This window comes from Podarcis raffonei, chromosome 13 (genome assembly GCF_027172205.1).
Source record: "Podarcis raffonei isolate rPodRaf1 chromosome 13, rPodRaf1.pri, whole genome shotgun sequence".
Classification (NCBI taxonomy): Eukaryota; Metazoa; Chordata; class Lepidosauria; order Squamata; family Lacertidae; genus Podarcis; species Podarcis raffonei.
In genome coordinates, this window is record NC_070614.1 from 2,394,507 (window position 1) to 2,517,465 (window position 122,959).

The 122,959-nt window shown below is 44.0% G+C and overlaps 1 protein-coding gene across 7 annotated transcripts; it reads left to right on the forward strand.

The window, feature by feature from the left end:
• Window positions 1-36,975: 36,975 nt before the first annotated feature.
• IKZF1 (IKAROS family zinc finger 1) lies at window positions 36,976-116,917 on the forward strand. Of its 7 annotated transcripts, none has more exons than XM_053361876.1 (9): window positions 36,976-37,049; window positions 53,319-53,372; window positions 65,229-65,348; window positions 84,187-84,246; window positions 89,029-89,283; window positions 101,577-101,744; window positions 102,806-102,931; window positions 109,587-109,721; window positions 113,896-116,917. In XM_053361876.1, exons 2-9 carry the CDS (start codon window positions 53,333-53,335, stop codon window positions 114,600-114,602), a joined length of 1,611 nt encoding a protein of 536 aa, XP_053217851.1. In that variant the 5' UTR covers window positions 36,976-37,049; window positions 53,319-53,332; the 3' UTR covers window positions 114,603-116,917. The 7 variants fall into 7 exon arrangements, with proteins under 7 accessions (XP_053217851.1, XP_053217849.1, XP_053217850.1 ...); XM_053361874.1 differs by lacking the exon at window positions 36,976-37,049 and adding an exon at window positions 52,633-52,802; XM_053361875.1 differs by lacking the exon at window positions 36,976-37,049 and adding an exon at window positions 52,633-52,802 and having other exon boundaries at window positions 109,587-109,691.
• Window positions 116,918-122,959: the final 6,042 nt, after the last annotated feature.

The window sequence follows — 122,959 nt, forward strand, 5'->3', positions numbered from 1 at the left end:
TGAAGGCTGAAGTTGATTCCTTGAACAGGAACCAGACTTGGGAGCTGGTACCGGTAGTCCCAGGGATGAGACTGGTTGGCAGCAAATGGGTCTTTAAGGCCAAGACAGACCAGAATGGCAAGGTTGTCAGACACAAAGCCAGATTGGTTGCCAGAGGTTTTTCACAGGTACCAGGGCAGGATTACCACGAGACCTACTCACCCATGGTCAAATATGAGAGCATTCGGCTGATGCTCAAGATCGCTGCGGAGGAGAAACTGCATGTTTCCCATCATGACATTAATACAGCTTTTTTGTACAGGATTTTGAACGAGCAGCTGTACATGCTTCCACCTGATGGGATGCAGATACAGAAGGGAATGGTCTGTAAACTGCGGAAATCCTTATATGGTCTCAAGCAGAGTGCCAGGTGTTGGAACACAAAACTCACTGAAACGTTGCTTTCTCTAGGTTTTCACCAGGGCAAAGCTGATCCGTGTGTGTTTGTCAAGGAGGAGGGGCAAAACAAACTGTATTGTTTATGTTTTGTTGATGATCTTCTGATGTTTTGGAAGAATCAGGCTTTTTACCAAAGCACCCTAGCTCAGCTGAAGGAGCACTTTGACATGAAGGATCTTGGTGAGGTATCCAACTATCTTTCTCTGCAGGTGGAGAGGGACCAAGCAGGTAATTTTCTGGTACACCAAACACAGAAAATTGCTGATGTATTAACCAGGTTGAATTTGGTTGATGCAAACCCAGCAGACACACCGATGGTGACAGGTTACCAGGTAGATAGTACTGCTGAAGCGTTTTCTGACACAACGCTGTACAGATGCATTCTAGGCAAGTTGAATTTCATTGCTAGTTGTTCAAGACCTGACATTGCTGTAAGCACTAACCTGCTTAGCAGACATGCTAACAATCCTACTGTTCAGGATTGGAAAGCTCTGAAGCGCATAGCCCGGTATTTGAAAGGGACTATGCACTACAGGCTGAGGTTCACCAGTCAGAAGACTGGAGGTCTTGAAATCTTTGCAGATGCGAGTTTTGGAAGTGACACCACGGATGGTACAAGCACTTCTGGAGTATGCTACATGTACAACCACTGCCTGTTTGACTGGTTGTGCAAAAAGCAGACGACAGTTAGCCTAAGCTCCTGTGAAGCAGAACTCAATGCTCTGTCATTTTCACTCATGGATTGTGAATGGTTGATGCAACTGTTTAAGGACATTGGGGTTTCTGTGAAATGTCCTATACAAGTGTATCAAGACAATAGATCTTGTTTGGCTTTGCTGAACTCGGAGAGTTGCAAGCAAAGGACCAAGTACTTGCAGATTAAGCTACATCGTGCAAGAGAGTGTATTCAGAAAGGACTCATTCAGGTGTCCTACATGCCAGGAAATGAAATTCCTGCTGATCTGTTGTCTAAGGTTGTTAACAGAGAACAACTGAAGGTTTACGCACAAAGGTTGCAATTGGGTTGAACCACAGGTACTACAGGTTACACGGAAAGGGGGAGGATGTTAGGATATTTCCGTTCCACCTTAAAAGGGAGCAGGATGTTTGTATAACAGCCTGCGTAATTTCCTGTCTCACAGGATGTTTCTGTTGTATGTTCCTTTCGTTTTCGGCTGTTTTGCCTGAGCAGTCGGAGCAGACGGTCATGCCTTCTTTGTTCTGACCAACGCCTAATAAACTGTAAATATGCATGTTCTGCTCTCATGCTGTGCAACTTCTGTTGTGTGAATTCTGCTGATAGAGTGTGCACAAGTCCAAGAATGTGGCTATCTTTTCTTGAGGCTTCGTGTCGCTAAATTGCTGGTACTGCGTGACTACGGGAGGTCGATGGATCGTCCGGCACCGAGCTTGGGGGCTCAGATGGACTTTATCTCCCTGGCAGTATCCCAACATATAGCAGGTAACTGGAGGAAGATGTTGACCAAGTGTGTGGCAGCTGTGAAAAAGGCAAATTCCTTTCTAGAGATCAGTAGGAAAGGAGTTGAAAATAAAACTGCCAATATCATAACGCTGCTATACAAATCTATGGTGCGGCTACATTTGGAGCACTGTGTACAGTTCTGGTCACCTCACCACAAAAAGGGTATTGAAGATTTGGAAAAGGTTCAGAAAAAGGCAACCGAAATGATCAGGGGAATGGAGCAAGTCCCCTGTAAAGAAAGGTTGCCGTGTTTAGGCCTTTTTTGTCTAGGGAAAAGGTGAGTAAGAGGGGGCGTGACAGAGGTTTATACAATGATGCATGGCAGGGAGAAAATGGACAAAAACGGTTTTTCTCCCTCTCTCCTAACACTAGAACTCCCTGGTGCCCAGTGAAGCTGAATGTTGGAAGCTTTAGGACGGGTCAAAGAAAAGATTTCTTTGTGCAGCACATAGTCCACCTGCGGACGCCCCAGTAGGCAGGGATAGCCACCAACTTAGATGGCTTTTAAAGGTGATCAGACAAATTCACAGAGGAGGAGGAGACAGCTCTCAATGGCTCCTAGCCATAATGGTTCTGCTCTACGTCTGCAGCTGGAGGCAGCAATACTTCTGGACACCCCTTACTGGAAACTGTAAGAGGGGAGAGTGGGGCTCATGTTCTGCTCCCTGGTTTCCCACAAGCATCTGGTTAGCCTCTATGGGAACAGAAGGCTAGACTAGATGGACCATTGCTCTGATGCAGCAGGCTCTTCTTCTGTTCAAAGAGAAAGGTGTTCATTAGATGGGGAAGAGGACAGGAATGAAAAAGCCTAAACAGAGTTCAGAGACTGATAATGGTACATCTATGCCAGAGACCTTAGTTAACATTAACATTACTTAAGTGAACAGGAAATGAGTTGACTTCCTGTGTGAAGTTAAAACACTGAACAAACCAGCACTCCACAGAAGGAGAAGTTACAGTTCTTCAAGCCCTCATCTCAAGCTGTTTATTTTGTTCACACAAAGGAAAAAGCTATACAACTTGTTGCTTGCAACAATAGCTTTATGAACTAACATGAATACTTTGAAAGTGAATGAGCCTGGAATGATTCAGTATCAATTAATTTGTGTGTGATACTTACACAGTACTTAGCTTCAATTCCTAAGTGCACAGCACAAAATAATAGCTTGAAGGTGGGTGAGAGCAAAGGTGGGCAGAGCAACCAATGTGGATTTTATCTTTGTACAGTTTCTACCTGTGTTGTCCCAACTCCTCTCTCTCCCCATCCAGGCAAGCAGGAATCCAAGTCGAAGGAGGACTCATTCCAGCCAGGCAAGCACAATCAAGGGCGGGGCAAAGCAGGTGGCTGGAAGCAGTGGAAAATGTGTCCCCCTCACCATAAGATGCCCAACAGAACAGCAGCCCTGGTCCTTTCGCTGCAACAGAAATGTTGAGGATTACTAGGGTGGGAGGAGGGATGTCGTATCTCTAACTAAAGAACAGCAGCAGAGGTGGCATGACTGGAAGCCAGGAAGCTTGAGCCCCCAGGAATACCTTACATCCCTCACTATAAGCTGTCTCCTGGTCCCTTTAGTGGTTGTAATTTTTTTACTGATAATCTTATGAAATAAATGAATAAACAAACAAGCAAAGGAGAGCAGCAAGCAGGGGCTCATTTCAGGCTCCAAATGCCCTCCCTAGTCCACAGCCAGACACAAACCCACCCCATGTTGCCCAGTGAGTAGCTCTTTGCAGCACACCTAGATCTAACGGGCGCTCCAAGCAGGACTCTCAAGCAGAGCAAACAGCACAAGACTCATCCTCAAGTTTCTCAAGCAGGGAGAGAACAACCAAGGAACACCTGGGGGAGACCTGGCTTTCAAGTAGTCTATGTGAAAAAGGATCTTCAATATTGTTGAAGCAGAAAAACATAGAATCATGGAGCTGGAAGGAACCCCATGAGTTATCTTTCAAGTGCAACCCCCTGCAATGCAGGAAACTCAGCAAAAGCATCCCTGACCGATGGCCATCCAAACTCTGCTTAGAAACCTCAAGGAAGGAGAGTCCACAACCTGGCAAGCGAGATCCATCTTCCATGTACTATAAAAAGTAAGCAGCACTTATGAGACCCCAGTTATTTGACACAGAGTGGGAAAGCTACAGATACAGTCCAAAAGGTGCACAGGGTGTTCTGTATATATGGGGGAATTTTAAAAAGCAAGTGGTCCTCACTGACCTGATGTAAAAAGATATTGTCATCCGAAGGAGTCCTGGCTGCCTAGATAAAACATTATAGCCCCCCCATCCTTACCTGGTAGTAAGGCCCACTGAACTCAGTGCGGCTTTCTTCTGAGTAGACAGTTATTTACTAGATGCAGAGTCAGGCCCAGGCTGCCACCGGGCCCAGCACTGGGGGCAGCAACAAGCAGATCTGGTTCACCCAGCCCTAGCCATTGCCACCCCACCACCGCACTTAACCTGACCTGGGGGCTCTGGATTGGGGGCTCTACTGCTCAAAACGGGAGGCTCAGTGATTGCCCTCTCCTACCAGAAACAAACCAGGACTGCTTCAAGAAAACGCACATGGCAAAAAGGAGCATTAGGCCCCGGTGAGCCCCCCCCTTCCTGCTTGTGATTGGCAAGTAGTTAGCCAGCCAATCAGGATTTTTTAAAAATATGTTTTTCCCCCTTCTTTTCTCACTTTCCACTGTGGCCCCCCATTTACACATTTTTCATCTGTGGCCCCCATGGAATATTCTAGGGGCCCCTGGGGCCATATGGCCCCCGGTTGGGGAACACTGGGCTAGATGACCCTTGGGGTCCCTTCCAACTCTACAATGCGAGGATTCTGTCCACTGTCTCCAGACCATGATTCCCCTGTGGTTTTCCCCACCCCATCCATAAGGAATGGTGCGTAGTGGGAAGGTGAGGAACAGTGACATGGGACATGTTGAACGAGATGTTAGCAGGAGATGTTCCTTAGAGCTTTTGCAGTGTGAGGCTACGTATGTTTAATCAGAAGAAAGTCCTATGAGGTCAGTGACATTTAAGTGTGCTTAGAAGTACAGCCTTAGTTCTGTTTGGTTTTTTTAAAAGCCGGGGTACGGTCCGAAGGCCATGAGGCACCAGCCCTGTTGAAGCCCAGCAGACTTGGGCTGGAGATGAGCTGCGAACCTCATATCCTTGGGGATCTCATCCACTTACCCTTGAATTCCATGGCGGAAGAAGGCAGAGAGATAAATGTAATAAATAATTAGCCCAGGGTAGCAGGGTTATTTTAAATTTTAGTTTGTGTGACATCTTCGTAACGAGCAGGTTCTTTCCCCTCATGCTCATTTTTAGCACAGGCTCACAAATATGTAATTTCAAGTACACCTCTCTGGGTTTGTTTGTTATTTTATTCCTAATGCTTCTCGTCTGCCACCCGGTAAAGGTCACAGAAATATTAATGTACTTCTGAAGCAAGAGGACCAAAAAGCTTAGCTTTCAACATAACTTAAGAGTGTGCTGATGCAAATTGCAAAAAATCAGTGGCCTGTATCTTCTCAGAGAATTATTTCATAATGAATATACCAAGTGAAAGAGAAATGTCTCTTGGATAAACAATACACAGAAACAAATAAATGGCTGAAAATGAGATGGCACAAGGAGGAGCTGGTTGCTGGTCCTGACATCATGAAAATGAATTTGGAGAAAATAATATCTTTAAAGAGGATAGCAAAGCATATATTAATCAATAAGTTTCAGTCTATTTCTTTTGAGTCTAGAATACTTTTTCTTCCTGAAAAAAGAAATGATCAGAAACAAAAACATGGTGAAAGAGGTAAAAGGGTTTGCAGAGAACTGTCCACCTCGGAACTGTTCCAGCATTAGCAGTTCAAGACCTGCTAGGAAGGCTTCATTTAAATAGAGTATCTCAACAACAAGGTGCACACTCCCGCTGCAACAGGCAGGAATTTTCTGAAAAGCAACAGGAAATTTACTCCACACTCTGACAAAGTAATGAAGTTTACTGAGATTCATGGATATAAGAACAACAGCCTTGGAGCTCTTGGTTTTTATCCTTATTATTTAATTTATTACTTTAACTTATTACCTAGCCTTTGGCAGAAGGTGCCAGGGTCACAACAATTTAAAATACAGTATTAAAAAACAGTTTAAAATAATAGTCTTAAAATATACATATCTCAAGTGTCAAATACCAAATTCAGTTGCAAAAATAAAAAATTGTCTCCCATTTGCTTCTTCGCCACGTTTTCTAGTCATGTTCATCTAGCATATAACCTGGAGCTCAATTAATGTGATTTAAAAACAGCAACAAAAGCCTGTTTCTGCTTTGCGGTCATTTTCATATTTTTCGCTGACAGCCTTGCTTGTGGGACTATTAAACAATTTAACTAAGCAGTCACCCCAATCAAAGTGTTTTTTTCCAGCTAATTAACAGATCAGATATCAGTGAGAAAGCATATAATTATATTAGCTACAAACAGCTTAACACAGTAAATAAGCTGGTATTTACACGGCTGAAGTGCCAGTGCTCTGCGCAGGCTGCACATCCTCACCGCTGAGGCCTTGAAGGGTTTTCAATGCAAAACTGAAAACGATTAGAAGAAATAGAAGTACAGGACCTGCCCCCATCTAAAAAGTTAATTCAGACCGACACTCCTCCCTGGTGCTCCTCACATAACAACAGCTTCCTCAGGAGAGAGAAGGAATGACTACTAAACAATTTTACAGCGGAATATAAAAAATCTCCCCAGAAGAAAGTCCCATTGAGTTCCATCTGGATTTACTCTCAGGTAGGGATGGAAGGATCTGCCAGTGGCAGTTCTCTCTGTCTCTCATGTTTTCAATCTTAAATTCAACTCTCCGCGTTTCTGCTGTGCAAATTCATCATCAGCATTTTATTATGAATTTATCCTAAAAGAAACATTTGTATATACTATTTTGACTAGTGCACAAATTTCTGCAGGCAATTTCCCTTTATTTTTGTATGTTATTTTCAATAATAAATTCATTTTTATGCACACTTCCCCCTAATGTATACATTTTTGTAACTTGGAGAACTGCATTGAAAAATTTGGGTAAGTGTGGATTTTGAAGGATGGCTGTGTACCAGTTCTCATTTTATTTCAGAAATGGCAAATTTGGTAAAAATCACCTTTAAATGCAAATAAAAACAATTTTTCCCCCACCCCTACTCTCATAATGTACATAGGCCACAGTTTTAGTCTCACCTTACTCTACTCTGTGAGCATTGATGATGTCACAATATTCTTTTCTTCAAAGTGTTGCTTCAGCTTTGCCCTGGCTTGACCCCTAACAATTAATGCCACTAAATGGGCAAGTAATGCAGCAGATCATTTCATTGCAGCTTTTGGGGAGCTCACACCCAGCTACAGAGCGGAAGGGGGCCACGTCTGAAGGGGGAAATTGAGTGGGCTGAGAGAATTGAAAAGGAAGTCTTTTTGAGGTTGGGAGCTGACTAAAAAGGCCACCAGAGCTTTCTGTCCTGCAAAAGCATTTGTGGGGATTCTGGGGTGCTGATGCTGCTGTTGTTTCTGCACCCAAGTACTAAACAATAGTATTGGCCCAAATATAAGCCACACCCAAATATAACCCGCACCTTTAAAATTCAAGGGAAAAAAAGAAAAAAGACAATAACTGAATATAAGTCACTCCCTTAAAATTCCACAGGCACTCTCACCCATTCTGTTTTACCAAGTGTCTGTTTCTGCAGTGATATTGTAAAAGCCAGTTTTTGTGAGGTCGCAAAATTAAGCCGCACTTTAACTTTTCACAATCGGAATTTGGAAAAAAAGTGCAGCTTATATTCGGGCCAATACGATATAAACAACACAATGTCTTTTTAATAACCAGCATTGCTTTCAAGAGGTATTTCCTCCGAAAGAAAACAGAGCTGTTAAATATTAAGTATATGCAGAATTTAACACGTGCCCCATTTAAACTCAGAAATAGTTATCAGAAAAGGATCACAAGTTTGTGCTTTTTCTATCTAAACTGAACTGAGATTAGTCTCTGCATTCATTTTAAAAGAAAAATGAGGTTCTAGCAGTTCAGGCTGCAAAAACAAGAAAGAAAACATTGGTAAATCCTTTTTAAAAAAGGGCACAAAACTGACAGAGACCAGTGAAGCTTCAGCTGATATGGAAAGTGACTGTTCAGATTGCATAACTGAATTAAATGGGACTGTGCTGCATATGGCCAGAAATTAAACTGAGCTGGGACCTGCATGGTCAACCTGTTAGCAATATTAGCATCGTGGTGCTGAAATAACAGCAACTGGAGGCCAGTCTGAGTATAGGAATAATGCTTCCCCTTACAAACAAGACCACCGTCCAAATGTCTGAGTTTGGGGACAGAGCTGCCAGTCAAGGAATCAGACTTCCAAGCTGCACCTCTCTTCTTAGAAATCATTCATTTCCTGCATACAACTTCAGAATTCCCTTTAGAAGTTTCTCACTATGCAACTGTGGGTACCAGGAACAATTTTACAGAGGTAGCTTGAAAATGAGTTTGTTTCTCAGTGCAGAGTCTGTACGTAAGAAATGCTGTCTTGTCCCTCATTTCAACTTCTAATTTATTTTATGTGATTTAATGCAGCTGGGTGCTTTCACTCAGTCATTTTAAAAAGTGTCTTTTAGAGAATGTCCAAAAGGAAGGGGGCGCACGGAATCAAATGAGACAAAATGCAATCCCATCATATTTGCAAAAACTTTCCCAGGAAGAAAATCTGTCAATCTGCAAAAACTTTTGCATCCATCCAGGCATTTCACATAGAGCTGTATATAATAAATTGCTTCTAGTTGGCTGAAAAATCCTTTTTTGAGCCCTTATCTTTGTGATCGGTTACCTTTGCGGCACTTTAATGGACTTCACCTCATTATATGGCTAGTCATTAAAAGCTGAAGCCCCCAGTACAATGGTACCTTATGTAAAGTGATCTATGAGAGCTTTATATAGGCTTACCAGCCCCAGCCTTAATTTTACTCATTCGTCTTAATTTTTTGTAATCATTTTTGTGAAGAGGGTATAATGTCAGGCATGCTTCCCTGCTACTGACAGATCCAATCTAGCAGATAATTACCATAAGGAAATTGATGCTTTAGAGTGAAGGGAGAATTTAATTTACTCCAACATCTTGCAATACAATGCATTCCAGAAGATATGAGGATTTAAGTTTTTAAGAAATATAATTTTACTATTTAACATGATTACTTGTGTTGAACACCATTAACTCGTTTTTTCTTAACTGTTTGATGTCATTACTGTCTCGGTTATTTTGCCCTAGAATCCCAAAGCTTTCATTAAATAATTGTTAAAGATCCATGAAGTCTAAAATAGAGATGCTGTATTTTCTTCCCACCTTTCCATTACGGACTTTGCACAGCAGCTTAGAAAAACTCAAGGATTCAACAGAGATGGTGTATTTTGTGATTGATAAAGCTTTTCTGCAATAATGTTTTAATAGATCTTCACCACTTATCTGTTCCAAGTTCAAGTGCAGTAGCTGGGGAAGGGAGAAGCACCCTTAAATGTTTTACAATGTGAGCTGCTTCAAAGCTGCGCCTGTCCTCAAAAGCCTAGCTGACGTGGGCAGAGTGGCTCCATCTTGGGTTCCTCCAATGAATCTAATCACAGTAGATTCAGTACAGACAAAAGTTGTTCTACACATAATTAGAGATGTAAAATTTCCATAAATTTTGAATCCATGGAGGAAAAATCCCCTCCCCCACAAATGGAAACCTTAAACCTATAAACCACCCTGTGATCTTTGGATAAAGGGAAGTATATGAATTTAATAAGAAAATAAAGAATAAAATGGCTAGGGAGGTTGAACAATTTGCAGTTTTTTTAGTGCCCTTTGCAGAATGAAAGCAACTATGTTCCTTTAGGATCCTAAGAGCCAGTGTGGTGTAGTGGTTAAGAGCGGTAGTCTCGTAATCTGGGGAACCGGGTTCGTGTCTCCGCTCCTCCACATGCAGCTGCTGGGTGACCTTGGGCCAGTCACACTTCTCTGAAGTCTCTCAGCCCCACTCACCTCACAGAGTGTTTGTTGTGGGGGAGGAAGGGAAAGGAGAATGTGAGCCGCTTTGAGACTCCTGAAGGGGAGTGAAAGGCGGGATATCAAATCCAAACTCTTCTTCTTCTCTTCTAAGTTGTAACTGCAACTTGCTTTGCCCCAAAATGACCACGTTTACTTATTGAAAGTTTAGTTTATTCAGACAATAATTACAAACTGATTTTTTTATATTACATTTATGTTACAAGCTGTTGAAGTGTAAGGAACCTAGCGTCTTTTTGGTTTTGCTAGGTTTCACTGATTTCTGAGAAGCAGACAAAATAAAAAATCCAAAACAGAAGAAACAGCCAATATTATTATTATTATTCAGATCAGATCCCAGCATGGCAAAGCGGCCTAGGGCTGGCAGGGTGGCAGGAGGAGACAAATGTGCAGAGCCCCCTTAAAAAATGTGCCCTGGGCTCTTGCCCTGGCAGCCGACCATGCTGCCACCCGGTGTGGGAGTGTTTGGGTCTTGCTTTTTGAAACATTGATTTTGTGAGAAACCGAGGGGTCAGCTCCAGACCCATCCCCAGCAGAGGAAACAAGGAGGCAGAACCCCTCTCTCCCCCGCCCGGCAGGGCCTTGGTTTGTTCTAAAAGGTGGAGGTGGGAGAAGGGGGGGCCCTCATGCAGCAGGTTGTGTGGGGTGGGGTAGAGGGGTGTTGCCTTCTCTACAGCAGAGGGGCGTTTGGTCCTTTTCCAAGGGTGAGACAAGGCAAATAATAATGGTGCAGAGGCTTGCATGGCAAAGGGAACTTGTTGGGGTGTGTTCTTTCTTATGTTGCTTGAGAGGGCTGTGGGGGCAACAGAATACAATATGCAGTTACTGTAGGGAACTCCAGCCCATATAAACTTATACCAGGACAGAAGTGCCCATTAAGTGCACATGACTGGTCTCTCAGGGAATGGACAGAGGACTGAACCTCCACTCTGTTAGGAATTGTGTTTTGCACAATTTGGGAACCAGGCGTTTAAGCAAGTTAACGCCCTGCCATCTTGGAGGATTCCCTTTTAAGCATGTTGCAGGCTTTGTGGGAGAGCATAGAAGAACTACCTGCATAACCCCAATCATACTTCTGTTCAGAGGTGAAGTCTAATGAAAGCACTGCTCCCAGGTAACTGGGTTACAGTTACATGCTAACTGTAGTTCTAACCCTCCTTCCTGGGAGTTGTAAGTCTTATTGAAGTCAATAATAGACCTGATATGGAGCATTGTAGGTCACATCTCTCCAACTTTCACAACAAAGGTAGAAATCCCACACCCACTAACCTGGGAGTAAGCTCCAATGATCTTAGTAGAAGTTGCTTCCAAGTAAACTTGACAAAGGATTTTAAAAAAAACCCACTCAAAACCACCTGCACACGTACCATAGCCCAATGTGCTGCTTGCTTTCTGGCCAAATCAGTATTTTTCTGAAACATTAGTGGTCATGACAAGTAGTGTTGTTTTCTGTATATACAATACTGTAAATACAATATATAGACTCCATGGCGGATATGGCTTACAAAGTGGTGTAAGACTGAAGATTTGAGACCAGAACCACACATTTGGAAGAATTTTGCATCTCTGACTTAGAGTGGCGAAGTTGTGAAGGGGGGGGGGGGGTTCAAAGGGAAACCAGTGAGAGGAGAGGTGGGACTTAGATTTCCTCAAATGCTTTCCCTCTAACTGGAGTTCCAGAAATGTGATTGCAGAGAAGCAAGTGGGACAGCAGGGATCCCTCTGAACCAAGGCAGACGCTTTTCAGCACTAAGCATTTGTATAACTGCACTGCTTAAGGGCACACTGTTTATTTGCATGGGGAGGGGGGGGGGGAATTTCTCAAGGAGTCGCTTCCCAGGCTCCACCCAAGAACACCTTCAAGCCGATCTGCCACCAGCCTTCACTGCTGAGTAACCAAAGGAAGAAACAACTTGGGAGGGACAGAATAAAAGACAAACACCAAAAACAACAACAACCCCAAATGCTTGTTACAGAGAAGGTAGCCCACAGCTTTGTTCTCCTTTTGCCTGTTGTTTTAGGACAAGAGGAAGTGGTTCTATCTGCAGAGATTCGAGACAAATATTAGGAAAAATTTCCTAGTAGTAAGAGAAGTTGGGCAATACAGCAAGTTGCCAAAGAAGTTGCAGAATCTTTGTTGGTTCATGAAGGGGTAGGATAAACATCTGCCAGGGATGGCTTCAAGTGCCCAACACCATTGGCTCAACATCAGTTCCAGAGAATCTTGTATTATGCAATGTTTTAGAAACATTCTCCCTCCAGAGAACACTTTCCACATCAGCTTCTCTGCTGGAGAATCCTTGAAAGCCCCCTACAGAGTCCGCTTGTTACAGAGAATTGTGTTCCAAGGGATTTTCAAGAGCACACACTCAGCTCATATGAGCATCCTCTCCAGTATTCTGTAGGTTAAATAGGAGCACATGACAATCCTATTCTCATACCAAGGATACCACCCCCCAGCTACACATGTGCAATGCTGAAGGTTCCACTCCAACCATAGGAGCAGGTACATCACTTCAGGGTCCTCCTGGATCCTTTGCTGTTGCTCAAGGCCCAGGTGGCCTCAGTGGCCCAGAGTGCCTTCCATCAGCTTCGGCTGGTGGCCCAGCTGCGCCCCTATCTGGACAGGGACAGCCTAACTACTGTTGTCTATGTTCTGGTAACCTCAAAGTTAGATTACAGCAATGCGTTATAAGTAGGGCTGCCTCTGAAGACGGTTTGGAAACTTCAGCTAGTGCAGAATCAGGCAGCTCCCCAGGGCAAGAAGGTTTGAGCACATTGCACCAATCCTGGCTCAATTGCACTGGCTGCCAATTCATTTTGGGGCTCCATTCAAACTGCTGCTCTTGACCTATAAAACCTTAAATGGCTCAGAAACTCTATACCTCAAGGAACCTACCCGGACTCTAAGATCACCACCGGAGGTCCTCCTTTGTGTTCCTCCTCCATGAGAGGTCTGGAGGGTGGCAACACAAGAATGGGCCTTTTCTGCAGTGGCTCCCCATTTGTGGAATGCTCTCCCCAGGGAGGTTCGCCTGGTGCCTTCACTAGGCAAAAAGGTTCCTCTTTGACTAGGCCTTTGGCTGATTGACACCCAATGCCCTTTAAAAATGTGTTTGTGGGGTTGGGGGGAGGAGGGCTAATGGTTTGTGCTTTTATTTTCATTTTCTTCTTGTTTTTGTTATGCATTTTGTGTTTTAATCTTGTATTTTTATGTTGTGAACCTCCCTGAGATCTGCAGATGAAAGGCAGCATACAAATTTAATAAATAGAAAATAAAAATATACTACTTTAATTTGTTGTCCTCCTTTCACTTAAAAGCCAACTGTTATTTGGGTATAACTATATATACAAACTATATCCCTCTTCAGTCATTAAAGCTTCCCTGCTCTGCACAGGAGAACAGCCTTGGGGCTCAGCCGGGTGCCCAGAGTGGAACTGCCCAATGCTTCCCTGCTTCCTTGTGGCTCTAATAGGGATGCTGCCCCACTGAGAGAAGTGCACAGGAGGGGCATCCTAGGTGTGGTTACTCAGAAGGGGTTTCCACTGAAGTCCATGGATTTTACTCCCATGTCAATGTGCATGGGATTGCACTGTTTGCTTGCTTGCTTGCTTGCTTGCTTGCTTGTATACAACCCACCTTTTTCCCTGACAGGGAAGGCAGCTAAAAACAAATGAGGGACTCATTAAAAACCATTAAACATTAATAGAATTAAAATACACACAGAGAGAGAAATATATCTCCGTGGTGTGTCTCTGCGTGTGACTGAAGTAGTTGATTGCATGTGATGCAAAAAGAATGGCCACTTGCGATCCTCCCTCTTCCAGGAGACGTAGACTGAAAGGCGGCAAGGACTGAGTTGTAAAGCATGCAGAGACACTGCAGGCAGACTCCACCCAAGTGGACTCTTTAACTGAGTTTCCTTTTCCCAGCACAATGGCAACAGCCTTGGGCGCTCTGCTGTAAGCCAGGACACAGCTTTCCACATTGGCCATTATCACTCTCAGGCAGCTGCTGGGGGCCCAGCACAGAGGCATGATCTAGGATTTGCTGTGGACCCCGCTCCACCATTCAGCTTGCAATTTAAAATACAGTCATACCTCGGGTTACAGACGCTTCAGGTTGCATTTTTTCAGGTTGCGGACCGCCGAAACCCGGAAGTACCGGAACAGGTTACTTCCAGGTTTGGGCGGTCATACATGCGCAGAAGTGCTAAATCACACTTTGCGCATGCGCAGAAGTGCCAAATTGCAACCTGCACATGCACAGATGCGGGTTGCGAACACTGCGGGTTGTGAACGTGCCTCCCACATGGATCACATTTGCAACCCAAGCATCCACTGTAGTCACGCAAAGCTCCCTGCTGCCACCATCACTGAGCAAGCCCACCACTGGAGGCCCCCTGGGAAGGAGAGCACCAGAGGGCATTTTGCTGAGGGTCCCTCAAAACCTGGAACCAGCCCTGCCCAGGAGACCATTTGGGGGCTGGGAAAATCCTAGTAAGTTTGCTTGCTTGCTATGTTTACTGGTCGCCTCAAAGATGGGTCTGTAGGCTGCTCCTCTCTGCAAAAGAGAGAAACAGACAGAAGCGTAGGTGTTCCTCTCACATGACACTATATCCTGTTGTCAAATGGCACCAAGACATTTATTGGTCTCTAGTGGTTTAACTGACATGGTTTTGGTTACAGAAGATGTACTATAAATATCATGCTCAGTGTGGCTGCACAGTGCACTAAACGTTCAGGTGGTCGATAATGTTGTATTCTCAGCGGGGAAATCAGGGCATTTGGGAGCTCGGAGAAGGTTTGCAAGTCAAATCCTTTTTTTAAAAAAGAGTAACTGCAGAGGCAAAATATATATTGAATATTAAGAGGGAAAGCATATTTGGACTGCTTTCTGCAGGCATGCCTTCAGCATTTCACAGGTGCAAATATGGATCTGAATTTGTAAAATTTATTCCTTGTTGTACACAGCATTCCTTTACGCTGAAATAGTCAATCCTGCAATGGCTTCTGAAGGGTGTGTGTTGGTAAATTGACTAGCACAATCTCATTGCTTTAGGATTTGTATTAGGATTGCCTAACCCTTAAAAAACCGCTACCCCTGCACAATACTGCTTGTCTTCATCCAATGGAAAACTTCACTTGCTGATTTCTGCAGAACGAACAGTTTGACACTCATAACCTTAAAAGAGACCATTCAGATTAAAATCTCTTCGATCCAACTGAAGCCAAGGTTTGCCGGACTCTAACTTTCAGGCACTCTAGTGATTCTGCATTTATTTTGCAGCAAAGTCTTGCCTCATTAATATTTAGGGTGCATGGAAGACCCCAAATTCAATTTCACCATTGGCACTGCTTTCATAATCTAGAATTAAAATGACAGTCTACACTGGGGCTTTAGAAATTGTGACCCACCAAACTCAACTCAGCGTTGTGCAGCCTGGCAGGTTCTTATAACCTACCCATTTTTCTTTTTCATTTGGTAGTCCCAGCTAGGCAACAAAGGCAGAAGCTTGCAGGAGGTGCCAAGGTAACTCAGTTTAGTGCATTGCAAATTGTGCAGGTCCATTTTCTACACTGCATTTTCAAGATTGTTATTATGCTTGAATTACCATCCTTTCCACAAAAATATGCTAGCAAAAAATACATTAAAAAGAAGGTGTGGCTTCTGCCCACCCAGAGGCGGAGCTAGCTGCTCTGGCACCCGGAGCGGCGCACATGCTGTGCACCCGGGGGCAGGGCAAGCCACCCACAGGGGTGGGGCGGTGAGTCTCCCGGGGGCGGGGGCGATGTCACCCCCCTCAGGGATGACACCCGGGGCGGACGCACCCCCCCTTCCTCCGCCAGCATGCCCAGGCAATGCATGCTAATGAAAGCAGTCCGTTAATTTTTATTTAGCAGGAATATTCTCAGAATCAAAAATGCAAATGTTCCATGCTAAGAAGCAGATAGAGGAAGGAAGGAAGGAAGGAAGACAACAACTTCACACCCCTTTGCCAAGCTTTACACACAGAGCTGCAGCAAAAGGTCAACAGACACCTTCAAGTGATCTTGAGAGTGTGCCCACAGATACTTATCATCTTCCTTCCTCCTCCAGCTCTTCAGTTTTCTGATTCTTCTGATAGGGATCAGTTTGCAGTTGGATGAGCATAGTTTTTCTGAAAAATAAAGTTATCGGCATCTCTAAAGCTCTTTGGAAGAAGAATGTTTAAGGCATGTCCACTCAGCAGCCCTTCAACCACTGCTAAAGCCAGGTATCTGTTGCAGCAGCTCCCAGCCTTGTGAATGATCGCCCTTTGAAAGGGCCTCCTAACCTCAAGGGGCTCCAGACATTTTGCGGCATGAGAGCATGAAATACACTTGCTTTCTCTCACCATTCTGTCACATCTCATCTGAAGTCCAGAATGCACATCTTTCATCAGAAGATGCACATTCTCCCAATGCTTTACACTTGTACATTCTTTGCATTTGTACTTGTGCACCCACCGGAGCACTTAATTTTCACTAATGTTACTACATTAAAACAAGTACCAGCTGCAGCATGCAAAATGCCGGGCTATGCTTCACATGACACCTCAGAATTTCATGAACTTGCATTTGCATGTATATGCATTTGAGACAAGATGCATATGCCTGCTAGTCAGAGATTAACTTTTAGACTAGAGACTCCTGAATCGAAGGGGCCATATCCTGAAGAAGAGCAGCTCACACTACTAGTCTCCTGTCCTGGCTCCCAATCTCAGAAGACAGAACAGGGACAAGGCAAACTCCGGCCCTCCAGATATTTGGGACTACAGTTCCCATCATCCCTAGCTAACAGGGCCAGTGGTCAAGGATGATGGGAATTGTAGTCCCAAACATCTGGCGTTTACCTATGCCTGGTCTACAAGGTGCAAGTCCCAGAAAACTAGGACTGAACTTGCCAAACACAATAAGTAAGCCCACTGACATGCATGTTTATTCCATAAATCCCATTGCATTTGATGGGGCTCACTTACAGGAGGCCTTAGGATTCCTTGCACATATCTTGCACCCTAATCCACAATTTCTAGTGTGTATCCCTTTTCTAGTAAGTAAACCCAATATGTTGAAAAGCATGCTGCACTTGCTGTTCAAATCCTCCAATTGCCACCTGTTTCATTATCTCCCACTTCCTGACTATAGCAATGGCCTCCCTTTTCCTGTTACTCAAGGTTAGTTATTTGCATTTTATAGAACATGTTTATTGTCTTCCTGGTGCTAATCATGAGCAAGGATTTCTTTCATCTTCCTTTGTTTGATTCTTCTCCTCTTTGCAAACAGGAGCACTTTTCATCCAGGGCCTCACCCCCCATCCTTTCTCACTCAACCACCACAACTACCAGAAATCTTATCCCTACCATTATTTTGGCTTCTGAGAATTCACCGCTCTCTCCACAGATCTTCCTATCTGTGTGGCTGAGACACTTACTTTTTTTTGTAAAGGAAACCTGAGATTTGGTCCAAGTTAGGCCAGTTGTCAGGGATGATTCAGTCAGTAGACCATGAGGCTCTGCATGTCAGGCTCGTGGGTTTGAGCCCCCCATTGGGCAACGCAGTCTTGCATAGCAGGGGGTAGACCCTCACGATCCCTTCCAGCTCTACAATTCTGTGAATCTATGATTTCCAGAAAGCAGAATTCTGCACCACTGTCCCCTCTGCTAAAGCGCAGCATCTACAAAACGATGCTCTGCTTGTGAGCTTGGGCTGACATGATATATCTTCCTACTCTACTGAAATTGACTTTTTAGATCTAGCTTTATAAGATCAGATTTGCTTGGCCAATGTGGGAAATATATCAGTGGATGAAATATCTGAACACCCAGTATTTGAATACCCATCTTTCCTTTCTTGCTTTTCTGTCTTGATCTACTATTTGACTTCTCTTTCTTCCTATTCATCAGTAAATCTAGCACAAACTCCTATGTAAATCTATCGTTTTTATTTAACTAAATAAAGTATTCAGTACAACTAGCTAAAAGCTGCTGAATTAAATAACAACTGTTTTTATTCAGGGTTTCCATTTCTGATGCGTCTCTAATCTTCATTATGTTTCTTTCTCTGTTTCAGACCCACTTTTATCTCTGATATTTTCCCTCTTCTTCTTATCCTTGAGTTTCCATGCCTTTGCAAGGTCTGTATTCCATAGATCCCTGACATTTCTCATCTTCCAAAGCTTAAAAACACCCACATGATTCTACTGCTATTCTTTTTATATAAGAAATAAGAAAATAGCAAAACAAAAAAAGAGGATTCCCGCCCCCACCCCCCCGCTCCCCAGTTTTGGAAAATCTGAATTAGGAGGAAGTGCCACTTGGAGGAGACTAATGTCATGTGAACAGACATGTACATGGAGTTGGTGCTCAGTCCACTTTAAACTGTTGTGTACATATGCACACAATGAATTCACAATATAGAAATGACGGTATTATCGCTAATTATCATCATCATCATCATCATTAACTTTTTTCTTTTTCTTTTTATATATCCAGCAACTATATTGTATTAGCTAGAATGTACATTTAATTTGAAATTAAATTATCCAACTTTCTATCTGCCATTTCTATCTGTTCTGATTGCATGTACACACAAACAAGCGAGGCTCAGTGGCACTTTGAGTGTCTCTAGAATGCTGGTGCCCATGGCAAGGACAGGATATGTAGTCTCACTCAAGACTCCCCACCTTTCAGAAAACTGGCTCCTCTTTCATCATACAAATTTGAAAAGGCAAGAAGCAGAGCAGCACAACGCTGTGCACACTTTCTATAGAATGGTGAGAGAGGTGCCATGATTTGTACACAAGACAAACTTGTGGGCATCATTTGTACAATCAGTGCTTTTTTCAGGGGGTACTCAATGGTATGCAGTACCAGCACCTATTTTGTTGTTGTCAAAAAGTGTGGCAATTACTGTAACAACTTCATGGTGCGTATCAGCACCTATTTTTCTAGAAGAATTAAAAAAATGCTGCATACAATACATTCAGTTAAATCAGAATCAGAGGCAGACCTTGGGGTCTTGAATTTCAGCGGTGCCCTATACAACACCAAAATTTGGTTGTCCGTCTCCCCGCCCCCTTCCATTCTAAATAATAGTGGTGGTGTGTCCCCAAGGCTTCACCCCCAGTGCAACTGAACTGGTCTTGCTCCCCTAAATCTGCCTCTGCCAGAATGCAGGACAGCACTCACACAGAGGGTCTACAACTGATTTGGATTATAAAATACCTGGGCAAATGAGGGTTGGTGTGAATTACTGTTGGCAAGGCTTTGTGTCGGCAAGACTCAGTTAGGCAATGTTATGATCTGATAAGGTAGACCCCAAGAACTGCAGCAATGCTACAGAGGGTGCTTGGGAACTCTTCTCGACTCGCTGGATGGAAAAGCCAGCCTGGCGTAATGGGAAGCATGCGGAATATGGATCAGGGAGACCTGAGACTCGGTGTGACCTTCAGCCGGCCAATACTTTTCTGCTTAGCAGTGCTTGGTGTTGGGACAATAAAACAGGAGAGCCTCTGTCTTGAGCTCCTTGGAGGAAGGATATACAAATGTGGTTAGAAGTAATGATGTGGCACAGCAAAATGACTCTGGCAGGTTCTTGTAGTTAAGAATGGAAGAAGTTGCAGCAGTTTTCAAAGAAATGTTTATAAATACATAAATGCATAGCTTCTAAATTATTTTGTAAAAATAAATTATTCTTCATTAGTTTATCATGTTTGTATTCATCTGTCTTGGGAGACATTGGGAGAAAATTAATTGATGCTTTCTGTTTTATAATGTACACCGCCTTGTACACTATAACTTGGTATAAAAATACTTTTATAAATAAATACATAAAAATATACACAGTTATGTCAGCAAGCTTGTAATCAGTTACGGACCAGTCTGAGAGTGTTGCGCTTACTGGCTCTAAGAGCAACCGTATGTAATCAAAATAGCAACGGTGCATCTCTAGATGAAAGGAGGGCCGATTGCTTGCTTACTTTGACAGCTGTGGGGTAGAAAATGGATCATTGGATGATTGTGAAATGACTTTCCCTCCTAATCACAATATAGAGTTCTATAAGACTTATAATTGCTTGTTTTACAGCCACTTACTTGTTTTTTTAATTCATGATTAATAAAATGGGCCTGTTTATTAAGTAACAGTTTTAATTAGGGTTCATTTTTAACATGTGCCATATTCTTAATGTTTTCCCCTCCTGCAATTACTTAGATGAATGCTTGCATCTGTTTTAACTTCATTTTCAACAGTAGCCAAGGCAGATGTGCCTGTGCTGTTGAACATGTTGCTGTTTTGAGGTAACCTCTGACCTTCCTTGGAAGCAAAAATTAATTCATTCCTGTAAAGTGTCATGTCCCAGCACACAGCTATCCCTGTACCACTAGACTTGCTTGAGATGCTGTGAATTATTTAAAACATTTTGTACCAGGCTGTGCAAACTCCACAATTCAGCTGAACACTTACATCTTCTGCGTGCAGAACATGGCTTGCTAGCTGTAAAGTGTGCAGTATTGCTCAGGAATGGCAAGAAACAATATAAATACTGAGATTTATAACTGGATAAAATAATTTGTTAGTTTCTACGGCTGGGAGCACCAGTCACCCTCCCACCGACCTAGATCTGTCCCCGAAATAGCCACCACCACAATGTATAATTAAGGTTTTTAAATGCTATACAAGCAGGAGGGGGGAGGAGATCCTGCATCTCCTCCCCACCCACAATGGCCCTGCAGAGAGCAGGACGATTCAATCCTGCTGGGTGCTGCTTCAGCAGCACAAGGCCTTCTTGCCACGCCCTCCTTCAGCATCATTGTCCCCAGCATGTCCTGGCTCCGTGCAGTTCAAATCCCAGCCATCCCCCTCTGCACCCACCATGGATGATGACACAAGCCCCAAAAGTTGCTTCCCAACAGCTGCTGCATTGTGAGAAATAACCACCTCATCTGGAGCCACCTCACTCGCCACAGCACCCCAAACCAACTCGTGCATCCACTGCTGACATCACCATGACAGGCCATGTGGTGGTGACAGACCACCTGATCCCCACCAGCATGAAGGCAAGCTGAGAGGAAGGAGTAGGAAGTACTCAAGCCATTGGTGTCCTGCCTTTGTAATCTATCCCAACAATATCCAAATATGCTCCAGAAGAGAACAGGGGAAGACTCAAGAACAGCCGTTACAGACCTCAGAAAACTCCAAGGAGGCTTTGAAGGCACAGTGTACAGAACAATTCCTGCCACTCCCCAGAGGATGAAGTGATGTGTGGTGCTACAGAGGGCGGGGGCAGAGGTAGTAGTGTGTGGAGGAAACTGGGTGTCCCAGGAGGTGTGCTGTCTATGAGACTCTGTGCAGGAAGCTGAAGAGCCTTGGGGCACAGGTGTTTTTTTCATCACTCCTTCCTGTTGAAGGTTGTGGCCCAGGAAGTGAGAGGAAAATGTTGGAGGTAAACCATTGACTGCACAGATGGTGACATCAGGAAGGGTTTGGTTTCTTGGGTCATGGTCTCTGCTTCCCTGAGGAAGGACTTGTGGCAAGAGATGGGCTGCACCACTCTCAAGCAGTTGGCAAGAATGTGTTTGTTAAGAGTCTTGTGAACCTGGTCAGGGGAGCTTTAAACTAGATATTGAGGGGGAGGGAGACAGCATTACAGACAACAGAAGAATACACAGTACTGGGGATAATGGCTTCATTGATGCACAGGAAATTGAGGTGGTACTCCAGAAACTTGCTAAAGGGCAAGAAACTAAAAGAAGGAAGCAGCTAGAGGGAACAACTCATGGTTTCAATTGTCTCTACACAAATGCACAGAGTATGGGAAACAAGCAAGACGAATTGGAGCTTTTAATACAAATACAACCTGGTAGGCATTGTACCAGTCTTCATTATTTGCATGCAAAACACCTGATGCTAAATCTCAAGCAACTCGAGTTAAAACATCTCCAGTTTCAGGGCTAGGAAAGATCTATGTCATAGTCGGTCTGAAAAAACACTGTCAGTCTGGGTTAGACTGAACAATAGTCTGACCTGGACTGTATAAGTTAGTTTTGTATCTTCTCCACTGCACCCTCTGAAAAATTTCACCAATTTTATCAAGTGCCTTGTGTTTCCCCAATATTCTTCGTCTCCCATTTGCTCCAAAATTTTGAAATCTGGCAACCACCTTGGGGGATGTGGAACCTTCCCTGGGAAATTTTGCTAGTCTCATTACAGATATTTCCCCTCAGACTTCTTCACATGTTTCACCTGAGGGGGGGACTTCACTTTCCTGTTTGCCTCCTTATTCCTCAAAGCGAAATTTCCTTGGTGATCCTCCGAACGCTCTGGCAGATTCCCACTGTTAAATGGCTGCGCCAGGGATTGAGCAGCATTTGATGAGTGCAATCACAGGAGATTGGACAGGCTGCCTTTGCTTTGTTCAGCTCCGCTGCCACTGAGCCAATGGACAGGAATTACTTACTCATCATGATTGCCTCAAGTTACCCATGCGAAACTAAGCCAATATGTTTGGAAACATCCTTTGAGCTTTCCTTTAAAAAGAGAAAGTGAATGCCAATGCTCAGCCTGGACAATTAATAAGTGCTTAGCTCCATCTAACAATGTCTGGTCCAGATTCAAGGAGAGAGGAAAAACAATTCTTGTCAAACTTGACTCTTTTTTAAAAAAATACTGGCTTTTTCAGCTGCCGGTGCTCCCTCAGATTCCATTGCATTAGCTTGTCCTATTTTAAATTTGTAATGAAGGGGGGAAAGCCCTGAATTTCTAAAGCTGGTAATCATGCTCCTTCCCTGTGCAAAACACAGCTTGTTTTTATCATCAGTAACCTGTACTACACAAGAGCGCTGACACTTGCATTTCAGGATAGATTAGGAATTGCTAGCCGAATTTACATAACATTAAAATCAATGTCTAGATATACAAAATAAAATGAATATACTATCCTGGTTCTTCAGCATAGGCTTGCTTAAAATTCATTTTACCTTTCTTTTAAAAAATGTTTAAGGCGCTCTTTCTTTTTTCTGCTGTAGATTTCGGGAGAGAGATTTGATGGGTGAGAGAGGGAGACAACCCACACAACCTATTTGCCCATCAGCCTCTGAAGTTTTGATAATACACACCAAGCCTAGAAGGAAGTTTGAGAATGGGAAGGCAGCATGCAGGCCCCGATTCCCATCATTCCTTGCAACTTCAGGGTGTCGCACGCTGGTCCAAACCCCATTTTCCTGTACGTTCCTCTGGTTTACATGGTTCAGAAGGGAGGGGAAAGTGGAATCTAAAAGTGTGCTCATACCTGGGTAGAGCAGCCCCCTTGCCCAGCTTGGGGGGGGGGGAATGTGAAAGCTGAGAGCCAGTGTGGATCAGAGGGATGGATAGTTGGAAAGCTGGTGCTGTGTAGTGGCCAAGTAGAGCCTGGTTATGCCGGAGGCACGACATTGAAGGAAACCACTTGTAAAACCAGGATCCCACTGCTGAGAGTTTGCGCCTCCTTTTGCAGTGTTGGGAACAAGGATCTGTGCCACAAGACATGTAGCACCTCTACAAGAACAAAGGTGACTGCCATGACTGTGGCAACAACTGTGGAATCTCCCTGCTGAGTACCGCGAGGAAGGCCTTCGCCCGTGCAGTTCTTGGCAGATTACAGTCATCAGCTGACAGGGTCTATCCTGAGTCACAATGCGGCTTTAGAAATCAGAGGTCAACAGTCGACATGATTTTCCCACTGTACCAGCTGCAGAAGAGATGCCGAGAGCAGAGGTGCCACTTGTACATTGCCTTTACAGACCTGGCAAAGGCCTTTGACCGAGTTAGCCAAAAAGGACTCTTCACACTGCTAAATAAGACAGGATGCCCACCTAAGCTCCACAAGATTATGGTGGACATGAGTGGCACCGTCTAGTATGACGGCTCCTCCTTGGACATAAAGAGCAGTGCAAAACAGGGCTGTGTTCTCACCCCAGTTCTCTTGGGGCAGATTCTTCTCCCTAGTGCTCAGCTGAAGACGGTGTGTACATCCATTCAAGGAGCGACTAGAGTCTATTCAACTTGGCACGTCTCCATGCCAAGACAAAAGTGTAGCGGAACCTTATCCGAAAGGTGGTGTTTGCAGATGACGTGGCCTTGACAGTGCAATTTGAGGAAGCTCTCAAGAGACTCGCCTACCATTTTGCCCAAGCCTGCAGGGAGTTTGGTGTTGCCATCAACCTGACAAAGACCGGCATCTTGGATCAGGATGTCGCCGGCACTCCATGCATCAGCACTGGGGACCACATGCTAGAGGGAGTAGACAATGTTGTCTGTCTCAGTTCCACCATAACCAGCAACCTCTCCATGGATGCCAAGTGAGACAAGCGTATTGGCAAGGCAGCTAGGGCAATGGCCCACCTCTCCAAAAGTGTATGGGAGAACGTGATGCCCATCATGGCACAGGTGTCCTGAGGCAGGCTGACAGCAGCCACAGTGCTGGTGTGTCTGCATGGAGTGGAGGGGCTGCGTAGGAGGCAGCAGATTCAGATCCAAGGAGCATGCTCCTTGGAGGCCAGAGGTGCTCTGCCTGCAGATTCTGCTCCCTGAGACAGGTGACTCACCTGGCCTCCTGGCTGGCTCAGCCCCCACTCCCCCCTCCCTCCCCCTTCCTTTTTAGAACACAAACGGAAGATAAAAATAGTGGCATGTTTGGGTAAGAGTTTCCTTGAGAAAATTGTCAGATCCTGACAGAGATTATGAAAATGTTGGCTTCCTCTCTTTACACAGTTGCTCTAGGGCTGAGGTTAGTAGCGAGGGCTCCTGGGGAAACCACAGAATACTTGGCATCCTTGATTCGAGGTGGTGGGATGAACATGACTAGCAGCTTGAAGCTGTAGCTTCCAACTAAATGAATAAGTTCTCTCCCTATCAGGCCCACACATCTGATCTGTCAAGCCTAATTCAGCCCATCAGCCTTGTATTTGTGGCTGGCCAGGGACTTGAGAAACCAAAGGCCCCCATAATGGGCAGAGGGGGGGAGGAAGGAAGGAGATGTTCAAGGCAGGAGTGTCCAAAAGAGCAAGAATTCCTGCCTTGCACCTCATGGCATGACCTGAAATTTCAAACTTATTTCAGCTCCACCCCCCACCCCCCGCTTTCCTTTTCACTCTAGCTTACGCACAGGAAAATGAAGTCGGAGAAACAGGGAAAACAGTTACTATTCGCCATTCTTGAGATGAATAATATTTTTCACTGAATTAGCTGTGGTCTGTCAAGAGCTATTTGTCAGCACAGCGTAGCATGAGAAGGTAACCTCACTGCTGCTGTTGCTTTGGCAGGAGTTTAAGTCCAGCCGCGCACTTGCTCCATGTGGCGCATCCAGTCGGCCTCTAAAGAGTTTTTCTCTCATATAAATTACATAGAACTAAGCTTGAATTATATAAACCAATTATAGTGTAATGGGGCAGTTGTAGTAAACATTTCTTTTCCTGACATTTACTCACTGCAGTCTAATAGCCCCAGTGCCCCATTAATCATCCTTCCTGTGCTTAATTTCCCCTTTACAGCACCCTTTCCATCTTAAATGTATCCTACCTAAGGCAGAGGCTAGTGAGAGAGGAGGACCAGAGGTACTCAGTACGGGCATCATATGAGAACACGCCCAGCCTACCACATAGCCTAGGGCTTGCCGTTCGGAAGGCAGTTCGAATCCCCGCGACGGGGTGAGCTCCCGTTGTTTGAGTGCGCAACCCCAGAGTCGTCCATGACTGGACCTAACGGTCAGGGGTACCTTTACCTTGCGCTGCTTAACAAAAGCTTCTACTCAGTAGAATTTTTTTTAAATAAAGACAGGTTCCCAGGAAGTGATACGAGATGACGGAAGCTGTTAACATAAAGTCCATTGGGAAACCTCATGTGTGAACTTGCCATCCCCACATCCCTTTAAATATGCCTCCTTGACAGGGGCGGTGTGTGTGTGTGTGTGTGTGTGTGTGTGTGTTTTGTGATCAATAAACAGGTGCTGTCCTTGAATGTGCTTGAATACTTGTGTAAAACCCAAGAATGTAGATCCAAATGAGACTGAAGCAAAGCTTTCTTTCATTGTAAGAAACAGAGAGAAACAGAGATACAAAATTTGGGGTGGTGTTGTAGCATTAATTATTAATCGCCTAGCCCATTCATAACTGTATTAATTTAAATTTTTATTGGAATTTTATTTACAACATAACACAAACACCCCACCCCCAATACACAAATCCACCCTCATTAAATGTGAACATAACATACAGTGAGCATAACATATAACAATACAAACAACCAAATAAAAGGCTTCCTTTATCCTGTATCTGGCCTCCATTCATAAATCTAATGGTAAAAGGCCTCTACTGCTACAAGATATAATAGGTACCAGAAATTCCTCTTCCAGGTCCAAAGGTGCAAGCAGTGGAATATGGCTTTATTCTGTGAAGAAGCTTTGACCCAAAGCCAGGAATGGAATTTCCACGCCTCCAGGATTGCACCAGAAGGCTACAGAAATTCCCTTCAGGGCTGTGGTCCAAATTAAAGTTTGCATCCCTGGGAGCACTGGGACTCAGCAGGAGCTCAGATCGTCATATTTTCTGCCTAAGCTCGACTCTTAAATGCACTTAGTTCTCTCAGATTATACGAAATGAGGGTATTTGGGATATGAGGATGTAATTTCTGTCCCTTTGTGGAAATGTCTGGTTCTGCTACCTTAAATGGGATTTTCTGCCCAGCTAAAGGAAATTTGCCAGAGTGGTAAGATAATATGACTACTATCCAATATGTAAAACAATAGAATGGGAAAAACCAGAGATCTGTTCAAGAAAATTGGAGATATGAAAGGAACATTTCGTACAAAGGTTACCGTAATAAAGGACAAAAGTGGTAAGGACCTAACAGAAGCAGAAGACATCAAGAAGAGGTGGCAAGAATACACAGAGGAATTATACCAGAAAGATATGGATGTCTTGTACACCCCAGGTAGTGTGGTTGCTGACCTTGAGCCAGACATCCTGGAGAGTGAAGTCAAATGGGCCTTAGAAAGCACTGCTAATAACAAGGCCAGTGGAAATGATGATATTCCAGCTGAACTATTTAAAATTTTATTTATTTTTTTATATAATATTTATTGGAATTTTACAAAAACATCAGTTTACAAAATACAAAAAAGAACATATGTAAAAAACAAAATAAAAAAGAGAAAAAAAGAAAACCTAAAAAAAATACATAAAAAAGAAGAAATACAAATAAAAATACAATATACAAAAAACGAATAGGTAAAAGAGAATTAAAAACAAATCCATTTTTTATAACTTTATGCTTATTAACTTGTTTCCTTGACCTCTTCACACCTCCCCTTTTTGTATTCCCATTTAGGTAATCAAATCAGCAAATCCTTACCCTCTTTCATTTATCTTAACTCTATATCTTAACATATTATAACTCTATATTTTCATCCATTATCAATTCATTTTTGCATATTCTTATTAACTTTGTTGCTAATACCCCATATTCAATCCAATCATCATTTTAACATTCATTAATTTTACAATATTTCTGTAGATAGTCTTTAAATTTCTTCCAATCTTCTTCCACCAACTCTTCTCCCTGGTCTCGGATTCTGCCAGTCATTTCCGCCAGTTCCACATAGTCCATCACCTTCATCTGCCACTCTTCCACGGTGGGTAAATCTTGTGTTTTCCAATACTTTGCAATCAGTATTCTTGCTGCTGTTGTTGCGTACATAAAGAAAGTTCTGTCCTTCTTTGGCACCAATTGGCCGACTATGCCCAGGAGAAAGGCCTCTGGTTTCTTCAGGAAGGTATATTTAAATACCTTTTTCATTTCATTATAGATCATCTCCCAGAAAGCCTTAATCTTTGGGCACGTCCACCAAAGGTGAAAGAATGTACCTTCATTTTCTTTACATTTCCAACATTTGTTATCAGGCAAATGATATATTTTTGCAAGCTTGACTGGTGTCATGTACCACCTATATATCATTTTCATAATATTCTCTCTTAAGGCATTACATGCCATAAATTTCATACCGGTGGTCCACAACTGTTCCCAGTCAGCAAACATAATGTTATGTCCAAGATCCTGTGCCCATTTAATCATTGCAGATTTAACCGTTTCATCCTGCGTATTCCATTTTAACAGCAAGTTATACATTCTTGAAAGTATCTTAGTTTTGGGATCTAACAGTTCTGTTTCCAATTTTGATTTTTCCACCTGGAAGCCAATTTTTTTGTCCAAATTATAGGCCTCTCTTATTTGATAATAATGAAGCCAGTCTCGCACTTTATCTTTTAATTTCTCAAAACTCTGCAATTTCAATTTCTCTCCTTGTTCCAATATTTCCCAATATTTCGGCCATTTGGCCTCCATATTGAGCTTTTTCTGAGCCTTTGCTTCCATTGGTGACAACCACCTTGGGGTTTTATTTTCCAATAAGTCTTTGTATCTTATCCAGACATTAAACAATGCTTTCCTGACAATATGGTTTTTAAATGCTTTATGTGCTTTAACCTTGTCGTACCACAAATATGCATGCCACCCAAAAACATTATTAAAACCTTCCAAATCCAAAATGTCTGTGTTCTCAAGAAGCAGCCATTCTTTCAACCAGCAGGATGCTGCTGATTCATAGTAAAGTTTAAGGTCTGGCAGGGCAAATCCGCCTCTTTCCTTTGCATCAGTTAATATCTTAAATTTTATTCTGGGCTTCTTGCCCTGCCAGACAAATCTAGAAATGTCTCTCTGCCACTTCTTGAAACAGTCCATCTTGTCCAAAATTTGCAATGATTGAAACAGAAATAACATTTTTGGCAATACATTCATCTTTATATCTGCAATTCGACCCAACAAGGAAAGCTTCAAATTTGACCATATTTCTAAATCTTTTTTCACTTCTGTCCAACATTTCTCATAGTTATCTTTAAATAAATTTAAGTTCTTAGCAGTCATATTAACCCCCAAATATTTTACTTTCTTAACTAATGTTAAACCTTTCTCCTTCTGAAACCTCCCTTTCTCAATCGGTGTTAAATTTTTCTCAAGAACTTTAGTTTTTGACTTGTTCAGCTTAAATCCTGCCACATGACCAAATTCTTGAATCAGTTCTAATACTCTTTTCGTACTAGATTCTGGCTCCCGTAACGTCAAAACTAGGTCATCTGCAAAAGCTTTCAATTTGTATTGTTTGGCTCCGACCTGGATACCTTTAATCAGACGGTCCCTTCTAATCATATTTAGCAAAACCTCCAGGTCCGAAATAAAAAGTAATGGGGAAATTGGGCGGCCTTGTCGTGTACCTTTCTCTATCTTAAATTCCTCTGTCATCACATTATTGACTATTAGCTTAGCCTTTTGTTCTGAGTAAATTGCACTTATACCATTTTCAAACCCTTGACCCACCCCCATCCCCTGGAGATTTTTCTTCATAAAATTCCAAGAAATATTATCAAAGGCTTTCTCCGCATCTATGAAAATTAAAACTGCTTTAGTATTAATATTCACTTGCAACTGCTCCAAAATGTTGATTATGTTCCTTGTGTTGTCAGACAAGTGCCTACCTGGGAGAAAGCCAGCTTGGTCCTTATGTATCTCTTCCACTAATACTTTTTTTAATCTATTAGCCAAAATATCAGCAAATATTTTGTAATCCACATTGAGCAGGGATATGGGGCGGTAGTTCTTAAGTTGTGTCTTTTCCGACTCAGTTTTCGGTATAAGTGTAATATAAGCTTCCTTCCACGACTCTGGCGCTTTTTCCCCCCTCCAAAATTTCATTACAAACCTCCTTTAGTGGCTGAATTAACCAATCCTTCAAAGATCTATAATATTTTGAGGTTAAACCATCCGGCCCTGGGCAGCTGAACTATTTAAAATTTTAAAAGATGATGCTGTTAAGGGGCTACACTCAATATGCCAGCAAGTTTGGAAAACTCAGCAGTGGCCAGAGGATTGGAGAAGATCAATCTACATCCCAATCCCAAAGAAGGGCAGTGCCAAAGAATGCTCCAACTACCGCACAATAGCACTCATTTCACACACTAGCAAGGTTATGGTTAAAATTCTACAAGGAAGGCTCAAGCAGTATGTGGACTGAGAACTCCCAGAAGTGCAAGCTGGATTTAGAAGAGGCAGAGGAACCAGAGACCAAATTGCAAACATGCGCTGGATTATGGAGAAAGCTAGAGAGTTCCAGAAAGACATCTACTTCTGCTTCATTGACTATGCAAAAGCCTTTGACTGTGTCAACCACAGCAAACTATGGCAAGTTCTTAAAGAAATGGGAGTGGCTGATCACCTCATCTGTCTCCTGAGAAATCTCTATGTGGGACAAGAAGCTACAGTTAGAACTGGATATGGAACAACTGATTGGTTCAAAATTGGGAAAGGAGTACGACAAGACTGTATATTGTCTCCCTGCTTATTTAACTTATATGCAGAATTCATCATGTGAAAGGCTAGACTGGATGAATCCCAAGCCGGAATTACAATCGCCGGAAGAAATATCAACAACCTCAGATATGCAGATGACACAACCTTGATGGCAGAAAGTGAGGAGGAATCAAAGAACCTTTTAATGAGGGTGAAAGAGGAGAGCGCAAAATATGGCCTGAAGCTCAACATCAAAAAAACGAAGATCATGGCCGCTGGGCCCATCACCTCCTGGCAAATAAAAGGGGAAGAAATGGAGGCAGTGAGAGATTTTACTTTCTTGGGCTCCATGATCACTGCAGAAGGTGACAGCAGCCACAAAATTAAAAGACGTCTGCTTCTTGGGAGAAAAGCAACGACAAACCTAGACAGCATCTTAAAAAGCAGAGACATCACCTTGTCAACAAAGGTCCGTATAGTAAAAGCTCTGGTTTTCCCAGTCGTGATGTACGGAAGTGAGAGCTGGACCATAAAGAAGGCTGATCGCCGAAGAATTGATCCTTTTGAATTATTGTGCTGGAGGAGACTCTTGAGAGTCCCATGGACTGCAAGAAGATCAAACCTCTCCATTCTTAAGGAAATCAGCCCTGAGTGCTCACTGGAAGGACAGATCGTGAAGCTGAGGCTCCAATACTTTGGCCACCCCATGTGAAGAGAAGACTCCCTGGAAAAGACCCTGATGTTGGGAAAGATTGAGGGCACACGGAGAAGGGGATGACAGAGGACAAGATGGTTGGACAGTGTTCTCGAAGCTACCAGCATGAGTTTGACCAAACTGTGGGAGGCGGTGGAAGACAGGAGTGCCTGGCGTGCTCTGGTCCAGGGGGTCATGAAGAGTTGGACACGACTAAATGACTAAACAAATCCAATATGTAAGACGCTGTTGCGTATCACCCAAATCTTGGAACGGTGCAAGATTTCAGGAGCTTACCCAAGGTCGTTTTTCCTTTGGAAATGAGGAGCAGCAGAGACGGGGGTGTCTTTATTATATATGGTTTATTTACACCTATATACTAACAGTCTGTGACGGAATGGTTCAAAGTATTGCACTCTATGAGGGTCCTGTCTCTCCCATTGCTGCAGCCTCTGATTCAAACATTGCGCTCCGGATCCCCTCCCCAGCTTGCTGCCTTTAACAGACTGACACCCTTTCCCCTTGATCACACCACAGCCAATGGAAATCCTAAAATTTCCTCCAAACAAAAACTCTGGTGTTGTATTTGGACTAATGATCTCAGAGCTCAGGGAGAGATTCCCGCCCCCATTTGCCTTCTGGCACAGAGTCTTTGCTTTGCTGATAGCCCATCTCCCTGTCTTTGCTCTCTGCTAATGGCACATCTCTCAGGCGATCTTTTGAATATGAGAAGCTAAATCCAACTATTAAGAATCTGACATCCCAGTTTAACTCTCCAGACATTGATCAAATTCTATCATTTACTAAATCCAGGAATTATGGGTGTCTTGCACCCACATGCCTTGGCACCCACAAACTCATAACAGTACTTTAGGAGCTGCCAAATTTATGAATTTGAGGATTGTTGCAATAGATGCCTGCATTCATGTCACATTAATTGGGTGAGATTTTGGAGATAGCTCAGTTGGAAGAGTCTCTTAAGTGGATGAACCAGATAAAAATGCTAATGATTTGGTTTTTAAGCAGAGGTTGGATGGCCATCTGCCATGGATTGTTGCACCTGGGGCAGATGAAGATGTCTGGTTATGCTGCTGCAGATGCACCAGGGCATTTCTTCTCTTTGCACTCCTCCCAATGGTCATTCCTCCTCTGGTCACTGGATACAGGACCTGATTGTCTATCTCCAGGCACTGCAGTCATTTGCAAGGGATTCCCACATGTTCATGTGGCCAGCCTTCACGTCACATTTGCAGACATCTTTGGAGCATAGAGTTGGTCGGCCAACTGGCCTGGCGCCCAAATCCTGCACCCGTTAGAGCACATCCTCCCCATAGATCCTGCCATCTTCCATTCTGTGGACATGACCAAGCCAGCACAGACATCGCTGAGACAAGAGTGTGAACATGCTGGGGATGTGGGTTTGGGAGAGCACATCTTTGTTGGAGACTCTGTGACACTAAGGGATAAAGTCCAAAAGAACTGCTTCTCGCAGACAGTTGAAAGTGATAGTTAAGGTAGAACTCCAGAGTGGATGAATTCAATCTTGGTTGTAGACAAGCCTAGCCAAGACCAGACAATAATTTGTTTAGCCCGAAGAGACAATTTTAAAAAGAACATGTTCTGTTGCCTACCATACAAGAAAGTACCAGTAAGCTAGCAGAAGTGTTTACCATCATCGATGCCAGTAGTGGATTCTGGCATTTTCAGTTTGATGATGGAAATTCCAGGCTAAGTACATTTAATATGTCTTTCGGCAGGTACCAGTTTACCATCTATATAGTTTACAAGGATGCCATTAGGTCTCCAGCTCCCAAGTTCTATGACCCCAAGGTCTGTGACCCCACAGACATTTGAGGGCATTGGTGGGGGTGATAGGCTACCCAGATGATATCCCGATGTGGGTGGAAGACCAAAGAGGAATGTCAGGAGAGACTGAAGCAAGTTCTACGCAGGTGCCACAAGACAAACCTACACCAAGTGAAGGGCAGATTTGCCGTGTTTGAAATAAAATATCTAGGACACATCTTAACTGCTTAGTAAAGTTTGTTCCTTCTAATCCAGTCTCTGTGGCTAATTGATAATCTTGTGAATACCGAATAATCAGCTTCCAAAAATGTTTTACTTGTTGCTTATAAAAGATGCTGTTTTTTAAAATTTCCATTAACGTTTATTTATTTTCATTTTTTATACCAATTGATTGTAGAAAACCCCCTCAAAGTACTAAAAATGTGTTTTTAGATGTTTTCCAATAATAAGATACGCACACACACACATCACATAAATAAAATGTATTGGGAGGGGGAGGGGGAATGATCACATAAAATAGTTGGAAACCTCAAAAGTTACTGCTTGCACTATTGTAAAATGCACGAGTTAAACCCCCTAAGCTACCAAAAAGTGGGCAGAAAAGGCCCCCCCCAGGCATTGCCCCCCAATGGGAATCTTCTTCAACTGCAGGACTACTAAAAAGCCCCAAGATCTTATGTCCTTTGCCTTTAACAGCTGCATGACAGCAGCAGCAACAACAAAATTCCCCTGTAATGGGGAAAATGTCACATGTGCATACCTTTTTACATTTTATTTTTTAAAAAATATTTATGATTTATATTTATATACATTACAACAATAATTTTGCCAATTTTTAACATTTTAAATTTGGGCTCCCTTCCTCCTCTTTCTGTGGTTCCTTAAATTTATTTTCATCTTTTCCTGCATACTCCAAATTGTTTTAACTTATTCTTTTATTTGTCTATTCTAATATATATCTCACTTTTTAAAAAAACTGCAGGTTTTTACAATAATTCTGCCAATGTCTTAATCTGTTTACAATTTGTTTGAAAATACTCAATAAATCACTTCCGCTCCTTTCTAAAGAGTTTGTAATCTTGATTTCTTATTCTTTCGGTAAGTTTCGCCATTTCTGCATACGCCATTAGTTTCTGTATCCAATCTTCTTTTGTCGGCCCCTCTTCATCATTCCACGTTTGGGCAAATAACATTCTTGCGGTTGTAGTAGAGTACATAAACAAATTTCTATACTGTTTGGGTAGTTCTAATCCTATAATTCCCAAGAGAAAGGTTTCTGAGTTTTTTTAAATACATAAATGGTATCTTAAACATCTTTTTCAATTCATTATATATCATTTCCCAGCAAGCTTTAACCTTATTATAAGACCACCACATTTCCACCACTTACCGTACTTGACTTTTATTTATACATTTTTGCCAATCCACTAGGTGTTAGTTACCATCTATATAGCATTTTCATATAATTTTCTCTTAAACCATAAGATGCTGTAAATTTTGGGTCCGTGTTCCACAATCATTCCCATGCTCCCATTTCTATATTACACCCAACATCATACATTTTTAATTTAATCAGGGCTGAAATCCTGCCCCCCTTAGCCCTTTGAGGAGGGGAAGGGAGGAGATGCAGGAGATGCCTCACCTCCCACCCAGCTGGGGGGGGGGGTCCTGGCAGTGTTGTGGGCACTCAGGTGGGTGGGCAGCAGTCTCACTCAGCTGATAGTTCTGTCGTGTGCAATATAAGTTTTATGTTTCGTCTTATTTTTAAATTAAAATATAAGTATGCTCTTTCAGTTATGCAAAACAGAGAAAGCATTGTCTTTAGGCATTGTGTATTTATCCAATACATCTTTTTTATATTGCATTGTATTTATTATTACTACTACTATTACCTACCCAACCTTTTCCCCACAACTGAGTTTCAAAGCAGCTTACAAAAACCAATATGAACGTAGAAGCTAAAAAAGATATAAAATATAATAATTAAAAAGTAATTAAACTATAATGGAATTAAAACAATGGAAAAATCATGTTAAAACCCCTTTCCTTAAAAGCAGTAAGTTTCCAAAAGCCTGCCGGAACACAACAGTCTTCACCTGGCAGCAGAAGGACAAGAAGGATGGAGCCAAGCTAAGGTAGGTTAAACTAACCCCTTTCCAGCCCCAGGAGGAGCGTGGAGAGCCTTCGCACTGCAACCCACACACTTAACGTTTCGCGACACACAGTTTGGAAAGCTCTGAGGTAGGGAGTCCCAAAGAAAAGAGTAAACCAACAGCACAGCAAACAGAGCCTCTCTGCCCTTACAGATGCGAGACGGACAACCATATCAGCAAGCCTGTATTATTGCTTGTCTGCACCCAGTTAAACATGTAGACGTTACTTATACAAGAAGCAGCATACATCAGCTTGGCCAGAATCTCTCTTCAATCCACCTGACAGGTGAGGGAATAGGTGCCAACTATCCAAGGCTGACAGATCACTGCCCTTTCTGGGCCCAGAGCCCAGCACCCCAGGGCCCACAGGGTTATCTTGACTACCATGGTGGCACTTGCAAACCTTCCAGAGCAGTCTCACCTTTGGTTCAACACACCACATCAAAGAGAGCCAGAGTGCCACTCTATTCTGCTTTGGTTAGAACTCATCTAGAGTCCAGAGACCAGTTATTGGGCACCACTGTTTAAGAAGGATATTGATAAACTGGAAGGTGTGCGGAAGAGGATGGCCAAGATGATCAAGGATCTGGAAGCCAAGACTGATGAGGAACAGTTGGGAGAGCTGGGGATGTTTAACTGGGAGAAACAGTGTAATAGCCATCTTCCAACATCTTCAGCCAGTTTTCATACTTTTTTGGCAGGTGTGGATGCTTCCTCTTGGAACTGGCATCTTCCTTACAGCCGGCTGCCCATTCTGGGATTGGCACCAGTGTAGTCCGTCCCTGCTCACCTGCTTGGAGCATTTAATCTACTAATCTACCATGGATGAACAGGAGCTACTCAAAGAAGAGAGAAACTAGTCTGCTGGCCAGGTCATCCTGCCCGAATGACCTTACACTTGCCGCCATGTGGATACAGTTGGTCCATCCACTTCCACAGCTTCCCAGCAGGTGCACCAGCCCGAACCCCCAGCAACCTAGATGGAGGCTTCATGCGCCTCCCGATGCTCCCTAAGTGTCTGGGGGAAAGTGCTCCAGCCGGAAACCCAAGTGCCCTTTCCCACGGCGCAGAGCTCCTGTGTGGAAAGCAGCACGTGGGTTTCGGTCTTAAGCGCATTTACTCAAATCCAACCCGGTTGCGCTCAATGAGATTTTACTTCTGAGTAACACAGTGTAACTGAACTGAAGACCAGGGCGTCCTTTCCAAGTAAGGATCGCTGTGATAAGGGGTGCAAGATGAGGAGGGATGGCGAGAGAAACGCCGTCTTTTTCGTGTGGCGCCACTGACCCTTTGGAACTCCCTGCCTCTGGACAGCGCGAGGGCGCCTCCCGCCTCCTCTTTTGCGAGCTGCTCCAGACCTTCTCCTGCAGGGAAGCCTCCCCGGTTGCTTGCAAGGTCTGCAGGTGTTTTCACTTTGTTTTCGTCTGCTCTGTCAGGGTTCTCAACTCTCCGCATGTTTTAAATCATGCTGTAAATGTTTTAGCTATGGTATTTCTAAAACAACAACAACAAATAAAATGGAAGCCCCCGGGAGGTTTCCCCCTGCGAGCAAGCGGGATCTAAATGTCAGGTGGCTCCGCCGCCTGCGCCCCACGGGCCGCCCCACTTTCTGCGCGTCTCTTCTGGGGCGCTTGGCGCGCGGAGAGCGCACGTCCAAGCAGGCGGCGCACCTGGCGCTCGGCGGGGCGGGCGGGCGTGCGGGCGAGGGGCAGCCAGTGGGCGCCTCCTCCTCGCCGGCCAGGTTGCCTCTGCCAGGTGCGCCCCTCCCGGCCCGGCGGGGGGGGGTCCTCGTCAGCTGAGGGGCTGGGCGAGCGCGGCGCGCTTTCTGCGCCGCCGGCGAGGGAGCAGGTTGGGCGCTGCCGGGCGCCGCCGCGATGCTGCCTTGGCGGGCGGAAGTGGGCTGGGGCGCCGACGGAGCCGAGCTGCCTGCGGGCGCGCTGCTGCTGCCGTCGCCGCTGCCACACCACCGAGAGCTCGGCCCCGCCAGCCGCCGACATCCCGCCGCGCCCGGAGCAGGTACCGTCTCGCCCCGCGGCGCGCCTTCCCGGCTTGCGCTCTTCCCTCTCCCTCCCTCTCCCTCTCTCTTTCCCCTCCTGTCCGTCGCGGCAGCAAACTTTGTCGGGAGAGAAAAGTTCTGGTGGGCAAAAGCAGCGCCAGCTCCGCCCGGGAGCGAGAGGCGGCCCGGCGGAAAGAGCGCGCGCGGAGCACCTGAGCCTGCGGGCAAAGTGCGCGCGATCCTGGCTGTCGAGTTCAAGGAAAGCAGCGGGCAACTTTGTACGGAGCCTTCCGCGCCTCTAAACTTCAGGAGCTGCCTGCTAAGTTTGTTTTTCTGGTCTGAGAGGTGATTAGATCTGTCTGTCTAACGATCGATCCATTCATAGTCCATGGATTCGATTGTGATCTGCCCGAAGGAGACAAGGTTTTGCTCCCCTTCTCTCCCCCTCCCCGACCCCCAGTTTCTGAAAGTGGTTCGGGGTGGAGGAATAAGCGACAAGCAAAGCTCCGAGGCAGCGCCAAGCTGCGCGCGGCAGGCTGGGGAGACAACTCGGGGGGCTTTGAATGTTAGTAGTGGAATGTTGTTTTATGAATAAATGTGGTGTTACAAGAATTTCATGATGATTATTATTGGCAACCCCCTCCTAAAAAAGTGGGGAGGAAGAACCCAATGTAATTTCTATTAATTTTCATAAAGATGTAAAAAAGAGAAAAAAGTGCCGTACATGTTCACTGAAAGATCCAAAGGGGGACTCGTGATGATTGACATCCCCTCCAGGTTTGCAGATGGGACCCCCACTAGCCCCGTGGAGCAGAGGGAACAGGCTTGTGACGCTCCCAAGGCTGACAAATTCACCACAGCATGAGCTCACATCTACTTTATCAGATGTAACTGAGGCTGTGGAAGTTTATCCCACCAGTAAAAAAAAGTTTCCTTATGTGGCCCAGCACAACACCCAGAGAGTAAGACTATGTTAACTGGAATCTAAATGTATACACTTTAAAGGAATCTTTAAATTTATGTGTTGAAGTTAAAGTACAGTAGTTGTAAAAGTAATCCAAGACTTACAAGACACAGCAGACAAGTTTGGCAGTTGTCAGAAAACTAGGTTAGATATGTAAGTTTTATTCAGGAGATAGCAGACATTTTCTTATCATTCATGATTAACGTACCGGAGGGGGGATTACACTTTGGATCTTCTAGATTGCACTTTAAATTTTATTACAGTTCAAGGAATGAAGTCATGTTTGCATGCCCCTGAATATCTTTGAAAGGTAAATAGATTCTCTAATATCATTGGGAAAACAAGCATTTTTAAAGAGGTTTCCAGAAAGTTTATACCTTATTGTTGCTATATTAACCACTTGCAAATAAATGCTCATTGCTATAGAGTCTGTGACACTTATATGGCCATGTGTGGGCTATGAAATTAGCATTCTTAAAATTGTTTTAAGTCCATGAACTGAACCAAAAATGGTTCAGAAGGTCATTTTCTAAAAGTAGTCCTACTGTAGAAATAGTTTCCATAGAAAGTTCTATGCAATAGATCTTTTCTGATAAGTTTACATGTAGAAATGAAGAGGAAGAATGAAGAAATTTACTGCACTTGCCATCAAGATGGCTGCTGATATGCTGTTGCCGCTACTTCCCTGGACAAACATTAGAAAAGCAACAGGAGTGGAAAAAAATGTACATTTAGACCACACTTACTATGGAGTAAACCTCATCAAAACGCTAAAACTTAACAAGTAAATCAGCATAGGATTGCACCCAAAAAATTAGCACAAGATCAAGCCTTGCCAAACAAGCATTTTACTAGGCAAGATTTTAGGAAGTTCATATCCTAGATTTCTCCAATTATCCCAATTTCTTAATGTTTATAAGTCTAAGTTTTTCTCCCAGTCCATGAACAGGAAACATTTGATCTATACAATTTAATTCATTGATATACTGTGTGTTGTTGTTTTTTTAAAAAAGAATCATATGCACACCTACTTTGGAGCATGTTTAACTGAACTCAGTATGAGCATCAAGGGGTGTGCATCAGATTGAGCTGAATATCTGAGGTACTGAAAACAGCTGCATTAATTTTAAATCAATGGATTGTAGACATTAATTAGGGTGCTTAAGAGCACTGGATTGTATGCACCACTGGAATATTTTTTAAAGCACGTTTCTTCAGTTTGATGTGCTTAACTATCTCCTTGAAATGAACTGGAAGTAAGGCTGCAGTAGTTGGATGTGAATGGGATTTACATCGGATGAAGTGAGATCAGCCTGTGAGATACCTTTAAAATACACAAAAAGTGTTGATCAGAAGGTTTAGGAATAAGGTTTTGCAATGCTTTCAGTTTTGGTCTTTGAGCTACACTAATAAACTTAAGTTTCTTCTTTTTGAACAAATATGATACCTTATGCAAAGGACTGAACCCAGGTTGAAGTGAGGGACTGATTTGATTTTCTCAGTTGTTCCTACAAGGCAAGTAAATTTGTTTCATTTCATTCCTCATAATTATTTGACAATAACTAAATAAACAAACAGAAAAGCTAACCAATCATCAACAGGAAATAAGAGGTCTCAGGACACTTTGTTTCGTATTGAGTTAAGCTTCTTCTTGCGGCTCATAAACACTTTGCAGCTCCTTCAGACTTTTCAGACCAGGCGTCCGTGTCCAAAAGGGAAATATGCTTGTTTTGGATCAAGGTAGGCAAAAAAGTTTATTTTAAGCTGATATAGGCTGTAAATATACAATCCATTTTTGAGGACCAGGTACTGGATCCTTCCCTTTCAAAATAGTGTGCATTAATATTATACACATGTAAAAATAGAGTTCCGGAAATTTATTTAAGAGGTTGCAATCTGAAATAAGTGGTGAAGGGCATGCTGGCAGATATTTCTGTCTTCTTTGTAGACAGTGAACTCATATTTATATCTATTTCTAGTTATATAATTGAAAATATACCAAATAGATTACCAGCTCAAAATAGTTTACATTTAATATGAGCTAGATAATAACTTGCAGTGATGATGTAACGTTGGTTATTTTAATACAAAACTAAGTTCTCCAGATATTTCAAACTGAACCTTGACATTTCAAGATTCAATTTATATTGCTAAGGTTTTGAATTAGTTGCAAACTCTGAAAATTAGAAGCATCATGCTACAGTTCTTCTTGGGAATGTACAATGCCATATGCCATACAGGGCATTTTCCCCTATTTGTAGGTTCAGAGATTGCTGCATCAAAATTATCTGTTGCTGTTGTACCAGTATAAATGAACTTCTAATTGGTACAATTAAACATTTTTAGATCTGTCAATTGATTAAATAATGTTCAGTTGATTGATTAGCCTTTAATGTATTACTTTTAAGCAGCAGTTACATATTACTGAAACCTCAAAATAGGTACTTTTTTTAAAAAAGAAGAAAATATGAGAATTTAGAATTTAGTAAAAGCTACTATTCATTTTTGGTGGAAAATATCTTTAATATTTTCATTTTCATTCAACAAGAAAAAAAAGAAAGTGTGCCCTTAAATGTGGTTGATAAATCTACCAATTTAAATGTGCTAAGGTGTGCAACCCTAAAGACTTATTAGAAGTGCAAATTCACACCAGGATGAAACAGGACCAGTTGAAACATATCAGCTTCACTCTGATAAGTGCAGCTCTGTTTGCTGGAGGCTCTCCCAAAAAGGCTGCCCGAGATTTATTGGGGTGTTTGCCAGAGAGCACTATTTTTAAGAAGAAAAAGAAAGAAAAAGAAACCCCCACAGCAAATAAAGTTTTGAATCAGAGGCAACTTTCCACCCACACCCAACAAATGTGTTTAGAAATGGGGAGTTAATTTATTATTGTATGCACTGAAGTTGTAGTGGGGATAAAGATATAATTGAGCACTTGCCACATATTATTGGACTACCCTTGAATGTTTCAGCATGTGCTTGATGCACCCACCATAAATTGCAATGCTGTGCATCAACATGGGCAGGGCCAAATCAAGTAAATCTACAAAAATACTTCACAAATTGAGGTTCTGCCTCCCCCCCCCCATAAATCCTGGCTTCGGCCATGCACATCAACCCCTCCCCTTTCATTAAAATTTGGTGTGGGGGGATTGTTGTTGCTTTTAAAAAAGTTGAAATAGTTTGTAGGCCAGCAGAAACGGTTTTGAAATTTGTGGTGATAGGAGAATTAGATTTGTAATGTTTGAAAGCAGGCTATTTTAAGGAAATAAACAGAAGCTTCAGACTCAGCTATATCTGCAGATATATTTTGGTGGACATAAGCTATTTACAGTTGTAGTCTAGAGCAGAAATGGCCAACTTTAGTTGCAATCCTATATACACTTCCTGGGAGTAAGTTCAATTGAATTAAGTGTGTTTTACTTATGAGTAGGCATGCATAGGCTTGCATGCTTCATCAGCAGGGGTGGACCTTTACAGTTCTGTTTATGTTAGTAAGTGGAATAAAAGCTATTTATTTAATTTATTTTTTATATTTTTTATATTGGTATCCAGCCCTTAATACAAAGAGCTTAGAATAGCATTTTAGCCTTGCAGCAACCTGGGTGTGTGTGGCCCAAGGTTGCGGAGCCAAGTTAGGTCATGTCAAAGGTCCATCATTTTGTTTCCAATGGTTTGGCCAATGTATCTGAGATGTAGGAAGGCAGACACATCCTTCCCACACATATGGCCCCTGGGGGTAGGTTTACTGCTTCTGAACCTGGAAGGTCATTTGACTGTTTTAGTTAATAGCCAGCAAGCGATGGCTGGGTGGGGATTTGAATCTTGAGTTTCCCACACCCATATCTACCACTCTATTCACTACAGAATTTGAAATTGTATGCTTACATCCTAAGCAAAAAGGCTTGGGTCCCCATATTTTGCAAAGCCAATCATTGTAAGTATAGGTTACAAGATATTGCCATACCTTTGTTTACATTTAGAATAATTTCATATTGGTAAAGGGCTAAAATTTAATTCCCAGATAGTACTAAGCAGGACGTGGTTCAACATTTGTTATGACCAAGTTAGCAGCTACAGTTTGCAATCACATTTCAACCGTACTCTTTGCAGACTTGCAGAGCAGTCCTAGGGAGGTCAGGTGGCAGGATGGGACGCGTCCATGTCAGGGGAACCACCACTTCCTAAGGCCTTCCAGGCTCACAGCAGCCACAAAGGAAGACAGATGAGGAATGGCTTTCCCCCTAGCCTCTCCCCCCTTTTCTTGCAGTATCTTTCTTTTTAAAAGGTTCTCTCCCACCAATTCCAATGGGAGAGAAAACATCCACATCAGCTTCAGGGATGGCATAGTTGCCTCCCCAAGGAACAAGGGAAGACCCATTGCCCTGGCTGTCCCACTGTTGGCTCTCCACAGGTGGTGAAGGCAAAAAGGGAATATTTGTGGAGGGATCCAAAGCTTCCCCCAAGATGCTTCAGAATGCCTTTACCACCTGCAGATTACCACCATTAGTAAAGCCACAGCAGTGGGCCTTTTCAATCTTGATCAAAGTAGGACCTCCAAAGCAGACTGATCACTGCCCACCGAGAGGGAGGTTCATCATGCTCTAGAGCTCCTCCCAGGACCTAAGAAAAGAACATTAAGGGGATAAACTAGATATGGGACTGTGTGTACACACTCACAAGTCCCAGGATTGATCTTTTCAAACACTAATGATGTGGAAGTTTGCAAATAAAAGCATGAATCTCATTAGAGACAGGTAAACCCTGCTGCAAAACCTCTTTAACAGATGGTCAGCGCAATGGCTAGGAGTAAAGCTAATTACATGAGGCAAGTAGTCCTGTGGCTTGTGTGGCCCACCTGTTCAAGGCACGTGTGCATTATGTTCTAAAAGGAAACAGGTATTTCTAGAACATTTTCATACAGAACAGATTGTAACCCAAATCTGCCTTAGCCAGGCCATGCATGGATTGGGTGATGATATGTATTCCAATGATGAGCCTTAGCTGGCCACCCATTCAGTTCAACGAGTGCTGAGCCAATAAGATCTTTTGGGGCACAGCCAGCTAAAACAGGACCAAAGTACAGGAGAGTGATAGGAATAGTCTTTTTTTATCGCATGCATACAAGTGCCACGAAAATTATGTTGTGTGACTGGCTTGGTCAAGTGGATCCAGGCTGCCCTGGATATTATGTAGAAGCATTGGCTGTGAAACGGGTGGTGCTTTCAGAGGATCCCCTTCAAAAGAGCTTCCCTTCTGTGTTTATGGAAGACTTGTCAAGAGGTCTACAAATGTTACCAGCTTGCTCACTCAGTGTGCCACTCTTTTCTTCATCTAAAAAGTGTTTGTGTGTGTGTCTATTTATATGGAAAGAGGTGCACGAGAGTGTCGTTTCCAGAAAGGCAGGGCACAGGACAAAATAGTCTTTTTGAAATTTCCTCTTTAGTTGCCTGAAGGAAACTCTGACTGGCCAGTTGACCAGGTGAGTGGCTGTCTACAAAAGGCCTCTCTGGTCCAGCATCTGTCCCTCACAGCAGCCAAACACATGGCTTTGGGAAGCCCATAAACTGGCATATGGCACCTGCTGTCAAATAAAAGCGTAACAGTTGCATGAATAAGTGTTGCTGGCTCTGTAGGATTTTACTGAGACAACCTTAGGGCTCAGGACGATAGTTTGCCCCTTTCCTCCTTTATTTTTTGCTGTGTTGTCCTCCACACTGGATATATCAGTTCAGAAACATATAGCTCCCATAAGCACATATCTTGGTCTTCTTGACTCACTATTTGGGAATCACGTGATATAACCACTTTTTACACATGACCTCCAAAGTCAATCAGCTACACTATTTTCACTAGGCTACCTATCCATGACTTGCTTACCTGGGGCATTTGTGGCAACACCAGCAGCCCAGAGAGAAAGGAAGCCATTTATTGGAAGGCTTCTGTTGGTCACCTGGAGGAAATCATTAAGTGCCACAGGTGGCCAGGCAAGAGCTGCTCTTTGTGACACTGGCATCAGCACAGACCCTGTGAAACGGCCTCCGGAAGGGGTGCTTTGCAGAATCAGCTGCTGGACTGAGGTTGCTGCTTGCCTTGTTCAAAACATCTGACAGCTAAAGCGATCCAGGAGGAATGCAAGCAGAATAAGTAGATTAATGTAAGCAGGGGGAGGGGAAATAAAAAAGAGTAGTTTTTCTTTCTCTTCCCTTATCAACGGCGAATCCCTTCTCCGTGGAGAAGGGGGGAAAGTTGCAAATTGAAACAGTGAAAAGGACTGTCCGTGTAACGCCAGGTCAGCGGCAACTGCATTAATCATTTTAATCTGCCCCATTGAAATTAATGGGATGTCACTCGTTTAAAACTGGAGTCAGCAGACACACAAGGGCTGTCAGATACTCAAGTAAGCAAACTGGAACAAGCTGAGGAGGTGAACAATATGTTGATTGGAGGCATTTTCAGAATCCTTTTGCCTATCTACATGAGGTGCGAAAATGTGTCCAGCATTTCAAGTCTATGGAATCCTTTGTCACTTAAAATGCCTTGAACAGTCCAAGAAAAATTAGGAAGCAATGTCAGAATTAATGAATACAGCTCCTAAAACATCTTGGAACTGAACAAAACAAATAGACAGAAGACTCTTGTCCTCATCTCAGTATTTTATTCTTTTAGTGTTGAGTTATTATACAAGTTCCATAAACTATTGGGTGTCTTCTTCCCATTCCACACCATCCTATTCATTTGTGAGCCAAATATTCCTATTTTGTGTCTTTGAGCTACGGTAAAGAGCACGCTGGAGCCTCTTCTCCTTTTTATTTTGTATTGGCATGTTCAATAAATAGGGAGTATTGGCCAATGTTAGTCATCCTCAGAGCGGAGCTACTGAAACAAAGGCTTATTTGAGTATGACTTAGTTGGGATACCAGCCATAGCATTCAATATCCCTTAGTATTTTGTACAAGGTGACCAAATGGAAAGCAGCACAGAGGCCCTGTACCAATTTATGTTACTGAAAAGAGGATTTTGGCCAATGCATCTTGTCACACAGGGAAGAGAAAGGCGGCCTCTGCCCAAACCCCATCTCCAGCTCTTCAAGACGCCAAGACCCCTGTCCTGTCCTCTCTTGCTTCTGGTCAGCTGGTTTTGTATGATGCTGCCTTTACTACTTGGGTTAAAATGAAGCAGAATATGTCCATAATAATATACATTGCTGACCTCTGCAATCCCAGGGCTGCAATCCCATGCAGATTTAGGCCCATTCATTTCAGTGGGGTTGTTGTGCCTGACTTGCCGCAGGCTCTGTACCTCTGACTCTTAGGTATTTTTGTATCATTTGTGTTAAAAAATGAAGCTCCCCCCCCCCTTTACAGAATTTCAAATACAGAGAAGTGAAAGCAAGGAAGGAGAGGTTTAAAATTATTACGAAGAGAATATTTACCTTCTTTTATCATATATATTGATATAAATTGGCCTGACAAGAAGAAAGTGTTCTTAATAAACAATCTATTGGTTATTCTTGCTAGAATTGAAGTGCTGTGATAAGGGATGACTACAAAAAATATAATTATATTGCATTTTCTGTAAATTATTTTGTGTGTGTGTTCCCAATTAATTTCTTCTTTATTTTAGTATTTTGTTTTTTTAAAAAGCCAGGCATATAAATGCTTCAGGTTTGTGGCCTATTCCTGTATGGTTTGCTTGGAAGTACCTCTGGTGGGATGTAGAGGATTGTGGCTTTAGCTGCATGCTGTTTGCCAGGCTGTATGTGCAAAGGGCCTACAGGGGCCACCCTCAGCTGGTGTGCAGGTCCCTGGGGTGGAAGACATGTAACCAACAGCCAATTCCTATAAGTAGCTATGGTAGAAACAAGGACTAAACATTGTTTTTCTATAGAAAAGTTACATATAGATGTGCCAACAGAGAAAAGGAGGAAATGAATTGGTCTTAACAAATTATAACTTTGTTTCTTACACATCTTGATAGTCCTGGGGGATGGGGAACAAGCTTAATGGAAATGAGAGAAAGCCTTTATGTTTTGCAGGTTTTGTTTCTAGAAATGGACCTTTTCGTTAGTTATTATTTGTGGTCTGCTGGAGAGGAAATTAAAAATAGAATTAAAATGGTTCTAAAGTAGAATCTTACATAGGAATTGAGAGGTCTACTTTATTAAATCCCCATAATAAAGTTAATTATGAGCTGGTGGTGGAGATATGGAACACTTTTAATTAAAGCCTGTTTGCAATTTTGGACAAGGATATCCAATACATTCATCCAGAATAAACTACATTTTCAGTTCAAGGAAAACTATGTGTGCGTTTTTTATGCAAGAGTTGAAAAAGTGCTGTTGGATCAGGCCATGGGTGCACCGGGTCCACCATTCTGCTTCAAGCAGCAAGCAGGCCAAGGTTCTGGAGAAGTCTGCAGCCGGGGATGAAGGCAGCGGTCCAGCTCTGAGTTTGGTCCTGGCTGTGATATTCAAGGTTTCCTGCCTCTGAAGGTGGAAGTGTGATTTCTCAAGTATAGCTAAGCATCACTGATAGACCTAGTTCCCAATAAAAAAGTGTCTAATTCTTCTTTAAAGCCATTCAAGCTAATGAGCACACCCCCCCATCTCCTGACAGTGAATTCCACATGCTTCTTGTGTGATGTGTGTCGGTCTTCCTTTTATTCATCCTGAACTTTTTGTTTAGTTTATTTGGGTGATCAGTGTCGATCATTTTGGTTGCCCCTTTCTAGGTCTGTGGTTCTCTTTTTTGAGAAGGGGCAACCAGATGAGAGCGCACACACACCTGCTAGCCTTGACTGTTTCATAACAGTCTAATAAAAGGAAATTAAAGATCACTCAGGAAAATAAGGGAAATGAAAAGCAGGAAGTTAGGTAAATTTACATTCCTGGGTAGAGGGGAGATTTAGGTGCAAGTTTTTTTCCTCTCTCTCTAATGAACTTTGAGATTTTTCTTATAGAAAGTTTGTTAGGCTACCATTCCATGAGAGATGGCATTAGCATGACCTGGTAGTCAACCACACATTGATGGTAGGCAGCGTTCAGCCTGGGAGATGTACCGACGAGGCTTAAAGGATCCAGTCACCAGGGGCCAGAGCAGCCAGGCGCTGTCCATGTCTGTTCATTTTTCTTGGGGGCAAAGCTATCACTATAAAAGGCAGGGAAACAAACCAAAAATATTATCATTCATTTAAGGTTTAAATACTGTAATCTATTTCTCATTTGAATCATTTTAAATCAAAGTGTTGCCTTACTAAGTTGCTGAGGAGAAACAATTTGCTGGTATTACTGTGGCACAGAAAGGGTTGTCAAGCAGTGCAATCTGAGCAAGTTTCCTTGGAAGTGCATCTTCAGTGCCCTTAATCCCAATGAAGCTGGCGTCGGATTGCAGCCTCAGTCTGCACAGCTGAGCACAGTTACTTGCAGTAAATCCCATTGAATAAAGTGTGGCAGTTTAAACACAGACTTGGGTCATGCAGGTTTAGCAGCCCACCTGTTGTTCAAATTCAAACAATATGTTGCAAATTTCTTAGGCACAAAGTGCTTAAATCTTTCCCATTGAAAGAACAACACTACTTAACTTTTGTCAATCTGAAACATCCCCAGCACCTCACCACTCTTTAAATGTGCCCCAAATTTCATGGAAAGGTTTGTTGCATGGTTTAGATTGCTTTATTTTGAATCCAGGTTGTTCATCCTGATTTTTACCATAGATATTCCATAGATTCCCCCTCAACACATAATGCACGACCACCTTCTTCACTTAATTTAATCAAATATGAACCCTCTGTGTAGTCAAAGGCTTCATAAAATACCAAGCACAAAGACAGCAATGGGGGTGTGACCATTAGCTTTGCAGAAGTTTACTTTACAGTACTTACTGAATTCCTAATAATGTCAGCATTTGGTGGGTTGGGAGAAAGCCAGTCTTGTCTGGATGGACATACTTGAAAGTTATCCATTTCAGTCTGTTAGCAAACCCATCATAAATAGCTTGTAGCCTTACCTTGTAACAAGATATGTTTCTACCTAGAACGATTGTTGTTGTTGTTGTTGTTGTTCTGCCCTTCATCCGGAGATCACAGGGCAGTTAAAGATCTAACTCCCTTTCTGGAGGTTCTCCATAGTTCAGGCAGGGGAGCACCTAAGCACAGCACGCAAGCTTCCTCTCCCCTGCGTGTCCCAAGGGTCCTGGGAAGAGGTGGGGCAGGAGGAAGGTTGCTGCTGATTTCAGGCATGTGGTTTTCTGACGTCTTATAACCATTGGATGTGCCTAAATTTTTGCATCAGCACTATTACATACCTGTGATACTTGTAATAAAAATCCATAAAGAAACCTTGGAGGGGGGAGCACTGAGTAGTAAAACCATCAGAGCCTGGGGATTTATTCATAGAATCCCACAATGGTAGAGTTGGAAGGGACCGCTTGGGTCATCTAGTCTAACCCCCTGCAGTGCAGGAATTTCAGCTAAAGAATCCAAGACAGATGACCATCCAACCTCTGCGTAAAAACCTCCAAGGAAGGAGAGACCCCCGCCTCTCAAGGGAGTCTGTTCCACTGTTCCACTGTCACAATAAATTATTCTGCTGTCACTCATATCAAACACATTGTCATTTTCAAGCACTGGGGAATTGACTTCAGATAATCCAAGATATACTATTTTAATGTTTTGGATGTATCATAGAGAGACTCATAATATTTACTGAATATCTGAGTAGTAGAATACACTTTGCTGCCATCAGAGCTTTGAATATATGGTGTTTTAGATATTTTTAAGTCCTGTGATTTCAAAGAGAAAGCACTTGCCCCATGGAAATCAACAGGACTTTTAAAAATGTCATTGGCCCTGAGCAGAATGTACTTTCCCCATCAAATACGGTTTATTCCCCACTGATTGCTAGCCTGAAATAACTTGCATGGAGATGTTGATGCAAATTTTGGAGCACAAGTCAAGCTTGGTTACTTTTGTCAAACAACTGTGTGATAAGAGTTTTTATCAATTGGTTGGAAGAGAATGGAAAGGGTGATGGGGCAGGAAGACATTGTAGAAATTAGAGCTACAGAAGCAGTTTCCCATAATAGCAGGTTAGCCAGCAGCCCTACATTGAGCCCTAAAATACACCCAGCCACTTTGGTCTATGGAACTGGCCGTTTTTACCTATGGCATATAAAGTTTGCTCCACATGTACAAGGAATCAGCCTTTTACTGTGGCAGCACCTGGGACTCCTCCTTAGGTCAGCATATGCAGACATGATATTTTATTTAAGAACCAACTCTGTCGATTTTATCTATATTTTGACAACTTCATTATGTCTCCTTGTTTTTAAAGTCTGTAGATTTTATAAGTACAGTGGTACCTCGGGTTACATATGCTTCAGGTTACATATGCTTCAGGTTACAGACTCCGCTAACCCAGAAATAGTACCTCGGGTTAAGAACTTTGCTTCAGGACGAGAACAGAAATCGGGCTCCGGCGGTGGCAGTGGGAGGCTCCATTAGCTAAAGTGGTACTTCAGGTTAAGTACAGTTTCAGGTTAAGAACAGACCTCCGGAATGAATTAAGTACTTAACCCAAGGTACCACTGTATTTTTAATGAATATTTCATACTATTTTCCATAAACTGCTTAGAGGGTTTTTTTCTTTCTTTTATTTGTTTTTTATAAATCTTGTGTAAAATTAGGAAGTCACTTCTGCTGAGGCTCAGACCCGAAGAGTCTGCATATTCCTCATGGTAGAGCCTGATGAGTGGAGCAGAGTGACAGCGCAAAGCTGAGAGCAAAAGCCAACCAGAAAGTCACCTGCCTATGATTCCGGCTCCCCCAAGAAGAAGGCTTGGACCCTCATGGTGCAGGCATGAGCTCAAAGTGCACTAAGCTCTGTAGGGGCACCTGCCCAGGCACCATCCTCAACACCCCCCCCCCCCGTTCCTGACCTTTGTGCATTCAGTGCGAAGATCTGAAGGGAAATTCCATGTGCATTCAGCTGAACATGCTCAGAGGCCTCCCAGCCACCAGGAACCCTGGTAATACAAGCTGAGCATTCTGAGGGTCTGGCATCAAACCTTCGCCCTAAATGCACAAATTTCAGGAGTGAAGGAGGCCACACCCGTTGCATAGCTTGTGCCACTGGCTGCCCAGCCACGAGGCGCTTGCAGGCAGCAAGGCTTCTCCACACCAGTTGCTGGAAACCTCAGGAGGGGTCCTGTTCTGCTCCCTGGTTTCCCACTGGCACGGGGTGGGAGACTGTGAGAACAGGATGCTGGACTGGATGGGCCTTGGCCTGATCCTGCAGATGGCTATCCAGCCTCTGCTTAAAAACCTCCAAGGAAGAAGAGTCCCCCAGCTCCCGAGGGAGTCTGTTCCCCTGTCAAATAGCACGATAAATTTTTCTGCTGTCCCTCTGTCCTTCTTCTGAAGCACCATGTCTACCTTGAGCAGGTGACTGATGGGCGCTCTTTTTCCTTTCCTTCTCACTGCCCTCCGCACAGCTGCTGCCACTCGCCGCTGCCTCTTCCTGGGACCCAAAGCTCCTCACAGCCCAGGGCCTGGGATGGAAATGGCACAACAGCCCTCTCAATCTCAGCCAAGCTGCGTGCAGAGCATTTCAGCCCTGAGGCTGGGCTGGGCAGCCAACATGCAGAAGCAACTTTTTTCCATTCAATTTGTGTACGCCCTGGAACTTCAGGTTAAAATGCTGAAATCTGGCAACCCTGAAATGAAACAAAATGGCTAACGGACACATTTCCTTTATTATTTATTTATTTCAGAAAATTTATATGCCACTTGATTGTAAAAAGATAAAATGATAGAATCAAGGAAATAGAAAACAATTATTTTAAATCATACGAAAGGCTAAAAAGCTGAAACATCAAAATTCCTACCAGCATTTCTAAGCATCTGGGCAGGCTTTTCTAAACCAGAATGTTTTTAGCAGGCATCAGGCATAGTAGAGTGAAGGTGCTCGCTCGATATCAATAGGCAGGGAGTTACAAAAGACAGGTGCTGCCACACGAAATGACTGAGTTCTTACAAATGCGGAATGGGTATCACGGGGCACCTGTAGCAGCGCCAATTCCACTGATTGAAGCGGTCAAGCAGGCACATGTAGGGAAAGGCAACTTCATAGGTGAACTGGTCTGAAGTTGTTAAGCACTTTGTATAGTAAGAGCAGCATCTGTAGTGGAGATCTCTGAGCACAGGTGCAATACACTAGCAAAGCCTCACTCCTGTCAGCAATTGTGCTGTAGCATCCTGCACGAACTTGCAGCCTCTGGATCAAGCACAAGGGAAGCATGTTGGGGAGCAATCCTGATGTGAATCTGCAGTGACCCCCTTTAAGATGTAGATGTGTACGTTTCAGAGTGGAATGGAGCCACTTTCCAGGAAAAGCTAGCTCAGCAGCCATGATGGGTGCCTAAAATAAAATGCAGCCAGAGCCCCCATAGTGTTGGGTGTGGGGAATGCGTGATAGAGACAGGAACCTGGTGTGTCAGAAGACAAATGAGGGAAGATGCAGCAGGATAAAGGGGGGGGATAAAAAGCAAGCCCACCCCATGACTGCCTCATGCCTAACATGAGTGGGTTCCTCCACCCCAATGGCCCCTTGCATAACCTCTCCTTCAAGAACCACATACTGTATTAGCCTCCTAAGACACCTCTGAGTCCAGGTCAAGAGAGTGATTTCCCCTGCAAACTCTATTGATATGGTTCTCTAGGCTGGGCCTGCATAGCTTGTGACCCAGCCCAGCCCTTTTGGCTGGCCAGCCCTTTACTTTTTGCCAGGCTTCCTCAACCTCGGCCCTCCAGATGTTTTTGGCCTACAACTCCCATGATCCCTAGCTAGCAGTACCAGTGGTCAGGGATGATGGGAACTGTAGTCTCAAAACATCTGGAGGGCTGAGGTTGAGGAAGCCTGCTTTTTGCAGTCCAAGGAAGGCATCAAATGCAGGAGATTTGTGGAGGAGCCTCTGCTGGCTTGCCCTCCCTGGCTGTGTTCAGCTTGGTGGGACTGCTCTGGTGCATCTTGCCAGGCTGATTATTTCAAGAAACAAAATTCCGTCCCTGGGAACTGTTTGGTAAGCTGGCTGGAGTCAAATTCTCCCCAGTCTCCATCTCCTGTTCCTTTGTGAAGTTTCCAGGATGTTTGGCTACTGGAGGCATAAAGCCTGGAGCATAAAGAAAGGGAAAAGCCCAAAGCCTCCTCCAGGTTACAGAAGCTGCCCTGAACTGCTTTCCCTGATGTGAGTTCCCGCAAGTTGCCGGCGACTCGCTTGCACGGAGCCAGTGCGTTGCTGGGATGTGTTGAGAGTAGCTGCCTCCACAAAGCATTTGTTATCCAGAGAGGCACCAGATGTCCACCCCAGCCCTTGAGACCTCCTCAGGCCCATAGCCTTGTGCTCCAAGCAGAGGCTTTTGGCTTCCATTTCCACCCCACTGACTCTGGGCATGCTTCTCCCTGGTGTTTGTGGTCACTTTGCAACTTTATTCTTTGGAACATTATGTGTTGCGACAGAAGGGCAAGTGGCTTCCCAGTATTTGTTACAAATCTGTGGAGCCGAGCCATCTGTCAGCAAAACAGGAAGGTCTGGGTTCCCTTTCTCTCCAGGGCTCGGTTTGCTATTTTGGGGAGTGCCCCCTCTCCCCGCCCAGAAGGAAGCCGGTGTGGTTCGAAGCGCAGGACTCCTGGGCGAGAGAGGGCCCACGACTGAAGCGACGGCTTCTTCTTCGCCCATCTGCCGCGGCTGGAGGTGTATTCATTATTGATGGCAGTAGCGGCGGTTGCTGCTCGCTATGCAGGCCTGCCTGGGTAAATGAGACATTCTTCAGCAAATTGCTTCGTTTTTTGATTGCTGATTGTACGCGTGTCACCAAGCTGACTCAAGGTTCATCGATGCATGCTCAGTAAATTAGAAAGAACATAACTATGGATCAGCCAAGAGAATGAATTCTTTGCCTACAATGACCCAGGGCCATTTAATTTTCTGCTTAATTTTGTTGCAGTCAGTTTGCATTTTGGGTTATTATGCAGTAGGAAATTAACAATAAATAACAAATTTGGTCCTCCTGTGCTTGTAATGATATTTTTATAAATCTTTGTAATGCTCTTTTTAAAAGGATCAAGGTCTGTGCCAGCCTGATACCCCCACAAGTATGCAGGATGGGAAAGAAAGAGAGAGAAAAATACATTAGCCCTGCTAGATAATCTCATAGTTAAATAGCAAAGATCCCCCCCTCCGTCTCTCTCTGCCCCCCACCCACTTTCTCTCCTGTGATTTTGCATTTCACATTAAACTTAAGGCTTTTCTTTTTCTCTTTCCTTCAGATAACTTGAGGAAAATGGAAACAGATGAGGCTCAAGATATGTCCCAAGTTTCAGGTGAGATCACTAAAAAATATGACTTAGAAAGGAGGACACACGCACCCTGCTTCCAACCTGGAATCCATTGAGTTCTCTACCAGAACACAGTGTTATTATTGTCAGTGTAATTGCTTTGGGTCTTTTGCATTGCCAGAGTGGAAATCAGGATATAATTAATGTTTATCACTTCATATCAAGCCCAGTAGTGCCTGGGTTTCTTTTTTTAGTAACTTAAAGATAAAGGAGCCAAAGAGGGGGGGGGGGACATATCTTAATCCTTCATTCATTTAGTTGATTTCTATCCCAACTTTCCTCCAAGGAGCTCATGGTGGCGGCCAATATGGTTTTCCCCTTCCCCATTTTATCCTCATGACAAATCTGTGAGGTGTGTTAGGCTGAGAATCACGGATTGGCGCAAGGTGGGTTTCAGGATGTGAGTGGGAATTTGAACCTTGGTCTCCCAGGTCCGAGTCTGACCTCTGACCCCGACATCATATTCACTATCAAATCAGTCACTTGCAGATTGTAAATCTGACACAGCATACTTGAAGTTTTAAAAAGCTTTTGATCCCTGAGTAAGATTGGCAGTCATGGAATAAGAAGAGAGGTCCTCATATGGATCAGGAATTTGTTAAGTAGCAGGAAGCAGAGACTGGGAATAAATGGAGGGATGCACAAAGTGAAATTCCCCAAGGATCGGCTCTGGGTCTGTGCTGCATAACTTTTTCATAAACGACCTAGAGTTAGGAGTGAGCAGTGAGGGGTCCAAGTCTGCTGATGCGACTACATTGTTCATGGTTGTTAAAACAAAGAGAGATTGTGAACAGCTCCAAAAGAACCTCTCCAAACTGAATGAATGGGCAGTAAAATGGCAAGTGCAATTCAATGTATGTGTAAAGTGATGCATGTTGAGGCAAACAAACAAACAAGCCACCCTTAATTCCGCTTATACACACAGGGGGGCGGGCAGGTCTGAACTGTGAGGAATGAGACTTAGGGGTCGTAGGGGATGGCTCAGCGAAGATGTTGGCAGTGGAGCAGCAGCTCTGAAAAAGTCAAAAGCCCATGCTAGGAAAGGAAAATAAAACTGTGAATATCAAAATACTGTTATATATTGTACAACTGCATTTGGAAAACTGGTTGCCTCACCTCAGAAGGGTTATTGTATTGTTGGGAAAGGTTCAGGAAAGGGCCACCAAAAGGATCAAGGGGGTGGAGCAACTTCAAGGAAAGGTTGCAGCCTTGGGGCCTTTTTGGTTTAAAGAAAGGGTAAGATGATAGAAATGTACAAAATGATGCATGACATGGAGAAAGGGGAGAGAGAGGACGCTCACAGAGAGCCTGCAAAGCTGAATATTGGAAGACAAAGTATTCACCCTGTGCACAGGTGAACTATGGAACTCCCTCCCCCAGGAGGCAGGGAGGGCTTGAAAAGGGGATTGGACAAGTTCATGGAGGAGGAGAGGGCCATCGATGGCTCCTAGCCAGGACCTCTTATTTTCTGCCTCCACAGTCAGAGGCAACAATGCTTCTGAATCTCAGGTGCTGGAAACCACAGGAGGGGAGAGTGTTACTCTTGTGCTCGGATCCTGCTTGTGGGTTTCCATAGGCATCTGGTTGACCACTGAAAGCAGGATGCTGGACTAGATGGGCCCTTGGCCTGATCCAGCAGGCTCTTCTTCTTACATTATCATCTCAGTTCAACTCTCCTAGTGAGCAATTGGTCACATGTCATGGGTGACTCTGGACAGAGATCTGCATAAGCATTGAAGGTCTTTTTCAGTCAGTTCTCATGGGTTTAAATGAACTTTACCATGTGCCTTGGAGACATACAGTTAGATTCATCTTTGCCTCACCTGTGCATATGGTAGCCTGCTTCTTGCATCTTCCTTGCTGAACTGGCGTCTCCATCTGTGAGACATTCATATTTCGATCAGAGTAATATTTCTGCAGATCTGAGCACTAGGGACCCTAGCAAAAATAAATTGGGGTGGAATTATTCATTTTTAGTATACCTTACTTGCCAAATTGCTAGTGTTCCTCTGAAGCTCCTGTAATTTCATTTTTAGGATAAAAATCTGAGATGTACTGTGTCAATTTCATGCCACAGTTTCATGTATGGATTCAGGGTTTCCTCTTTCTCTGAAGCTGCTCCTGCAATGGTTATGCAAACCACCTTTTATACTGGGCAGCAAGAAGCCTGTCAGTTGCAAGGTGAAGGGGTTGTGAGGAGAGAGTTCTCTGTGGGTTCTTTTTTGGTGTGATGAGACGGAATATGATGTGAAGGTTGCAGACCTACCAATACTTTAGGCCTCAAGTATGGTTTTGGTGACTATAAAAAAAAGATTTGGAGAGATTGCAATTGGGGCTACAGCAGGAAGCAGACCATTTTAGGAGATGCCTCTTCTCCAAGTTCAGTAGCCAGCATCAAGGCCTTGTAAGAACTGAGTGCAAGGTTCAGCAATCATATCTTGGAAATGTCAGCAGATCTAAGGGGTTTCCCAGAGGATATTCCTGCGTGACACTCTTTGGGGCATATAGAAACATTTATAATAATGGCAGCTTTGTGAAAGAAGTGGGGGGGTGCTCTCATTTTGACTCAAGAAAATCACCATTTTATAGTTCAAATTGGGGAAAATAAATACAGTAAATGGACAAAAGTACAAAGATTCACAAAATGTTTAGGGGTCTGTGTCCCCGCAGAAAAAAAGCACTGGTTAGGAGATAGGCACATAAAATAACCCAGTATTTTCCTCCCTTTGAATATAGATGTGCACGCACACCGGCATATATCTACACTGTCACTGTTTACTTTCTGCCCTCAAGACCCAGTTCTACCCCCTGGGTGGCATTTCTCCTTGCGGTCTACAGCATTTGTTACTACCATATCAAATGCAGCTTATCAATATACAGTGGTACCTCGGGTTAAGTACTTAATTCGTTCCGGAGGTCCGTTCTTAACCTGAAACTGTTCTTAACCTGAAGCACCACTTTAGCTAATGGGGCCTCCCGCTGCTGCCACGCGATTTCTGTTCTCATCCTGAAGCAAAGTTCTTAACCTGAAGCACTATTTCTGGGTTAGCAGAGTCTGTAACCTGAAGCGTATGTAACCTGAAGCGTATATAACCCGAGGTACCACTGTATTGGGGAGGGGGCACCATTGATCAACCTCTTGTTTCCCCCCACTTCCAAGGGCTGCTAAAACTGGGGGGTTGTGAAGCACCAGGCGAGCCTCACAATGCACAGCTTGTGAACTTTGTTTGCTTTGTGTCACACAGTGCAGCACTATCAGAACGCCAAGTTTCATATGGACGGGAGGGGGTTTAAAGTGACCTTTTTGATAGCTTGAAGAGATATGCCTGGGAGAATCCTCTTAAAAGCAGCCTGAATTGGTGATGATGTACCATTTTTGGAGCATTTCCTCTTGTCTGTGGTTTCCTGTAGAGACACCTGCATGAGAGGCTGGGGGTGAGGATTGGGGTGGCAGATGAGTTAGGCTGTGCAAGGCTCCAGCAGCTGGATGTTGAGGAAGGAAGGCTTTCTCATCTCAGCAGGCATCCACTGCAGGACTGAGTCTAAAATCAAGTAGTTATTCCTCCAGAACTCCTTAATAGTGAGCCTCTGTGTAGCTCGCATCTCCATAAAGACAAAACTATGATAGCAACAGCAGCACATTCAGGTTGTGCACTTTTCCAGAAGGGCAGATCTGATAGCCAATATCATGAAATGAAATCTCTACACGCACAGGCCATATTCCTCTGGATATCCTATGCTGGGGCAGGGGAGACAAAAACATGTTTGTGTGCCGCCTTTCCATAGTTCACACCATGCTCAAGGCAGCTTGCAACATGGAAAGATATACATAATTAAAACATAACCAAAGTAGTCACAAACCGTATAACACTTTAAAACTACATGGGCAAATTGCACAGTTGCCACATAAATCATAGTAAGATTAAAAAAAATAAAGATACCAAAAAATATATCAATAACAGCAAGGAAAAACCTTCTGAACAAAAACAGTCTCATCTTTTGCAGCTGGAGTCAGTCTGGGCTCCATCTTCTGGAGCAGGTGGAAAAAGGCCTGTCGAGCAGGGAGGAGGTCTTCTTGGACTCACAGCCGAAATGGCCTCTGCTTATGGGCTGCCCAGAGGGAGCTACTTGTCTGCTGGTGGAAAAGCTAAGGGACGATTGGTCTGATCTCAACAGGCTGTTCTGTCTAGTGCTCTCTACGTTGTGCTCTCAGTTCCAAGGCAAACTTGTGGTTGCTTCGTCGTCTTCATGGCCTGCCTTGTCCTTGAAAGGAGGAGTTGAATGGATTGGTTATGTCAACTGAGTTTTTTGCAGGGAAGGCAGGGAATGCAGGGAGTTCTCTTTTTTAAAAAACAAGCAAACAAGCCCCTGACACTATTTGTGACATTACCACCAGCATTTTTGACAAGCTGGTTTTATTTTCAACAGAATAAATAGAAAGCAAGATGCTTTGCTGCAAAATTATGTTCTGCTGCCATATGACTCTGGTGAATTTTAACACTTGTGAATCGGGTTGGATAAGCACACTTTTCTGGCAGTGGAGACTCTTGTATAAACTAGAGCTGAAGGAAATAGCCATGGTTGTCAAAGGCTCGACCCACCTAGAGGAGATGTGAGAAAAAATTCCTGGTTACCAAATGGGAGGGTAATTGTGGGTGGGGAGGATCAGTTAACCTTTCAGTTGAGTTTGTGCTACCCATATCCTCTTTTCAAGTAGCTCACAGCAGGTGCGTGCCATTTTTACGCAAGACCTAAAGCACTTGGTTGCTGTGCTTTGCCTGGGAGCAACTGGGCATTATGAAGGAAACGCAGGATTGGGATGTGGGGGTGGGGTGCTTGAAGGGGGAAGGGGTTAAACACACCTCCTGCTTGCCTACAGATCCTCCTCCTCCCATTATCTCTGTAGAAAAATGTTTGCTAAGATAAATACTGATTTCACATACCTATAGAAAAGTAACATCAGGGCTACTCAAACTTACACTGAATGCATCCCCAGCCAAGAGAAAATGAGATCCCTTCCAGGTGGATGTAACCCCAAGGGGAAATGGGTCAGGGAAGAGGGAAATGCCTCTTCCTTAATTTGAGGATGGGTCCCCCAGTTAATTTCGCCGCCCCACATGTAGTTCTCCACTTGCAGTTCCCCATCCCATGGCCATAGTTTCTCAGTCCCTGCAGCTTGAAAGGAATCTCTCCTCACATGGGAACTTTTTTGGTGGTGTCTTTGGTTTATCTTCAGCAGCACAGAGGCCTTGAGGAAAACGAAACCTGCCATTTCTGGGCTACTCACACGTCAAACATTTAAAGCACACTCACTCACTCCAAGTACCCAGGGACTGTAGTTTAAGGGTGCTGGGAGTTGTAGCTCTGTGAGTGGTAAACTACAGTTCCCAGTATTTGGGGGAGGGGGGGAGTATGCTTTAAATGTACAAGACCCGTACAGTTTCCATTGAAGTCTGCTTTAGGGACAGTGGTAAGAACTGAATAAGATCTGTCCCTCTCGGCAGCCCTGTGTTCACACAGTGGATGAAAGGGAAGGACACGGGAAGCCCTTAAGGAGGACTTTCAGAAGAGACGGGAGACGGTGCCTTTCCGGAGCTCGTGATGAGGCAAACGTGACTCATCCTCATGTTTAAATGGAAGGAGTGCGGGGGGGGGGGGCAGGCAGGGATGATGGGGTGTTTTCAGGACATCAGGACAACATGTGCTCTTTGATACATTCAATATTAAATTGCAAAACAAGTTAAAGTGGGGGAGCTTCAGTGCATTTTAAGAGCATTTGCCGTTGTTGTTTGGTTATACTTCACTATAACTACAGTGGTACCTCAGGTTACAAACACTTCGAGTTAAGAACTTTGCTTCAGGATGAGAACAGAAATCGCACGCCAGCAGCGCAGTGGCAGCGGGAGGCCCCCAAAGCTAAAGTGGTACCTCAGGTTAAGAACGGTTTCAGATTAAGAACGGACCTCCAGAACAAATTAAATTCTTAATCAGAGGTACCACTGTATAGCAATGCTATGAACAAAGTCACCCTGTTATCCCTTCTTTTCTTTTCTTTTCTTTAGCAAAGAGATTTGACCATGCATGACTAATACCAATGCCCAATTACGTAATTGATAATAACAATATATACAGCCAGCAGACAGAAATATAGGTGCTCACGAGGAACAACCCTATGTGGTTTAAAACTCAGGGAACAGAGGGGCAATTGACCACACCCCTAAAGAGTGCAGTGGGTTTTGGAGAAAGGGGAGAGTACTTGTGATAATGATCTTTAACAAAATGAAAATATTTCAGTGTGGACGGGGGAAATGAATCAATCCTGATTTTATTTCAATGGTGTGGGGAGATGAATAGACAAATTGATATTACCCATAATTTTGTTACCTAGGAATGGTATTAATTTACTGCAACTTACTCGGAACCATATGACTAGGAGGGATCTGGAATTCATCCACTATTTTGGTCCCTTTAAAGGTAAAGGTAAAGGTAAAGGTAAAGGTGGCGGGGACGCGGGTGGCGCTGTGGGTAAAACCTCAGTGCCTAGGACTTGCTGATCGTATGGTCGGCTGTTTGAATCCCCGCGGCGGGGTGAGCTCCCGTCTTTTGGTCCCAGCTCCTGCCCACCTAGCAGTTCGAAAGCACCCCTAAGTGCAAGTAGATAAATAGGTACCGCTTTATAGCGGGAAGGTAACGGCGTTTCCGTGTGCTGTGCTGGTGCCGGCTCGCCAGAGCAGCTTTGTCACGCTGGCCACGTGACCCGGAAGTGTCCTCGGATGGCACCGGCTCACGGCCTCTAGAGCGAGATGAGCGCACAACCCTAGAGTCGGACACGACTGGCCCGTACGGGCAGGAGTACCTTTACCTTTACCTTTAAAGGTAAAGGTAACGGGACCCCTGACCATTAGGTCCAGTCGCGGACGACTCTGGGGTTGCGGCGCTCATCTCGCTTTATTGGCCAAGGGAGCCGGCGTACAGCTTCTGGCTCATGTGGCCAGCATGACTAAGCCGCTTCTGGTGAACCAGAGCAGTGCATGGAAACGCCGTTTACCTTCCCACCAGAGCGGTACCTATTTATCTACTTGCACTTTGTGCTTTCGAACTGCTAGGTTGGCAGGTCCTTTACCATTCCGGTCCCTTACCATGACTTAAAGCAAGATCATTTGCACACAGAAATAGGTTTTTTAAGCCCTGCAGATAAATGTGGATTTTAAGAGCTCTTAAAGTTGTTTGATCCTAAATGCACACTGGGCATTGGTGGGAACTGAGGAGATGGCAGGTGGGTGGAAGGGTAGCCGGGTGCATGGAGCCTGAACCAGCGAGGATACATGGGTGGGGAAGATCCACACAAGGGGTCTCTACCTACATAGTATTGATATATGAGATTTTATGTAGACACACACACGCACAAGCTTCCCAATTACATGGGCTTGCAAGACATAACAGAGAAGTGATTCCAGTCATTTAGATAGTGTGGAATGCAAGCAGGCAGAGCATAAACTTACCGTAGTTCTTCTTATGAGAACAGAATTGTTCTCTGGCTTTAGGCAGATTTGGATCCAGTCTTGCTCAAGGCAGCAGATAAGCAAGCCAGCAACTGTAAATGAGACAAGGATGGCACATCTGTTCCCAGTTCTTGGAATATGGCCATCGCTGGCTCCTAACGGAACTCTCCAGCCTGCATGATAAGCTCAGAGTTCACACTTATATCCCCCTCCTGAAAGCAATATTTTATGAGGCAGCCATTGCCGCATTAAAACTGGAGACACAGCAGTGCTGACATGTATTTAGCAGAACTGCATATGGCACCAACGAAGGAGGCACAGAGAACAGAGATGCGATTCTCTGACTTATTCAGCAAATGGTTTACCTTTGATTTCTCCATGTGTTTTGTTATTATTAATGATTGGCCTTAACCAGTGAAGAAGGAATACTAGCCGTGCTGTATCACCATGGAAATCTCTCTCTCTCTCTCTTATTCTGTTTAGTTTCTTTTGGGATAGTTTAGAAATGGGGCGAGGACATTGGCACTGGTTCCAGGGGGCCCATTGTGGGAGGCAGGTCCAGAGCGATGTCAGGACACGGGGGATGCCAGAATATCACACCAGCCCCCTCCGTGTGCTTCAGAAGATGGTGCCTCTGGGTGAGGAAGAACCCTTTCCAGCCCAAGGGTTTCATCCTTTCTGGACAACCTTCTGGGCACCCCATGCTGTTGGTGGGGTGGCCAGAGACAAAAGTGGGAGGAGCAGCAAATGCAAAAATTAGGTTTTTACAGTAGGCTAATTTCTACATACATTCCTCCATCTAAGGACCAAGAGGCAAGGCCCTCTTCCAGCGAGGCAAAACCACAAGAATGATATGGAGCCTGATGTTTAGGGGTGCGGCCCGAGGAGAGTGTTTGTGGCTGGGGATGGGGTACAGTTTGGGGAGATAGCGAGCCTTGGTGGGCTGCATCTGGCCCCTGGCCTGGGCATTCTCACCCTTGGTGCAGATCCAGGGTAGCCAATTTGCTCCATGTAGAAAGTCGCCTATACTTCCAACGTCCGCATAGCCTGTCAAGTGCTGCTTTATCTTCACCTCACAAGCCAGTCCCTTGGGAAATTCCATCACTGTATTGCCTCCTGAGCAGACTGTTGATGGTCCTCATTTCTGTTGCTGCTTCTTCTCTAAACCTGACCACATCCATTCTCCACTCACATCCAAACAACCAGCTGGTCCTTCACCCAAGCTCATCTCTGTGGTTCACTTATCTTGAAATCAGTTAGAGGTCAAGTTCCCAACCCATTTTCTTCTCCTACAGTCTGATATTCAATGTGTCTACTGGGACGTGAATATAGTCCCACTAAGTTCAACAGGACTTACTTCCTGTAGGATTTGAGCCTCTAGACTCTGTGGATTCCCTTCTGTGTCATCTCCACCATGAGCTCCCCAGGAGACCCAGGGCAAGCGACTGCTCTCTCAGCTTCCAGCCTCTACCTGCAAGATTTACTTATATTTAAGATTTGTACCTTGCTTTTCAGTATTAGCACCCACAAGGCGACTCACAATAGTCAGTAAGAACAATAGGATTCGGTTCAATACAATTTTTAATATTTTTTGTAAAAGAACCCAACAGAACCAGCACATTAAAAATATCAGCTAAAAATAATTAAAAGAATCTCAAATATATATTTATTTAGGACATTTGTTGGCTATCCAAAGTCCTCTTAGCAGTTCAAACATTTTGCAGTATCCAAACATTCTATAGTTCAAATTTTAAAGCATTAATTTAAACATCAAACACAATCATTCAGTGTTCTCTCTTGTTAAATCTAGAGGTGGCAATGCTGATTTATTTTACAGACTTGTTGTAAGGCTTACCAAGATAATATATGTGCTGCGGTTTGAGTACTGCAAAAGCTCCATGAAAGTGTTAAGTATTAGTACAAAATAGGAGCAGAAGGGCTCCTCTGGGTGACTGGTATCTGCTGTGAAACTTAAAGTACGTAAAAAGGTGAAATGGGGAGAGTTTGTCAGGAAACCCCCATCCTATTTCATGCTGAAAGTTCTCAAAAAAAAAAAGGGGGGGGGGGAAAGAGTTTCCATCTCAGTAATTGAAATCAATGGAGCAAATTAACTACAACCAGGGAGTAAGGAAACTTATTTCTGAATATGATGGAACTGGTAGTCATGACTAACTTGAGCTTAGATTGAGGCCTCCTGTAGTGTGTGATCAATAGGCTTGCATTATGGAACCAACTTTCAACTTTGGTTATGCTAACAGTCTCCTCTGTTATGACTGGACTCGTCACAGGTTGAAGGGAAAATTGCAAAGACAGGAATAAGTTATTCAGTGTCTCTGGCAATACCAGGCAAAGGATCTCCCAGAAATCCTGCCTCCGAGTTTTGTGCTTAAAAGAAACATTACAAACTAAATGCACAGAGGTGAATTGTAGCACCTATTTTGTGTTAAGTCTTTATTGAGCAGCAAAAGAATGTATTTGGGCCTCAGACTTTTTGATGGCGTTTTAATACTTCAACCCAATATTTGCTTCTTGTTTTGCAATTGCATACCTAGCCCCAGTTAATATTCTGTGCATGCCTCTTAGAAATTAAATGGAGAATGGCTATTTCTCCCCATCTTTCCACTTTAAAAGTCATTTGCTACAAAATGTTAGTATGATTACATATCTATAAAATTGCCATGCAGGAGTGAACTTATCAGGGTATAACAACATAGATGAAGTTAAGGCATGAAATATGAAATATCATGCTCTGGCATCCAAGAGAAGAGGTGCCCACATGGATTACTTCAAATGAGCTTTACTTTTAGAAAAGAAAGGCTTTGCTGGGAGACATACTGGGGGGAGAACAAAACCCCGTTATGCGACGAGAGCAGCTCAAGCAGCGTTCAGAGATGCCAACAGTCTTTTGCCTTCACAAGTCTTGTAAGTGGACATTTCACGAGCTGCTTCTTGAACTTTCCTAGAATGAACCAGGTGGACCAGGGTTCAACAGGTCGTAGACTTCCCCTTCCCACCCATGGTATTTTAAAACAAAAAACTATGCTGCTTTCTCATCTCACAAAAAATAGCTTCTCATTTGAGCTATGGAAGGAGACTAGACATGCAATACTATTATTAATAATACACATTGCACTTACATACCACTTATCTGTCAAAATGGCTTTTACGTGGTTTGCAGGTATAGAACCGATTACAAAGAATATAGCCACACATAATTAAAACACACAGTGAAACAATTTTATCAAAACATTAAAATAAACACCAACAATTAAAGCATAGAATAAACAAGCCTATCAAAACAGCAGGACAATTGCAAGTTGAAACAGCAGTTACAGTGATTTAAATAGGAGGCTCAAGTCAGGAGACTGGGGAATCCTTGTCAAAAGAGGCTGGTGGACTGTCAGCCAAGCGGGATGAACCATGAAGCAAAATCAGCCCGTGTGGAGGGCATCAAGGGAAGGGGCACTACAGAAATCCTCCATTCGGCGGGGGGCGCTCCCATCGTTCAGTCCCAGCGCCTGCCAACCTAGCAGTTCGAAAGCACCCTCGGGTGCAAGTAGATAAATAGGGACTGCTTACCAGCGGGAAGGTAAACGGTGTTCCGTGTGCTGCGCTGGCTCGCCAGATGCAGCTTTGTCACGCTGGCCACGTGACCCGGAAGTCTCTGCAGACAGCGCTGGCTCCCGGCCTATAGAGTGAGATGAGCGCACAACCCTAGAGTCTGGCAAGACTGGCCCAAACGGGCAGGGGTACCTTTACCTTTACCACTGTAATAATATAAATTAATGATATGTGGTTTATTTTTGTTTATATTTTGAATTAGATATATAGGGGGGCACCGAAATCTTTTAAGTGCTGAGTACCAGTACTAAGGGGGCCTCCCATGTTTCAGCAAGGAGTACCTTTTGCAACAATGGTGTAACATAGATACTGTCCTGGAGAGAACTGATTCTCTACTTGGGGTGGGGTAAGTAGGTAAAGTATCTTTATGGGGGTGGGGATGTAGGTAAAGTATCTTCCTACTTGTGGCAGTATTCCAAATTACCCGTGATATGAATCTCTTTGTGCATTGCTCAAGACACAACGCTTGTTGGGTGTCAGGGGCCCCAAAGTGCAACTGACATGGGCTGAGTCCAATCTAAGTCATGAAAAGCACAAGCAGCGCCCTTGACCCTTCAGAACTTGGCTGCTGTGATTGCCAGCCTGGAGGCTAACATGAGGGCACATTCTATTTCGAAGGTTCTGGAACCTTGAGATCCTTCATATGCTGTATCAAATGGGGGCCTGAACTGAACATGGATCTTTCTCAACTTACTGGGACTATTCCCTTTATCACCAGGAAAAGAAAGTCCTCCGGTAAGCGATGTCCCGGATGATTCTGATGAGCCCATGCCTGTGCCAGAAGATCTTTCCACCAGCACAGGAGGACAGCAGAATTCTCGCAGCGAGAGAGTTTTGGGTAAGAGCATTGCTATGCGTGGCTTGCTGCTTCCATGCACGAGGTGCTTCTTGATTCACTTGGAGGACTGAGAATGCCTTACTTCTGAGGCAGGTGTTTTTGTTTTGTTGCTTTTCTGTCTCAAAGGTAACAGGCCCCTTTTAACCTAAAAGGTTATAGCCAATAATCTAGCTTTACAATACGTGGTTCCATCAAAGACTGTTCCCATGCTCATTCTGCACGAAAATGGTTTTATGACAGAAAAGTAAAAGCATGAAGCATGGGGTTGTGGGGGAAGGGGGTAGAAGAACACACAGAAAACTTTCCTGCCTCTCTGTTAGATTTCTAATGTTAACCTGGGTTATGCTTTGTAAATTTAATAGCTCTTGATTTGAAATAGATAGCAAGCATCTGGAATAACTGCAATACCATTATCCCAGTCTCAGTTGTCTGTAAATAATTTCCAGTAATCAAAATCATTGGTTTTCAGCTGATTGATGGCGTGCAACTCACACTTGGTCACACCCTGACCTGAAGTGGATTGCAGCAGTGGGACTGCCCCAAGTTTCTTGTCTGCTGTTTACATTTTAAAAGACTGGGGAAGCAAGAGAGAAATGGGGAGAAAAGCAGAGAGGAGGGATATGGGGGGACGTAAATATGGGGAGGAAAAAAGATGGTGAAAAATTTAAAGTGTGACCCATTTGTTAGAGATTGGTCTTAAATGTGGGTCCTGGCTCTGAAAAGGTTGAAGACCACTCATTTAAAACCCACACTTTAGCTTGCTTTCTGGTGCAATGTAATGTACAAAAATATTATCCTGATCAAGGAGAACTTCTGTATAACCAAATGTTTGATTACCAAGTGATTTGTGAGGTTTCTCCAGTTGTTTGGATTTAAAAATAAACCAATACAGGATGTGATCCAGGTAAAGTACATCCAAAGGCATGTAGACCCCACTGGTTTTCATAGGAAAGGGTTAAGGATCCAATAATAGTAATTAAACTGTATATGTGGCAGCTGAAAAAAGTTGTCTATTCCCTAGGAATCCGCCAGATACATGCGTGATTGCCCCTTTCCTTTGCTGGATTTAGTTGATGAGTGTCTCATCCAGTAAGGCAGAACGACAGAGTAAATTTGTCAGAGGCTGCAATTCATCCTAGTTGTTGTATTTAAAAAATGCTCCTCCCCCAGGAAGAATAGCAGGTTTAAATAATTTGTCCTCTTTCATTCTCGATCCCTGGGCTGGTTCCTCATCCATTGATTGCCCAACATTTGATGACTCACTGCTGGATTTGCAAACAAACTCCATTGAAAAGCAGGTTGCGTTTGAGGTGCCCTGAAAGCGCTGCCTGGGGTCCTTGTCAGCTTGGTCACACATGCAAGTTGCTGTTCAGCACCGCAGTTATGAAGTCACGAACATGCATGAATGTGTGAATCAGCCCAGCCATGGAATCTGATTTCTTGGGATCCAGAAATGTTCTCTGAGGCAAGGCTTCTAAAATGTGGTCACACACTTGCTTCCCTAGTATGGCATCAGGGCTGCAGGGGAAGAAGAAGTGGTCCCTTCCCATTCTGCGCTTCTCTCGATTCAGGGATAAGCTGCAACACAGATTAGGCAAGCTCTTCTTATCGTGGCAGGTGCAGCACAGCATGAGGAAACATTCTTACATGGCAGATGGATGAAGCACCACTTTTTCTTTTATCAAAGATCTTTAGCTTCTTTCCCTCTTTATTATCAGTGAAGCTGGCAGAGCTAGCTGAGTGATTAGAGGGAAGGCAAAAAAGAAAAGAAAATGTAATTTAGAGCTAACACTCTGATCAGTGGGGCTGCAGCAGGTGGGGCCGTGCTGTTCCCCCAGCTTCCAAACACTGTGGGGAGCAGGGGAGCAAGGCAGGGGGGTGCTCTTCATGTGCCCATCCGGCAGCAGAGCTGGAGCTCCTGTCACCCGCCGTGCACTGCGCTGAGCTCCCCACTTCCTTGCCCTTCCTGGTAAGATCAGTGAGTCCTGGTGTTGAGAAGCAAGAGAGCAGCGCAGCCCCGCTTGCCCTCTGCTGCCAGCTTCCACCAGCTGGGGACATTTTGCTCTGGGGCTGGAACAGTCTTGTACTCTCGAGTTTTACACATAAAATTGGCTTCACAAACTGTAAAGATTGTGACTTCACACCCTCAGGTGATGTGAGGTCCTGGACAGTCTGACCACGCAGCTCTGGCTGAATGAGGCAAGTTTGGAGGGTATCATTCATGGGTAGCCAGCAGTTGCTTATTTTGTTTATCACTGTATTATTATACATTTAACCACCATAATTGGAGGGTGTGATTTGGATTTTCTGCTTTGGGTGTTGCAACGTGCTGGGCCATCTCTGGGTGTTGATGAGGGAGGTGGGGCAGCTGAGGGCAGAAAGAGGCAGGTGGGCCTTAGTTTTTACTTTTGCAGCATGTGTATGAAATAAAAACATGATAGCAATGTTTATTAAATATACGCATGGTTTCATGCATATTTTCTTACAAAAGTAAAATACGAGCCATGTGACTACAAGAGACTATGGCAATACTCAGCTTCCAGCCTTGGAGGGGTTTGCCACTGAAAACCATCTGCTGGGAAGCAACTGTGGAGAGGGATGTCGCCTTTATGACCTGCTTTGGGGCTTTCTGGAGGCATTTGGTTGGCCTGTGTGGAAAACGGTGGATTTTATATAATTCTGTTGTGTAAGGCATTGTATGTGGTTGCACCTTTGCCTTAAAAATGGACTAAAAGTCTATTAAATAAGTGGGATGCTGACATGAATAAACTGGTATCATTTGAAGGCCATGCTAAATTTCTCCCTGAGGCCTGTTCAACTGAAGCAAAAAACTGAAGCGGGGGGGGGGGGGCGTTTACACAGAAAATCCTTTGATTGCCACAACATTCTTGGAACCAGAATACTATCACAACCCTGGAATGCCATCCTTGAGAATAGCCCTGCTGACAGGGCCAGGCCACCCATGAGGGAAGGTGAGGCGAACGCTTCAGGCAGCAGGATCCACAGGGGCAGAAGATCCCGCCTGCAAAGAACACATCGCCCGCTGTCACTGCCAACCCCTTTGCTCTTGGGAGCATGGATCTTCCCCCCCCTTCAGTGCTGCCTCCATAGTGGCCTCTTGGCCCATCGGAGGCGCTGCTTGTCTCCTCCCACCCTTGTCCACAATGTTGGTCTTTAATCCGCCCCCCCCCCCCTTGTTCCTGATCTTCACTCCCTCCTCCTTCTTTGGCAGGGGTGGGGGGGCACTGCTTTGTGGCTTGCCTCAGGTAACAAAATGCAGTGGGCTGGGCCTGCTTGCTGATGTCTGTGCGCTCACTTCACTATGGGCAGCTTGGGAATTATGATTTATAGTAGTTGCTTTAAAAAAAAAACAATTAAAAAGAAGGGAAATCTGACCAAGACCAGCCGATTTTACAGTAACCAAGAGTCAAGTGCTTCCATACTTCTTCCATTGAAATAAATGGGATTTAGAAGAAGGCTGGAGTTTTGCTGGATCGTGCCCGGATTTCTTAAAAACAAATCTCTTGCCCAGCCCTTCTCCATCCTGGAGCCAGCCAGGATAATGGGAGAGTCTGCTGAGGGGCTCCTGTCTTTTCTAGGAACAATTTCTGTGCTCCTAATGTTTGATTACACTCCCAACTAGGAATGTGGGAATCTACCATGTGGAAGTGCTGTAGGATATCCACATAGCTAAATAGAACCCTCCTTTTGTTGGAAGCAAATGATCAACTTAATTGCCCAAAACCTGATCCAGCAAGGCAATGTTCACATTCTTGTTTCCATTAGGCTCCTCGTGGTGTTCTGGAATATGGATCCAAACCTTTCAGATTAGAGAAATCCTTAAACGCAGAGGCCAGCTTGCAAATGTAGGCAAGAGTATAAGGAAGGTGGCTTGGTAGAAAAGGAAGCCAAAAGGCTAAAGGGGAACTGCTCCACCCCAGATTGAGAAACACAAGCCACTCAGTGGTGGTGTTCTAGCGGCTGTTTTGACAAAGGTAATAAATATCTAGTGCTCTTTAGTAGCTAGAGTGGCTGTGGAGCTGCTTTCTTACAACTAACCGGTGTGCTTCCAAACACAAACACACTGGCCATGCTAGTGGGACTGGTGGGAGCCTCAGCTCAGCCACAACTGCAGGGCCAAAATTGCCTGACACCTGGTGTGTTGCTTTGCAAAGTGCAAATTAGGTCAATTTGCCTGTAAATGTGAACTGAATTGCAGTCCTCCCCACCAAGGACTGTGTGGGTCATGTGCTCCACTCCCTTTCTGAATAACAGAATTACCCGGTGATCCTGTGCCCTTACACACATTACAGCAGATGCAAAGCAACAGATGACTTCACTATCTAAATCTCAGGGTTGTGATGCGGGGGGGGGGGGGTGCAAAGGGAGGGGAGGGATCAGAGAAGCACTAAGTCCTTGGTGCATTTGCAGGGTGAAGACTGTGGAGATAAGCTAGCCCTTCACAGAAAACATTTTGAGACGGGGCTCTAAAGTGCTTCCTGGTAGATATAGAATAAGCCGCTGTTTCACACTTCCATTTTACAGAGCAGTCCTGTACAGTATACATGTCTATTCAGAAGTAGGTCCCATCCAGTTCAGTGGAGCATACAGGGTTGCGGCCTTCATTACGCTGCAAAACAGGTGTATTTTTCAAAAGCAAAATTTATCTCTGCCCTCCCCTCTCCCACTTTCTGGTGCCATCCCTTACATCAGAGTAATGCTGCAGGTGTTGTGATAGTTTTCACTAACCTAGAGGAAAGAGAGAAACTTGCTGTGAGTCTTAACGTGCTTCTGGATGAAAAGAATCGAAAGATTCTTTGGCTAAACTGGAGATACTGTGTGTGCCTCATTGTGTGGCTTTTCAATCCGGATAGTGAGCCTGCTGATCTTATCTGCAGTGGGAGGAAGTTTCTTTTATCTGAGAAGCGCATCTCTCCCATTCTGATAAGTCCTGCTTTAGCTGTGGAGTTATATTTATCTAGTGGGATCACTGGCTCACCAGCCGCAGCCGCAGCAGCAGCAGCAGTGGGGCTGTTACTGGGGGGGAGGGCAGATGAGCCTGGCAGGATCCTGCGGAAGGAAGACCAGCCTTAGAGTAAGCCTTGGACTCCTTGGGGAGCGAGAGGCGAATGAGCCCATCTCTGAAGGAGGGCTGGGTGAGCCCAAGTCCAAGCTGTAGCTCTCGCAACATGCCAGCTCAAACAAAGCACTTTCCCCCAGGGCCCATCCCAAGGAAAAGTTGCCGTTGTTGACACCAAATTCCAGGTCACTGTTTGGTCCTCCATTTCTAAATCTGGTAGCTAGAAAGTGGGTTCCTTAAAGAGGAACATCGGTTTCCTGCCCCTTTCCCCACAAACCATTGAACTGAGGTGCAGAGGGACAATAGCAGATTTTTTTTTCTTTTTAGAAAAAAATAAAGAATTCCCCAAGCATGCAATATCAGGAGAGGGATGTCTATGTAAACAAAAAAACACAAGGGTTATTTGAGGACGAAGTGGGACAAAGCAGGTGAAAGAGCAAAAAAGAGAAGTTTAGTCAAAAGGATGTGATAAATGCTCCCTGTGTTTACCCTTTGCCCCCATGTCTCTGGCCTTTTAGTGAGTTTCTCATTCTATAATCAGTTTTTCTCTCTGGTCTGAGGCATTTATTTATCCCAGCCTTTATTTCTGGTTACCACATTTTTCTGCCCAGCTCTTTGTTGGCAAAAAGCAACTGTGAACCAATGGGAGGACCAGTGAGGTTGCTTGAGGAACCTGACTCCCCTATTTTATTTATTTATCTATTGCATAATGGGAGGCAATGATGGAGCATATTCAGTAGTCATGCTTTGCAGTGCAGCTTCCTATATACAGAAGAAGGAGGGGGAAAGTGTAAAAGTACATAGTAGCAGAGCTCTTAAATAGTGCCTCTCAAGCGCTTCACATATATCAGTAAGCCTTTGAGCAGCCCTGCAATGCTGGCCATTATTAGCGCCACAGCACCTTTGGGCTGCCAACTATGGACTTCCTTCTCTGCCCACATGCCTGTCATGCAGAAAGTTAACAGGCGGATGCTTTCTCCACCACTTAGCCCCATATCAGAAAAGCTTCAACTGCTTAATTACACGGTTGGCTCATTCACTCTTCCCCTTTCCCCATGATTTTTTCTGTTTGAACCATCATGGACATTTGCTCCGATTCAACCCTAAACAGGGTTTTCCTGGGAGTGGCGGGAGAAAAGAAAAACCTCTCAGACCCATGCCTAGAAGTCATGGACCAAACAGAAGGGTGGGTGAGCCCTGTGTCCAGTTGGTCCCAAAGGCACAAGAGCAGAGCAGCCAGCCATGCGGAGGGGCGGGGGGGGGGGAGTTAAACTGACTCGGTATTCATGCCGGGGGGGGGGGGGTTTGAGAGACTCTGCTTCTGTCCCTAACCTCCACCTGCTGACTGAGTTGCGCAGTGTAGGCCCTAAGTGCATCCTCCAAGCCCTCCGCTTTTTACAGCCTGGGCGCATGGGACTGTACATGGGCTCCCTGCAGAAACCTTGCTTGCATCTGTGAAGGGAGGGAGGGGCTGGGCAGCAGGTGCATTTGCAGCCCCCCCTTTTCTCATTTCCATCCAGTGTGACCATCCACACAAAGCTCCTGATCATCTCGGTCCGGATAATGAATACTCTTGTTGTGGCCAGGCAGGCTGATTCCTTGAAACCGCAGGGGTTCTTTCGCCTACTGGCCCCCACAACAGAAATTAAATTAAGAAATGTTAATTCATGGGGGGGGGGGCAGCAGAGATTTTGTTGGCCTTGGAGCCCGTGATACCTTGAAAGGATGGAATAACAATGATAATGAGGTATTATCTGAATCTGCAACACCTTTTCTTAATTTTATCTCTAGGTTGCTGGTAGATCCTATTGAAATTGGTATCCTGTCATGGGCTTTATATTAATGCTAAATGGATTTTTTTTAATATACTTCCACCAAAATTGCTTGAGCAAAAGAAAATAAAAAAAGTGTTTTGTTGTTTGCGCTTTATAACTAAACCCAGGGGGACTTCATACATTTATTGATCACTGCTGTAAGCGTTTTTCATATCCACTTTAACCTTGACAGTAAAAGCCATTTAATTAATTAATTCAGCTTGCAGGCTGCATTACTATTGGAGAAATACTCAAAACAAATAAATATTTTCCCTCAGTTCCAGTTATGCTACACTCAAGCAAGCAAGCAACAATTAAGTACAAAGTGCAATCATATTCTCAAAGCAGCAAGTAAAACAAAGGCATCAAATTTAAAAAGTACCTGTTTTGAAGAAGCCTGTCTTATGGCGATGGAGGGGTGCCAACCTGAATGAAATATTGGGGGGTGGCCTGCATAAGTGATCACAAAACACTCACAATATTTCAATGGCAATGCCCATCAGCTTTGGGAGGGTCCAGCCCCTCAAATATTTTACTGGTGGGGGGGCAAAGAGACCTCGGCCCCTAGGTGTTGGCTCCTATGTGGCAAAGTGCCATTTCAGAGGAGACCAGCTGATCCCCGTACGTAGCTGTGGGCAAAGAGAAGGGCCTTTTCCTTGCCAGCCAAGCCTCAGGGCCCAAAGAAAGGCAAAACTCCTCTGAGCTTACAGCCGCTGCTGTCCATGGGGAAAACTGTGTCCGGAAACATCCCCCCCCCCAACGCCAAACTTCAGGAGGAACACTTTCTTATCCAAAACTGGCTGAGTTTTTACTGACATGCTCCTTATAAATACTTTCCACACTGATCTCTTTAAACCTCCATACAGTAGTCCTTTTTATGTCAAATATGGAGTTCTTTTTTGTATTATAATGCCATACGCTTCGTATATAACAGAAGTTGAGTCTGACGCACCTACAAGCCTTGAGCTCTCTTCCTAGTCTTCACTTTATTCTTTTTGGCATCTGCTTAAAACATTTATGTTTAGGCAAACCTATCCAGGCATATAGAAGTTACATATTTTATTTCTTTCTGGCTAATGTTGATTTTAATAATCTTTTAAAATAGTTTTAATGCCTTTTTTACTGTTTTCTGTTGGTAATGTTAACATTTTATATTGTTTTTTTTACATTCTAGCAATGTACACATTTGGTAAATAAAAAATTAATAATATTGATATGGAGGTAAGGGAGGGACTAGGCAGCAGAACAGGCTGGTTATCTGCCTCCAGGTCCAACGAAGTCACACCAAATTGCTGAGCTTAGTAGCACAATTCCAAGCATGTTTAACTAGATATAAATCCCACTGAAGGTACTCCACAGTAAGAGTGCTTAGAACTGCGGCCTTAATTGTTTTAACTATATTTTATCCCACCTTTCTTCCAAAGATCTCGAGGCAGCTCCATGGTCTTTTGTTCTCACAACAACCCTGTAAAGTAGGTTAGGCAGAGAGAGAGAGGGAGCCAGGAAACTGTGCCTGAGCTGGGATCTGGACCCAGATTTTATGGAGCAAGTCCATCACTCCAACCACTACACCACACTGCAATAAAAAACAATTAGCAGCACTGCTCAGGAATGTATCTCATCCTCCTAAAATAGATTTCTAAAAATCATAACTGTGGAAAACCCACAATGAATCCTGTGCATCCTCACACATCTATATGCCTATCCCTGAAATCTATAATTTAGCAGAGGCAGGAAATGTAAGCCAGCAAGCAGGCAGATTATGGGGCTACAGTGGTTTCCACTGAGCTCCACACAGCAGACAAGCTGGAAGGTGTGCAGAGGAGGGCGACAAAGATGATCCAGGCTCTGGAAATCATGCCTGATGAGGAACGGTTGAGGGAGCTGGGTATGTTCAGCCTGAAAAAGAGGAGACTGAGAGGAGACAGATATGATAGCCAACTTCAGACATCTAAAGGGCTGTCAACATGGAGGATGGACCTGAACCAATGGCTTCAAGTTTACAAGAAAGGAGATTCCAATGAAACGTCAGGAAGAATTTTCCGACAGTAAGAGACAGTGCAAGGTTGTGGACTCTCCTTCCTTGGAGGTTTTTAAGCAGAGGTTGGATGGCTATCTGTCACGGAAGCTTTAGTTGAGATTGCAGGGGGTTGGACTGCATGACCCTCAGGGTCCCTTCCAACTCTACCATTCTATGAGTTGGAGGGGGTTAAAACCTGCCCTCTGCTTCAAGCAGTACTGCCAGGAATTCCCAAAGTATATATGCCCTCCTTCTGCTCAGCATATTGAATAGCTTTTTATGTGTCTTTCATATACAGCTTGCCTCTGAAAGCTCATAGATGGCCCTTAATCAACTGGATGCTGTTATATAAGATGTTTCACTGGCTGGCTGAGTGCAATTGTTGTTTAACAAAGTGAATTTTTAAAGAAATAAATGGAACAATCTCCTGCTTCAAAAAATAATTGTGTGTGTTAAACATAAGTGGCTCTTTAAGTAAGGTGATTTTCTCGATTCTGTAGAAGGTCACAGGTCATCTTGTCCCCAGCCAGCACAGTCAAGGCCACTGTGTGCCCCAAAGCAGAGAGCAGGTGCACCAGCAAAAGGTCCCTGCAGAACAAACAACTTCAGATGATGTAGGCCTTGGACTCCTAAGAAAAACCCAACTCTTCCTGTGTTGACTGGTGTTGCCTATGTGAAATTCATTCTTCCTCCTCTTTTTTACCGTCACAGTGCTTAGATTCTGAGATACTTGCGCATTTCCTGAGAACAGAGTGATCCACACATTTGGGGTTGTGGCTTTGCTTGGGTTGTGTTTTTCATGTTGAGGCACTGGATGGGGGAGATTACGAGATAGGGGTGAGGAGAGCTCTCGCTAGTAGCACATTTATGCAGCTGCTGCTGCTGCACCAGGTATGCAGGGAGTCCCTGTGCATATGTACTTGATGGCATGTGTAGCGCAAGAAAAAGGTGTCCTCTTGCTCTGCCTCATTTTTCTGGAGCATCGCATTCCAGTAAATGGAGACTTGTACTGGGTCAGTGGTTTTCGGATTTCCTTCTCTCAGGGAACCCTTTGTGTTGTTGTGCACCAGTTCATGTACTTGCCCAGTTAAGAGCATATCTGTGTGCAGTGATGTTCCTCCTGCTCCCTCAGGTACAGAAATGGAGCCAACCTGGTTGCCAAATAGCATTTACCTGTCCAGGGGGCCAGTTTGCACATGCATGCTCATCATTTTGCACCTCATAAAGCAGGATGTGTGACTCTGCCACCACAGATTCATTATTTCAGACTGACCATTCATGTACTTTTTGATGGAGACAGTTCACACATTCAGTGGTCACCATGCTGAGTAATTGCGATAGGGGATGTGCGAAGGGACCCAAACACATGTTGGTTTTGAGTTGGGTCAGGAGACACCTGCTCTAATGGCTTGGAAAGGAGGCAGATCCTGTGTTCAGATCACCTGGGGTGCATATATTATAAAAGCAGGGAGCATCTGGTTGAGGCTCCATTCAGGTTTCCTTAGCTGGCTAGCAGCTTCCTCACCACTCCCAGCTGCAACCTCCAAAATAACCCGTGCTTTCTTCCTCTGGGTGACTTGACAGTACTTTAGACATCTGTTACAGAGGGACTTTCAGAAGTGCCTGACTGATGTTCCCTTTTTAACATTTTTTTACATAGCCAGCACTAAGGAATGCATTAAAAACAAAGACCTGCCCCAAATTAAGGTATAAAATCAACTATGGCTCCATTGAGCCTTGTATTCCTTGCTCTGAGAAGGAAGCACTTCTGCAAGGTCTTTCCCCCCAGCCCTGATCCATTTGAGAGAATGCTCAGCAAGAATCTACAACCCTTAGTCTTGCCACATGGAAGTTTCTTCCTGAACAAACAGGATGCTGAATGTCACAATCTCTTTGGAAAGACCTTCTCTGCTATCTGGCCCATCAGGGATGGCCGCTTCATCTCCTCCTCTGTGCGTTTTGCAACCAGCATAGCAACATGTCGAGGGGTTGCTCACAGGCTACATTTTGCAAATGACTCGGCTGGGACACAGCTTGATTGGTCAGAACAGCAAGAACAACTTTGCTGATTAGCTGTGTCCTTCCAGAAACATGAGTTTTGTGGTGCCTTTCTGTTAATTTGGGAGAAACAGGCAGTAGCAGCAGAAACAGGTGAAAGGATCCTATTGCCTTATCTGAATGGACAGTTTAGAGTGGAGAGAGCAGAATCCCACCCCCTGCTTTTCCTCTTCTTTCTTGTTCCTCAGCTGCTGTTGTCAATTCAATACAGTATTTAAGGGGACTTCTTGCATTTGGTGGGGGGGTCATATTTGTGGCGATGTTTTGGTGGGTGTCCTCTATCACCGCACCCCCTAGTTCTATTTTCTTTTCACCTGAACACAACCAGTAATTTTGTCTCTGGCAGCCCAAACTATGCAGGTGTGGCTATATTCACCTCCGGATTTCAACAACCTGGTTCTCAGAGTTCTTGCTGTTGAGTCACTTCTTTTTGGGAGTGGGGAGCGGCGGTGGCAGAGCCATTGATAGCAGTCGAGAAGTTTAAAAAATGATATAGAGGTCTCATGGAAAAGTGGGGGTTTTTCAGTGTGAAAGTGTTCTGCCCACCCTTTTTATTCCTGGGTTTGCTTGAGGCACATGAAGGGGGGGGGGACCATCGATCCTGAGGAAGGGGACAGTTGCATCCCTTGCAGCTGCCTCTTCATGTTGTCCTGCCACGTGAGCGGCAGATTGTGTGGCATTTCTGGCTTGTGCTGGAAACTCTGAGGTGTTGCCTTGACTAGAGCTGCCATTTTCCTTCCTGCAAACAAGGAGAAGGAGAATTATGGCACTTCCGAGGATCGGCTGCTTTGAAATCGGATAAGGGGGAATGCCACCACTTCTGCTTGGGAGAAATTGAGAAGTGTGGAGATGAAATGTACAGTCTTAGGGGTCGCCTCTGAAATTGACAAGTGCACATAGTGGCAGCACCCTGACACTGCCAGAGTCCCTTTCCAAGAAGCCACTTGCTTCTTTGTCAGGGAGGCTGATCCGTGCAAGGAGGGAACGGCCAGCCGCAGCCCCAGCAGCTCACTTGCAAGCCAGAACACTCCTCCCCATTTCCCCCTTCTCCTTTTGCGCTGCTGGTCAGGACTCAAGGGCTTGGCTGCCCACTTCATCCCCAGCCCCGTCTTGCTGTAAAGCAGGGAGAGGAATGGGCTTGATCCTGCAGGAGAGCAAAAACTCGCCTCAGCAGAAGTGACAGCTATAATTAGATCTGTGCTGCTCATGCACACTTCCGGGGGGAGGGGGGGATGAAAAGGTGTGGTGTGCACATGTACAAAAATATCCCCCCACCCGGAAAAAGGGGGAAAATAAAAAGCCCCCCACCTCTTGCAAAGCATGAAAACTAAGGTGTGGTAATAACTAAGCTCTTGCAATGTTTGCTCTTGTGCACTTGCAGTGAATTTCCCTCTTTCTCTTTTTTATGAAGTGTCAATGCACAGACACAGAAAGGCCTGCCCAGAATGGAAAAAGATTGTGGAGGGCGGAGGAGAAGTGCTTGTCGGGAGGGACAAAAAGCACACTGGGGGTGTTTTCCATCAAGCTTGGCCCACTTTTGGGGGTGGGCAAGAGGATGAATAGCAATGAATGCGGTGACTGGGGGGGGGGGGGAAAGGGAGCGTGTGAACCTTTGTTTGCCAATTGTGCACACAGAAAAATGAATCTGAATGGGTCCATTTGTGAGATACTGCACATTCTTTATTATTATTATTTATTAAATTTGTATATGGCCTTTCATCCAAAGATCAGAGGGCTGTTCACAGTAGAAAATTGCAAAATGAAAACACAACCTCCCTCTCACAGATACATTTCAAAGGACATTAATCAGCCAAAGGCCTAGTTGAAGGGGAACCTTTTTGCCTGGCGCCTAAAGGTATATAATGAAGGTGCCATGAGTCTCCCAGGGGAGAGCATTCCACAATTGGGGAGCCACCTCAGAAGAAGCCCCTTCTCATGTGGCCACCCTCTGGATCTTGCAGAAGGAGGCACATGAAGAAGCAAAGGAGCCAGTTCCTAGGATACCCCCCTAAAATATTTGAGTTCCAATGGTGTGTGTGCACTGCGTCATGTGATTGATTATGCAGGGTGGAGCTTACCTGGGCCCCCACCATATTTTATTCAAGTTGGCACCCCTGTGAAGAAGGAGCTCAGATATTGAACCTTATTATCCTCAGATAAGGATCTGGGTCAGTTCACCTGGAAGCCCCCTCTTCTTTTAGAACAGCTCATTACAAAAGTTAACAAGTCCTCATTTGGTCAGCAGTTTTTAAACTGTGCCTTGGATCTTCCCTGGAGTTTCTTGAATGATGACCAGGGCTTCCTCTAGGGTAAGGTAAAGGTAAAGGGACCCCTGACTGTTAAGTCCACTCACGAGTGACTCTGGGGTTGCGGCACTCATCTCGCTTTACTGGCCGAGGGAGCTGACGTTTGACCGCAGACAGTTTTTCCAGATCATGTGGCCAGCATGACTAAGCCGCTTCTGGCGAACCAGAGCAGTGCACGGAAACGCCGATTACCTTCCCGCCAGAGCGGTACCTATTTTTATATAAATACAATATATATATTGTATGTTATTTTCATACCAGATGCATTTCTAAGCACACTTTCCCCTAGTTAATGCATTTTGTACACATTGCTTGGCTGGAGAACTGTGCTGCAAAATTTTGGAGAAGTCCCCATTTTGACAGATGGCCATGTTTCAGTTCAGGAAAGTGTGAATTAGGTAGGTTCGTCTTTAAATGTGGACGGATTCGAGTTTCTCCCCCTTGTCCAGCTGGAGTTTTACAGCATGTAAGTCATTAAAGCAGAGCATGGAAAACTGCTTCAGTGCAAAGGAGGCCAGTTTTCTCCTGGCTTGCTTGTTGTTTTGCTTCTCGGCTGAGCCACCAAGTGCCATTCCCGGCGCGGCTTCCCTTTCTGTCACTTCTCCATAACTCTTCACATTTCAGTTGGGCTCTTGGTTGCCTTCTGCTTCCTCTTTTTCCTGCATTCCTATATTTCATTATTTGCAGCTTCTTCCTCTTCAAGAGCTTTTTCAACAATGTGAGGAGGATGTGGAAACCCAGTTACATTATGAGCAGCAAATTGAGAAACTAACAACACAATCCTAACCATGCCTACTTGGAAGTAAGTTCTGTTGAATTCAGTGGGGCTTACTCTCAGGTAAGTGGGGTTGCAACCTAAGACTACTTACACACTGTTGCTATTTTGCGAGTCGAATATACTGACAAATTTAGGTTGCACAAGTACAGTAGTGAATTTGGTGTTCTTGTGCAACAAACCCACAGAAGTGTTTCGTGCAGGAGGATTTTGTGCAAAGAAAACAGAGTACAAAAATCAGATTGAAATAAATCCACAGCAGATACAGATGTGTGGACCTGGAGTCTCCAGTTCCCTGGTGTTTCCAGACCCAAGAAAAGGACCCAAGAGATGAGATAGACTCTCCCAATCATCAGCTGGGGTTACCTGCTTAGATATTTTCAGCTTGAACACTTACACTTCACTCATTGCCCCCTGCACAATATTTAAGCCAACAGGAGCAAAGGAATATAGACACCTGAAGGCCCAAGTAGATGATTCCCTCCAAATCCCCAAATCCATCCTTCTTGCTGTAGGTCATTTCTACAGACCTGCAGGATTGATTGAAAACATGTTGGTGCCTTAAGTGCTTGGTCATGAGCAGATCCACTAGCCTAAGGGATTCTAGCCTGCTGCTTAAATCAGAGGGGTTTCCAGAGGGGATTTTTCTCCCCTGCAACCCTTTCTAAAACTGCAGTATTTCAAAGAGCTAAGGCTCTCTGAGCCAGCAGGCTCGCAAGGAAGCTCTGTCACTCCTTGTGGTAAGCTTAGGGTGCTCATTTGTGCATAATAATTTTGCTGCCCATAGTGGATGCAAAGTGGACATCTGCGGAAAACAGGAGAAGAAAGTTCTGGGAAGTGGAGAGGTGTGGATCAGCCTTCCTCCCAGCCTACAACTCCTTAGTGCAAGCCACCCAGCCTGAGATCTGTGGGGGTTAGCATGGCGGGAATGAGGAAAGAAAGCAAATGCCCAGAACTGATGCATTTGTGGATTAAGCTAGAGAGGAACAGGAGCTGGAGGTTTCCTGTTAAACCAGACAGGGGGAAGCTGCGATGTGCTGTTTCAGCTGAACTACCCCAGTTCCCTAGGGAACTCAAAGTTCTTCACCTTTCACCTCAGAACAGCTTTTCTGGCTGTTTCACTCTGTAGTCTGCGGCCTTCTGGAAATATGCAGATTTGCAGCACTAATTTACATTGGAGATAAATCAGGATCCAGCTCAACAAAATGGTCAGACATTAACTATCCATGGGAAAGCCCAAGTGCTGAATCTTTCTGACATCATTGCAAAGATGGGTTTCCTCTGCCCTCAGCTTTCTTCTTGAATTCCCGCAATGCTTCAATCCAGAGGAGTTGCTGGTTCAACCACAGCCTTCCTTCCCCAAGCTGAGACCGGGTGATAAAACCAAAGGAGGAGCATTGTGGGAGGCGTCACAGTTTGGTCAGCCAGCGCCATTACATTTGATGGATCCATCTATTCTTGTAGATAAGGATGTGCAGAACTAACTGGGCTGACTTGTGGTTTCTAGTGCATTTATCATGAGAACCCTTAGATCAGGGACAGGAAATATGTGGCCCACCTGAAGTTGTTCAGCTACAGTTCGTATCACCCCGATCACTGATACGCTCGCAGGAGCTAATAGGAATCTGATTCCAACAATATTTGGTGAGCCACGAGTTCCCCATCAATTGGAACCATGTGAAAAACTGTGGCTCAGGAGAACTGATGTAGAATTAAGGAATGACAAGGTCTCTGAGTATATACTTGGCCTGGAGATTTGTTTTCAGTACTGAAAACAGAATTTGTTGTCCTTTTATGCAGAAATCAACTCATTTACCCCCATATTTTTTTGGGGTGTGTGTGTATTTTTGTTGTTATTGTTAAAGAACAGAGAGTCAGAAATCCTTGTTGCTCTACCGCATATCACCTAGAAATCTACTGATAAATCTCAGTCACATCTAAGCAGATGCAAGCCTACTGACAGAACAAGGTTGGGATGGCTAGTCATTGCATTGCAGAATCATAGAATTGTAGAGTTGGAAGGGACTCCAAGGGTCATCTAGTCCAACCCTCTGGAATGTAAGTGTCAGAACTAAAGCATCCACGACACATGGTCATTTTCATGAATATAAGCCTTAGCAATTGTTTAAGCTTCTTGCCATAATTGTGGGTTGTTGTTGTTTTAATGCACTTCACTTTTCTTCTTTTGTGCAAATGTTATATCCATTTGTTTTGTGTGTTTCATCTAATGAAACTGTACCAATGATGAGAGTTTATCAACTCTACAGACTTTAAGGAGTTCCCAAGAGAACTCTGGGTATACAGTATGGGGCTGAGGGACCTCTAAGAGAATTCTTAGCACCCTTGCCAAAGGGCAATTCTCTAGAGCCTTTGGTAGATGGTGGGACAGTTAAACTGGTTCAAGTTCCATTGAATTGAATGGGAGCTACACAGGACCCGGACGCTGCTCTTGCCTAACTCCTGCTCATTTCAGTGAGGCTCTTCACTGAGAACCTCCTGATGAGTTGTGACTATGTCTGCTTGCCTGCATTTTTTTCCAGAGGGATTCCTCTGAAGTTATCACTAACTTACTTCAGAGAGTTAAGCTGCTGCAGGATTGAAATTGTAGCTATAGATCTGTTCAAAATAGTTAAATACAGCCAAATAAATAAAAGGCCTGTTTGCCACATGTTTGCCATTCTAATTCTGAGTATATATGGAGAAAGGAAACACCAGCCTCTGGGTTGGGTGGAGCTCTCATTTCCCTGGTTGTTCAGCAGAAGATAACTTATCTGTGGAAGGCTTCTTTGCAGAAATCATTAATATCTACTTGGAGGAAACACTCCAGAGTCAGGGAAGGAATTAATGTACCAAACCGGTTGTCTAGATCTTTAATCAGTGAGAAAAATTCAGTATTTTCTGGAAAGATTAACCAGAATTTGCTGTTATCCCTCATAACAAACTCCTTGCCTATGCAGAGTCCCAAGACTAGGAGTCTTGTGGCATATCTGCTTCACAGACTTAAACTGACTTAAGCTACAGTCCTGTATGCACTTACCTGGGAACAAACACCATTTAACTCAATGTGACTTTCTTCTGAATATATGTGTGTAGTTTTACACTTCTGTTGATAGTCATTAATCCCCCATGTTTTTCTGGGAGTGACCACTCCCCGCTTAAAACGGGGGGCGCCCTTTGCATGGACGCGCACAGCCCTAGGTCTGGAGCGGCCCCATCAGCATAGGCTTGGCTTTGCCTTCCCTCAGGTGGGATACCTGGAGGTCTCCGCCTACCTCAGTCAGTTGTCCAATCCCACCTGGGGGAAGCGTTGCCAAGGAGACCAGGCCAGGTAGGGAGGGATTACCTGCCCACACAATAGAGGGAGGATCTTACCTGGGAATCCTCACTTGGCTCCAGAGCTTCTCCCACCCTACCCACCCTCAGTTAATGTCTTCTTTTGCAGGTTAACTCTTCTTCATAGGTTTTGCAGGTTAACTTTTCTTCACAGGTATGCGGGCGCTGCTACGTTAAGGTCGCTGTTAAAGGGCCGGAAAGGAATTTCCCTGCATTGGCAGGTTTCGCCTTTGGCGGTATCAGGCCTTGGGCGGAATCCTTTAGTCCATCTTCCTCTTTGCAGCGGCGATACCAGGGCTCCCCGTTAAAGGGGTTTCTGAAGGGAGTCTTTGACCGTACGCCGAAAGGTCGTCATTGCTCTCCCCTGCGACGGCAGCGTAACGGGGGCGGCTATCTCTGCTTGAACATATGTTCTCCAGAGCCGGCCCATTCCCCCCCCCACTGGATAACCCTGATGCTCCCTAGGTCCCCGGCTGGGGACTGGGGAGGGAGAACGCCCAATGCCTGAGCCAAGGTCTACCCACACTTGAAATTTAATAAAGTTGTGGCCAATTTAATCCCATAGCACGTTGTCTTCCGTCGTTATTCCACATGACGGGAGGGACCGCTTGGGATCTGGGGACTCCGCCTGTCCACGCAAATGTACTGCAGTTCTTTTCAGGGAGCAGAAGCAAGGATGGGCTGAGCTAGGGCTCTCTAGCCGACCATTTTCAGCACTCATGCCCAACTGCAGCTCCCACAATTTGGGTGTGTGTGACAGTTAAGCTAGCATACAATTGATGTAAGTTCACAATGTAGATACACTCCCAGGCATTGGCCTAAGGAGTTGTAGCCAATGTAGTGCCCTTTTGATCTTTTGGACTATGGTTCCAAGTATCCCTGAGGATTGGCCATCCTGCCTGGGGCTGAGGAAGCTGGAATTCAATGACACATGAAGAACACCATATTGGCCACCCCTTCTCTAGTGTTTCCAGCTTATACCTCCAGCCAACTTGCTGGTTCTACCTATTGAGTGATGGTTATTACATGGGCTTGTGAACTGCATATGCATGCTGAAGACACAAATCCCTTTGCTTCAAAAACAGATCTGTATTGATACAGTTGCTGTCATTATAGTGTGGTATCAGAAAACTACACAGCAAATGCTATTAAAAGCGGTTGGGGGGTTTGTTTTGTTTTTTGCAACTGATCATTTCCAAGTGCAAGTCTTAGTCTGTGTCTAGACTGTCTCCCACCCTGAAATCTGAAACGGTGTTCCTGGTGCAACTGTATATTAGATGCCAGGGGTTTCTTAGATTCCAAGGGCTTACTTCTGTGCTGTAATTCCTTTCTGAATTTTATCTCTGTGGTCGTGGCGCTTGTCTTTTTCTTGGAAGCAATGTCCTTTATGGTTCTTTGACATGTTGCTGACCGCCTTACAACCTGGCATCCTCTTTGCCTTCTTTATTGCAGCTGCATATAGGGCTGAAGTCTTTAGGGATTTTCACAGCATCATCCCCAAATCCTTTTCCCGTAAGTATACTGTGCATGTGTTCTCAGTGTATTACCAAGTTTCTCCATCTTGCACGTTATTTCTGTCACCCCTGTGTTTCCATTTGTCTGTCTTTTGCTGTCCTTGAACAGCCTTGCATTTATTTCACTTCCTATTTTTCTTTCTGCAGCTTGCAAATCTTTTTTAGTGCTACAGATAGAATCATCTGTTTAGAGAGGGCACTTACGCGATGACTGGCTAGAAAGTGTTATATCTTTAGTGGTATAAACTCTTGGAATCATGTTCACAAGGTGGCCAAAGTTCAACACTCCCCCCCCCCCAAATGATTCTGAGAATTGAGTGCTTAATTCTGCGGCTTAACTGTGATTGGATTGGGCCCTAATTATCCAAACAAACGATTTCATAGGTTAATCCCTTGCTTTTTATTTTGCTGACAGATTTCTGCTGTTGTCATAATTGTCAACACTGATTTGGATTTTATAATAAATTATTTAACTGTCAACCGGTCACCTCTGTTTGCTTGTTGACACTCTCGAAGAATTAAAAAACCCTTACAGAAGCCATGATTTAGCATGATCTGCTTGGCATTCAATAGGTCGGAATAGACCTATTGAAAACTCAGCTGAATACCATCCTCTGTTTTTAACAATGCTTTCCATGATTTCCCTTGGAATAGATGTTGAACCAAAAATTACATCACCAAGCTCTTCTTGGGCAGAAGAAATAATTGTATGCAGCCTACTGGCAACTTGTGCACAGTTAACTAGTGTGATTGCAGCTTTACACGCTTGGCAGCTGGCCAGCTGAAATCACACAGGGAAGGCCGAGGGCACATAAAGAGCTTTTAAGCCCTCCGACTTCCTTAATGGGCTCTGGGAAGCTCTTTTTGGAACTCTGGGAGGTTCCCTCAAGATCTTGTGGGCGCCTCTGGGGGGGGGGGGCAAGGCCTGCTTGGCGTGCTGGCTTCGGAAAGGTGGGGGTGGTCATGCGGCAAGGTTGTTCTGACTAGACACAATTTTGTCTTTACATGCAATCCCCCGGAACATAACCCCACTCTAGTTGTGAGCCAATTGTACTTAACTTTAAGACTACCGCCTACTCAGGTCTCTGTATGTATACATACTTACTCCAATGGAAGAGGCGCAAAATTCTAGCCTGGTCTTCCTTATGAGTAAAGAGATGAATGGTTCTCTAACTGAATACAGGCAGAGAAGTATAGAATCATAGAATCATAGAGTTGGAAGAGACCACAAGGGCCATCGAGTCCAACCCCCTGCCAAGCAGGAAACACCATCAGAGCACTCCTGACATATGGTTGTCAAGCCTCTGCTTAAAGACCTCCAAAGAAGGAGACGCCACCACACTCCTTGGCAGCAAATTCCACTGTCAAACAGCTCTTACTGTCAGGAAGTTCTTCCTAATGTTTAGGTGGAATCTTCTTTCTTGTAGTTTGGATCCATTGCTCCGTGTCCGCTTCTCTGGAGCAGCAGAAAACAACCTTTCTCCCTCCTCTATGTGACATCCTTTTATATATTTGAACATGGCTATCATATCACCCCTTAACCTCCTCTTCTCCAGGCTAAACATGCCCAGCTCCCTTAGCCGTTCCTCATAAGGCATCGTTTCCAGGCCTTTGACCATTTTGGTTGCCCTCCTCTGGACACGTTCCAGTTTGTCAATGTCCTTCTTGAACTGTGGTGCCCAGAACTGGACACAGTACTCCAGGTGAGGTCTGACCAGAGCAGAATACAGTGGCACTATTACTTAGCATTAATGTACTTAATGCTAAGTACATTAGCATTAATTTCAACCTGAGGGTGCTAAAGGCAAATAATAATAATGATAATAATACCAACAACAACAACAATACACTATTAATGAAATAAAAAATATTAGCTAACACTGGAAGAATCCTGATAGTTCTTGCAAATGTTTTCAGATTGGGCAGGACAATGCTGGTTCTTCAGGAGGACTTACTGCTGAGCAGACGTGGTTAGGATTGTGCTGTAACTCTGTACCTGCCACATACATTAACTAGACAGTAGTTATTCACTGTGCTGAATACTGGGACTATATTTGCAAAAGCTTGAGGCTGCAGTTGTAATCCCACTTACATGGGAGTAAGCCCCACTGAATTCGATGGCAGTTACCTCTGAGTAGTAGTTCTGTGTAGGATCCCAGCCTCTGTCCCAGGCTTGCTTTTGAGACTAAGGCTGCAATGCTATACCCACTCACCTCCTTTGCTTTGACCAGAACAGTCTCTTTGAAGGTAATTGAAGTCTTCTGTTACGGCAGAATTCCCTCTTTTGGATGCCTCCTTGATTTCATGCTGCATCTCAAGGTCACCCTAAACATTTTGACCAGGCTCTTGGGACCTGCTCTCTTTGAAAGGGTCTGCCCTGTTACAAATTTCTAGCTTGATGTCCTCCTGGATGTACAGTGGTACCTCGGTTTGCAACCGTTTTGGATTACAACGACTTCAAACCCTGAAGTGTGTATCCCTTTTTTTGGATTTACGCCCCCCCCCTTTTTGGATTACAACCCTTTCTTCTTCTTTTTTTGGAGGCCCCATTGGCGAAAGCTCACCTTGGATTACAACTTGTTTTGGTTTACAACTGGACCTCCGGAATGGATTATGGTTGTAAACCAAGGTGTCATTGTACAAAGCAGCAACACCTCCAGTACACCCAGTAATTTAGAAAACAAGCATGTCAGGCAGCATAGTGAGGAAGCTGCCTTGGTCAGCAAAAGTTGAGAGGTGCCAAGTGCACAGAGCTGTTTGTGGCATGGGACCAGTAAAGGTAAACTGCTGGCCTTGTTGTTACGTGAAATAGGTTGGCGGTGGGGACACCATTCATAAGCATGCTTCAGTCCACTTCAACATTCATATGCCCTTTCATCTGGTATTTTCCATTCTGCTGCAACTGGTTTATTTTCTACAAGTATTTCTTCCATTTTGTCACCTGCTTATGTAGAAACATATATTGTACAGTGATAGACAGGCGCACCTCCGTCATCAACAACAGATATTTACAAATTGGTTACCTTCCTGGTAGGCGCGCTGGCTTGCCCCCACGATTGATGGGCTCACACCACATGTTGCAACATGCTGATGTGTCATGTGCATGCTTTGCAGTTTGCACACATGACATGAGTATGTGGCGTGGCATGCGCATGTCGCCATGGGATATTGAGGGGGCCCGGGGCCCTCCTTGAAAATTGGAGGGCCCAAGGCCCCTTGCCGCCCCCCAGCTGGCACTGCTGCTTCCTTGTGTATTCCCTTTCAAAGTTACCCAATTTCCAGGGGAGTTCCCTGATAGTCATTTGCAGCCAAACAACAAAGCATCTTGTGGCACCTTAAAGGCAAAATTATTGAATTGGCTAATGACCCATCCCAAAGCCATCTATGGCTACAATTCTAACCATGTCTACTCAGAAGTAAGCCCCTGAGTACTAACTTCTGAATTTAGTTGGGCTTACCCCTTGGTAAGTGAGGCTAGGATTGCAGCCTCACTGTCTTGATTTTGCAGTTCAGCATAAACTTGATCCTGTCCTGTTTCCCTCCCTCAGGCCTTGGGAAGGGCAGTTCAGGGCCCTGCTGATATTCTGTTCTTCCTGTCCTGGATTGTCTCAATTTGTAGTCACACATTTTGTAGTTACACAATACCACTTGCCTAAGTCTTTTTTGTTGTGCATCATTTTATTTGACCAGAGCAAATTTAATTCAGAAAATGATTGTGTGTGTGAATCTGTTGAAGCATAACGCTGAAGCTATTATATGTTTTAAAACATGTCCATAGTATAGAAGGTTTAGTGTTTGGCAGCTTGAAATCTACAGATTTTAACTGAGATGCACAGAAAAAGTCAACAGGTAACAAAAGAGACTTCTTTTCATGCAAAAAGAAGAACAATGAAACAAAATAATAATAAAAGCATTGGGTGTTTTATAAATCCACATTAGGAAATGATTAGGAAGGCTACAGTCATAATAATCCCACTAACCTTGGAGTGGGATCCACTTCCATGTAGGCTTAGCGAGGACTGCAGACAACAACTTAGATGCGCACAGAATCAGCAAAGCACTTCAGGAAAAAGAAAACCACTGAAGCCCCTGGGAGAACAGCAGCAATTATGCATTGATGAATATGTGAATGATTGCTTTGCATTTTACATGTCTATTTACATATAATGTGTGCATGTTTGTTTGTTTTTTAAAATTGTAAGTTGAGTCCGTGTCATGATGGGGCAAGAGGATAGAGGGAATGAAATCCACTTGGTAATCCACTTTCAACGGATTCTTCCAGCATCTCTAGCATGAGCTGAACCATGTATATGGTTTCGTTCTTTCCTCAAAGTACAAATCCGTTCCCTTAAGCCAGGGCTGTACCACCTGTGGCCCATCAAGTTGGATTTAGCTCATCAGTCATGTGCGCTGGTCTCTGAAGGGCATTTTGCTGCCCATCTGGCAACTGGTCCTGATGTCCACACACCTTTCTAGAGAAGCAATACTGGCTATGCATTAAGATGTCCCTGTGGCCCTGCTAATGCTAATATTGGGACTTAAAGCATAATGATATGAAACTTTAAGGTATCCATGTAATCGTAATTGTCTAATACTTCACATGTGCTTGAAATAATTATTTGCACACATAGAAATGTAAGTGCCATAGAAGTGTTTCATGAATCCTGCTGAGAAATGCTTTCCTTTGTGTGTTTACTGTTTTTTGCCACAATGTTTTTTATTCCTTAAATTTATTTATTTTTAAAAGCACTGAGTGGCATCCCTCTATTATTTCTTTCAGCCAGTAATATTAAAATAGAGGCACAGAGTGATGAAGAGAATGGGCGTGCCTGTGAAATGAATGGGGAAGAATGTGCGGAGGATTTACGAATGCTTGATGCCTCTGGAGAGAAAATGAATGGCTCACACAATGGCAGCAAAGCCATGTCAGGAGGTGGAGGCATTCGACTCCCTAACGGAAAGCTAAAGTGTGATGTCTGTGGGATAATTTGCATCGGTCCCAATGTTCTTATGGTTCACAAGAGGAGCCACACTGGTAAGGCCTAGAACAGTTCTTTTCCCCCCATTTAGCCACACCAGTAGGAAGAGATTTATTTATGTGAGTCTGGGGAACATATTTTTTCTTGCATGCTACATAGAACCTCTTGAGTATTTATGGTTTCATCAAACACAAATGAGGGATCCCTCAAATTCAAATCAATTTGATGTCATTAAATCATAAGTCACAAATGTTCTCTAATAGAGAGAGAGATAAAAGAGACAGTTTTGACACATAAATTTCCTTGATGGATTGGGAACTGTGCATGTACGCATTCTCTCACTCACTCACTCACTCACACACACACACACACTACTCATCTGTATCACAATGTGCATTTCAACAAAATTCTTGTTGTGGTCGTCATTCACGCTACATGGATGGAGGTGTGCCTTTCTATTGCTCTCTGGATGAAACAGGCCACCTTAAACATATAATCAGGCTTTGTGTGCAATAACGCACACACTTGTATCTAAAAGTTTAAAGGAGCTTGAAATTGACATTTGAAGTCCTAATTTTTATATGTGGGGTGACAAATATAGTTATTCTGCTAACAAATATTGAAAGTGATCCTAATGATGTTTATAAAAATGTCTGTTTTATATGTTCTGTTTCCATCACACTTTTCAGGAATATCAGTTCCAAAATCACCCTAAAATTAACTGAAACAAAATACATTGTTTTGGACAAAATTTTCATACATGGACACCTTATAAATGGATCAATGACCTCAGTGGTGTAGGACAGGGCACCAAATTTGCTATTGGTATTTTCATATCTTCCTTTAGAAAAAAAGTGATTATCAATTTTTATTATTTTTGTGAGCCCTGTAACATGATCAGTGTATGATACAGTTTACAATAGATTTGAGTTCCCTCCTGATTTTTATAAAGGGCTGACTTTATTAAAAGGTTTTACTGCTAATTGTATTGTCCTAAATAATCTATGTACGTATCTCAATTTAGGCATATTGTGTAAAGTGATGTTCTGAACAATTAGGTCATGATCCAGTTACACCATGGGCACTGGGTCTGCACTGTGAATGGATCATGCCCAGATTAATTTGTTGCCATTTGGTAAAAAGAGAATTGATTGTGTATCCAGGCAAGTTTATACTGTTCTGTTACTGGTTTTTACAAGAGCTTCATGGCATAATTCGAAAAACAGAGTAAAAAAGAAGAGAAGAATCATGCCTGAGGCACAGTCTAAACAAAATTAAGAAAGTTCAGATACCATGGATTTTGAATTTGCTTGGATTGCGCTCCTTGTTCTTAAGAAATAATTTTAACATGTGGAGGGGGCTTGCTTTTCTGTGCAAACAGCATAATTAAGCAGATAATGAAGGAGATAACTTTTCAAAATAAATATATATAAAAAGGAATATAGAGAAGATTTTGTAGATCGAGCATCAAGATAATTTTTTATCTAAAATTGGCAGGTTTTCCATCATAAAAATACTTATATCAGAAAGCAAACTCAAGACAGAATGTGAAATATCAAAAACAATAGGATACTTTGGAAATAAATATTACTTTTGACAAAATGCAGAAGGAACTAGCAGAACATTTAAAGCAACTGAGTGATAAAATAGCTAAGCATAAGAACATAAGAATCAATTATTAAACAAATTAACTGTAAGTTAAAGAACTGGAGAATAAATCCTGAAGAGACAGAAATGTAAGGTAATATTGACCTTGTTCACATGTAGTGTTAAGCTATGGTTTGTTTTAACCACGGTTTGTTGAACAAACCATGAGTAGACCCACCGATGCCAAACAAACTGCACTTTGTTTTCCCCAAGCATGCCTTGTCCGTCCCCCCCATCTCGTCTTCACTGCCCCCTGGTTTATCTTGAACACCTTCATGGTGTGCTAGTGCTCTCCTTCCATTGGCCAACTGCACAAACAAGGCAGGGAGATCTCCTTGGAGCTTTTCGGCCACATTTGGCATCAACTGTGCACAGTTCTCTTCCCCCTTCACAGGAATAGCCAATGTTTCCTCAATATAATACAATCCTTAACCCTTTTCTTTCATCCTCATGGAGTGAAAGCATTTTTCTCTCTGCAGGACTCAAGGCAGCAAATCCACCTTTCCTTTGCTCCTTTTTAGCTAAAGTGGATTGCTGGCCAAATGTGTGACTTTGTAGAGCAAAAAAGAACAGTAGGATAGATTTCCAATGAACAGTCATAGAATCGTAGAAGTGGAAGGGACCCAATGGTTATCTAGGTCAACCCCCTGCAATGCAGGAATCTCAGCTAAAGCATCTCTACCACTAGTAGCCAAAGAGCAGGAAGCTTCATAACAGTGTATTTTCCCCTCACAAACCTCCCTACTCAATCCCACATGGCAAGTTGTTCCATGCCGTTCCCTAATAAGCCACCTCACCGATAGCAATTGAAGTAATTTCAATGCACAGTTAGTGGCTCATCCTCAGAATTCGCACTTCTCCTACGCTGCAAAGTCCAAGATCTGGGGATGAGGATGAGTTTGCGCTCTTGGACTAGGCTGTTTGGGGGGATGTCCGTGCAGCAGGAGAATTCAGCCTCAGAAGCTGAGGCGGAACCAGCCCTAAGCCCACACCATAAGGAGAAGTGCCAGACTTCAGGGAAAGAGGAGTCAAGGTCTTCTCATGAGTAGGGTCCTGCTTGAATTCCACAGCGGGTGGAATTCAACTGGATTCTGGGTGTGGTTCTAGCAACTCTACCTCAGTGCTAGGCTGGAGGCCTGTCTACCATCACTGTGTCTTGAACCTGGCCTGGAATCAGACCACCCCAGGGTTTGTCACTTGCTTGAGCCCATGCTTGATCCTCTGCTTGCCTGGCATCAGAGGCACCAAGTTGTGCTAAAGATGGGAGGGGGCAAGACACATGGGAGCATCTAAGGGACGGAGCCAAATGCAGCAGCAGCAGCACGGGTTCAATGGCTCCTCCTTTCTTGCACTTGGCTTCCTCCTCCTGCCACTGTCACCAGCCCAGGGCTGCTTTGCCCGTCTTTCCCTTACGCGACAGGAGGAGAAAAGCTTGTTGGCTCCATGCTCCACCTCCTCCACCCCTGTTTGTTCTGAACATTGGAAGGGGAGCCTAGCCCCTCTATGTTGGTGCCTGTGCCTGGCATTGGCCCTCGGACTGGCTTTGGATGGTGGTGCTGCTATCTAGACCTGGGACCCAGCTGGGGGAGGGCAAATACTTGTAGAGAGGACTCTCTTCATGGACTTTGAAATTTTGAAGTCGCTGCATCAGCCAAGTGGCTTTCAATGCCATTTGGAAAATGTGGAGATCTATAGACAAGGCTCCAAGTTATGGAAAGGAAAACATCTGAAGACATGTTGTTGTTGTTGTTTAGTCGTTTAGTCATGACCAACTCTTCGTGACCCCATGGACCAGAGCACACCAGGCACTCCTGTCTTCCACCGCCTCCCTCATGCTGGTAGCTTCGAGAACACTGTCCAACCATCTCGTCTTCTGTCATCCCCTTCTCCTTGTGCCCTCCATCTTTCCCAACATCAGGGTCTTTTCCAGGGAGTTTTCTCTTCTCATGAGGTATCCAAAGTATTGGAGTCTCAGCTTCAGGATCTGTCTTTCCAGTGAGCACTCAGGGCTGATTTCCTTCAGAATGGATAGGTTTGATCTTCTTGCAGTCCATGGGACTCTCCAGAGTCTCCTCCAGCGCCATAATTCAAAAGCATCAATTTTTCGGCGATCAGCCTTCTTTATGGTCCAGCTCTCACTTCCATACTGGGAAAACCATAGCTTTAACTATACAGACCTTTGTTGGCAAGGTATACATGATATTTATTAAGGATTTGTGAACTGACACTTCTCATACAAGTTGCTCATACAAAAAACTTAGTACCAATGTGTGGTGAAAAGGCAAAAATGCTTGGACACATCTATCTGATTTGTTTTGGCTTTATTATTTCTAGAAACAGAAACGTAAATTGGGGAGAGGTTCTTCCAGCATTCTTGTAGCTCTGGGCATGCCTTACCTTCCTGATCTCTACAGTTTCTCCTCTTGCACCTGGAACTCTGTGAGAAAAGACATTGCTAGTCCTATTTATAAGGTTTTGTGTTTATTATGCTAAGATACCCCACAGACGCTGTGCCTCTGCTTTGTTGTTCCTGGAATAAAATTTGAAGAAGAAAGAGCAGAAAGGAAAAGCTAACATTTTCCAAAGGACAGTAATTCACTCCATGTTGCTTGTAACTGATTTTGAGCCTTCTGAAATAAACAATTTTTATAGTCTGATGTCCAAAAAAACTGACTTTTGAATCATAGCTCTGACTTCACCCATTGGCTAAAAACACTTAATGGTGGGAGCAACCAGGCTGGGTCATCTCACAGAAATGTTTAGGTTGCTGGCATATTTTGCTTTATAACATTCATTTATAGAGGACTGGAGACTTAAAAAAAATAAAAATGAAATGAAATGAAAGCACTGAATATGTTCAGGTTGCTGACATGGGCCCTAGTGCAATTGCTCCAGTTACACCATTATAATATGACAACGGGGAGGTAACAGCAAGCAGACATAACTCCTCCCTCAGCTCTTGTGCAGCCCTGTTAAAACTAGAAGTAAAAAGGGATGCTCTATTATTGACGTGTAGTATGTGCCTGATGAACACGTGAGGCTTGCAAAACCCATTAATTTGAGTAAATCCTGTATATTGCATTCCCTTAAATAAATATTTGATAAATGAATACAACTCTTGCATGGCAAGTGCCGAATGTGATGAATGAGTGACCCTGGTTAAAAGGCATAATTACATTTAATAGACACACCTGCCAAGTGAAGATATGCAAAATAAGTACCTGATATTTTTCATTAAAAGTGAGGTCTTAAATGTAAGTGGACTGATCTTATACTCCCCCTGCTTTGCTATTTGTAGCACAGAATACAAACCATAGCACAATGCCGTCAGGGTCTTCCACCAGAGTTCCCATACGTTGTAGGTATCCTATTGTTCGTTAAAGGGGTCATCTCAGATCTGTTCTAGGCTAGCCACTGTGCAGTCAGGATTGTGCTGAATATTTATTTAACAAAATGCACTTATTTGTAAGAAAACCTCTAAGCAATTGACGGTGAATCCTGCTCTGCTTAGCTGAATGGCAGGCCACATAAGCTCTTCGTAAATGACTTCCCACCACTTAACATGTCAAATAGTGGCCTGACCATTTCTAAGCTGCAGGTCATGTACTTGAAATTGCCCTCGCATTAAGATTTTACGATAATACCTGGTGTTGAGAAATGTATGTTTGTTTATTGAAATGCTGAATAGGGTCACCAGGCTACTATCGGGATGTGTTGTGTTTCCCTTTGAAAACTGATGCTGTGATTGTTACATTCTCCTTCTTTTTTTAATAATCTTTATTGCATTTTAACAACAACAACAACAACAACAAAAAAGACACATCAAAAAACAAACAAACCACACACAAAAAAGAAAAAAGAAAAAAAACAAGAAAAAAGCATTTCAAACACACTCTTTCTTTCTTTCACTTATTTCCTCGACTTCCTCTCACCTCCCTCCTTGTATTCCACTTCTATTTAGCTGATTTCAACAAATTCTTTCCCTCTTTCTTTCTCTTAAATCTCAATTATACATAACATAATTTTCTTAACCTTATTTTAAGCTTAAAATTAAAACTTATAGGTACTTAACTTAATAACATTTCTGCTAAATCCATAAAGTGTCAATCCTCCATTTCTCTATCCCTCAAAATAAATTTTTTGTTAGTTTCATATATACCTTAAATTTAATATATACTTTAATAAGAACTTTAAATTTCCAATCTTCTTCCCTCAGCTCCCCCCCGGTTTCAGACACTGCCAGTCCTATCCGTCAGTTCCCTATATTCCTTCAATTTGGAAATCTAATGTCCGAGGCCCTTAAGTCCCCTCCAGGCCCCTTCTGCAGATTTTCTTCATAATCCTTAATGTCAAATAACAGATCCCAGGAGAATTCCATCCTGATGTTACGGTCGTGTCTTCTGAGCACTCCAGCCAAATTTCCATGGCCAAAACTAAAGTCATATTTCAAATTATCTCCAAATTCAAGAGCCCCCAGACCTTCCACTCCCTCCAAATACCAACAGCCTGTAAGTCCCTGTGTAATAAAGTCTTGCCAACTTTCCATCTTCACTCCAGGCCAGAATCCGGTTTTCAAAATCCGACTTTCCTCAAATTCAGTCTTGAACATCCTCAATTTGTAGTCCTCAGTTTGGGTTGTGGGTTTGAACTCAGTTTGTTTCTGTGGGACTAAAATTCCCACTTGTGTTGTTTTAGGTTCTGTAGCAACAGCTACTGCCAAAGCAGGTTCCTGTGACAAGTTAACATTAGTGCTCATTTCTTGTCTAGACTCATGAATTTCCTGTTCGCATTTGTCAGTTTTTAAATTCCTGTCATTAAACTTCTTATGTAGTTCTTCCAGCGTATTATTTATCTTAAACAATAAGTTCACAATTTCTTCAGTGAGCAACATTTTCGGTATTTCAAGGTCAATCTCTAGTTTCTCAGGAAACTTATCTTTCCAGCTGCACACACTCCTGCAATAGTATCCTAGATCTCCCACTAGAGGGACACAGTTTCCATTTGTATCACTTAAAGTTACTTTTCTCCATCTTGAAAAACAGAAGGGGACGGAAGAAACTTTGTATTTTTACTGACTGTCAAGTCCATTCTGTTAAAAAGTCTTTTAAAATAATTCTCCAAATGTCAAAGGCAGCCCGTTCCCAGGCTCAGAGCCGAGGTCTTTTAATTTCATATAGCTTATTAAATTCAAAGTTTCCCCCTTACTTCTTCAAAAGGGGGGGGGGGTGCCTTCTAAACGATGAACGTTAAAACTTTTAACAAAACCTTTCAGGATTTTAGCTTGTAGGGTCTTTGTTTCGGTCTATCTACAAAAGCGGAAAGCGGACTTCCTATTTGAGCCTCCCCGCGTAGTTGCCAAATTAATTCTTTCCTTTTTAATGTCCTCCAATTAAAATTAAAGCCCTTTTTAACCCTTTTTCTTTTAAAATCTTCCGATTTGTTCTTACTCACGGGTAGTTGCTTTTAGGATCGAATTGTCCATAGGAAAAAGTCAGCGCTCTCCGGCAACGGCTGTGCGGCTTCACTCCGTGAAAGAAGCAGTCTGTTTGCAGCACCGCGCCGCTCACCCTCTCTCGCTCCGGAGACCCGAAAAATCGAGGTCTCCCCGCGAGTAGGGGGGTGCAAAAGGTGCCCGCCGAACCCCAAGTTCACAGGCTTCACCCGCCTGTGATTTCTGGAGGGTCCCCGCTTTCGCCGCAGCACGGGACCCGATCTCACGGAGCTAGTTCCTCGGGAGATCAGAGGAGCTCCGCCATTTGCCGATGGCGCCAACCCGGAAGTCCTGTGAGATTGTTTCATTCTTGTTCACGCTTAGGGAACTATATGAATAAGTGCCATCAGGGGTGGGGAATCTACAATATATTATTGTTGTTGTTGTTAATATACCGACCTATACCCAGAGGTCTCAGGGTGGTTCTTGGCCACTGGTGGGCCCAATTTGACTTTCATTTGAATATTATGAGCTCTGCTCCCCTATTTTGCTCCTCCCCGTAAAATCCTGAAATGGCTCCTGAGTGGAGCACACAATTGGGGTGACTATTCAGCCCAGTTTCTGGTGAAGCAGAAGCTGGGAGAACTGTAAGCAGACCTCCCTCTTCCCTTCTTCCTGAGGCTCCTCAGCCTGCTTCCTTGTATCCTTATTCTCATAAAATTAGCTAGCCATTTGAACATATGTATGAGATTTACTTGCATTATTGTTTAATTAATTTTCTATGTAGCCCTTGCACCCAAAGGAGCCCAGGGCAGCAAACAATTATGCAGCACAACAATACAAATGAAGAAATGAATGAATAAAACATTTACAAATATTAAGAGCAGCTAAAAAAAGGATTTAGCTTCCCATTCTAATATGGTAGGAATAGGTGCCAGTCATATGGGCGGGGTACAACAGCAACAATAGTTATTATTACTATTATTACAGAATTTTGTATCGCATCATTTTGCAGCTCTGATAATATATGAGATCATTTCGCAATGACACATTGATAATTTTTTTGTATAAGCTAACATGAACAGCAGATAGTCCAATTCTAATTTTATCAGATTGATAATTCATATTACATCTCCTATCAGTTTCTAATAATGATAATAATAATAATAATAATATTTTTTTATTTATACCCCTAGTATAACATAGCAAATTTGCATGTTCTCTGCATATCAAAATAGCTTCAACATTCATCTGACATTTCCAATACTTGCTATCTAATGCACTATATAACTTATGAAAATGTTCAGGAGTAATGTAACTGGACATTACGGTAAAACAAGTCTCCCAAATTTAAGCACCTAATTAAAGGTTAGTACCAGAATCTTAGCTATGTTCTCATGGCAAATGTTATCAATGACACTCTATCTTTTTCACAATTTAGAATATAGTTTTAAAATTGTTCTTTATAATAAAGAATTTGCAATATTTTATACAATTTAGCCTGACACATGCATCTTTTCCAAAGCAATTCACTTTTGGTATACTCATTTTCCTGAAGTATTAATGAAACTAAATATTTCTAGTCAAAAGTGATGAGTGTCCACTGGAAGTTCAAAATATGACCGGAAGTAATTGTGATGAAACAGATCTTTGTGTACATGTTATTACAGCAGCGTCAAAGTCATAAATTTATGCTAAAAGGTATTTAGGGAGGCTAATGCTCTGCATGTAAGTATCCCACAACTTTGCTCTAGTTTGCTTCCGAATTTGAATGTTTCTAGTCCTTCAAAGAAAAAGGGTCGTTCAACGTTGTCAAAGGCTTTCTCCACATCTAGGAACATAAATATTGACGCTAAGCTTCTTAGAGTCATAGAGCCTGTGGATTTTTAGAGTTGGGAGGGACCCTGAGGATCATCTTGTCCAGCCCTCTGCAATGCACATTTGTAAGGTACTTCACTGCCCATCTCTTGACTAAAGTGAAAAATACGCTGCACAGAAGTTTACTTATTGCAATTCTACTTCAAATTCCCTTCAAGGAGCTCCAGATGGTATTTTCCACCTCCCCATTTTATCCTCACAAGAATCCTGCGAGATCGGTTCCCAGCTCACTCAGTGAGCTTCATGGCTGATTGGGGTTTTGAACCCTGGTCTCTCTGGTCCTAGTCCAACACTTCAACCATTACGCCATACAGTGGTACCTCGGGTTACATATGCTTCAGGTTACATACTCCACTAACCCAGAAATAGTACTTCGGGTTAAGAACTTTGCTTCAGGATGAGAACAGAAATCGGGCTCTGGCGGCGCGGCAGCAACAGGAGGCCCCATTAGCTAAAGTGGTGCTTCAGGTTAAGAACAGTTTCAGGTTAAGTACGGACCTCTGGAACGAATTAAGTACTTAACCTGAGGTACCACTGTACAGGCCTTTCAGGTACCTGGGTCCTTTTCATGTATCATTTAATTGCATACTGTACCGCTCTATAATGTCTACTCAGAATGAGGCTCCATTGAATTCAATGGGCTTTCCTCCCTATTAAGTGAAGACACTTCCCTGTGGCTATAGGGAGTGTGAGAGTATTCAGTCCACCTGCTCCCCTTTCAATGGCAGCTCTGCAGCTTTTGCAGCTCTGAGTCCTGGCAGAATCCTGAGGGAGACAGACACACCTGTGGAAACTGCAGAATATTCAGTAAACACTGTAACAGTATAACAGGCCACCCTTTCAGGGTTGCTCCTTTGGGGTTGCAATGAGGATGAGGGTGCCACTGCCTTTCTGTTTGTTTCAATTTGTATTTATGGGAGTGTTGTGGTGGCATGTGATGGATGGGCACTCCTTGCTGAGAGGGAGGAGTTCTGCAGGGAGGGGTTGTGTGACCTCCAACCTATTCTCTGGTGAGAGCGTAAGTTAGGGGCGAACAACCTAGGCGGGAGTGGGTTGCTCTCCTAAGATGCAGTTATGTGACGGGTGGGTGTTCTCTCTGACTGTGGGAGTCTGCCACTGGGGTGTGGGTGGCTGTTTTGGAGGTGTCTGTGCTGCTGTCCAAGGTGCTGTCCAAGGCTTGGAATGGAAAGGGAATCCCAGCCAGATGGAATCCTTGTGAGTCCCAGGGGCCAGGAAATTAACCAGTTGTCTGTTCTGGATAGGGATGCCCTCCCTCTGCAAGAGCAGGTGTGTAGCGTGAGGGTACTCCTGGACCTCATGTTGTCCTATTCCACGTCTGTGAGTGCCTTTTACCAGCTTTGCTAGCTCCCACCATTCCTGGGCAGGGATAGCTTGACAACAGCCGTCCTCACATTGGCAACATTATATGGGGCTGCCTTTGTATTGTTCCGGGAAGCTACAGTTAGTGTAAAAATCTGCTGCACAGTTGCTCTCTGGAGCAACATATATTTACATATATATATATACATACATATATATATATATATATATATATATATATATATATACACACACACACACACACACACACACACACACACACACATATATATATATATATATATATATATATATATATATATAAAATTTACATGGCATTTATGTTGAATGCATTGCACTGGCTACCAATTCAAGGTTTTACTTCTGGTGTATAAAGTTCTATATGGCTATCTACCAGCTTGTCTGAGAAGCTCTCTCTCCTATGACACCCACGCTGTCAACTTAGATCTGTAGATGGAGAACTTGATGGTGTCACATGACCCTGTTGCAAAACAATGCTGGGGACTCCAGCACATGCTTTTAGGGTTGTGGTAGCAGGTCTCTGGAATTCTTAGAGACGAAGCTGGTGTCAAACTTCATTATGTTTTAGATCTTTGTTAAAAACTATTCCCCAAACTATTCCAAAATTAGTCTGTTTTATTGCTAGTTTTTGTTTTAATGCTGTTTTATGATATGTATTATGTTTTACATTCTATTTCTGTACACTGCTTAGGTGCTGTCTGAGTGTAGTGTGGTTTTTAAATTCCTGAAATAAAGAAATAAGTGTTGTAAATGTAACTAATGTTAAAATTAATTAAAACTTTAGTTGACTAATTAACCAATAAAATGATTAATCACAGAGGTCAAAAATTAATTGGCCTATACCGAGAGGTAAGGGTACACTTTTTTGTTTTTTGGATTTTTTTTTGTTTTGGCGTGTTACTGTAATATGGAAAGAAAAAATGATAATAAAGATGGTCTTTCCTTCCCAAAATGCTTGGTAACTTTAGTTTATTGTCAGTGTTTCCTGGCTTACATCGTTATTTTAACAAATATTGAGTTCCTGGTAAAATGTACATTTATTGAAATCTAATTAAACTATTTAAAAGGCAAATGCTTAATCAACTTAAAAATATTTAGTTGACTAGCAGTGCTTGTGGAACTCATTGAAGTAACCCAAAGAGACTACCTTCTTCAAAAGGCAATCTTGCAATAAAACAATCACATTTATAAATCTTAGTATCCCCAATCAAACTGGATAATGTGTGCTAATTTGCCCCAGTTGCACTGGACTACTTTTCTAAAACAGAAGAAACACAGAGACACATTAGCAGAAAACCTGAGTTGTCAGGATCCGGCCTCCAAGGAGGGTCAGGACTTCTGAATGGAAGGCACAGCTTCCTTTGCTATGTCTTAACTTCTCTTTTCTGCCCCCCCCCCCCGTCAATGCTTTTCTCTGTCTCTTTCCTGATTTGGCTGCTTAGGGACAGCCAGGTAATGGAGAAGAAATTGAAAGGGAAAATACAGGGAAAATGTAAATGAAAAGAAGTTATTATAACTGTTATAATGAAGTGCCTTTCATTTAAATATAAGAATGTAACGCTGAAATGAACTTGTGATCCTGAAATGCATTTTTAATGAGTTTCCTTTTTATTTTGCTGCTTCAGTGGCATATTTTAAAGACCCTTTGAAAAAAGCCACATTAAAAAACCCCACCAAATGCCACAACATGCAAAATTGGATATTGGTTTATTCCAAAACTGCTGATCAGGAAGAGTGGCTCTTCAACACAAAATGTTGCAGTCACTTTATTTAAATGAGTTTGAATTTGCATTGTGATGTGCCATTCTGATTTAGAAAAAAAAAAATTAGATTTTCAGATCAAATTGACCCAGCCAGTGAAGCGTTAAGGAACTGGCAGGTTTAGTCTGAAAGGCTCATGTTATATCAAACCTGCAGCCGGTGGAAGTCATAGAGCACCAGTTGGAAAACAACTTTCTCACTGAAATCTTCCTCCTGTAACAATGTAAGAGTTTTGTTCTCACATATTTTTCCCTCTCATTCTCCCTGTAGGCGAACGCCCCTTCCATTGTAATCAGTGCGGGGCATCCTTTACTCAAAAAGGAAACCTTCTCCGCCACATAAAGTTACACTCTGGTGAAAAGCCGTTCAAGTGCCACTTGTGTAACTATGCTTGTCGTCGGAGAGATGCTCTTACAGGCCACCTGAGGACCCATTCTGGTAGGTGTCCACGTTAGAAATTCTGGAAACAATGTGCTTGCTGCCTGCCCAGGCCAGAGGTCAAGGGGTGCATCTGCAACTGGTTCAGGATAAAAGATCTTTCACTTCATGTTTTCTCTGCCCTTGCCTTGAAATCAAAGGCCTGCTGGCTGGCTGGCTGGCAGGCAGATATCAGATAGATAGATAGATAGATAGATAGATAGATAGATAGATGATAGATAGATGATAGATAGATAGATGATAGACAGATAGATACCTGTGCTTGTCAGTTTGCCTCCCATGTACGCTTGCACAGCTTGACCCATTAAGCCAAGTGCAGCCCACCACCATGTAAGCTGGACTACTTGAGGGTCCTTCCATTCTTGCCGCCTGCTTGGGACTTTAAGAACAGGGAAACTGCCGAGTCCTTGGCAGGCCATAATACACAACTGTGGGCTGTGTTCTGTTTGGTGGATCACAAATTGAACAGGTCTGGCAATTTTAGGGCCAACCGTTTATCGGAATTATGCATAAGAATGAAGCAATTCAAGCACCGGTCAATGCACTCACAATGTAAGTAGCACAGGGCAAACAAAAATAAATAAATGCTGAGTTTCAAAGGCAGGTTTAAAAGAAGGAAAACTACCCTTCCTCATGTGTTGCATGAAGAATCAGCTGGGTGCAGCAGGACATCAAAAGTGCATTTACCAGTAGATTTGTACTGAACACATACTTTGAATCAGGATTTGAACAAGTTCTAATTTGTCAGATTTAGGTCCCTTCTTATTAGTGTTCCACCCTTACTGGAAACTTCTACAAGAGAAAGTGGTAATTAAAGCTTGCAATCCTATCCCACTTATCTGGGACTAAGCCCCATTGAATTCAATAGTACTTACTTCTGGGTAGAAATAGTTTCCTTGTGACATTATGCACCTAGAGTACAAAAAGAGTTTCTTGTTTCTTGTTTCTGAGTGGGTCACTGATTCTAGATGTTTGGATCTGCTTGATGCAGTTATTTGACTCTGTTATTATCAGGATTATTTAATTTAGCTTCTATAGTAAATTCCGTTTCCCCCCTGCAGTTGGCAAGCCCCACAAATGTGGATACTGTGGTCGCAGCTACAAACAGCGCAGCTCTTTGGAAGAACATAAAGAGCGTTGCCACAACTATTTGCAAACCATGAACCTCTCAGGCGGCCTCTACCCGGGTAAGAGTACTTAGCAGAAAGGCAAAACTAAGGCCTTGACTGTAATCCGTGCCGCTGCCGGAGCATTGCAAGCAGCATAGCCCCCCTTCATGAGCCGCCCAAGCAGTCTCTCCCGGGGCACAGATACGTTAAGGGTCACCAAGGGCAGCAGCGGCACAGAGACATGCGGCCGGGGGCTTTTCAGTGTTGCAGAGAATGCTGGGATACAATCTTTATTGTGAGGTGGGGAAGTACCCTTCAGTTCCCACAGGTGGAGGGGGCAGGTGGAGAAGCCCCCTTTGTCCTCCTCTCTGACTAGCCATTCAGGCAAGGGATTCCTGCTCGGCTTTTGCACTCCTCTGCCTTTTACCACCAGCTCTCCTGGATGCCCCTAGACCATCTTTGCCTTTCTTTCTCTTGTTGTGCCTTTTTGCTTGCATATCCCAGTGGGGATACAGGCATTCCCCTTCCATGAGCCCACCAGCAGGGAGGTCAGCAGGAATTTCTGAGCCGCAGACACTGTAAGACGTGGATTGGGGCCCCAGCAGTTGGTTGGCAAGAGCCAGGGCCTGCTTCACTTCTCTGGGGGCCCTTGGTCTACAGGTCTTACATGTAGAGGAAATAGAGCTTTCATATATGTGATCCATATGAACAGACAGAGCATGAGCTGAATCTATTGGAAACCCCCATAAAAAAGTTCAGTTGATACAAGGAACCATCTTGGGTATGTAGTGCAGAATAAACACACCAAACTTGTGAAGATGCACTGCTATTAACAAGGAGTTTGGGATGAAAGGTTGCCAAGGGGTCTTTCTGAGGATGGAGTGGCATTGTAAGGCAGTGCAACCGACCTGCCCCACAGACCTGCTTGTAAGGAAAAAATGAGCAGGGAGAGAACCTGGACCTCTTTGCAGGAAATCATAGAATCACAGGATTGAGGAGCTGGAAGGGATCCTAAGGGTCAACTACTAGTCTCCCTGCAATGCAGGAATTGCAACTAAAGCATCCATCAGATGACCATCCAACATCTGTGTGACAGCCCTTGAGATATTGGAAGATGGCTATCATATCTCCTCTCAGTCTCCTCTTTCCAAGGCTGAACATTCCCAGCTCCCTCAACCTTTCCTCATCTGGCTTGGTTTCCAGACCCTGGATCGTCTTTGTCGCCCTCCTCTGCACACCTTCCAGCTTGTCTGCTGTGCAGAACTCAGTGGAAACCAGCCCCATAATCTGCCTGCTTGCTAGGGGTATAATTCCTGTCTCTGCTAAATTATGCATTTCAGGGATAGGCATATAGATGTGTGAGGATGCACAAGATTCATTGTGAGTTTTCCACAGAGTTTGAGAAGGAATAGCTTAGGTTTCAGCCTTACATAATGACATTGTTCTGTTCCTACTCTTCCCCCCTCTCCCTGCTCTATTTACAGTCCTGCTACTCTTACTGGATGTCATTGGATGTTTTGGGAAACAAAACAAAATATCATCGCCTGCTAAAAGAAACAACCCTGTTTAGACAAGCCTCACCTTTCTCAGCATCTGGGCAGGCTGGCCTAAACAGGGTTGTTTTTAGCAGGCATCAAAAAGGGTACAGTGAAAGACCTGCTTGATCTCAATAGGCAGGGAGTTCCAAAGTGCAGGTGCTGCCACTCTGAATTATTCTTACCAATGCAGAATGGGCATTACGTGGCACCTTTAGCTGATCAAACTGCTCAAGAGGGCACACGTAGAGTAAGGCCATCTCACAGGTAAAACGGTCCCCAGTTGTTAAGGGCTTTATATACTTAATACACTAATAGGCTTTATATACTAATAGTAACATCTTGACCTTGCCCTGTAGCAAATGGGCAACCAGGGCCGCTCTCTGAGCACAGGTGTTCTATGCTGACAAGGCCTCAGCCCCGTCAGCAATGGTGCTGCAGCCTTGTGAAGGTGGTCCCTGCAAGGAGTGGAGATCCACTGCAGGGCATGCGCTGCAAGGAGGAGGAGGAGTACAATTCTCACCTTCACTCTCCATTCCCATGCTTCTTGCAAAGCTTGTAAAAATCATTTTCTTTCAAAAAAAAGGTACTCTGTTTAGACTTATTTATTAATATAAAATAAGCAACATTGGCAATAATTATTTTAGAAAGGTTCACATTCTAAACATTCAAGTTTACGCAAAACATTTGTGCATTATGAAACCTCAGCTCTGAGGGAGAGGCTGGATTGCAGTGATCTCTGTGCTCCTCCATGGGGAAAGGGTCTGCATTGTTCCCCTTCTGTATGAGAAATGAAAAACATGATATTAATATATGATGAATAGATTGTGAGAGATGAGATTAAAGAAAGCTTGTGTGCTCTGTAAAATATGAGACTGTGACTCAGAAGCTCAGAGAACCCTTAGTTCCTTTAAAATGTATTTGCTTAGTCTTTATAAAGCTAACATTACTACAAGCACTACAACCTTAAATGCTCCCATACACATAGGAAGTCTTGTAATGGAGAGACAGGGAGACATGATAAGAAACAGAGCAATTAATGTTAATGGCTACCGTTATTGCCTCAACAAAACAGAATTCAGTGGAATACACATTTGAGAAGGATAACTCCAAAACAAAATAATTGTCAGAACCAGAGTCAGGTGTAGGTCAGCAATAAAAAACACTGGGGTCCGTGAAGTTAATTATTCAAAGAAACCAAAACAGAGCATGCCTAGTGGTCACAGCAACCCTTCCCAGTAGGTCTTGCTTCAATGACGGCCCTTCCTACCCTCGCTAACACTCCTCCCTCACAGCAGGAGGGGGAGACACCCTGGATTCTTCAGCAGCCTGCCTCCTCTTGGCCTCTTAACCCCCTTCTGCTTCTGCCTCTGGGTCAGAACTGCTCTCTGCCCCACACTCTGCCCGCTCACTAAGCCCTGTTTCCTCTTCAGCAACCTCCTCCTCCCAGTCTGCTCCCTCTTCTCTGACCTCTCATTGTTGTCCCACCACCAACCCCCAGAGCCTTCTTCCCCAGGGGGTTGCCTTAGGGGTTCCCTGGATGGGGCCTCCCAACACTCCTCTGCATCCAACCAGCCTGTGACAATAGTAAAAAGGTCAAGGTACCCCTGCCCGTACGGGCCAGTCTTGACAGACTCTAGGGTTGTGCGCCCATCTCACTCTATAGGCCGGGAGCCAGCGCTGTCCGCAGACACTTCCGGGTCACGTGGCCAGCGTGACAAGCTGCATCTGGCGAGCCAGCGCAGCACACGGAAACGCCATTTACCTTCCCGCCAGTAAGCGGTCCCTATTTATCTACTTGCACCCGGGGGTGCTTTTGAACTGCTAGGTTGGCAGGTGCTGGGACTGAGCAGCGGGAGCGCACCCCACTGTGGGGATTCGAACCGCCGACCTTTCAATCGGCAAGCCCTAGGCGCTGAGGCTTTTACCCACAGCGCCACCCGCGTCCCTGTGACAATAGTATTAGTATCCAAAACATCATTAAATATTTCCTGGGTTCGAAAATACTGTCATTAAGTGTGTGTGTGTGTGTGTGTGTGTGTGTGTGTGTGAAATTGAAGATCACTAGTGCTCACCACTTGCTCACCACATTGGCAACCAGGCAACCAGCTGCAGAGCTCACATTTGACTATTGCAAAGTTCTCCGCCATCCCTTGTCATATCACAACCACCAACTGCAGGTGGTGAAAACGACAGCCTTGCTTGACTAATCTCTGGGTTCACAGAGTAGCTTAAAATAAAGTATCTTTCTTACTAATAAACTTTTGCTGATTTGAAGAAGATGAGCCTTAAATTCCAGGAAGCTTTTATAAGTGTGCCATACAACCTAAAGTCAAACACGAGGCCTCACTCCAAGTCAGCTTGTAAAACCCACTGAAAGCTAGTTTCAGTTTTAAAAGAAAGCATCTCAGGAAGTTAATCTTCACTTGAATCTATCCTGACAAAAATCTCCACTCCCAGGGGACTAAACAAACTCAAATCCATCCCCCTTTAACCTTCTTACTCTTTAGAATTGCTTGAGCCCAGGAGTTCAGCCCCACTTCATTACAGAGCCATAGAATTGGAAGGCAGTCCAAAGGAATCACAGCTAAAGAATCCCTGACAGATGGCCACCCAACCTCAGCTTAAAAGCCTCCAGCGAAGGAGAGCCTGCCACCTCCTGAGGAATCTGTCCCAACAGCTCTCACTGCCAGAAAGCTCTTCCTGAAGTTTAGTCAGAATCTCCTTCCTTGTCATTTGATGAAGCCATTGACTCAGGTTGTCCCCTCTGGAGCAGCAGAAGACTAGCATGCACCATCTTGCAGGTGACAGCCCTTTGGATATTTGAGGGTGGTCATAATATCACCTCCCTCAGTCTTTGCTTCTCCAGATTAAACATACCCAACTCTTCAGCAACAGGGGGAGCAAGTCAGGGCAGCCCCCCCCCCCACTTTGTGACCTAACAGATCCCAACTTCCGAAGTTAACTAACTAAACAACCAACAAAAACAGACATGAAAGTAGTAATCCAGCAGGGGGTGGGGGCCATCCAGCCTATTTCACAGAACGGCACACCTGTGATTGCCTGCTCTGCTGGAATCATGGGTTGCTGGGTAGAAGGAGCTCCCAGCCCTCAGGGAATTATTTCGATCCCATTAGTCCATGGTAGCTGGCCAGGAAAGTGAGAGACAGAGGAAGCCTTCACAGGTGTGGCAGCTGGATCCCATTCCGAGGGGGAGGGTTGGAAGGGACCCCAAGGCCCATCTAGTGCAGCCCATGCAGTGCAGGAGTCTCAGCTAAAGCATCCTTGACAGTTGCTTTAATCTCAGATAAAGCATCTAAGAGCAGTCATCCTCTCACACCAGGGGTGCTCCAGGGAATGAGGGGCTCCTGGTAGGAGGGGATTCATAGGGATGGGCAAACTCCCCATTTTGGTTTCTCATTTTTCCTATCTTCAGTTCAGCTCTCCATAGTTCCACATCAGTTTGCAATTATTATTTCTTGAAATTTCACACAACAGAATTTTTTTTAATGTAGTTTTCCCTAGTATTTCCCCTAATACATTTTTAAAAAAATGTTTTCACCAATATATGTATTTTATGTGTAACTTCCCTAGCATTTTTGTACACCTTGGCTGGAGAACAACATTGTAAAATTATTAGAAGTGCAAATTCTGTAGGATGGCTCTGTTTTGGTTTGTGTATGGATTTGAAAAATGCAGATCAGGTAGGTTTGTCTTTCATGAGAGCTGAATTGAATTTCCGACCCAAACCTAGTAGTTCCATCCTTAGGGGTTTGTGGAGATTTCCTGCCTAATGCAAAGGTTTCAGGTGTCATGTGGAGAGCCTGATAAGACTGTGCTAGGGAGGAGTTATGCTGGCTCTTGACGTCAGTGTGATGGGAAGGAAATGTATTCATCCAGTCCTGAAAGCAAAATGTGGTTTGTTAGGTAAGTGTTTGGCATCCAGGACCTTCAGGGTAGCCTTCTCTGAAATATAACTGGTTCCATGCACAGAACACAGCTCTGTGATCTCAATACATGGATCAGATGGTAGTTTCAGAAGGAGGGGTTTGGATTTGTTAGGCACTGGGGAACATCTGGGGACAAGCCAGGCCTGTACAAGAATTATGGGCTCCACTTGAAGGGGGGGGGTTGCAGAGAAGGTAGTCAAGGAATTGTCTGCATCTGTCTTCACCGCAGAAGATGCAGCGCGGACCCCTGTGCCTGAATTAACTTCCTTGTGAAGAGGTCCCGAGGAAGAGACAAATAGTGGAGGAAAACGAAGTTCTCTGCCTTGTTGACAAGTTTAAACCTAGCAAATCAGAGACTGAATGACACCCACACAAGAGTTCTGAAAGGACTCAAATGTCAAATTGCTCATCTAACAAAAGTACCTTGTCACTTGTCCCTAAGATCGGCCTATCTGAGGAGTGGGAAATGGCTAGCGTAGCACCAGTTTAAAGAAGAGGATCTGGGAAACTACAGGTCAGCTAGCTTAGCATCTGCTCTGGGAAGTCTAGTTGTTTCTCTAGCATTGATAAAGATACAACTGCCAAACATACAGAAGATCAGACCTTGCTGAAACAGAACCAGCATGGCTTCTGCAAGGGTAAATTATTGCCTTTTGGTGGGTTTGGGGAGTGAGAGTCCACAAGAATATAGATAGAGATGATTCAGTTTGCATTGTGCGCTTTAGACAGAGCTTTCCAAAGTTCTTGTGTTGGTGACACACTTTTTAGACATGCATCCTTTCACGACACAATAATTCAATTTTACCAGCAAACCAGAGGTTAAACTAACCCCTTATAAGAGTATTCGCATGACACACCTGCACACTGCACACTGTTTTTCTAACGTGTCACAACACACATTTTGGAAAGCTCTGACTTAAGAGTTAGTGGCAATTGTTAGGAAGGTTAATTCCATGTTAGGAATCACTAGGAAACAGACTGAAAATAAAACTGCCCATATCATAATGCCATTATACAAACTATGGTGAAAAATTGTTACTGGTTTTGGAATTTAAAAATGGTTTCGCAGTGCAAAAACAATTCATTCAGACTATGCCATCTGCTTTGAGAAACTAGCATTGGTTATCGGAAACTGCTTCTTTTTGGGCACCTTCTCCCCCTGTGCCTGCCTGTAGACTGTGCCTCAGCAAAGTTGGAACTTTCCATGGCTATGTGTTTAGGATATCTTGTTTCTTTTAATTTTTGCAGTCATGAAAGAGGAAACCAGCCAGAGCGAAATGGCTGAAGACCTGTGCAAGATGGGATCAGAGCGATCCCTTATGTTGGACAGACTAGCAAGTAACGTCGCCAAACGTAAGAGTTCTATGCCTCAGAAATTTGTTGGTAAGAGTTAAATGTTTGCTGCCTCCTTTACATGGTTGGATTTTTCAATTTTGTTTTTCTTTATTGCAACAGGAAGAGCAAAGTAATTAACTAAGAGATTCAGTTCCAAGCTACTCCTAGCTCCAGCCAGTAATTTGTGAAAATTTTGGATCAGTCATTGAAGTAGCACTTTCAGTCTCGGAAACATTTACAGTGTTTTGTTTGTCGCAACATGATAAAGCACATATAAGATTTCAGATATATATCTGAAAAGACAGAAACAATTCCTCCTATCACATCTTTATTTTTTTTAAGCCCATTTTTGTCTTTTGAAAGTTTCCAGTGGCTTACCTGGGGCTTCCAGTGGTCTCTTGTCCAGGAAGTGATCAGGGCTACACCTGTTTAGTTTCAACAACCGCACAGAATCATGTGCTCTAAGATCATTCACTAGAGTGCCGAGTGCCCTTCCCTATCAGAGATTTTACCCATTTCTGCTTCTGCTTCTCTAGGGCACTTTACTGGTCTAGTACTCCTCCTACATTATCACATTCTCTGGTGTGTTTGTGTGTACACACACACACAGACAGACAGACATACATATTAAGTTCACTAACGCAATTGTGTTTACTTTCAAAACATCTATTGGGAACAGAATTGCCATGTCCCCTATGGAGAAGGTGCGTTATTGCATGTGGTGCACAAGAGAGGTGGGATAAATCATCTTCTCCTGCCTAGTTTTCACTAAAATTATTATATCTCACTTCCCATCAGTGCATTCAGAGTAACTTAACAAAACATGAAACACAATACAACAATACATAAAATTCCATCAATACAAATGGAAGCATTCAAAATAAATCCAGATGCACAGCACAAATCATAAAAAAATCAGAGTTGTAGAGCATGATTTCTTACTCCAAGCATTTTCAAATAAGGGAGAAAACCTTCCTATAGAGGAGAATGAAGTGGCCAGATAAACCTCCCTATTTTACTTTTATTTCTTTACCAAATTTGTAGACTCCCCTTCATCACATCATAACGATCCCACAGCTGTAAGATATAAAGATATAAGGCAAGAATTAAGAAACCAATCAATAAAATGCAGCATCATAAGAAAATATAAAGCTTAGTAAGCAGCTATCACCAATGTACTCCAAATGCCCATGAGAATAAAAATGTGTTTGCTTGGCAGTGGCAGCCCACCTGAGTTCCCAGCACCTGTGCCTCTAGGGGAAGGGAGTTCCACAGGAGCCACAACAGAGGAGGGCTGGCTCTTGAGCCCACCTGAGACATGGCGTTCCAGGTGTGGGGCATCACTGCTAAAACAGCTCTAGCCTTTGCTGCTCCCCGGTGGGCTTCTGCAGTTGGGCTTCTCTTGCAGAGCCTCCTGGGTGATCTTAACACATGGCTGATTGAATAATGTCCTAATAGACTTTCCTCATGGGGACGCGGGTGGCGCTGTGGGTTAAACCACTGAGCCAAGGGCTTGCCGATCAGAAGGTTGGCGGTTCGAATCCCCGCGATGGGGTGAGCTCCCATTGCTCGGTCCCTGCTCCTGCCCACCTATCAGTTCCAAAGCACGTCAAAGTGCAAGTAGATAAATAGGTACCGCTCTGGCGGGAAGGTAAACGGCATTTCCGTGTGCTGCTTTGGTTTGCCAGAAGCGGCATAGTCATGTTGGCCACATGACCCGGAAAAACTGTCTGTGGGCAAACATCAGCTCCCTCGGCCAATAAAGCGAGATGAGCGCACAACCCCAGAGTCAGTCACGACTGGACCTAATGGTCAGGGGTCCCTTTACCTTTTAATGGCAGATGCAGAAATGTCCCTGACATATTTTTTCCTTGCTTTCCCCCAGAATTGATTGGCAGGGAAGAGGGAGGCTCCATAGTCAAAGTACACGTCTATCCCATGAACGAACTAAGGAGATTTGACGAGAACATTTTTTGTGAAGGTGGTGTCCCGCTTTGGGATCAGGGCAGACTCTCACTTCCTTACCCTCATGATAAGAAGAGCTGCCAGATTAGAAGAACAGCATTTCCTGTCAGTTATTCAGAGTGTGGTGAAAGAAGATACCATAATGACAGTACAAATTTAGAGAGGCACAGGCTCAGCTTCATGTCAGCATAGCACCAAGGGAGCCCAAACTCCACACACACACACCCGCCTCAGCTTTGCTTTCTTCACAAAGCGGAATCTAACTTGCCCTTTGGATGATTTTATTTCTTTGTTCTCTTTTGCATGATCTTTATGTGTCATCACAGTTCAGTGTAGTCTGTGCTTAATTTTTAGAAAAGGGGATGCCTAGATTCAAGTCTGAAATCTCACCCCCTAAATTTAACCCTTTCCTCCATGCCATTGTCCCAGGATAAATGACCTCTCCCTCTTCTCTTCTCTTCTCCCCTCCCCCCCCCCCCCCCGCTGTGCCATTTGTGCCATAGAGGTAAATATGCAGACACATTCAGGCTGCCTGCTCCTTCTAAGGAAAAGCAGTTTGGGGAGAGGGTGGCTTTCAGCGGTGGAAGAGGAAGGGCATTTGGACTTTCCCCTTGCCATCACCTCTCTTCTCCCTCCAGCTGGCTTTCCTTACCAGATGTTTTTGCCTCCACAAATGTGCATCTGGAACCTCTCTGAGAGGAAGTGGGGAGTTGCAGCAGAAAAGTGGTGGAGGCGAGAACGTTCCCTGCACGCGTCTTGCACAATGAAAACCGCCCTTTCCCAAAGGAGTCTGCATGCAACTTGTAGCTTGGCCCTCATATTGATTCCCTGCTACCTGGTCTGCCCCCCTGGCCCTGCTGGGCCTGTATTGTGTGGGCAAGACAGATCTCAGGCTGAGTGCAGGACCATTACAGGGGTCTCCTTTTCTTTTCTGCTTCAATCCCGCCCAGTCATGGCCTTCATTCTGTCCCAGCAAAGACTGGGCAGCCTGCTAATTTCTATGGGGAGGAGAACTGGGTGAAACATTTCTCATCCCACCTGCACTTCTCTGTGCAGGATCATCAGCAGGCTGTGTTTACAAAGGGACAGCTGCTGCCGGGGGGGGGGGCATCTTGCCAAGCCCAGCTGATGACCCACAAAGTTCACCCTTTCTGATAGGAAACACTAACAAGTAAAAGGAATTCCAAAAACAGAAGGAAGATTTGACATAGAATTACCAAGATCCTTTTGAAATGTGTATCTGTGCTGATCAGGAATGTAAAGAGGCAGCAATTTCCATCCCTTCCTGGGTTCATCAGGTTCCCTCACAATCAGGGCTGTTTCTATTCTGCTACGGTTCAACTTCCACTAAAGCTTACATTATTTGTCTCACTATCTGCAATGGCTGAAGCATATGTTATGAATGACACAATTAATTTCAGTGTAATGAAAACATCAAAAACAATGCAGAAAGTAATGTAAATGCAGAAAGAAAGAAAGAAATAATGTGTAGCCTTAAACAACAATAGTGACTTATCACTCATATTTGATTGCATGATTTCTGTTCATGGCCTCCGACAAACAGGCAGATTGCGGGAATTTCCAGTCGTGTTTCCATTTTTTATGGAAGTCTCCAGCATCCTTAGTAGGGATTACATAAGCAAAATGATTTGCAAGCCTGAAATGAAATATGATCATTCTTTTTTTAAGAAAAAAGATTCAAATTTTTAAATCTAGATTTTGAGATCAGACACTGGAGTCCATCTCATGTATCAGTTTCTGCAATTAATTTCAAATGCCAATCTAAAGAACTGGATATAGCCCTTAAAGTTGTTATTGAATATCTGATGTAGGGGATTCTGAATCTGGAATAAAAAAAATGGCAACTTAGTTAATTTAAGGCAACAGTTTCATGCCATTAAATCTAGGAAAAATCAATATAGCGTTTATCTTTAAATATTTTGACTCCTTTTTTGACCAACAGTGATCTTCAAACAATGGCTTCCAGTCATGAAACAGGATAAATACAGTTAAAAGCATATGGTAATTACATTGCTGAAGTGCATACCACATACCAGTTTCCATTACAAAATATTTACATCTCTGCATATTTTCTCATAATAGCAAAAAGATAGCAGCAGGGCCTGAGAGCTGTGATATCTCTCTGTGTTGATTTGTCTTGTGTTCTGCAATGCCACTCTCAGGTCTGATTGAGTAATGGAGATGTTTCAAAGGCATTTCAATCCCAAACCTAATTTATGACTATTTTGGATTGCAGGTGAGAAATGTGCAATTGATGTTCCTTATGATGCAACCACCAATTTTGAGAAGGAGAATGATATGATGCAGACCCATGTCATAGACCAGGCTATTAACAATGCCATCAGCTACCTGGGGGCAGAGTCCTTGCGCCCGCTGGTGCAGACCCCACCAGGAGGCTCCGAAGGGGTGCCTGTCATCAGCCCCATGTATCAGCTTCATAAGTCCCTTGGGGAGACCAACCTGGCCCGATCCAATCACGCCGCTCAGGACAGCGCGGTGGAAAACTTGCTACTACTTTCTAAAGCCAAATCCATTTCTTCAGAAAGGGACCCTTCACCCATCAACAGTCAAGACTCCACTGATACGGAAAGCAATAACGAAGAACGCAGCGGCTTAATTTACCTAACAAATCACATAGCACCCCATGCACGGAACGGCCTCTCGATAAAGGAAGAACACCGGCCATATGACCTCCTAAGGGCAAACAGTGACAGCTCCCAAGATGCCTTCAAAGTAATAAATGGCAATGGAGAGCAAGTGAAAGTTTACAGATGTGAACATTGTCGGGTCCTGTTCTTGGACCATGTGATGTACACCATCCATATGGGCTGCCATGGCTTCCGCGATCCTTTTGAGTGTAACATGTGTGGCTACCACAGCCAGGACAGGTATGAGTTCTCCTCCCACATCACCCGAGGAGAACACCGCTACCACATGAGTTAAAGCTACTTGGATAGAAATTGTCTGGAGCTCCATGAAAAGCAGAAGGTCAGGTCCCTGGAAATGAACTCTTCTCCTAGCATGCATGCACAATTCAGTTTTCTACTCTTAATATTGATGTTTTTATTGCAAATATAAGTCACCCAAACATAGTAAAGTAGGAGTTTTTGTAGTTAGGTAGAAGAAACCCATTCTTGCTAGCACCCCCCCCCCCCGCTCTTTTCTTTCATCCAGTGCCTTTATTTGGGTATGAGTGTGCACAGTTTTGGTTGGAAACTAGAAAAACAAAATTAATGTTATCTTTTTCTGTGGTGACACTCTGAAAATACACTTCTTACACCATACATAAATTACGATTTCCTATAATGATTTGGTACATTCACTAACCAACAGCAATAATCCACATTTAGAGTAGGTTTAAAAAGCTCTTAGGTTTTTTGGGTGGTCCCAGCCGTATTGAATCACCTCTCGAGCAGAATTCGTTTGAGCCATGATCTCCAAAAGCTGAACAGCACATGTGTCATCGTTGTAGATTATTCAGAATGTGCTTAGTTTTGGAGCGGAGCGTGTCCAGAAGAATCAAGGCAGCATTGCCTCGAACAACACGGGGGGAGAGCATGGCTACTGCTGTGCTTCTTAGGAGTGCTGTTTTGTGGGGCATTCTAAAGAGTCTCAGAAAAGTTGCAGCCTTTGCATCATTTAACTTATGGGAAAATGGACTGCTCTGGTCAAACCCAGACTATGTAAATGAAAAACTCAGGGGATTATGAGTAAGATCCAGTAAAAATTCAACCCAATTCTTATCCAGATCCAAATTAAGTCAGCTGGAAACTCAGTCTAAAGAAGTACTGAGGGAAAGGTCCTTTGTGTAGCCTCACAGGGTTGTATGTAGGACCCTGTCCTCTATCACAAACTACTTGCTGAGATTATAAAGCAATTTCTAATGCTGTGAATGTGAATGAGGGGGAGCAGTTTCCCTATTTTTAAAGTGTGCGGGGGAATCGCCACACCTGTGCAATCTACTGTGGATATAGAAAGGGATCATTGAGATAGGGCCATTTTGCAGGAGTCAGTCTTTGAAGTGCAACTTCCACATGACAAATACTGCTGTTGTCAGGTTTAGGCTTAGAAATGATGGAGTAAATAAGGTGGTAAGTTAAAAACAAAAGTTGTATATGTAAAAACAACTGTGCAAGGCTGTTTCAAACACATTACCGGTAAATGTCTTTGTGTAACACACACTCTCCAACTGAGATTGCACAGTTTCTGTTGGTGGATTTAGCACATAATTAATTAACTTCTTGTCTGCCTTGGCAAGACACTTTTAAATCATAAGCTGAATCTTCTTTTTAATGAAGCTTCTATTAAAAATGAAAGTGCATGGGGTTTGTTTTTGGTCTTATTAATTATGGCGGGGGTAGTGTTTTAAATCCCACAGTTAAACTGCATCTGCAGAACCCACACTTTGCCTATTTTACACTGGAAAGTATCTTTTTTCATTTCCTGTGTCTTTCAGCGCTGCCCCACGCTTGCTGAAGGGGTCTTGCACACATGACTCAGCAACAAACCCAGATTTGCTGGTCAAGAGGGAGCTGTTTTACACACACATGGTATTTTAACATGCAACCTTTCTTTAAGAATGCACTGAAAAAAGGTAATGTGTGAAGAAACCTCAGAGGGGTGCTGCACAACGGCACAAAGCCATCACTGATCCACCCCATTCCTTCATTCCCAGCTGTGACTAGAAACCTATTTTAGAGCAGCGCTCGATGTCACCTTTATAACTGAGGAGAATAAGACCTTTATAGTTACAATTTCTGGCCTGTCAAAATGGTTCTGCCTGTTGCAAAACATTATCAGTCTTATTCAGCCATTTTTTTATCAGCACAGGCAGTTTTGTGCGCTGTACACACAGCTCTTCCCTATCTGCAAGGATTACTCCGTTCATTTCAATGGAGGAAACAGATCCATGTCCACATTCCTTTGGCTGTGCAGCTGAGTTCCTGCCACTGAACTCAATGGGCACACGTTTGGTGCAGTGCAGTGCTGCTCTATATATGAGAATTTGTGCTGCTCCATGCCATTTTTAACATTCATGCATACCAAGTTCTGTGTTCATATGTATCATAGCTGTACTTAAACAGATATTAATTAATACGTTATCAGTGCCAGCGTGTTTCTGGTTCTAGGTTTTTCTATTTATGTTGCAACCAGTGCTTTTTTTTCAGGGGGTGCTTGAGTACGCAGTACCGACATCTCTTTTGTTTGGGGGGGGGTGTTGTTAAAAAGTGTGGCACTTACTGTAACAACTTCATGGTGAGTACAGTGGTACCTTGGGTTACATACGCTTCAGGTTACAGACTCCACTAAGCCAGAAATAGTACCTCGGGTTAAGAACTTTGCTTCAGGATGAGAACAGAAATTGCGCGATGGCGGCGCGGCAGCAGCGGGAGGCCCCATTAGCTAAAGTGGTGCTTCAGGTTAAGAACAGTTTCAGGTTAAGAACAGACCTCCGGAATGAATTAAGTACTTAACCCGAGGTACCACTGTACTGGCACCTATTTTTCTAGGAAAAAAACACTGGTTGCAACTAAGTACATAGGTACTGAAAGCAAATACAGTTTAGTGAGTTAGCATATTAGTACACTTTATCAGAATGTGTGACCTGCTGTCTGAACTGTCACTTCTGCCTCCCCCAGCCTCACCCCTCCACACACACCAAACCCATAATGGTCGTTGTTTTGTTTGAAAATGAAAATGTCCTGGTAATTTCTTTTTTAAAAATGTATGGTTTTGAAAAACTGGACTCTGAGAACTTATTTTATTCTGGATTACTTATATTCTCAGAAAAGTGGGTGGCTTAGTTCACATTGATGTTTGTTATAATAGATTGCCTCACATCTGTAAATAGCAGCAGATCAAAAAATGCTTTTCAAAAATCGCACAATGTCCCTACTTTGGCGTCGCCTGTTTGTACTTGTACTTAACACATTTTTTGTTGTGGATTTATATTGTAATTGCAGTTATCTTTTCGGAGCAATGTATTTAAAACAAAATGAAGCAAATTTCATAAAAAATCTGAATGTTAGTAAAGTTTTGTCTGAAGACACAGACATTTCCTTTTGTAAACACGGGGTACTTGGAATATTTATTCTAGGAAAGAGAAAGTGGGGCCTGTTGGGGCTGCGGTGGATCCTTGCATTTACAGCGTGCTGAGCTAGGCCAGCCTCTGGCCTGATCCAGTCCGGCTGCTCTCAGTGCTCATTGCAACCTTCATCCTTGCAGCTTCAACCCACCGGAGGGCACCTTTATGGAAGGAAGAAACCTGCAATGGACCTGGAACTGACATTTAGAGGCAATTAAGAGAGACTATTCAAAGGCCAGCAACCGCCAGCAGTTTTGCTGCTGGGTTCAACAAGAAGCAAACCACATTTTCACATCAGCTTCTAGCCATTAATATTTTTTAAGTCCTCTTGGAAGCTTATAATCCAAACTCTTCTTATAAGGGTTTTTAGTGTGAATTCTGCCTAATATGCATGTTTTTGCAAAAACAAAATGCATTTTATTTTCACTAATATATGCATTTTCATGCACACTTCACTCTAGTATATGCATTTTTTGTACACGTGTGAATTTTGCAGGCTGGCTGTGTTTGGGTTCGCATATGGTTTCAGAAAGTGCACATTGGGTGGGTTTGCCTTTAAATGCAAACGGACTCAAATTTCTCTGCCATCCCTATGTATTCAGCTGGAGGCAGGGATGGCACATGAAAAAAAAGCTCTTGCTTATAGAAAGCTAGCATATGTCTCCCCCTTTATATGCTAGATTTCTATGTGTAGCATTTTGTTTTGTTCAGATATGACCAGTATGCGCAGTCTGAAGTGGTACAGTCTAGCAAGGTTCCACTATATGATTTTGACACATTCCTTTGGGAAGCATAAAGCCAGACATAAAGTCAGCTGACTGCTGGGGTCAGTTGGGCTTCAGGGTACCAGGATTTTATGATCGGTGCTCTTGGAGCACAGCCCTGTCTCTAACGTGATTGGTTAACTGATCAGAGATGTGTAATCAACTTTTAACGATTTGATTTGTAAGGTGAGCCTCAGCAGAGGATTTCACGCATTTGGCCGTGGGACTGAGTGTGCGTGTAAAGCGTCTTGCACAAGAGACAGTATTCTTTGGCCACCGCCATTGCTCAAACTCCTTGCATGTCTGGTTTTTTAATCACAGCTGTGGTCTACAGAAAGCTACTAACTACAGAGGTTACATAATGCTACACAGCAACGCTGAAGACAAACCCCATAACTTTAGCAAGATGCTTAAAATTCTGATTTTCAAAGAGTAATGACTTAATAAAGCTACTGTGAATGTAAACACTGATTAATTTTTGCACATTGCCTGACTATTAGCCATGCAGTCAGACTCAGAAGCTTCTACATTTTGTGGTGACTCAGCATTTAAGAGGAACACTTTGCACATGCTCAGAATCTTGGCTCAAACAAAACAAATAATGTAGGGAAACAGAAAATGGGCTTTCTTTGTTCTGTAAAGCCAAGACAATGGAATCACTGAACCAGTAGTTCAAATTACAGTGCTGTAAGAAGAAACACTTCACAGATGAGTATTCTGCCCTATTCTGTGATTAACATCGTGTCTGTGTGGCGGTTATTTGCACAAATTACTCACAATATTTGCTCATCACTGCAAGTACTACATATATCGACTTACAACATTTATAAAATACAGTAATTAACTAACAATGTTCATGTAACTACCACAAAGTGCAGCTAACGCAGCATAAAAGCCAACCGGCAGGACTGCAGTTGAACAAGTTGACTCGCCCTTGCTCTGCTCCCAAGGCCTGTGGATCTCGGTGTGTTTTCAGCTGTCACCCGAAGAGTTAAAGTGGGAGGGAGTTCCATAAGTGAGGTGCCACTCCTGAGAAGGCTCTCCTATATGGCCCCACAGACCACACTCTAGGAAAGAGCCACCAGCAGAGCCTCCCAGGAAGACTTTAAAGCCTTGACGTGGTCAGTGCTGGGGGAAGGGCAGAGACACTCCTTAAAGGACTTTGACCTTAAGGGCATTTGTGCTCTAGTCCCAGCACCTGGAAGAGGGTCCAGCAGCTCACTGGGAGCCAGCGCCATGTCTTCAGGATCATCATAATGTGGCCCCACCTTGCCCCAGAGGCAGGGCCGGCCCACTCATGAGGTAAGGTAAGGTGATCCATGCAGATAGCAGATTTGGCCTCCCAGGAATGTATTGCGCACTGCCATCGCCACAGGGGCAACATCCACTGTGGCATGCTCCTTGGAGGCCAGATCTGCCGCTCCCATTCCTGACAGACCCCAGGCCACCTTGGCGAATCGGAGGCACTGCTAGGATCCACACACCCCCCCCCCGTGCGCCCAATGTCAATCTTTATTCTCCCCGCCCCCCATTAATGATCTAGATTTTAACTCACCCCTTCTTCCTGGAAGGCAGGGAAACCAATTTGTGGTTCACTTCAGGAGCCAAAATGTCTTGTGCTGGCCCTGTCCAGAGGCAATGACATTCTGCACCAGACAGTCTTCAGAAGCACATTGCAGTAATCCAGCCGGGAGCTTATCCGAGACCTGACTCCAGCAGCTAGGTTTTCCCAGCCCAATAACAGCTGTAGCTGCTGAAGCAGTCAAAGCAGCAAAGGCACTTTTCACTCCGTGACACTGGAATCTAGGAGTACTCCCAAACTCTGTAACTGTTCCCCATATCTAGAACAGGCTGTCTAGTCAATTCTCTGACCAAATAATCAGCTACTCGTCTTACTCAGTTTTAATTAATTGGGTTCCACCCAGACCATGAATGTCCAGCACTTGTCTTGCACAGCATCCCCTAATTCGCCTGCGTATCTGTGGCCCAGCACTCCAGTCCCCCCCCCACCAGGTGATACCTCCCAAGGGTTTCTTATAGATGCTAAATAGTGTGGGGAAAGAATGGGCTCCTGTGTATCCCCAGAGGACAACTGCCATGGGGCCAAGCAGATCTCCCCCACCCTGCTGCTCTCTGTTAGCAGCCTCTGCAGACAGGAGCAGAACCGCTGCCACTCCCAGTCCACAGAAACACCCCAGGAAGAAGCTGGTCAAGGCTACTGAAAGTTGTAGAGAGGTCAAGGGAAATAAGCAAGTGCTGCCTACCAAAGATGAACCGAGGTGGATTGGGCTTCACTAGATCTGCCTCAACTGGGCAGCTCAGACACCAGTGACTTTGCCCTCAAGCTGCTCCTCTGAGAGGCCTGCTGTTTCTGCCCCAGGGTGGACCTTGTCGGTCCATTTCTCACCTTCTCTTGTAAGGCAAGCCACTGCATGGGCACAAAGATGGCAGAGAGAAAAAGCTTCTTTGCTGCCACCACCGCCACATAGCAGGCACATAAAACTATTAGAAACAGTCAAATAAAATCGTGATGCAAAGGCAGGTTTCCTCTTCTCAGGATCTCGGAGTCCTAGAAACTCCTGGAAGCTCTGGGAGGTGCCCTGAACGTTTATCTTTCCCAGCCATACTTTAAGGCTCATGGGTAGCAGCAGGCAGCCGCCAGAGTTGTTCCTGCTGCAAATCTCACAAACCAACACCTTCCTGTCCCTTGGGAGAAAAGTGAAGGTTCTGGTTTGCAAGCAGCTCAGAAAAAGAAAAAGGGGAGAGAAAAAAACCACCTCACAGCAGATCACAGGCCTGGGCTGGCCGGGTGAGGAAGTTAATCAGCCTAGTGCAGCCTGTTCGGGATGAGGCCCAGCAGATGGTTAGTCTCTGAAATGGCAAAACGGGAAGCAGATGTGGGCTCTGCTTCTCCCCATGCATAACTGGGAACCAGCCGGTTGGGGAGGAAATTTGCATAACAGGGATAATTTGGTATCAAAACTACCCCCTTGAAATGACCTGCATGGATCTGGGTGTAGTCAACGCTTTTCACTTCTTGTTTTCCAGTCTCTGAGTCTGGCCAGATTGAAATTTCATTTTCAACCTACCTAAAGCGAACGAGGTTTAGGGAATCTACTGCTTGCAAATATGAACTGCCCTCAGTCAGGAGAACGAGCATCGCAGCAGTGGGGAAACTAAAATTCAACCAGAGGGAAACGTCATTTACCTGCTGTCTTTAGCAAAGTGGGCGAGAGGGAGCAGGGACCCAGGAGGGGTCAAGATGCCTCCCCACCATGCCCTGCCCCTCTTCATTGCAGCTGCAAGCCTTTTTTGCGGGTGTCTCTTGTAACAGCAGCCTGGCATATGGAATTTGGGGAAAATAAAACTTTTTTTGTTACAGAGGTTGTGGGAAAACTTCAGCTGCAGAGTATCTTCGTGGCAAACAGATAGTAAAGGTTCAGGAGCATTTCTTTGTTCCTTTGTTTTTAAGCAGCCCTATTTTTAGACATGTGCTACATGTAACAGGCAGCTAAGAGGGCAGAGCTACCCTACAGGTATATATTAGATGCCTGTCTAATTGGAAATTGTAGTTTTGGGGTGGGGTGTTGATTGCTGAGAATGATTAGTGATAAATTCATAGCCCCTCTCACAAATGTTCAGGCCTAATAATTCCTTGGGGAAAGCAATCGTAAATCTGTAGCCTGGGGAACTTAAAATTAGGGGGGGGGGAGAGAGAGACTATAACACCTCTATTAGATTTTATGGCCTAGCTCTTAGATGACTCGATAATATTTTGGCTATTCAAAGCAGAAGAAATGTACTGGAAGTGTAGAAAATGCGAGAAAGATGTACAGTAGCGGAAAATTGGGTGGGAAATTAAAGTCTCATATGTCAGGCACAGGCCAGGCCCTCCTTGGATGTGTTTTCACAAGTGTTGCAGAGGCCTTGCGCATACGAGGCACCGGCCCGTTCCACCTTTGAAAGAGCAAGTAGGAAGCCTTGGCCGTTCCCCACACAATTGCTTATCTTTTCACTCTAGCCCTCCCCCCCCCAAAGATAGAATATTCTCATGTGGTTGAAATTGGTCAAGCCACGGGGGAAGAAATGTCTCACAAGGAACAGCGTCCAATTTAAAAGATTGCTGCACCAGCAGTGAGACGTTTTAAGCAGGCAGAGCAATCCTAAGAGGCGCTGGGCAGCAATTCTTGCTCTACACCAGAAGCTCTGCAGGTTCCTGCTGGCCAGAGGGGGATGTGGGGAGTTTCTCTCCCCTTTATCCACCTGCCCCTGTTTCTCTTTGTTTGCTGAGCCAATTCTGGGATGGTGCAACAGAAGGATCTGGATTGGGCCCATAGGAGCCAATGAGGCATCTGATCATAGCCTGCATTTTAATCAAGGCTTATATTTTGATCAGATTCCTGTATTCTAAAAATGAGCTTAAATTCACAAATGTTTCTTTCGAGGCAGGA

Bases quoted from the DNA above. Each gene is read 5' to 3' on its own strand.
- IKZF1 (XM_053361874.1), top strand. The intron at 53,373-65,228 runs GTGAGATCACTA...CTTTATCACCAG, and splicing joins AGATATGTCCCAAGTTTCAG to GAAAAGAAAGTCCTCCGGTA. The intron at 101,745-102,805 runs GTAGGTGTCCAC...TCCCCCCTGCAG, and splicing joins CCACCTGAGGACCCATTCTG to TTGGCAAGCCCCACAAATGT.